This window comes from Herpailurus yagouaroundi, unplaced genomic scaffold (genome assembly GCF_014898765.1).
Source record: "Herpailurus yagouaroundi ecotype Mexico unplaced genomic scaffold, PumYag 198, whole genome shotgun sequence".
NCBI classification, from domain to species: Eukaryota; Metazoa; Chordata; class Mammalia; order Carnivora; family Felidae; genus Herpailurus; species Herpailurus yagouaroundi.
In genome coordinates, this window is record NW_024412429.1 from 33,460,529 (window position 1) to 33,604,707 (window position 144,179).

At 38.6% G+C, this 144,179-nt stretch overlaps 2 protein-coding genes across 2 annotated transcripts in view; one reads left to right on the plus strand and one right to left on the minus strand.

Annotated features, from left to right (window-relative positions):
- The window catches only part of CCN2 (cellular communication network factor 2), a 14,047-nt gene extending 12,715 nt beyond the window's left edge, over nucleotides 1–1,332 (plus strand). Inside the window, exon 6 of the mRNA XM_040448633.1 lies at nucleotides 1–1,332. This exon is cut by the window's left edge and continues 101 nt beyond it. Coding sequence (XP_040304567.1) covers nucleotides 1–196 — 196 coding nt within the window. The 3' untranslated portion in view covers nucleotides 197–1,332.
- A 45,561-nt stretch (nucleotides 1,333–46,893) lies between these two features.
- On the minus strand, nucleotides 46,894–115,502 carry ENPP1 (ectonucleotide pyrophosphatase/phosphodiesterase 1). The gene is made up of 25 exons (XM_040449180.1): nucleotides 115,263–115,502; nucleotides 85,155–85,227; nucleotides 82,095–82,211; nucleotides 81,150–81,275; nucleotides 79,952–80,012; nucleotides 77,344–77,441; nucleotides 74,782–74,861; nucleotides 73,759–73,878; nucleotides 72,592–72,701; nucleotides 71,721–71,786; nucleotides 71,341–71,413; nucleotides 68,432–68,540; nucleotides 67,350–67,481; nucleotides 65,796–65,827; nucleotides 64,496–64,623; nucleotides 63,265–63,334; nucleotides 62,258–62,345; nucleotides 60,652–60,821; nucleotides 59,150–59,201; nucleotides 57,443–57,597; nucleotides 55,791–55,920; nucleotides 54,618–54,698; nucleotides 53,629–53,761; nucleotides 51,308–51,470; nucleotides 46,894–47,763 (listed from the first exon to the last, which is right to left on the minus strand). The coding sequence occupies exons 1-25, from the start codon at nucleotides 115,500–115,502 to the stop codon at nucleotides 47,593–47,595; spliced, it is 2,778 nt and encodes a 925-aa protein (XP_040305114.1). The 3' UTR covers nucleotides 46,894–47,592.
- Nucleotides 115,503–144,179: the final 28,677 nt, after the last annotated feature.

The window sequence follows — 144,179 nt, forward strand, 5'->3', positions numbered from 1 at the left end:
AGTGTGCACAGATGGCCGGTGCTGCACCCCACACAGAACCACGACTCTGCCTGTGGAGTTCAAGTGCCCCGACGGGGAGCTCATGAAGAAGAGTATGATGTTCATCAAGACCTGTGCCTGCCATTACAACTGTCCTGGAGACAACGACATCTTTGAGTCCCTGTACTACAGGAAGATGTATGGAGACATGGCCTAAAGCCAGAGAGTGTGAGAGACATTAACTCATTAGGCTATAACTTGAACTGATTCACATCTCATTTTTGTGTAAACATGATTTCAGTAGTACAAGTTATTTAAATCTGTTTTTCTAACTGGGGGAGAGAAACAGTCCCACCGAATTCAAAATATTGTGCCATGTGACATTCAAACAAAAGAGTCTTATCAACCCAGACACTGGTTTGAAGAAAGTTAAGACTTGACCAGGGTGGGGGGACTACATTAGCACAGAGCACCAGAATGTAGACTAAGGTGTGGCTTGAGGAGCAGTGGGGGGTGGGGGGGGCACCTGTAGAAATGATTGTCACCTTAAAGTGGTAGGGGCCTGCTCTTTGGAGTGTGATTGAGAAGGAAAATTTTAGCATGCTCACCGACCTGCCTACTGTAGCTCCAGCAACGGCTAGGATGTGTGTCCTCCAGCCTTCATGAGGCTGGGTCAAGTTCTTCTTTAAGTCAGAACAGCAGATTCAGCTCTGACATTCTGATTTGAATGACACTGTTCAGGAATCAGAATCCTGTCTATTAGACTGGACAGCTTGTGGCAAGCTAATTTGCCTGTAACAAGCCAGATTTTTTTTTTTTATTGACACTGTAAATATTTTGTGTGTGTGTGTGTGTGTGTATATATATATATATATATAAATATATATATATATTTGTACAGTTATCTAAGTTAATTTAAAGTTGTTTGTGCCTTTTTGTTTATGTTTTTATGCTTTGATATTTCAAATGTTAGCCTCAATTCTGAACACCATAGGTAGGATGGAAAGCTTATCTGATAATTCAAAGCATGAAATGGATATTCAAATGGAAATTCTGGTCAGAGTGATACTCCATCAAAACAGATTGTTTACTGAATATGAGGCAGTGATGTCCTTAGAAGTCTAATTTGTCAGTTGAAAATGTGGTAGCCTTGTTTTAATGAACAAGTGGCCTTTATTAAAAAAAAAAAATGAGTGGCTCTGTATAGATGATCAGTTTTTCCACCTGGAAGCATTTGTTTCTACTTTGACTATGACTGTTTTTTGGACAGTTTATTTGTTGAGAATGTGACCAAAAGTTACATGTTTGCACCTTTCTAGTTGAAAATAAAGTATATATTTTTTCTATAAAAAATGTCCATTCACTTACTCTTCTAAACGTTTCTGAGTTTTCTTGAGTTTCTGTGGGAAGTTTTTGTTTTAAAATAATTCATCTATAATTTTCTAAGGCTCTTTTATTATACTGATAAATTGGTTAATCAATTCAATAGAATTTTACATAAACCTATTTCACACTGAATCAAGTGTCACAAACTTACAGTCATACACAGTATATATTTATGCACACACACACACACACACACAAGCATAGGCATTTTTTTTTGTTGTTACATTCACAGTACCTTATAAACATTTAAATTCAATTCTCTCTAGGGGCACCTGGGTGGTTCAGTTTGTTGAGCATCCAACTTTGACTCAAGTCATGATCTCACAGTTCATGAGTTTGAGACCTGCATGCAGCATCGGGCTGGGCTCGGCTCCCTGTTGTCAGAGCAAGCCTGCTTTGGATCATCTGCCCCCTCCCCAGCTTGCGCGTGTGCGCTCTCTTGCTCTCTCTCAAAAATAAATAATAACACTGAAAAATTAAATTCTCTCTAGGTAACTTTATCTCCAACAACCCCTGTTGATTACAGTTGGTCTTGTCTACATTTAATACCTCTCTGACCATTGTAGGCATTTAATTTCCAACCCTTCATATCACAAACTATAGTCTATACCTTACACATAGAAAATGTTTTAACTATTTTTTGAGTTTGTATGCTCTACCATATCTGTTTTTGAACTTCAAAAAGTTTACTGTTAAATTTGAAAAGTATAAAATCTGCATCCTGATGGAACCATTAATAAGTTGCATTTTTGTATAATTCAGTTTTCAGTTGCCATGATAACCAATCACAAATAGATGATGACATAAGTAGAAAAGGAGGATAATTTCTACTAACATTAATAGAAATTTCTCTTCAATTAAAAGCAACTCTTCTATTGTCCCAAGCTTTTGACTATTAGATTTCAAATAGCTTACCAAGAGGTTGGTAAGTGACAAAAGGAAATTGTTCGAGAAGCCTGGAAATGATACTGGGCCTATGTGGGCCCGTAACAAAAAGTGAACTGAAGTATGTGGCCAACAAAAATATTCCAAAGACAGCTTAAAGCACAATATTCCCCAGAATCTGTAGAGCTGTGGATTCTAGGGGGGAACAAAATAGTTGTAGACAAACTAACCCCTCACAGGGTAATTAGCAATGTTGTAGTGTCAGTGTCATTCCAAGAGACAAAAATACATTCAAAAATAAAGACTGGTTCTACAAACAGTGCGATGCCACAAACCAAAGGGAAAACTTCCCATGGTTAAAATGTGCAAAGTCAAAACACTGAACTTTTAGGATGCACCTATATACATATATTGCCACATTGTCAGCAGCTGTACCTCACTTCCCCAAATAAACCCACATGTACATACACGTACAGGGTACACTGTCTCGTTCACATGTTTTTTCCGTCAATTTACTCCTAGACGCAAAGATGAAGGGCCATGGTAAGTGAGCCGGAGTGTTTTAAAAGGAATTTGAGAATTCTGGGAAAATAGAAGTAGTAACGGAAGCATAGATTTTAGATAGTTCCATTTTCCACATAAAAACCGAGGAACTGCACTGCAAAATCAAAATCCCAGGAACAATATCTATAACAAAATTAGGTGGCAAGGCATCCCTTCAATCCCAAATATTAGGGGGAGAAAATCATTAACCACCACAAGACGTGCTCTATGTCAGCATATGTGTGGGAACAAGCAAAGAGTTGCAACAGGATATCTGAGGCTTCTGAGAAGAACAGAGATCCAAAATTGCCAACAGTGAAATGCGGGAGACCAATTTGAGGGTAAAGTTTGTGCCCACTCAAATAAATCTTACAAACCAGGGCTCTCTCCCAAGGGAGGACTCCATGCTCATGGGAATGGAATCAAAATTGAGCAGGTCAGAGACAACAAAGATGTTGAAAGAGAAGGTCTAGATAAAAATGAGGAGAGAACAAAGATTGGAAATCTGAGGAAAGTAAACTGCCATATTGTTTCAAACGCATGAAGACAATAAAAGGGTATCTCCGTGAAATTCAAAAAGCGGTCTAAACCAAGTGTCCTTACTGAACCAAGTTCAAGAAAACTATTTTCACATAACAAATTGGAAAACAAAATTATCATAGCCAAATCCCATACAAAGTTATTATGTGAAAATAATAAAGGGCAGAATAAATCTTTACAGATAATAAAAGCATGTCAGAAATACATGCCCAGAGGGGCGCCTGGGTGGCGCAGTCGGTTAAGTGTCCGACTTCAGCCAGGTCACGATCTCGCGGTCCATGAGTTCGAGCCCCGCGTCAGGCTCTGGGCTGATGGCTCGGAGCCTGGAGCCTGTTTCCGATTCTGTGTCTCCCTCTCTCTCTGCCCCTCCCCCGTTCATGCTCTGTCTCTCTCTGTCCCAAAAATAAATAAAAACGTGGAAAAAAAATATAAAGAAATACATGCCCAGAAACACATTATTTCAAACTATATTATTTCAAAAGAACATTAAGAAAATAATTAGACATAAATTATAAAAAGGAAACAACTAATGACATAAAATAGCAATATAAATCAGAGGTAGCAAAACATAGAAATGTGTTGATAAAACTCAGGATGGAATTAGAAATAAAAGAAATGTATCAAACAAGAACAAACACAAGAGGGGTGCCTGAATGGCTCAGTTGGTTATGCATCTGATTCATGGCTTCAGCTCAGGTCATGATCTCATGGTTCATGGGTTCAAGCCTTGTGTTGGGCTCTGTGCTGACAATGCAGAGCCTGCTTGAGCTTTTCTGTCTCCCTTTCTCTCTGCCTCTCCCCCACTCATGCCCTCTCTCTCAAAATTAAATAAACATTAAAAAAAATGAAAAAAAAAAAAGAATAGACGGTGAGGAAGGAAATCTTTTAAATTAAAAGAAATGAAAATGTTTCAAGAAAAATTGATAAATATTGTAGAGAGGCAAAGAAGATCTAACATATGGATAGTAGGAGGTCCTGAAGAAAAAAAAAAACAAAAAGTATAAATCAAGAAAACTTTACTGAAATAAAAAGTGACTTGAAAGCACATATTGAAAGAGCATGCCATGGGGGTGCCTAGGTGGCTCAGTCAGTTAAGCGTCCGACCTCAGCTCAGGTCATGATCTTGTGGTTCATGAGTTCAAGCCCCGCGTCAGGCTCTGTGCTGACAGCCCAAAGCCTGGAACCTGCTTTGATTCTGTGTCTCCCTCTCTCTGCCCCTCCCCTACTTGTGCTGTCTCTCAAAAACAAATAAACGTTTAAAAAAAATTTTTTTAAAGAAAGAGCATGCCATGTACCTGATAAAATCAACCAACATCAAGACATAGTCTAGCAAAATTGCTGAAATATAAAGACAAGGAAAAACCATCAGAACATCTAGGCAAAAAGAACATGAACTTTATAAGTAAAAGAAAATTAACTCAGTATCAGACTTTTTGACAGCAACACTTCATACCAAAAAATTGGAATAACATTTAGGATACTCAAAGAAAGAAAATGTAAATTAAGGAACTTTTATCCTACAGAACTAACATTCAAGAATAAAAGACACAGACAAACTGCCAAAAATAGGGAAGAATTTACAGTGTATTGTTCCTATGGGCCCTTTCTGAAAAACCTACTAGATAGAAAGCTCAGAGAACAAAAATATCTGAGAGATATTGATATAAGAACTGGTATAGGAACATTACATATAGCTTATCTTTAGAATTAAAATTAATGAAGCTTACAGAGGAGAATGTACACAGTATAGTGGCTATACAGCATGCTCTGATAGTGTAGACTGCAGCTATTTTTAAGAGAATGGACATAGATGCCTCTCCCTAAATATTTAACTGCTTTTATTGGTGGTGCTGGTATTGTTATTCTGAGACTATTGGTTGTATAATGTGGGATAAAGCAAGTGAGTCATTATGAATTTTCTAATTCTATCGTGAGTGTTGGTGAGTACTGGGATTCTTAGTGAGGAAGTCTCAAAATACAGACATAACATAAAAGTGGTTAAGTTAAATTCTGTAGTTCTGAATTTGAACTAATCAGCATAAACTTATGATCTATTTTATCTTTTAACACACACATACACATACATACAATTTTTCCTACATCTGCTCACTAAAAAGGCTTAGATACAATGACAACTCAAGAGGAATAACCATCCATAGGCCAATACTGTGCTCTTCAAATATTATTTTCCACTAAAAGAAACTAAGGCTTATTCCAGGTCTAGCACAAGAAATGTGTAAGATAAACACATTTATTCAGGGACTACCTTTTCATATTGGATAAGAAGGAAGTTAACAAAGACCATTGAAATCATATCAAAAAGGTACAGGAGGCAAATTTAAAAGACTCCTATTAAAGATGGGGCAATTTGGACTTCTATAAGGATAAGAATTGCAGTGTGCTAAGCCTATCAACTGTCCTTAAATTTTTAGTTCATTCTGATACTTGAAGAAAAACACCTAATCGGTCACTTGAGAATGACAGAGAATCTAGTCATTCTACACAAAATCTTTGATGATTTCAGTATCAGATTTTTATTACTCTACACATTTCACAGCACCTCAGAAGCAATTGGCCCCTTCTGTTCCAACACCAGACATAATTCTGAGATAACTTTTAAAGGAAATAAATCTCTTAATTTATGGTATTCATCTCATGATGGTTAGTTTAAAGTAACTTTGTATTCTTTTACAATAAGTTTTTGAGTTTTTCCAAATTCTCAGAAATGAACATGCATTATTTTATAATCAGAAAGATTTTTTAATTTTTTTTTTTTTTAGCATTTATTCATTCATTTTGAGAGAGACAGTATGAGCGGGGAAAGGACAGAGAGAGAGGGAGACACAGAATCTGAAGCAGGCTCCAGGCTCTGAGCTGTCAGCACAGAGCCCAACGCGGGACTTGAGCTCATTAACAGTGAGATCATGACCTGAGCCGAAGTCAAACACTTAACCTACTGAGCCACCCAGGCGCCCCTAATCAGAAAGATTTTTAAAATAAGTCTTTCACCTCCTCACTATAAAATAGCAGAGAATATGCCAAAATGTGTTTGAAGTTTTCATGATTTTGGATTTATCTGAACTATTCATAACATGTAAATAAATAAATAGCTTAGCTATTCAAGCCACTATTCCTTAATTAGCCATGTGCCTAGAAGCATGTGTAAGACACATGTGCCCTCTAGGGAATTCACATATATTCATATATATTCAGTGTATTTTCTTACCTCATTCTCCCATGCCATAAATGAAACCATGAAAGCTTTTCCTTCATAAGTTTTTTCCCTTCATAAGTTTTTTAATAGCTATTCTTTACCTCATGAATCATACTGATTATATACACACTATTGCTAAGACTAAGAATAAACAATGTAAAATATGCCCTTCAAATGCTAAGTCAGATTCCATATCCAAATACAGGATCCAAAGTAATAAACATGAAGATCTGTATCCTCTATCAGATGTTTAAAGATAGTGAAAAAAGAGTTAATAAGAACTCTTAATTACTTAATTATTGATTAATTAAAATTTACATCTCAAGAATGTAAAACATATTAAGACTTGCATTAGTTCAACAAATTCTAACACAATTTTTGTCAGCACAGTTAACATATGTAATTTAGACAAATATAGTAACTGGAAAACTATATGGCAGTATCTGTTAAAGCTAAATACAGAAACTACCTATGACACAGCAAGTAAACTTCTACTCTTACATATAGATCCAAGAGAAATTTAAAAAAATACACAAACAAAATTCTCGAAGCACTTCTATCCATCCCCAAACTGAAAACAACTCAAATGTACATCAGCAATAGAATGGATAGAATGTAGAATATTGATACAGTGGTATAATATACATCAATAAAAAAAGAACCATGGACATTATGCTGAATGAAAGAAGCCAGATACAAAAGTGTATATACGCTGTAAGATTTCATCTATATGACATCGAAGAATAGGCAAAACTAATTGACAGTGATAGAATTCAGAATAGTGGTTACTTTGGAGTGGAGCACGAGAAAATGTGTTATACATTTATTAATGTATATTATATTTCAACTAAAATATTTTTAAATGAAGTAAATAAATTCAAGCACATTTTTAATTTTAAAAGAATATTGCCAAAACATTAATAAAGATTATCTGGGGGTTATTTTTTCCACCTATATCGTATTCTAGATTTTCAAAATTGTTTACAAAGAATAATTATTGGAGTGCCTGGGTGGCTCAGTCAGTTAAGCATCTGACTCTTGATTTCAACTCAGATCATGATCTCATGGTTCGTGGGTTCGAGCCCCGAGGAGGGTTCTGTGCTGATGATGCAGAGCCTACTTGGGATTCTCTGTCTCCCTCTCTCTGTCCCTCTCCCACTCTCTCCCTCTCTCTCTCTCTCTCTCTTCCTCAAAAATAAATAAACTTTTAAAAAAGAATAATTATTACTTTATAAACAGAAAATAGTTAACTTATTTTTGATGTTTCAGATGATGAACTTCTGAAAAATAACACATAGTGCGTATAACAAGTTTCGCACACAATGAAACTATTATAGCATCATAAGTATGGAAAATGAGAGTGAGAATTTAATGGGGGTAGAAGCTCAAAGCTATAAATATCTATAAGAAAAACGTCCTCCAAATTCACAAATATTTTAGGGAGGCATTGGATTTCTCTTTTAATATCAGATGGACTCAAACTAATTTTTATTTAAATCTCAGAGGACAGGTTGACCTCTTCCAACATTTATTTTTTACTAGCTTATCAGCAGACTCATTCATTGAAACATAATTCCAAAATGAAACTAATGAATAGAAACCATGAAACTATATGTTTGATGTATAGTTAATGGGACTTAATAAACATTATTTAATTATAGGGCACAACAAGATTTTAAAGTATCTGGAACCCTCGCGTGAAAAGTAACATCTCACCACATTAAGTTTCTCTTTGGCAATAAGAGTTATCAATACATTACTTTATGAGTATGTGCATTTCAGCAGGATACAAGTAGGCAAATGGACATAAAATACCACTTTTATGGCAAACAAAAACTGCTCCTATCCATACTGCCCTTATCAAATTAAAACAAACAAACAAACAAACAAACAAACAACAGCACTGGTGACACCAATTCATGAAGCATCATGGGGCAGAGCAGGAGAAGCCAAGAGAAGGGGGGTGGTGAGGAAATAATACTCTCAGCAAGTTTTACTCATATATGAATAAATAAAATTTCAAAACAAGTACAGCTGTCTGATATTTTAAAAACCATTACTCTGTATAGACTCAGTTTCATACAAGAAACCAGACTTTATGAATGTCCTTTAGAGCATCTGGGTCCTTTCCCTGGAAAGGTTGGGCTATAAAATAAATACGACAGTAATTACATTTTTAGTCTAAGATGTAATAAAGACAAAGAGAATAATAATGAGGCCCATGAATCTAATTGGTTGAGAAATATCTTGTAGTCATTATCGTGCATTTTTCAAGTAACCTCCAGTCAATCATCATCATCTTCATTAAAATAATATACCAAGCACATGAAGTATCCAGATCTAAGTGCTGATGTGATGGGTGCTATACAAAAAAAATAGAATTTAGGAAACACAGATTTAACACAAAACCATATATAATCCAAAATTCAGTAGATTAATTTGAATTAGAAAGTTGGGATCAAAATTTTGAATGCAATTATCCATATGAAAAAAATCTTTGAATTTATACATCTTTGTTCACTGTTAATAGTGTTGACTATTCTGTTTTTCAATCCAATTTATACTGACTTATTCCATTTGGGATTGACATCCTTTAAAATGAAAACCCTTAGCATTAACAATAATCAAAGATAAACTATTATTCTTTTTATCTCTTTTGTTCTTTTATATCATTCTAGGGGATTTTTTTTTAATGAGAATAAACACAATTCCCTTTTTTTCTCCCCAGTCTGAATTCCTCTGTAGCTAAATTTTTTCTGATCTGTGATCAGTATTTCTTATGCTCTCTTTAGTGAGGTATTAGGAGGTACTGAAAATGACATTAAATGCAAGGATTTGGGAAAAATTTTTCTACAACACGACTGCTCCTTTTTGCACTTAATTTATTTGTTGATTTTTAAACTTCACCCATAATTTGGGCTGATGGATCCCAGTGTGAAGATTATTTCAGGTCATTCATAATTTTTAACCCAGGGTTATTAGGCAAGTTTGTATATTTACATTAAGAAGCTCTCAAAGGTCTGGGGCAATTCCCAAGACTGTGTTTGCATAGACGTCTCAATGTGGAGGTGTGGTGGGAGAAGGGATGCGTGTGAGGCATGAGCCAGACAATGTAGTTCCATGGACTTTGGGAGGGTGTCATGGACTTAATAGTGTGACCTTTGGGAGACAGCCTTCTAGGGACGACAGGGGCTCTGCTGGAACTCGGGGAAAATCAGTTCATGTGTTCTGCCTCGACACCCAGCAAAAGAAAGTGGGAAAGGCAAGAGAAACAGGGTCCTGGGGGCTACTATACACACTGTTAGTTCACTCATACAACATTGGTGGCTTTCATTGTTTTGGGTATGAGTCTTTGTCAATATTCTACACTCTGTTGTGGTAGTCTTTGTGTCTCACTATTCCAAACATGGTATGGTTGTCTCGTGACCTCCTACACACACAGACTGTTCCATGAGCTGGAGTACATAGGGGACCCCACAGTGAGAAAGCACATATTGGTCTTTCAAGCCGGAAGCTCAACATCTCCAGCTGTGGGATTTTTCCACCAGAGGTATGTGGAGTAGCCAGTGGAGATATGAAGAACTTGGAAAGAACAGTGCGGCACTGTAACTACTCCTAATGAATGGCTTTATAGGGAGCCTATTGAGAGCTGGCCTTGAGGGATGATGCTGGAAGTCTAATGCTGCCAGTAGCTACTGAGGGAAACCAGGAGCTTTCTTGAGGTCTTTGGGGTTCAGGTCCTTTAAAATTTAACTTTTTAAAATGTTGGTGGGATCCCAAGAAAATAGAAGTCAGGAGCTGCTGGCAATCACTTGGAGCAGTGCTCACCAGCAGGAAGATCTGCTGGGAGGTGTTGCTGCTTAGGACCTGTGACAATGTAGGCGGCCACTGGAAGCTGTTACTATGGCAACTCATGCTAACCACTGTTGGAAGTAGTGGCCAGTGGAAACTGTCATTGCCAAGAACAACAGGTGAGAGACTTTACTGGGAGATGTTGACTGGAAGCACCAATGGGTGTCACTAATAGAGAACTGTGTCTGGGATCATCTACCTGAGTTAGGGCGAGGAGGTTGTTTGTTTTGTTTAAACATGCTTAGCTGAATCATTCTTGATGTTAGGGGGAAAAAAGAAGTACTATCGATCTTATTGTGCTCCACACTAAAGGCATCATAATTTCCCTCAAAATCAGCTTCTCCGTGTGATCCTGCATTTCTATTAATAGCACTATTAATCTCTTTATTACCCAGGTGGAAACACCCCATGATCATGGAATCCTCCACTTCCCTTTTACCCACGCTCAAATATTTTAACTTCTATTTATAAATTCATTTGTAGGGAAAGTGGTCCCAGAGCCAATCACAAACGGCTCCATGCTTTTGTGAGTTTTACCTCCAGGAGGTCTATGAATATTGAAGGAAAATCCCCTCTTGCTTCGTTCAGAGGAAAGGGAAAATTAACCGTTTTTTGTGTGTTCATTTATTTATTTTGAGAAAGAGAGTGTGAGCAGGAGAGAGGCGGGGGGGGGGGGGGCCCGGGAGAGAATCCCCAGCATGGAGCCCAATATGGGGCCCAATCCCACGACCTGAGACCATGACCTGAACTGAAACCGAGAGTCAGATGCTTAACCAACTGAGCCACCCAGGCGCCCCTAACCATTTTTAAATACACCAAAGCACTTTGTTCTTCTTAGCAAGGCCAGCCCTCAGGATAAATTATTTTACCAAAGCCTAATCTATTAGGGTTTTGTCAGAACCTAACCTACCTGGACAAAGGGAAATACCTAACTCCAGTTTCCTCTAGCTATGTGGTCACACCTAAGGAAAGGAAAACTGAGAACTACTGATGAAGTTCATAGGGGCACAGGCTCACCAAAGGACTGAGGCCTAATCATAAAATTGTAGAGTCCTCCCCCTTCCCCCACACTGTACTACTGCATTACTAAAATCCTCTTTCGTTTCTTTTATTCAGTTTATTCTGTGCACCTTTCAACAAAAAACTACAAAGCATACTAAAAGGGTACAAAACACAGTTTGAAGACACTGAACATGCATCAGAACCAGAGCCAGAGATGGCAAAAATGTTGAAATAATCAGACTAGGAATTTAAATATATACATAATTAATATGCTAAGGAGTTTAATGCAAAAAGTAGACAACATGCAAGAATGAAGAGATAGTGTAAGCAGAGAGATGACAATTCTAACAAACAAAACAAAATGCTAAAGATAAAAAAAAACAAAACACTGTAACAAATGAAGAATGTATTTTATGGGCTCATTAGTAAACTGGATATAGCTAAACTTGATATGACATTAGCTACTTCCAAAACTGAAAAGCAAAGAGGAAAAAAAGATTTTAAAAACCCAGAATATCCAAAGACTCTGAGACAATGACAAAAGGCATAACATACACATTATGAGAATACCAGAAGAAGAAAGAGAAGATAACAGAAGAAATATTTGAAGCAATAATGACTGAGATTTTCCCCTAAATTAATGCCATACATCAAGCCATAGATCTAGGAAACTCAAAGAACATCAAGCTACAAAAAACTACACCTAGGTATGTCATATTCAACTTGAGAAAACCAAAGATAAAGAAAAATTCTTCAAAGGAGACAGAGGGAGAGAGAAAATACCTTATCTACAGAGGAGCAGAAATAGGAATTCTATCGACTTTTTCTCATAAACTATGCAAGAAGAACAGAGCGTATGAAATAATAAATGAGAGAAAAAAATCAATGTAGAATTCTCTACCTTGTGAAACTACATAAAGAAAGAGCATCAGAGAAGGAACAAGTAAGGTAAAATAAAAACTTTGGTTTTTAGATCATCTAAAAAAAGCAATTTGTTCAAAATAATAATAGCAAAAATGTATTCAGTTATGTATCTTTATATGTAAGTGAAATGAATGACAACAATGATACAAAAGATTGGAGGGAGGAAATAGGATTATTTTATTATTATAAAATACTTGCACTACTTGAAAAGTGATATGGTGTTATTTGAAAGTGGACTGGGATTAGTTGTAAACGTATCATGCAAACTCTAGGCAACTACTAAAAAAATTTTAAAAGAGGCATATAACTGATATTCCAAGAAAGGAGAGAAAATGAAATTATACAAGATTATCGATCCAACTATATTAATAATCACATTAAATGTCAGTGTTTATTTTTTTTTTATTTTTTTTATTTTTTAAATTTTTTTTTTCAACGTTTATTTATTTTTGGGACAGAGAGAGACAGAGCACGAACGGGGGAGGAGCAGAGAGAGAGGGAGACACAGAATCGGAAACAGGCTCCAGGCTCTGAGCTATCAGCCCAGAGCCTGATGCGGGGCTCGAACTCACGGACCGCGAGATCGTGACCTGGCTGAAGTCGGACGCTTAACCGACTGCGCCACCCAGGCGCCCCTTAAATGTCAGTGTTTAAAACATACCAATTAAAAGACAGTCATTGCCAGAATGGATCAAAAAACAAGACCCAACTACCCAGTGTCTACAATAAACCCACTTTAAAGGGGTGGAATACACCTGAAACCAATGTAACATAGTGCATCAATTATACTTCAATTAAAAAAAAATAAAGGAGTGAAGAAAGATATATCATGCCAACAGCAGTCAAAGGAAAGTAGGAGTAGCTGCATTAATTTCACACCGAGCTGACTTTAGAGAAAGGAATGCTAGGGATACAGAAGGGCATTGCATAATGATAAGGGGGCCACTACTCCAAAAAGACATAACAATCCTGAATGTGTATACACCTAACAACATGTGAGGATCAAAATATATGATGCGAAAACTGATAGAACTACGAGGAGAAATAAATGAATCCACCATTACACCTGGAGACTTTGACACCTCCCTATCAGAAATGGAAAAATCCAGCAAGCAGCAAGGAAGGACAGAGTTGAATTGAGTAGCACCATCAAATAACTGGATATAATTGACATATATAGGTTATTTCATCCAACAACGGCAGATTGAACATTCTTCTTAGGCTCACATAGAACAGTCACCAAAATAGACTATATTCTGGGCCATAAAATATACCTTAACAACTTTAAGATAATAGAAACCATACAATGTCTGCTCTCTCAGACTACAATGGAACTAAACTAGAAATCAGTAATACAAAGCTAGCTAGAAAACCCCCCAACTACCCATAAATTAAACAACACACTTCTCAATAACACATGGACCAAAGGAAAAATCTCAAGAGAAATTTTAAAATATTTTTAACTAAATGACTGCCTCAGCAGAGCTTCCTGAAGAATCCAAGTAGTCACCAGAAGCTCTGTCACTTCTGCCCTTCTTTAGATGCTTCAATTAACAGCAGAGACCGCTGAGGTCTTCTTTCTTTCCTCTCTCTGAAGTCTTCATAAGCTGACATTGGGTTGGACTCTCCTCCAGCGTATTCCCAGGTTTCACCGTAATGGTGAAAGCTACTTCTGCAAGCTATCCTATCTTCACAAATCCCTAGACAAAAAAGTAGGTACCAATCTCTATTCACATGCCTCCAAACTGAAAAAATTCTAAACCATCTCCAACTTTCCATTTCCATCATTATTTCCATTCTTATTACAGATCTCATGATTTTTGCCAGTGATATTTGGATGGGACTGCTAATTAGTTTTCCTGTTCCTCCACAAGTCTCCCTAATTACTGCCACCAGATTAGTATCTCTGGTCACATAAGTTTGATGCTCCAAAATTGGAAGCAAAAACTATTGTCAAGGTAAACACTACCCTTTAAGCCAGCATGGCATTCAAGATCTGCAAATTGGTACCAAAGGACCAAGTCAGAATAATCTCCAAGTACTCCTGTACGCTTCTTTATGCCAAAACCAAAACCGGACTTACTCATATTTCCCAAATAGTTTTGCCTTGACTCACCCTAGTCCCTCTGTCTAGAACATTCTTTATCTGCTCCTTCCATAACGTGTGTGTGCATACAATTATGCACTCATTTTTGTATTCAAAGTTTTCGTTTAAATTCCAGTTGGTTACCATACAGTGTGACATTAGTTTCAATTGTAGGATTTAGGGATTCATCACTTACATACAACACCCGGTGCTCATCACAACGTGTGCCCTCCTTAACACCCACCACCCATTGAACCCATCCCCCCTGCGTACATTTATATATAAATCAATCCTACCCACCTTGTATGCTCTTCCCAGAAGTCGCTTGTATGGGTCCTCTCACCAGCAACAGCCCCTTTTTCCTTTAAATGCTCTACCAAACATTCTGTTTATAACCGTATTATGTCACTTATGTCATATCCTGGTTCTTTTCTGTCCAGATGGTAGCCACAGACAAATGTGGCCATTAAATTTGAGGGAATTAACATTAAATAAAATGTGAAATTCAATTTTTTGTAGCACTAGGAATATATCAAACGCTCAGGAACAACATGTGGCCAGTGGCTTCTACGTGGGACGATGTGAAGGTAAAACACTTTCATCATCACAGGAAGCTATACTTGAAAGCACTGTTCTAGTTGTGTATAGATTTGTTTTATTTCTCTCCCTATCACCTCCAGAGTTCTTGAGCTCAGAAACTCGTCTTGGACATGAAATAGTCTCCATAAACATGTGCTAAATTAAATTGGTTATTTAATTATACCATTTGATGAGTAGCTAATGTGAATACATAATACATAATGATGAATTACATGATATGGAATATATCTTTAAAAATAAATTACTCTGTAAAGTCTAATGTTTCATTGTAGATAATTTAAAGAATTTAAATATTTAAAGATTTGATGTTTGGCATTTAAATTTCAAAGCCAAAAATGCAAGACAAAGCAACCAGGCACAGAATTTATAAATAGAGTATGGAATGGATTGAATTCAGTAGAGTACACTTAGAAAAAGGTTTTCTTTGTCACCCACCCCCAACATCAAGCCCTTAAATATGTTTTGATAGATCTGATGATCCTATTTCTTTGCAACATTTGGGTAGATCCCAGAGCTTTAGGGTTATTTGGGTTATTATACACTTTTTATCATTCAAGTGCTTTTAAAAGTTCAACACTTTAATCTGGCATCTAATTTAAATATTCTCTCCTCAGTTCAGAGTTCTCCCCAGTTCAGAGAAGTGGGGGGCAAAGGTTGCAGAGGTGGTGGGGAAGCAAGAGGACTAATCTTCTCTTTTCATTCAAACTTCTCCCTCTCATTTTGCCTCATCTTTAATTGGTAGTGTGCAAAACTGAGGCACACTCAATAATTTGTCATCTCTTTAGTCCTTACTACGGGAGTGCTGTGCATTGTATTAGGTATTAGGGGAAATGCAAAGGTAAGATGTGGCTTCTGCTCTCACAGACCTTAACACATGTACAGAAGACACAATTGCCTTCAAATAACCATGGAATAAAATAGAACACTTTAAATATTCCAAAAATTGCATAGGAAAAAAATCTTATGAGAAGGTAAAGGAATGAAAATACACTTTCAGCTGAGACTTTATGGCAAACAAAGAATTTGAGCTGGATTTTATAGGAAAGATAGAATGTCAAAAGGCATACATTTTTAAATTTCATCTCATTATCAAATCACATACATTACAATCCAGCATTATATCTATTTATATACATTAGTTTTCTTTCAGTTGCAAATGACAAAAAAATAAATCTAGCTTGGCTTAAGCAAAAAGGAATTTATTAAGAAAAAGGAATTTGACAGGAAAGTCCTAGCACTGGCTTCAGGCAGGACTTGATGAAGGAACTCAAGACACGTGACCAGAATTTAGGCTTCCCTCTCTCTCCCTCTCTCTCTCTCTCTCTCTAGACCTCTTCTTTTCTGTCTTATGTTACTATAGGTCCCCAAAAAGCTGTCCCAAGTAGCTCCCAGCACTCCTAGGGCTTCATCCTCTAGACTCACAAGCAGCCCAAAAAGCTAAAGTCTTTGTCCCAGAATTCCAGGCAAAATTTTGAGCTCTCATGGATTAGACAAGCTGGGGTCAACACTTACCCCTAAAGGGATCACTCCTGCCAGTAAGAGGGAATGTGGAGTTTGGTTTAGCCCAGGTGAACCATGGAGTCTGTGAGTGCAGCTTTACCCAAAACACATGGGCAGAAGGCTGGGGGATGATGGTCCCACCAATGCAGGAATCAGCCATGTTTTTCTGTAAAAGGACCAATAATAAACATTTTACCCTTTGTGGGCCACACAGGTTCTGTCTGTTCAACTCTGCCATTGTAGCTTAAAAGTAGTCGCGGACATTGCAGCAACAAATAGGGATGGCTATGTACCAATAAAGCTTTATTTATAAAATAAGGAGACAGGCCAGATTTTGTCTACAAGCCATAGTTTTCCAACTCATGCACTAGAGAGAAACTGAGTACAATTACTGGGATGGAAGTCAGGCAACGAAAACAAATATGAGCAGATGTCTGCTACATGCATAATGTAGTACAGATATGCCTGCTTTTCTGGGTCTTTGAATCATCTCCTCCTTTATAATGAGAATCTTAACAGATGACTTTTAGGAGGCTTTCTTGCAACTTTCTTGCAAGTTTACCTGGCTTCATATTAAAATGGTCTACCAGATGTCCAGGTGGCTTTTGCAAATCTTAGAACCCAGGAGGAGAAGTGACAGCCATCATAGTAACAAGCCTGTAGGCAGCTCAGCAACACATAATTTCCCCCTACATATAACACTTTCATATGGGAAGACATGTAATATCTCCCCCTTGGCCTACCCAAAATAATATGCTTCTTTCCTAATCTTGCCCATAACAGGTAACGGTACTGCCTTTTACCCAATCATCCAGGTCAAAAGCTGAAGTGTCATCCTTGACATTTTTCTGCTCACACTGCCCAGCCAGCCGGTCAGCAAGTTCTACATCCAAATTACATACTGAATCTGACCACCTCTTCCTACCTTCACTGCTACAACTCCAGTCGATGTCACTACTGACCATCCTGTATGTTTCTCCAAGAGCCTTCTCATGGGTCTCCTTCCTGCTTGCTCCTCTAATACCCTTTCTCTATTCAGCAGCCAGAGTGATGTTTCTCAAATATAAATCTTCCCATGGCTTGCCATTAGAATAAAATCCAAACTCCTTAGAATAGTTCACAAGGCCCTGAAGGTCTAGACTTTCTCAACCTTTCTAGCAACACTGTCTTCCGGAAATCCCTCAAATGCTCTGAGCTCAGCCTTGTGTCATGGTTTTGAGCTTTCTAGTCCCTCCACCTAGGCAGATCTTTTCTTATGAATTTCTAAATCTAGAAATTCATAGAGTGATGTGTTCTTTCTCTTATTCTCCAGCATATCTAAGGTACAGAACAGTACTTGACATAGCCAATAAATATTTTCAGAATGAATGAATAAAACAAATACGTTAAGACTAAGGAGCGCGAATATGTAGACGATGGGATAATGCAAAAATGTTCAGATTAGTGCCGTAATTCCAAGGTTCCAAAAGAAAGACAATCTCTCACTTTCAAGTTTCAGTGCCTGGTCAGATGGCTATACTAAGAAAATTTAAAAGTAGCATCTGCTCAATAAGTAAAAATAAACCAGAACAACAACAAAATCTTAGTAGTTGCTACTTCACTATGACTGATGAAAGTTTATGCTCTTCGTCATCAAGGTACTTCATTTATCTAGAGTTCAGAGAACAGCTTTGCACCATAGAGAAATAAGTACTGTGCTAAATTAAGCCATTGGGAAATGAGCTGATTTAATCAATGCTGATTTTCTAAGGAGCGCAGAAAGAATTTTGTAAAGAATTGCTAATGCTAACGAAATTGGCAACAAACAATATTTCACACTTGTATTTGAAAATCGTAAAATGCCTATGTCAGTAAATCCCAAAAGGTGTCATTAGGGACAGACTAGTAACTTCATTGCCCGTGGAAACAGCTCCATGACTTTACTCCCAGCATCCTGACATGGACCCTTGTGGCTGTGTGATGTGGGTGGCACAGGGATTAACTTTAATGTCACCTTTCTAATTCTGTTAAAGTGCTAATTGCTGTAAAGCATGCACAACATAATTACAGAGGCAGTGGAACGTGCTGATTTTCTTTTTTGCTGATTAATGCAAAAATCTTTCTTTTTTTTTTTTTTTTTTTTTTTTTTTTCAAATGAGACCCATAAAGGGACAATGAGAATAGCCCTCTCTCTTTGGGGATCTTTCTTTCTGAACACCCATATTAATCGGTTTTCCTGTAGTGACAAACCGGTCCCCAACCCCAGTGGCTTATACCAAGAAAAGTTTTATTTCTTGCACGATTCCACGTTAGCAGCTGTACCTCCGCTGTACCGTGCCTTCTCATGCCAAGAGCCAGACTAAAAAAGTAGCCCCTTTTTGGTACACAACATCATTATTAAGCCGAGGGTAAAATACAAGAGACAGAGCCAAATCACACAACTGCCCTTAAAGCTGTTGCTTGCACGTGGCCTTTGTACTTCCATTGGCTGAGGTAAGTCACCTGGCCAAGCTGCTATGGTGCAGGAAGTGTATTCTACCCATATGGTGGCTCTGCAACAGACATGGCAATGGGTGAGAATGGATAATCACCCCACGGGGAAGGGAGGGAGTCGGTGGAGACAACAGTGCAACCTACCCGAGGAGCCAGGAGCACACTCATCCTAAGTCTATCCTTCCCCCTAATAGACTATGCTGAATTTTATAAGGTTTGAGGTTCTGAAGCCTCCTACAGTTTAACTCCTTACATCCTTGATCTTGAATTCCATTCTTGAATTCTGAATTCTGTTCAATTCTGCTCTCCCATAGGACACAAGGATTGAACCCATCTCTTTTCTGTAGACTCTGCTACCAACCTACTAGGTACTCCTGCCAGCCTAGTACTAGGTAATGGACCCACTTGTCATCTTATGGAATCCTCTGCATATTCACATAAGTGGAAGTCTGAGAGGCTAATGAAATTGCCAAATTCCTCGCTGCTGGAAATTGGCATGTCCAGGATGTAAATTTCACTGACTGCTACGATGTGAAACTGCCTCATCCAGGAAAGGGAAAAGCTGCGTATGGACTTGGTGGAGAGTGGTTTCCAGGGTCATTTTAAGGCCTTGGTAGGCTCTGAATTCTTTTACTATGGAGGCTCCACTGTACATCATATAAAACGTATCAAAACAAACCTTCATCCCACACTAAATATAATTCTCGGCTGTAAATTTTTTTTTTGAAAGGATGTTTTTACTTTTAAAACTATGTGGCTACAGGTAGCATTTAATTTATGACTGGCTATGATTTGTTAGCTATTACTATTTATACTTTGGAAGTATTTCAATGTAATGTACTTCAACTTCCAAAATTATATCCAAATGCAATGAAATTTATGTAAATACTAAAATTGACAAGACAGTTGACTACTGTTATATTTGTAGATTTTAATTAACCATTTATCACTTTCAGTTTTTTAGTTTCTTTACCTTAGTTGAAGCCCATACGTATTTTTTTTTTTTCAGGACTCAAACATGCTTCCTGGTCTCTGAAAACCTCCTAGGCTCCTAGATTTGTGCCTATGCCACCCGATGGATTAAATAGCCCTGAAGATGATTTATCCCAGAACTATTCTGGGTGAGGAAAAATGCATCCTTAAAACATGGGGCCCGAGACAGAGCCTTGAGAAGAAACTACAATAAAAAGTCAAATACTGTCCAAAGATCAAAGAGTAGAATCTATGTGTGAGACAGCAGGACTAAAGCAATAAATTTGAGATTAAACCTGAAGAATAGGAGGAATGGGAGGGAGGGGAAAAGGGGTTCTTAAGCAGTGAGATCACTGCAGGTACTGGTGCCTCCGTGGCCTCTGCGGAGGTAGGGGCCGCTAAGAAGCAGCATGTTTTTATGGTTGACCTGGGACAAAAAATGTACCTTCACATTCTTGCCCCAAATGACTGCTCCCCTGGAGTACAGAACTCCTACACTGACACTGTTCTTACCCTTCCCAGTTTTCTAAGAGCTGTAGCTTTCCTTCTGGGCTCCTTGCAGGAGGGACTCCCTTCCCTGAGATTCCTCCCTTGGACCTTTGGTTGTCCTGAACTTTGAATGGAGAGCTGTTGACTTGATCCCGGAAAAGCCTATATCTTTTCTGATGTGTTTCTTTCTTCTTGATTGGACTTGTCTAATGGAAACTGTCTGTTCAGTTGTTGAGGCAGATTCCTTCTGTGGGTGCAGCTGACTTTTTTGCTTCCAAGATTCAAAGTGATTTCCATCCACGTCCATTCCCTTATACTTAACACTAACCGTTACTCATGGAGCCATGTGGCCTCAATGATTAAAGGGTTTCTCTGACTATGATGGAACAGCTCAGCCCTCTGTCTTTTCCCATTTCCCACTGACATCATGTTTTCAGTCTGAAGAAGACCACTAGGTTTTCATTTGACTTTGAAGCAGAGATGATGGATATACCATCAGTAAAATTGTTTCCACAGTTTCTCTCTAATGGTAAAATCAAGTGTCTGTTTACCTTATCCTTGCAAAAGAACTTCTGAAATATAATTGCTGTTTCTTTTTTTTTTTTTTTTTTACAAAAAAAATTTTTTTTCATCTTTAGTAATGATACCCTGGTTGATGAGGACCCCCAGCCCTAATCTCATCCCTTCTTCATCAGGAAGGATGAGGACAAGATATTTTCTCAAACTCTCTCTGACCATGGAGCCATTACGGAGGTGTCTGTCCATGGTAAAGAGCTCTTCTGGAGAGAAGTATCATCAGAGACAACACGGGTGCCTGCCCCAATCCTGGGAAGATCGGAGGGAAGTTAAGGAGACGGAACAGAGCATGAAGGAGGCTGATGAAGGGAGAACCTGGAATTGAGGGTTCTCTGGATGCTTTACCCCATCATGCCAAGCTTCAGGCGAGGAGGCATCTGACCCAACGTTATCACTGAAGGCCACTCGCCACACACTGCGGTGTGAGTGATGTCCCTTAAAATTACCCAGTGCACCATCTGCGTGATTGTGCACTATGGATTTGACAAAGTGCACTATGGATTTGACTCAGCCCAACAACAGAGAAATGGCGTTGGAAGCAGGACAAGCCAGCAGAGGGCAGAGCCTGGGCCATCCAGGGTTTCAGAGCAAGCAAAGCCACCCTGTGAGGTCTGAAGTGATCATGCAGTTTGAGACTTGATGGAAATTACTACTGCGACGTCCAGAATGGTAGCTGTTGAGCACTTGAAATGTGTCTAGGGTGACTGAGGAACTAATTTTTAAACTTATTTAATTTTGATTAACTTAAAATTGCTACTCAGTACCGTTGTCGGAAAATTTCACGTGATGAGAACAACTTGGGTAACGAATCTATTTTATAGCTATACATTTACATAATCTAAACACATCAAATATTTCTCCCCCAAATTTAGTGTCCAACTGAGATGGGCTACACGTGCAAATACGCACTAGATTTCACAGACTAAGTATGAAAGAAATGTAAAATATAGTAATCATTTAATATTAATATCATGTTAAAATAATAGTATATTGGGTTAAATAAAATATATCATTAATTATTAAAACTAATTAAAAAGTAAAGATTTATTGTTAAAATATATTACTTACATATTAACCTAATATGTTTAAATGTAAATATGTTAAACATATATTTTATATAAAATATATAATTATATATGTAAAATTAAAACATTTTAGGATAAATTAATATATTGTTACAATTAATTTTTCTTGTTTCTTTTTACCTCTTAAAAATGTTTTTTAATGTTTATTTATTTTTGAGAGACAGAGCATGAGAGGCAGAGGGGCAAAGAGAGAGGGAGTCACAGAATCTGAAGCAGGTCCAGGCTCTGAGCGGTCAGCACAGAGCCCGACCTGGGGCTCGAACTCATGGACTGTGAGATCATGACCTGAGCTGAAGTTGGATGCTTAACTGACTGAGCCACCCAGGTGCCCCTCTTTTTACTTTTTTAAATTTAACTTCTAGAGAGTTAAAAATTACATATGTGACTCATATTTCTATTGAACAATGCTCCTCTATTACATATTCATATACATCCTCTAGATTAAGATTTTAATTTTAATGGTAAAATACTATATAAACTATTTAATAACCTCTTCACTTCTTTTTTTTTAAATGTTTATTTATTTTTGAGACAGAGAGAGACAGAGTGCAAGTGGGGGAGGGGCAGAGAGAGAGGGAGACACAGAATCTGAAACAGGCTCCAGGCTCTGAGCTGTCAGCACAGAGCCTGACGCGGGGCTCGAACCCACGGACTGTGAGATCATGACCTGAGCCGAAGTCAGACGCTCAACCGACTGAGCCACCCAGGCGCCCCACCTCTTCACTTCTTAACATGTCAAGAACATTTTGTCCTATGAATAGATATCATCTGCACCTTCATCTGGACTAAAATGAATGAGATACTTGTTTATTGACATGAATTTATTGCTGAGAAGATTTTATGAGCTGAATCTCCATTCCTTAGTTAGACTTTTTCTAAAATATTGAGGGTGGAGATATTACAGGTAGCAGAGCCCTGGACCATTCAATGAGCTGTGTTTCCAGGAATCAGATGTCTGAAGGGAGCATTTATGAGCTAAACCTTTACATTTGCCCTAGCTGAGGTAAAAATAACAATATTGTCAGTCTGCAGTAGCTATGGGCTATTCTCTCACACAGGCTTATGATCAAGCAATAATACTATTTTTAGGAGGTGACTCTGTATAATCGACAAATCACGCAATAGTCATAGACTGCCTCTAAGCAACCAATACAAAACAGATTGATGAGATTTGCTATGTTAAAGTCTTATAAGAGAACAGGGAGTAATAAAGTCTCAAAATAGATTTTCTTATAAGCAGTTTTCCCCTTAAATGTCAACTTCTGAAATTCAATTCAAATAGCAAAGCTGGACTTCTCATCCATAAGGAATAATCTACACATACTGACATAGAAAGGCTTAATTACTTCACAAATTTCCATGTGCCAAAGCAATAGTTATTGGCACCAATATTCCTTGCACAGCAAAAGTTGTTCAGAAGCAATAGTCACTATTAATTCTACCTCTCAGTAAGGTACATGGTAGTGTGGGAAAATCATGAGTTTCTAGTGTCTCAAAGGCTGGCATTTAAATCCTGGATGCACATTACTGGTTGTATGACCTTAGAATAGAATTTAAGCTTCTTAAATCTCAGTTTCCACATTTGTAAAAAAAAGCAATAATAAATGCCTTGCACTTCAAGATGAACGTCAGATGAGTATTGCATTCAGTGGATGTATTTATTATGTGCTAGGCATATAGTAGCTGATATATAATAAGCAATCGGTAAATATTCTTCTTTCTCCACCTCATGTTACTTAAACATCTAATCTGGTTAGAGAATACACAGGGAAAAGGGTAGAGATAAGAAGAAAATTAAAATCACGGCACCTGCAGTTAAGCATCCGACTTCAGCTCATGTCAGGATCTCAGGGTTTGTGGGTTTGAGCCCCACATCAGGCTCTCTGCTGTCAGCGCCGAGCCCACTTCAGATCCTCTGTCTCCCTCTCTCTCTGCCCTTCCCCCATTCATGCTCTCTCTCTCTTTCTCTGAAAAATAAATAAAAACATTAACAAAGGAAGAAAATTGAAGGAAAGCACAACACTCTGCCAGTATAGAATATTAGGACTATATACAGTTTGAGTTTTTTTCTCACTTTACTTACTTATAATAACTTAATTTTAAAATATATTTTAGTGGAAGTGCACTGAAATGTAGTCATTTGCTCTTTTCTTTAATTATACTGATACTTGTTGTCATCTAAATACATGTCTGGAAATTGACAATTATCATTCCCATTTATTAAACCTTAATCTGCAGAGATGCCATATGAGGATTTCAGTCTCCATATTCAAGAATTAAACGACAAAACAAGATGGAAGTATATGCGTATTTTGGAGGCTCTGTTATACATATCAAACATAGTCAAATGCATACACATCCCTAATTAAAAATATTATATTGATAATCTTAAGAACGGAAATTAATTGACTAGTGGATATACTGTTTTGTGTTATAGACAATTAATGAACTATTTATTAAGTCTGATTTACAACTTGGTATTTTATTTTTCTGACTGGAAATAAAACTTGCTTTTCCTTTTTTTTTTTTTAATGTTTATTTTTGAGAGAGAGAGAGAGACAGAGCATGAGCAGGGAAGGGGTAGAGAGAGAGGGAGACACAATGTGAAGCAGGCTCCAGGTTCTGAGCTGTCAGCACAGAGCCCAGGGTGGGGCTGGAACTCACAGACCTTGAGATCATGATCTGAGCTAAAGTCTGATGCTTAACCTACTGAGCCCCCCAGGCGCCCCAAAACTTGTTTTTCAAATTATAAACCCTTTGTAAGCCTGCAAAACCTTTTGCCCCTAGGCAAGTGTTGTATTTAGAATACCTAACAGATAAAACTCTTAAAGAGTTCTTTTTTTTTTTTTTTTTTTTTTATGCTTATTTACTTTTGAGAGTGCTGATCAGGGTAGGGGCAGAGAGGTAAAGGGAATAGAGAATCTGAAGCAGGCTCAGAAAGCCTGATGCGAGGCTCAAACTCACAAACAGTGAGATCATGACCTGAGCTGAAGCTGAATGTTTAACCCACGGAGCCACCCAGGTGCCCTAGCCAGTGAAGTGTTCTAATAAAGGTTTCTCCTACTTTGGTGATCATCAGAATCCCTGCAGGCCTTGTTAAAACAAAGACTGTTGGTCCCCACCTTCAGAGGTTTTGACTCAGGAGGTCTGGGGTGGGATCTGAGAATGGCATTTCTAACATGTTCCCTGGTGATGCTAAATACTCCTGGTCTAGGGACCACACGTTGAGAATCTACTAGAATCCAGACACTGTAGAGCAGCCTCATAGCAGCCTCATAGGCAACGATGTGTGTAGATTTACAGGAGATATTTGGTTTTCACCTGGGTGGCAAGAGTTAGCCTGAAAGACACAGTACAAGGACAAGGAGTTCCAGTTTTTCTATTTATTTGTAGAATTCTCTTAGGAAAGTCACTTGCCCTCTCTGGACTTCTGGGCTGCCTGCAGAGAGTGGGTTTTGAGTGTCAATGAATTCTGACATGGTAAGGCCCTACATCAGTGACACTTACTATTTATATTAGTATTGAAAATGAAAAGAATGGACAGCTTAATATCCTTGGAAAAATAAATGCAGTCTAAACACTACTGCAAAGCAGAAGGGAGGGCGAATCTGGGTGAGAAGGAGCCGGTTTGGCACAGTGCTTGGCTGAGGCTCAAAGGCCCTATTCTGTCACAGCTTTAGAAAACAGTTGCTGAAAATCTGGGAGTGAACTAAAAGAGCTGTAACCTCTCTGTCCAAATGAGGGTACCAGCAAGGAAGAAATTGTAGCAGTCAAGAACTGGCTCTGGGCCCAGCAGGACCCATGTTCAACAGTGACACCATGTGACCATGACTGACAATAGCTGTGCTGAGGGACAGAACAGTTTGCTCTGTCCGGCGCTTGGAAGAGGACTGCCTCCCTTTGTACTAAATAATCCCTGGGAGTTCTTGAGTGATTTGTTGGAGAGAGTGAGGCCTCAAAAGAGAGACACTGGACTCTTTCAATAAAGGCGTTTGGATTTCAAGTGATTACACAGAAAAATAAAGAAAAGTGACTATATTTGTCACTAAACATTGGTGACTTGGCTCATGCCTGAAGTATATTGTTTGTTTCTGCTATGGGGAGAATCAGCAGGATTCCGTGTTCCATATCTAGACCTGGAGAGATGCCGATAATCAGGTAAGGAGCAGCGGTCACAGGTACCCCCTGTTGTCCTGTGTGCCGAAGGATGCTCAGGAGTGCTTGAATGATACTTGGTATTAAGGATTTGCTGGAAAGATCTCTGGCTTTGGACAGTGGAGGATAACATGAACATTCTCCCACTGCAAAGCTAGAAACGCTGGATAAAATATAAGCAACATTCTTTAAAACGCGTTGTTGAACTCTCTAGAAAAAAGGGAATCCTATAGGGACTTCAAATAATCAGAATTTAAAAACTAAAGCTATGAGTGCAAAATAACACAGAGGCTACCTTGGAAGGGGAGGGTTTCCAGAAGTCTGGGGTCTTAGCGACTACATGAGCACAGACTATGAATCCCTGATCCCAGGAGGTAGAGATGAAAATAAGACCACTACCTTACGCTCTTCCCACCCTCCACCCCCACCCCCCCCCCCCCCCCCTCCCCGCACAAAGCCAGGACACTTAGAAGGGTGACTTGGAGGAAAACAAAAAAACAAACAACAAAGAAACAAACAAAAAACTAGCACAGGAGAAAAAAGTTGGTTTGCCGAACAGGAAATAATCTCTCCTGGCATTTGTAGCTGTGGGCCTTCCCACGAGCAGTTTGAGGTTTGAAATAACACTATTTATGTGGTCTGGGAACCCCCAAGTTAGGACATTAATATAAAGTTAGTTCTAAAATGCTAATATTTCCAGCGTGCCCAACTAAAGCAAAGTGGAAACCTTCTTGGAGATGCATATTCCCAAACCAGGCTGTGGAGAATTTCCATAGATACAGATGAACTCACAATTCAAAACTGTAAAACATGTATGCAAGTAATCTCTCATGAGGGAATGTTAGGGCACAAAAGTAGGAATTTTAGACCCCTAAGAATTCATAGAAAAGAGGAGCAGGACATCATTTTGGACAGAGCAGCGGCGAGAAATAGGTCTCTACTCTGCAAATGGTAACAGCAGCGCGTTGCTCCCCTGAGCTCTGTGTTGAGAGGATTCTGAGGCCAAGTCCAGGCTCAGTGGAAAAGCCTAATTGTCATACATAGCGTTCTCTTACAATTGGAAGTTTTTGTTTATTTTATCTCTCTGATGAGGGATGCCAGGACCCGTCAAACAGCGATGAAAACGTCTGTGACTCAAAGAGAAAGGAGTAGCAGTGAAATATTAAGTCCTTCCTCAACTTACTCCCTCCTGTGTGTTCCCACTACATTTTGTACACCTGTTTATTATAATATTTTAGGGACTAAGGTTAGGAGTTTATGAATCTGTCTCCAGCACTAGGCAATGAGCTTCCTGGAGAAAAATGGACAATATTTCATTCAAGTGTGTATCCCTTGGGCCTATTAAAGTACTTAGCACATCAACTTTAATAAAAGGGTGCAAAATTGAATTGAAGAAGAGGAGTGGGCAGAGTTACAAGTCAGAAGACCGAATCATTTTTAACATAGGCAATCCCTTCATTCTTTACGTCGTCTTCCCAGACAAACGAGAACCATTCACTCTATCCAGAGCATCCAAAAAAAAAAAAAAAAAATTATTTTTGCATCCTTCCCCTCCCCCAGCACCTGTCACTATTCTTGGCACATAGCAGGTGTTCAACAAAGCTTTGGTAAATGATTGATAGATCAGCTTTCCCGAAACAAAGCTTCTTTAACTCTTTGCTCAAAGACCTATCTTTCTGGAATCGTAGAATCCAGGACCTGAGGGGTGACACCAGCTGGTTAGAAGCATCAAAAGCAGCAATCAGCCCTCAGAGAACAGTCCCAGTGGGGCACAGGAAGTCAGCTAATGAAAGGGTTAGCAGCAGAACTGCCTCAGATGCCACGTAAAAGCCACTATTTTTACTCCTCAAGATATTTTCCACTTCAGAATTGTTGATTTTTCCCCCTTGATCTATCTCTTGTTTCCTAATTAAGTTTCAGGCTTGCTTTCTTCCCGTTTCAAACCCAAATTCCCTCCCCAGAGATATCTCTCCAAACATGGTTTTATGAGGAAGGCTAACAGACCTGGACGGTGGGGTGTTAAGGGCACCTTTGATATGGATGAGAGCACAAACAGCCCTTGCGCCTCCAGGGAAGGTTGCCAAACAGGCAGCCACTTTAAATAGACAGAACTCGGCCCTCCTCCCATTCATCGTGCCCCACATCCGAAATCTCTATCCATCATTCGCACTGTTTGGTCTGGACAAGGGAGTGACTTTGGCAAGTCTCAGAATATTCCTCATGACCTCCAGCATTCCTCTTTGCGGTCTAACCAACCACAGCGGATTAGTTCAGTTTCCCATTTTAACAGAATTTTAGGAGTTAGTGGACCGATTTCAAGACTCTTGCTGTTGAGAGATCAGATAACTTAGAGTGGTAGAATCAAAAGGGTAAGGAGGGAAAAGCTCCATGGAAAAAAGTGGCATTTGAGCAAGAGCCTGAGGGAAATGGAGAAGGACACTCCACCGAGGCACGGAAAAGCAGACTCAACGATGGAGAAGATGGGAGGTTGGCTATGGGCACTCCAAGGGCCTCTGTGTGAGTAAAATGTAACAAATTAAACAGGACGAATAAAGATGAAGAATAAAAAATAATGTTAGTAAGTTGGTTGGGGTCAGAGGTGAATGTAAAAGGAGTACAAAGTTATTTTGTGGTGATGACCAAAACCACAACCATCTTAGTATCTGCTATGTGCCAAGTTCTACCATAGCCACTGAGGTTACCACCAGTGTCTCAGGCACAGTCCTCAAAGTCCCCTCTAGGAACTCACAGTCTACTGCCTAGTCACTAGACTCTTGAGAAACACACATTATACGAGGCTATTTTAACCCGTAATGAACAAAGTGCCTCAGGAAGCCAGAGGTTCCGTGTCACTGCGAGAGGAGGTGAATTTGGCTTTCGCTTTTACATTTTGACCACCTTCACTCATTTTCCCTACCCCCACCAATCTGTTCTCTGTTTCTAGAAGTTAAGGGTTTTTTTTCAACGTTTATTTATTTTTCGGACAGAGAGACAGAGCATGAACGGGGGAGGGGCAGAGAGAGAGGGAGACACAGAATCGGAAACAGGCTCCAGGCTCTGAGCCATCAGCCCAGAGCCCGACGCGGGGCTCGAACTCCCGGACCGCGAGATCGTGACCTGGCTGAAGTCGGACACTTAACCGACTGCGCCACCCAGGCGCCCCGTTAAGGGTTTTTTTTGTGGTTGTTTTTTGTTTTTAGATTTCACATACAAGTGAGATTATACAGTACTTGTCTTTCTCTGTATGATTTACCTCACTCAGCATAATACTGTCCATCCATGTTGTTGCAAATGGCAAGTTTTGTTTCTTTTTTATGGTTGAATAATATTCCATTGCATATACAGTAAAACCCTGGATTACAAGTAACTTGTTCTGAGAGTGTTTTGCAAGATGAGCAAACATTTCTAATAAATTTTAACTTGATAAACCAATGATGTCTTGTGATACAAGTAGTACATGATGCTGAATGTCACATGATCACAACTGAGCCAATAGTTCTTGAAATTTGCTTTGATATACAAGTACTTTGGATTATAAGCATGTTTCCAGAATGAATTATGCTCAAAAGCCAAGGTTTTACTCTGTGTGTGTGTGTGTGTGTGTGTGTGTATTTTTTTCTTTATCCATTTACCCATCAATGAACACTTAGGTTGTTTCCATGTCTTGGCTATTGTAAATCATACTGCAGTAAACATGGGGATGCAGATATCTCTTTGAGACAGTGATTTCATTTCCTTTGAATATATACCCAAAGGATCATATGATAGTCTATTTTTAATTCTTTGAGGAAACTCCATACTGTTTTCCATGATGGCTGTACTGTCTTACACTTCCTCTTCCTTACACTTTCCAACGCTTGTTATCTTGTCTTTTTGATGATAGCCGTTCTAATAGTGTAAGGTTTTGAATTTTCTGTGGCTTTGATTTGCATTTCCCTGATGCTTAGTGATGTTGGGCACCTTTTCATGTATCTGTCGAATGTCTTCTTTGGGAAAAATGTCTACTCAGATCCTTTGCCCATTTTAAAATTGGATTATTATTATTATTGCTGTTAAGTTTTGTGAGTTCCTTATATATTTCGGCTATTAATCCTATCAGATATATGGTTTGCAAATAGTCTTTCCTATTATGTAGGTTGTCATTTTATTTTACTGATCGTTTCTTTTGCTGTGCAGAAGCTTTTTAGTTTGACATAGTTCGCTTGTTTATTTTTGCTTTTGTTGCTTTATGCTCTAGGTGTCTTATCCAAAAAATCATTGCCAAGACCTGTCAAGAAGCTTTTTTCCTATATTTTCTTCTTGGAATTTAATGTAAGTTTTTACATGTAAGTTTTTGATTCCTTTTAAATTTATTTTTGTGAGTGGTATAAAATAGGGGTAGTTTCATTTTTTTTTTATATGTGAATATCCAATTTTCCCAGCACTATTTATTGAAGAGACTGTCTTTTCTCCATTGAATATTCTTGGAAAACATTGGTTGGTCACAAATATTAGGTGAATTTGAACTGAGCTTTGCAGAGTGAGATAATCAGAGGTTTGGAAATTGATAGGACACGTGAGCAGAAGAAGAGATATTGCTAAGGGACAAAGTAACTGTGCTTGCATCAGTGGAATACTGGTGAATATTTAACAACCAGCTGGAAGAGGTGGAAGGTCCTGGTTTGCAACAATAGAAACTTTCTACTGTAAATGCTGCCATGATAGCCAATCTCAAAGTCCACCAGCTTGCAAAATCTCTGACAAATTATCAGTTGGCTCTCTTGAGCCCCTAGAGGCTGGATCCAGTAAACTACGGCCTAGCTGGAACAAGTTGAATTTGAAATGATTGGCAGACACCTCGATGAAGGTGACCAGTAAGAATTACAAGTCTCTTGTTCCTGTGAGAAGCTGAGCCAAAGCAAGGTCTTCAAAGTCTCAGAGGTCTGCTATATCTGGGGAACGTGGCACTGAGAAGCTCTGGGTTTCGTGCCCCTATTCAAAGAAAGCAGCTCTGTTGTTAATCTGCTTTATGCTTAAACAGCAAGTATCACTTCACCAGTTTAGAGGGTCCAAATGAAACAGTATGGCAGGTTATATTCAAATTCAACATTAACTTTATATTAGCATCATGTCCAATATGCTCTTGGAATGACCTTTCCAAATAGCCCTGGTTCCTAGGTCCTTTACACTGATGCCTTTTCCGTAATCACTTACTGCCACCTGCTGGGTGAAGAGGTGCAGCACTCAAGGTCAAATTATCTCAAGTATCTGCATAAGCTACAACTTCTGGGCTATTTGTATGGCCCTGGTGTCATTGTTATTGTTAAAGTAAAAGCCAGTTGAAGAAAGATGGTCCATGCAGTTCAGAGAAACATAACCAGTGGCATCTTCAGCCATTGCTGGCTGTTCTCAGAGCTTCTACATGCCTGGTGAAGATTTTTGCTGATTTGCCCAGACTTCAGGGACCTTTCAAGATACAAGGAAAGGAGCTTCTCACATATGATGCTCCTGTAAATAGTTCCTCTTCGCGTTCAGTGCTCTCGATGAATACTCAAACAGGCCATGGTTCCCAGGGAGTTCCTATGTCGTCTGTATATTTAGTCCATATGCCCCTAGTATTTCCTAAACTGAAGATACCTGTGGTGATATATCTCTGAGATCTAATAGTATTTTTAAAAGTTCATATTATCCACTTTATTCTATCAATAAGATGAGTCTTTTTTTTGTCAAAGTCATTATGTCAAAAAAAACCCTTATCAATTCTACATAAACATAATTGCAAGGCCAACTAAGGCCAGTAAGTTGCTGACTTACTTTATTTTCTATAATGCATAAGGATAAGAACTTCATCATGAAAAGAAAATCAAGCACCCAAAAGATGACACAAAAGGTATTTCAAATTAATTGGTTAGCTAACTATGAATGCGATCACTGCTTTTCACATAATTACTGCAAGGTGAAATTTAAAATTTTTTATGAATATATCCATACGATTACTATAAAATTTTACTAGGAGTGCAAGTTTTTTGTATTACTTATTCTTTTTTTCTAACTTTTTATTTTAAAACTTCCTGTTTTTATACAAAACAATGAATACTCATCATAAATGTAGCAACTGATGTTCAGATTTAATTTGAGAAAAATTAAATAAAATGGCATTTCTTGCACTTTAGAATAATGGATAAATTAAACATTTACATGTATATCAAGAGAAACTACCAACATTTGCCACACACACACACACACACACACACACACACACACAACTACAGCTAACATCACTGTTCAGGGTGAAAGACAATGTTTCCCTGGTAGAATTGGGAACAAGGTAAAAATTCCACTCACCACTGCTTTTTAACATGATACTGTAAGTTCCAGTCAGTGAAATAAAACAAGCAGAAAAGGAAATGAAATGATGATAGGTTGGAGAGGGAGAAATAAACTGTCTTCATTTGCAGACGGTATGATTGCCTACATAAAAAATCCCAAGGAGTGTACCAAAAATGTCTGACAGAAATTACGATATAGTTGTGTAAGGTTACACCAACTGTTTGTCTCTCCTGCTCCCCTCCCACCTCCTCCTTCTCTTCTGCCTCTGCCGCCCCTGAGAAAGCAAGACCACCCCCCCTTCCTCCTTTACGATGATCCACTTCCACTTAACAATAGTACATAATCATCACACTATAGAGTTCATCAACTTATCTGTCGTGTGTGTGTGAATGTCATGTGAAAATATCTATGGCAAGAACTGTATGAGACATTTTTGTGTCATCAGTCTTATCGCCTAAGTATTCATTGTGTAGAATACTGTCTGCAAGACTTATATGGAAGTGGACAGCCTATCGTTAAACAGGTGTAAGGTGAGTAACTTTTAACATAAAATTAATAAGATGTTAGTTTTGTTACTGTTTATAGCTTTGCTTCTAGAGAATTATAGTACCATATTGTATGCTTCTCTCATAACTGGAGGAACAGGGTATCATTCTATCATCACACGTAAGTGATTTTTATAAAGACTGTAACAATGTTTCTAATGCTGTGTTATAAACATGACTGTAATATTGTATGCTATAAAATTTTATAAGGACCATTCATGTATAAGCTAAGCTATGTGAAGCAATCATGTTGATTGTACTAGACTGCTATAAAGTAAGCATATTGCTGATTCTTATCAATGCATGAATCATTATACCTATAAATATGAATTTTCATTTTTTATTTCTAGTGTTAGTAATATGTGTAGCATCTACCATGTTTTGTATCATATAAAACTGTATTTATGTTTTACTGACGTACTGACGATTTATCTCGTAAACAGATGACATAACCTTATAGTATGGATAAAACTATGCTAGCCTGCCTTGGGGTGCCTGGGTGACTCAGTCGGTTGAGCGTCCAACTTCGGCTCAGGTCATGATTTCACGGTTCGTGGGTTCGAGTCCCGCACCGGGCTCTGTGCTGACAGCTCAGAGCCAGGAGCCTGCTTTGGATTCTGTGTCTCCCTCTCTCTGCCCCTCTCTTGCCCATGTCTCTGTCCCTCAACAATAAATAAATGTTAAAAAAAATTTTTTAACTATGCTATAAAAGTAAAGTTTTGCAGTATAAAACTATACTATACTGTAAGTGTATTTTCTCTTCCTTATGATTTTATTAGTAACATCCTCTCTTCTCTTGCTTACTTTATTGTAAGAATACAATGTATATAATATGTGTAATATATAAGATATGTATTAACTGTTCATGCTATTGGTAAGGCTTCTGGGCAATAGTAGCCTTTTTGTAGGTAAGTTTTGGGGGAGTCAAAAGTTATATGAGGATTTTTTACAACACTGGAGTCGGTACCCCTAATCCCCACATTGTTCAAGGGTCAATTATAATTATTTCAAAATAAAAAGCTACTTTGGGGCGCCTGGGTGGCGCAGTCGGTTAAGCGTCCGACTTCAGCCAGGTCACGATCTCGCGGTCCGTGAGTTCGAGCCCCGCGTCGGGCTCTGGGCTGATGGCTCAGAGCCTGGAGCCTGTTTCCGATTCTGTGTCTCCCTCTCTCTCTGCCCCTCCCCCGTTCATGCTCTGTCTTTCTCTGTCCCAAAAATAAATAAACGTTGAAAAAAAATTTTAAAAAATAAAAAAAATAAAAAGCTACTTGAAAAAATCCAACTAGAAAAAAAATGCTTATTGACAATTAATATATCTGTGTACCTGTATATGACCAGATTACCTCTTATTAATGAATTCCAAGGGCAAGAATCCAATTAACTAATTATAGTTCTGCTGAATTGCTTTACTGCCTTATTTATGCCCCAATTATTATACTCTAGTACATGAGTGATTATCAACTCATAACTCTATACTGCATTTGATTTAATGATTCACGTGTGTATATTATTCCATTAAATGTCACACCCAGGTCCACACCAATGTCACCTTTTGAAACCTCAGTGTTTAGTACAGTTCCTGACGCTGTTAAGATTATATATGGGTCAGTCAATGAGCTATATCCAAATAAACTGGATGTTAATTTTAATAAATGGAAGAATGAATGAGTGAATACTTGCAGATAATGGCTATGAGAGTTTACAGGAAATATTTTGGTGAATGAAAATGTCTACATATTTTTCAATTTATGTATTTATATTCAGGTTAGTTAACATACAGTGTAGTCTTGGTTTCAGGAGTAGAACCCAGCGATTCATCTCTTACGTATGACGCCCAGTGCTCATCCCAAGTGCCCTCCTTAATATCCATCACCCATTTAGCCCATCCCTCCACCCACCTCCCCTCCAGCAACCCTCAGTTTGTTCTCTGTATTTAAGAGTTTCTTATGACTTGCCTCTCTCTCTGTTTTAATCTTATTTTTCCTTCCCTTCCCCATGTTCATCTGTTGTCCACATTTTATTTTTTTTTACTTATTTGTGTGTGTGTGTGTGTGTGTGTGTGTGTGTGTTGTCCACATTTTAATGACAGCAGAATCTTACGGGGTATGTTCTCACTCCAGCAGTCCCGGTTTTTCCTAAAACCGAACAATTCCAAGATGACCAGCAGGGGGAGAACTACTCCTCAGTTTAGAGTTGGCATCCAAACTACTCAACAGTTACCCGTTTTTCTGAGGTGCACGTTACGCCTCCTTGCTTTTACAACAAACCAACCAACCTACATTAGTACCTGTTTTCACGAACCAGAAGAAATGCGAAGAGGGTTTTTGTTTTTACAAAAATGTCGAAGAGCAAAAATAGCGTTCAGCACTTGCTTTGCAGTGTTTGCAGCGTTGACCCAGGCAGCATGCACCAGTCTCAAGAGTGACTCCGTCAAGCCCCTGGCCCCAGAACTACACTCAGCATTTCAGCACCAAGATGCCATAGCTTTGAACTGTGTCTGTGAGCATCTGTGCTTTCTCTCAGTTTAGTTTGTGCCTCTGTTAGCAAGATGTGTCCTAAGGTATCAGTCTGGGAATGCTCAAAAAAATTCCCCCAGAAGTTAATGGTAATTGCTTCTTTACTTTATGCCATTTCTACTTAGAAAAAGGTTCCCAGGACGGCTCTACTTTCAGAGAGTGGGGGAAACCTGTATTTGTGGCTATGGTATGTTTGATTTTATCCAATGCCTACATTTATAGAGCTAAAGATGTTTCTAAAGTGATGACTGTTTTTGTTATTTTTACTACCGTTATATTTATTATTGCTGTGAAGCATATTCATAAACCTGCAAATTCCCCATGTGTAATCAAGACTTACCACCTAATCTGTCCCCATGTCCTCTCCCTTCTCAATTTTTCTTTAAATTCTGGTAAAAATAAAAAACATATAGCATAACACTTGCCATCTTAGCCATTTTTAGGTGCACAGTTCTATAGTGGTAAATATATTCATTTTGCTGTGAATGTTCCATCTTGCCAAGTTGAAGCTCTCTACCTAGACTGCTCTCATAGCCTTCCCCTCTCCATCCTCTGGTAACTACCATCCTTTCTTCTTCTACGCATTTGACTCCTTTAGATACCACATATTAGTGGAACTGTACAAGATTGGCTTTTTGTCTGGCTTATTTCACTCGGCCCCATGTCCTCAAGGTTCATCTGTATTGTTGCCCGTGATAGATTTTCCTTCCTTTTTAAGGCTGAATAATATTTACCTGTATGTGTATACGATATTTTGCTTATCCATCCAACTGTCAATGTACATTTAAGCTGCTTCCGCCTCTTGGCTATTGTGAATAGTTCCGCCACAAACATGGTATGCATCAACCTGGCCTTTTAAATATGAATCAGTACATACACACACACACGAATGACTTGGATCTCAACTTTTAACTCAGCCTTGCTGCCTTCATAAACAACTGGAGATAGATTTTGGAAGGATCCAAACATTATACAGCATATCGTAAAGATAGTCCTCTTTTCTTCTGCCTTCAACAGTATGTCACTCTCCCATTTTCCAGCCTCTGCCCACTGCCTGATGCCAAAGCCAATGCCACATCTTTCAAGTAGCACTTAGTATTACTTAGGTTGCAATTATGTATTGTTGCCTAAAAACATTCCAAGACATAGTAGCTTAAAAGAATGATTCAATATTTCTCATGGTTCTGGCTGTGCTCAGCTGAGTGGTTCTTCTGCTGGTCTCATTAGGGCCACTCACACCTTTCACTGCAGCCTTCAGGCAGCTCCATTAGTCCTGGAGGGCACAAATGGCCTTATCCTCTCTTACAGGGCCTTGGTGCCGGCTGTAGGCTGAGCCTCTCTTCTACACAGTCTCTCATCACTCAGTGGGTTAGCCCTGGCTTCCTTACCTGGTGGTAGGAGAATTTTCAGAGCCCAAAGCATAGGGTGTAAGGACCCTTAAGGACAACCTCATAAGTGAAAAAAAGTCACTTTGCCACATTCTAATGGTCAGAGCCAGTCACAAGGCTTTTGTGCGTTGGAGGAACAAAGTCACACTGCAGAGAAGCATGTAGGACAAAAAAGAACAAACAATCTACTATAGTGGTGAACTGGCAAATGTAATGGAAACTACAAGTAAAACAGGGAAAGAGAAAAAAGGGTTGACAGAGTTGTGAAATCTCCTGGGCATGAACTAAATTGAGGAAATGAACCAAAGTCCATGAGTGTCCAACACTGGAATTGTTTACACTCCAGATGATGTGAACATTTGTACAAGGCACAATCTCGGAAGAGGGAAGGAGCCCAAATATCATAGAAAGTCTAAGACAATCTCAAACTGTCTTTTCTCCCACCACTACTCTACCCTTGGGCTTTAAAAACAGTGGACAGGAAACAAAATATTCCTCCCTGAAACTGTAATTTAAAGGAGAAAAAAAACAAACGACTCTCAGATACAATTGGAAGATGGTTACCTATTCCATCTCAGAGTAAAATGGAATGTCAAACAGGAGTAAGATGAAAAGAAATGGCATTAAACTCAGCAAATATACTATGGGCTAGAAAAGGAGGAAGGTGCATGGGGAAGAGGAAGAGAGGAAGGAAGGAGGCAGAGTGAGAGGGAAGGAAGGAAAAGTCTTTCCATCAATTTCACCTAGAAGACAACATAGGTCAAACAAGAAGAAGAAAACAGACGCATGAATCCAATAAATAAAAACAATCTCGAAGAAGATAGGGTAAAACCATAAAAGGAGATTTCAAAAGAGGGGATGGCAGGCCCAAAGAAATAATAATACAAAAATAATAACTTACAAATAGCAAAGAAGAGAACAAACATGCTGAAAACTCGAATCAGGGGCATAGAGGGATGTTTGAGACAGCAGCAGTGATTGAAAATATATTCAAGAAAGATTAATGCAATAATCAAGAAGCTAATAAAGGAGCTGGGATGTTAACAGTGAGAGGCTGCGTGGGATGATGGTTATTTCCCTCCTTACAATTTGCAGCACATTTTGTCATTTCCAAAATAAAAAAGAAATCTGTCAATTAGGAAATCATTGTTCTTTTTTAAAAAAAGAGAGGTTATGGGAAGGGGGGCGAGGGGAGCAGTCATTAACCAACTCACCAGAGTTTCAAAAAACAGGAGAAGTTAACAAGGAAATAAAGTGAGGAGATGTAAACCAGGCACCTATTTGTCCGTTCTCACGGTGAGAGCTCGAGGGACAGACAAAACAGGGTGGACGCCGTTGGGAAACGGAAGGACAAGTACCTACTCAAAGCAGAGAGACAGCAGCAGAGAGATGGGAATCACAGAAGTGTGCATGAGAAAGAAAGGTCAATAACGAAGAAAACAGAGCCTGGGAGGAAATGAGAACTCAGCTCTGAAAAAAACAAAAGAATCCCACTTTCTCCGTGAGGGACCGGAAGGAAGGTGGGCAGGTGTGAACACCAGAAGCTTGGAAGGGAAAGGAAGATGACCAAAGGCAAAGGTTTTGTGTAGTATGGTGGAATTCAAGTCCCAGTGGGCCTTTTGAACTGTGTTGACATCACCACGGCGACGAGCAATGAAATGAGGGAGGACCACTCACCGCTTAATCAACACCTAAGCGATATCCTTAGGTACTGGGACCTTTTCTGCCGTTTGGATGTGCATCACCACATAAATAGATGAGGGTGAAGACACTTCAAATACTTTATGATTGAAGAGTATTTTTTTGTCTAAACAAATTTTACTAGTGTCTTTTTTTTTTCCAGATTATAAAAGTAATGACTTACAGGGGAACAAGAAAGGGAGGACCACCCCAAACCCCAGCACTGCCGATTAACTTTGCAACACTGCGGGTTCGCGCCTTTTAAAACTTTCCCACGTGGTAAACACAAAAATGTCATTTGCATTTAATTTTTGAGCTAAAACATGCTGGTGAATTTGTTTTTTTACAGTTCTTTCCTATGAATGTTTTATTCCAGACTTTTGCCAGTTTTTCAGTGGAGAGTTAACATTTTTTATTTTTTTTTTAATGTTTTTGTTTATTTTGAGAGAAAGAGCAGGGGAGGGGCAGAGAGAGAAAGGGAAGAGAGAGAGAGAGAGAGAGAGAGAGAGAGAGAGAGAGAATCCCAAGCAGGGTCCACACTGTCAGCACAGAGCCCAATGCAGGGCTCTATCCCACAAACCATGACAGCATTACCTAAGATGAAATCAAGAGTTGGACGCTTAACCAACTGAGCCACCCAAGCACCCCTTTATTTTGCTTATAAGCGCTTTTTTTTAAATGATGGTATTTTAAGCTATTAATACGCTTGAATATTAATTCAAGAACTGGCTTGGAATTCAACTGCTGATGGAGTAGACTTTGATGAATTTGAACATTTTCAGTGTGCTTTTCTTTTCTTTTTTTTTTAATTTTTTTTTTCAACGTTTATTTATTTTTGGGACAGAGAGAGACAGAGCATGAACGGGGGAGGGGCAGAGAGAGAGGGAGACACAGAATCGGAAACAGGCTCCAGGCTCTGAGCCATCAGCCCAGAGCCCAACACGGGGCTCGAACTCAGGGACCGTGAGATCGTGACCTGGCTGAAGTCGGACACTTAAACGACTGTGCCACCCAGGCGCCCCTTCAGTGTGCTTTTCAAGGAGGCAATGTGACATGCTGTTTAAATAGATGAGTTTTAGCCAGACCTGGGCTTGGATCCCTGCCAGGGATAACCTACTAGCCAGGGTAAAGGTTAGTAGTTTCACATTACAGAATTGTTGAGAAAATAATTGAGAAAATATATGTGAATCATTTAGCACAATGTCTGGAACTAAATACGTACCCAGTGAAGAGTATCTATTTTTTTTTAATTTTCTTTTAATTGTTTTAACGTTTATTTATTTTTGAGACAGAGAGAGACAGAGCATGAACGGGGGAGGGGCAGAGAGAGAGGGAGACACAGAATTAGAAGTAGGCTCCAGGCTCTGAGCCATCAGCCCAGAGCCTGACGCAGGGCTCGAACTCACAGACCGCGAGATCTTGACCTGAGCTGAAGTCGGACGCTTAACCGACTGCGCCACCCAGGCGCCCCTGTAGAGAGGTTTTTCATTGGAGATGTCAAAACTCTGAAAAGTTCACCAGGCATGATAGTTGATGCAGGATGTGGTGAATGAAAACTGTGAATGGCCCTTGAAAGGAATTTTTTATTGTATATTTATTGTATTTTTATTTTTATATTTGTGTTATAATATTTTTAAAATTCTGCCTTGTGTACTAGGAAGATATCTATAGATGCCCTGCTTTTTAAAAATACCCCATTGAAAATACTATCTAGCACTTAAAAAAGGTGGGGAGGCAAAGAATAATTAATGTCAATGTGATTGTCCTCTAGCTACATTTCTGTAACCTGTGATTCCTGAGCTATCTTAAATGGATGTTTTAGTAGGATCATCTTATTGAGTTTCATTCATCTGGACATTTTTTTTAATTGACCAACTACTATGTGCCAGGCACCGTACTAGAAACAGCAGCTATAAAGAGTTTTTCTGTTCTCCGTGACAGATGATTTTGGAGACAATACATGAGAAGAAATCTATCAATTTAAAAAAATATCTGCTTAATGTTAAATGGGAGTTACAACCACCAGGGAAAAATCCCACAGGATTGAGTTGTATTCCTTGTGGAACAGTGCACCCTTGACATAAATCTCACCGAAGTTATAGTTTCGGGGAAAAAACTCAAAGGGTACAGCCTTAGCAAGTTTAACAGAAGATCACAGGCTAGGAAATGCTCAGCTAATACAGCTTCTTGGGACTTTTTAATTTTCTTATGAGGTTTGTGGAATGTGTTCTCTTTAGGATAAGATACTCCCAGGTTCCTGGAAGCCCCACATGGAAGCTAACAATCTTCACACACCACTAACCACCCCACCCTGAAACTATTCCCTTTTATGGTCGCAGACCATCCACCATTAGCAAGCCATGCATTTGGATCTAGCATCAGGGGCTGAGTACAACTTCTTAGGACGTTGCAAGGCCATCTAACAACATTGTATACAGATTATAGGGCAATAAAATGCATCACGCACACAGCTGATTGCAATTACCAACAATGACTCGCCTGAGGGCCCGTGCTCTGTCACCTACAAGGTCTGGGAGGGTCTGACCACAGATCACATGACCATGCTTAGGGGTACAGAGAAGACTGGTGTCAAAAGGATACAGGCCTTGGGCGAGATCTTGAAATCAAGATGGACTGTTGCTAAGTCAGCACCAAGGGGGAGGTATCCCATCTGTCTTGTTCCCCGGATTTAGCCCTAATGCCTATTTCCTTGACACAGAGTAAACACAGCTTTGAAATCTATTGTCAGTCTTGATCTAATTGAATCTAATCTAGTGGAATGTGTTAAAGTGTTCTATTGAGTTAAACAGGGGTGGGATCTGAAAAACACGCAAGGGCACAAAGGCCTCACAGATTAACCACTCTTTCTGTTCGGACTTTCATACAAGTGAGGGACTCTTCAAAACAGTGAAATTGTGTCAAGGTCTAGAATGGGTTATGATGGAAGATTCAAAATTATAGGTTTTATCTGAGATTTTTTTAAATGATAAAAATTCGAGCAATGAGATCTATTCATTGAACTGAGGAAATTTTGGTCTCATTTATTTAAAATCATTTCCAGTCTCTATTAACTTATGAACTTTCAGTCCTGAGATCTTTGTTTCACCGTCTTTGTACTATATTCAGCACAATGTTATCTAGGCATTGGCATAAAACATTTTGATAGTAAAAAGTACCTGGATGCCCTAGGGCAAAATTATCAAGAGATAGAAAAACCTCATTTCCTGGATATTTATTATATTGCTTTGTATCTCAATTCTGTGAAGGCTGAAGTGTATACTAATTATGAGATCTGAATTTGATATGTAATGAAATCCTACAAGAGTTTTTTTTTAAAGACTTATTACCTTTATTTTTTGTTTTTTTTTTTTTTAATGTTTATTTTTGAGAGAGAGAGAGAATGCGAGCATGGGAGGGGCAGAGAGGGAGACACAGAATCCAATGCAGGGTCCAGGCTCTGAGTTCTGAGCACAGATCCCGACATGAAGCCTGAACCCATGAACCACAGATCATGACCTGAGCCAAAGTCAGATGCTTAACTGACTGGGCCACCCAGGCACCCAGAAATCCTACAAGAGTTTTAAAAGTGAATGTGTTATTTTTATTAAAATCCTGCCCCCTGAGTTGAGGATTTATGGGCAAGCATGAAGTTAAATTTATAATGATGACATTGTGGGGGCACCTGGGTGGCTGAGTCTGTTAAATGTCTGACTCTTGATTTCAGGTTGGGTCATGATCTCATGGGTTCATGGATTTGAGCCCCACGTCAGGCTCAGCAGTGACAGCATGGAGCCTGCTTGGGATTTTCTCTCTCTCTCTCTCTCTCTCTCTCTCTCTCTCTCTCTCTCTCTCCTTGTCTCTCTGCCCCTCACTCACACACTCTCTCTCAAGAATAAACATTAAAACAATGACACTGGGGTGGAATGAAAGGTGCATCTTTTCTGTTGTTTCCTTTTGACTTCTTATGAAGATAAATCCTTTTCCAGAGTTTCTTTCATTTATAGAAGACTAAAACACATTTTACGTATCTCTAGTTTCTTCCATGGCTATAATTTCTAGTAAAATCTTTATTTTTCCTTCAATTGTTATTTATGTAGAATGGAAAGGATAAGTACAAAAATTTCACATCGAAAAAAATCTATAGAAGTTACAATTTGGATGCTTTCCCTCTGGTTTCAGACAATTCTATATACTGGAAAGAAATTTATACATGCCTGTCTTGTTTTCACCTGGAAGTATGATTGCAAATAATTAAAATACAAAAACAAGAATATAGGTCAGAAGCTGATGTTTACTCTGTGAATTTGAAATGAACTTTGGAACTTTTTTCTCCTTCCAGTAATACAGCTGTGGTTAATTGTCTACAACCCCTGTACTCAGTATCATCCCTGGGAAAACACCACCACCCATTCCCTGCCCCCACCCTCCAAACACACACACACACACACACACACACACACACACACAGAGACATAAGCAGCCAAGCTTCTGTATATACAACTTTTATTGCTAAATCCACATTTTTTTTTAAATTTTTTTTCAACATTTATTTATTTTTGGGACAGAGAGAGACAGAGCATGAACGGGCGAGGGGCAGAGAGAGAGAGGGAGACACAGAATCGGAAACAGGCTCCAGGCTCTGAGCCATCAGCCCAGAGCCCGACGCGGGGCTCGAACTCACAGACCGCGAGATCGTGACCTGGCTGAAGTCGGACGCTTAACCGACTGCGCCACCCAGGCGCCCCGGTAAATCCACATTTCTTAGTTTAGAGACTTATATTCTGTAGATTTTTCCCTCTCCCTGATAATATTGAGACTGCCAAAAAACAAGGAAAACATCCTTGGACTGTAGCCATGTTAAAATTTTACTTAATGCTTACGAAAGCACCCACACACCAAATTCCTGTGATAGGTTTCAGCATGAAGTGTAATCACCACATTTAGTTTCAAAGTTCAAATGCCTGTTCCTATTATAGATAAGCATGTACCCACAGGTCAAGGCAGTACAGCTACTGTAGCTAACGACAGAAAAAAGTAAAGGTCAGGGGGTAACAGCCTCTCCTGGGGAAGTAGGTGGTCTTAGCTCCAACCTGGTCTAAAACAGGACTAGACCAACTAGCCTAACGTTGACCTGCCCTCCTGGGACCTGAACATTTGCCTTCTTCCCCCTAAGGTTTGCCCTCTTTTCTCTGAAACTTGGAAATATTTTTAAGTTCCACCTGGTTGTTTGCTCTGCCATGAATGAGCTGACTTAGCTATGAAATCTTATATGGAAGTTATTTACCTCATTAAGGAAGTACTGATCAGAGGCAGGGCAATAAAGTTAGGGATAAGTAAAGGTTTTGCTTTGCATATGAAAAGCCAAGAATAGCCTTTATTGTACACAGTAGGGTACAGACATTTTCTTTTTTTTAAAAAATTTTTTTTTCAACATTTATTTATTTTTGGGACAGAGAGAGACAGAGCATGAATGGGGGAGGGGCAGAGAGAGAGGGAGACACAGAATCGGAAACAGGCTCCAGGCTCTGAGCCATCAGCCCAGAGCCTGACGCGGGGCTCGAACTCACGGACCGCGAGATCGTGACCTGGCTGAAGTCGGACGCTTAACCGACTGCGCCACCCAGGCGCCCCGGGTACAGACATTTTCAAATATAGTCATGTGAATTTACCATTCAAACTGGGGAAGTAGGCCACTCACATGTTTTCAACTGATGAAATAGTAAGAGGAGAGATCTCTTTCAAGATAAGAATAAGAATACTGCATAAGAGCAACTGAAAAAAAAAAAAACTAATAGGAACAGATGTGGATGCCCTTTAAAGAGTCAGCATAGCATTCACTTACAGTCTGACTTTTAAGAACAGGAGATTATAACAACAGTGTAGGAAAAATAAAAGTTGTAAATCATAAGTTGGTCATAGCAACACCTGTAGAAAATATCAAAAGTAGTGGTAAATGGGAAAATGCCAAAAACACATCTATCCAAGGGATGTTAGAATGTCCTTTCCTTGCCTGTTCACCTGAAGAGCTCCAATTCATCTTCAAGTTCTAGCCCAATGCCACCACATCTAAGAAGTTACCGCTGAGACCTGTCAAGTCCCACCCAGTGTGTTCTTTGTCCTCCCTAGCACCCTGCCCGTGGCTCCATTAAAAAATCTACCGCCCCCCCCCTTAGGAATCACATACACTTCTGCTGCCTTCTCTCCCACCCCCAAACTGTAAGGATTATAACTTGTCATTCTTCATATTCCTGGTGACTGGCAAAGGCAAGAGACACCTACCCATTTAATTAAGATCTGCTAGACTGCTTTACATAGAGGCAATCATGTGTCTGCATGTATTTTGAAGAATATATAAAAATCAATGAGACACTTCTACAAAGAAGTATATATCCTTCTGCTAAGTGCAGATAAAAAGCTTAGATATACATAAAACGAAAATAGGAAGATTCTGAAAGGTGGAGACAAGGCAGGCAGGCTAGGGATCTTGGAACCCAAGGAACAAAACTGTGATAAGTTCTCCTGAGTTTGCTCTTTTAGCTCAAATGTCCCAGACTTGGAACTGAAGAGTTCCCAACCTTAAATGCCAACAGAGCAGCCAAAAAGAAGTCCTAAGAAAGTCCTGCTTTCTAGCCAAAGGACTAGAAGACAAGCAGCCTAGCAAGAGAGAGAACAGTAATCGCACCACTCCAGCAAACCCCACGGAAAATGCCACGGCCCCACCCACACCAGCAAAGGCCACGCGGGGAGCCTAGACTTCCACTCTTGGCAGGCTGTAATGAAGTGCCCTCACTCCCCTGACAGGGTGATTTCTGAGAAGGCTGAGCAGGGAACTGATCATTTCACCCCCATCTGATCATAATAAAGTCTTCCCAGCTTTCCTGCCAATAGTGTCAGTGGACACGACGTGGGAGCAGTGACAAGACACCCTACACATCCCAGCCAGGGAGGCATCAATGGTGACCCAGTGGGGAGCTACACTCCCACCCTGCCCAGCAGTGACAAGGTTCCCATCTCGCCCCTAGTGTCAATGGCAGCTGAATGGAAAACCTGGACTCGTAGCCACACCTGGAAATAACTAGACAGTGTCCTTCATTCCCACACTAGGCCCCCGTGCCCTCGCTAGGCTGATGCCAGAGAAAGTCAGCTAAAACAGAAGGTTTAACTAAGATCCCTAGCCACATAATACCTAAAATATTCAGGTTTTCATCAAGAATCACCCATCATGCCAAGAACCAGGAAAATCTTTTTCAATGAAAAAAAGACAAAAGATGCCAACCTCTGAGATGATGCAGATGCTGGCATTACTTGAAAGAATTTTACAGCAGCCATCACAGAAATGCTTCAGTGAATATTATGAATATGCATGGAATAAGTGAGAAAATACAAAGTCTCAGCCAAAATAAAAATACAAATTCTCAGCAAAGAAATAAAAGATATGAAGAAGAACCAAATGGAAATTTTAGAAACAAAAACAAAAACAGTAACTGAAATACAAATATCAATGGATGGGCTCAACAACAAAATGGATTAGAGAGAGAAAATAATCAGTGAACTTAGAACAATAGAAATGACCCAAACGGAACAACAGAGAGAAGACAGACTGGAAGAAAAACAAAACAAAACAAAACAAAACAATACAATGTACAAACGCTCCAGGCCAATGGGACTAATACAAAAACCAATGACATCTTCCAAATTATTAAATAATTTTTAGATATAAATTGTATTATCTAAAGGATTTTGTGGTCCACAGTCTGTTGAAGAATGATCATCATATGAACGACAAATAAAAATTGTGGTGTACTAATGTAACACCTAAATCAAACCCACGTAGCCAAAAATGAAAGTAACCTTTGGAGGTCCACAGGCCGGGACTAACAGGTATAGTCTATATAGTGGATCAAGTTCATTTATCATGACCACCAAGAAGATATAAAGCAATGGCTACACATTCTCTTCAAATCTATGGAACTTCAAAATGAACAATTCAGCATGATTCTGCTACTGGTGGGGTCATTTTTATGCACAGAGGAAAATGTTCCTGCCACCTTGATGAAAAATGTCACCTTGCATGTATTGACAAGCTCTCTGAAGTTTCATCAAGACATTTTTAACAGTCTAAAACAACTCCTTTAGAGCTATTTTCAACCTATGTTAATTACCAGTGAGCAGGATGGGAATATCTTTCTTTTTTTAATGCAAATGTAGGGTAAAATTTTATAGCAGGTAGATATGCTAGATAATTCACAGATGTTGCCTCAAAGTTTAACTTGCTAAAGACATTAAATCTGAAATTGCTAAATCACAATTAAAAACAAAAACCCACAGGACTGCATAGTTTGGCTTTTGAAAGGGTATACAGAAAAGACAGAAAGAGGGCCTCAGAGATATTTTTACTTCCACTGGATTTTTTGGTTAAAACTCAGATGAATAAAACTCCAAGTTAAAAAGAATCCGGAATCACTTTTAAATTCTTACGAAAATACTAATGCTGTAACACGGATTATTCCAATCCTATCCATTAGCGCCCCATTTGCCAGTTCCACAGAAGTTTATTAACGAAAGGAAGATTCAAATGTCTGGTGTCCAGACAACGTTCACAGCTACTTCTGCCCTTAAGAGAATATAGAAGAGCAGTTTTAGGTATGGTCTGTCTTTATTTCCCAAATCGGAACGATTCTGACACATTCAAACATGTGCGAGACTCAAGAAGAACATTTTCCTACTGCCAGGCCGAGGCCACAGGGTTCCCTGAGACGGTCGTATCACAGAGGATTCTCAGCTCTAACTCTGGTCGACAGTTTCCAAACAACGCGACAGCGTGAACAGAGGGCTGTATAAAATAGAAGGTTCTTTCAAAAACATTTATGATGTGTTTTTTGGAATAAAAAATATCAGTCTTCTTCGTTAAAAGTTGGCAACTGTGTTTTCAACTTTAAAATGTCTGAGATTGGCTCTTTTCTCTCTTGATAGAAGCTGAGTCCAGTGATGTGTTCGACATCTGCGATCCGAGCTCTGTGTAACTTCAGTAACTCTTCAACCCACGAGGAGTCCTGCTTCCCATGCTATGAAGGTGGGAAATGTAAAACAAACAGTCACTGGAGAACAGTCCGCTCACTTTCTCTACAAGCACTTTGTCTTCCCATTTCAATCAGCTATGGCACTTTGGCTCCCAGGTGGCAGAGGCCACAAGATTTGTTAGGTACAATCCCTGCTCTTGAGTAGCTCACTATCTAACATATACTATGCACGTTTGTTTAATCAGATGTCTCAAATCTGGGGAAAGGAAAGTACACCTGGAATAGATGCTCATATATTGCATTGGTGCAAGAGACTGGATCAGTGTGAGGTTAAAAAAAATGCTGGAAAACAGAAGCAATGTGGCATGGCCGAAAGAATGTGGGAATTAGTAGAAAGAAAGTTGGGTTCAAGTCCTGGTTCCATCATTTTCATACCACGTAAACTGAGGCAAGTTGGTTAACATCTGAATCCTGACTCTCTTACCTGCACCCTCCTTATAAGGTTGTTTTTGAGGATCAAATGTAATGATGTGTGCACACTATAAAAACACCAGCTCTTATCAGAATCCGTTATCTACACAGTTACAATGAAGAGAGCGTTGGGGGAAGTGGTGAAACACAATTTCATCTGGTTTGGTAGCGAAGTCTCAGCTAACATGAGATCAGACAAGAAGTAAAGGCATGTGCTCTGGCACATTGGAAGCAGAAGTGGTAGCTGAGGCAGGTAACAGAGATAGAAATCATACATTCATGCATAAGTACCATTTTTCTGCATCTGGCTCCTGGAGAGGGTCAGGTGAAGAAAGTATCCACTGATTGGTGGTCTATAATTGTACTTTATTTTTTTTTTAACGTTATTTATTTTTTGAGAGAGGGACAGAGAGTGAGGGAGAGGCAGGGAGCAGGGAAGACGGAGGATCCCAAGCAAGCTCCGTGCTGTCAGCACAGAGCCTGATGTGGGGCTCGAACTCGTTAACCATGACATCATGACCTGAACGGAAATCAAGATTAAGACACTTAGCTGACTGAGCCCCTATGATCGTACTTTAAAGACATCCTTCAATGAAGATCCCTGTACCCTTGGGACATTATTAGTTGGAAAGGATAAATATAGACTTTTCACATAAAAAGGGAATGGATCAATAGTGTCCATTTTCCCATTAGCCTCCAATCATCACTATACCCAGTACTAATTGCTGCCCCACTCAGTTTTTCTCTGCAGCAATCAGAATAGCCCTGACTCAGTGCATTACTTGGCCAGTAGATATTTTTCATCTGTCCCAACATACCCAGGAATAGATGCAAAGTACATGTAAGACATCTGTTTTCTCAGGCCAATATCCTGTTGATCCTTAGTCACTACTTCAGAGACGAAACAGAAGGAATCGGTAAGTATGGGTGATATACCTTCAAATAATCCTCTCTCTGGTTCAAGTCCAATAGTTAGTGTCTTCAAGGCACATTGCTATTATAGAATTTGATAAAATATTTGTACAAGAGCTTTTGGAATGATAGAGATAGGAAAGGAACTCGGTGCCTAACTCATGACACCTGACATTATTTTGGTCATGAAATGTAAGTGTAAGTCTGTTGCTGCCGTCTTTTGGGGGGAAAGGGCCCAGAATTCAGACATGATATCTAGAGAAGTAGAAACCATCTTCAGCCCACATATGCTACATGCTAATAATAGCAGCAAAGGAACACAGGAAAGGTCTGGGTCCCTAATGGTGCTGCTGACCCAAGACTGTCTACCTCTGGATGGCCCATTACACGAGGACTTGCTCAAGTCACTGTACATGGTCCTCTTATTTTCTGCAGAACACTAACTGATACCTTTAGTGATCATTTATTTATTATTTTTTTTTTTTAATTTTTTTTTTCCAACGTTTATTTATTTTTGGGACAGAGAGAGACAGAGCATGAACGGGCGAGGGGCGGAGAGAGAGGGAGACACAGAATCGGAAACAGGCTCCAGGCTCTGAGCCATCAGCCCAGAGCCCGACGCGGGGCTCGAACTCACGGACCGCGAGATCGTGACCTGGCTGAAGTCGGAGGCTTAACCGACTGCGCCACCCAGGCGCCCCCTTTAGTGATCATTTAATCTCTTGGGAAAAAAGAAATCAATGAACAAGGGAATACTCATACAGTGTTGAACATTGAACAGTTAGCACACTTAGATGCCTGTTGGGCACAGGTAAAAAAGGTAAAATCCTGCTCTTCTGTACTTCATTCTGAAGAATAAGGAAAAATAACTTAATGAGAAATATCTTCTATGAGAACTGATCAACCTCAAAGTTTATCAGAGAAACAATTAAAGAGTGAAATATCTTCATTAATTCTTAATGAATGATACATAGACTCCTAGATCAAGGAGGGCAATACATCCCTATTTTCCACTCCTGGGCCCACAGGAGAAACCACAATCTGTTTTGTTCACTGCTGTGTTCTCTGTACTAAGAGTCCCTGGCAACACGTAGTTATTAAAGAAAAGAACGGCTGGATCCAAGAAGGGATACATGAATAAATAAAGGGAGGAATGAATAAGCAATCATAGCACTCTCTCCTGCTGAGCTCAGACTCATCCTTTTGACCACAGGACTCCAGATATCCACCACCCATTCAAATGAGGCTGGTAAGAAAGCCACATCTTGTTGCCAACTTAGATCTAAACTTAGAGTGTGTAAGTTCAATGGACAAAAAAAAAAAAAAGTGAAAAAAAAATCTACTGGGAAATCTGGGAAGTACTCTGAAAAAAAAAAAAATTTTGGCTTACCATAAGGAAAAACTTTAAAATTCCTAAAATTTTAATGGAGTCTTGATGTTCAAAGACGAGTTTAGGTATTTTAAATTCTGAGCAAATAAGGTAACATAAAACAATTATTTCTAAATGCTGAATGACCATAGAATAAGAAAAGATAATTAAAGACAAACATGAATTTTATAATAAAGTCGTATACAGAAAATTAATCTGAAATACTACAGAACTATAACTTTAAGACTAATTTATAACAATGTTAACACTCTGGGAATTATAAATCCAGTTTGGGAACAAGAATAAATTCATAGCTCAAATAAACCTAGAATTTAGTGGCTATGCCATATGAAGGCATTCGTATGTTTTTACATTTTGATCTGTTTTATTGTGTTTTAAAAAAAAAAATTTTTTTTGAGAGAGACACACAGCACATGCACACGTGAGCATGGGGCGGGGGCGGGGGGGGGGGGAGGGCAAAGACAGAGGGGGCAGAGGTTCCCGAGCAGGCTCTGAGCTAACAGAGAGCCCAACGTGGGGCTCGAGCTCACAAACCATGAGATCATGACCTGAGCCAAAGTCAGACGCCCAACTGACTGAGCCACACAGGCACCCCTGGTTTGTGTTTTTAACAGACAAGGGTGGTCTTCTCCAGAGATAGGTCATCTCAGAGTATCAGATTTAAAACCGTCCTGCAAAGTTCATGTGAAGTGCATCCTTTCAAAGTACATGCATATTCAAGTTCCGTTTTTGCCCAGAGTAATGTTAGATACAATACACCAATATACTTGTATCCGTATTTTCAACGCGTCAGGTAAGCTAACAAAGGCTACTTACCACACAGCTCTCACTGTTGTCAGTCCTGTGAGGCAAAATGAAAGCTAAGGTGTCTAAATCTCCACACTGTGAGGGAGTCTGGGATGTGTTTTTACAACTTGTGAGCACAATGAAGAAGTGAGTCGGGATCAGAATTTCTCGATTACGGATGCGTCTGCTGTTTCTGTAAGATAAGGCAATATTCACTTTAAGAAAGAAATAACTATCTTCTTTTTAATGAATACTTCAGGAAAGTATAATTTTAATGCAAAGCATCTAAAAATACAATGCAAATAATTAAATGTTAGTATGAAGTTAGTCATTGTGATACCTCAACATATCCTGCCAGATTGAGACAATGAATTAGAAGACACTCAGACAAACATAGACTAAATACTTTTTGTTTTCTATAAGAATTTATTGAACTTCGGATTTCTTTTTTTGCTTCTACCTTAACACATTGGAATGGAGATGCTAAAGAAAAAAAATATGTATCATTCTCGAATACCTACAGCCAAAATTCTAAAGCATTATTGATAAGTATTTTCAACCCTATGCAACTGCACAGATAGTAGACAGAGAGGAAACTAGTTTGGGATTTTTTTCTGTTCCATCCCCTCCAGAGAAGTCATATGTTTTTACATTTTGATGTAAACTGTGACTCTTCTTTGTTTTAAAGGCATTTCCTTTCCCATCCCAATAACTTCTTTTAAATTGTAGTATATTCTCCAAGAGGTCCCAAGTAACACCTTTACCTCATCGTAATTCTATTTCCTTGGGGCTCAAAGCTAGGTTTGTTTGTTTTCCAGCATCTTTCAAAATTTAAGGTAGTGGGAGCATTGTTTTCAATTTTAATCTTCTGTGGAGCCATAATATAGAAGATGGATTAAAACAGAGAGCTCTGGTAGAATCCAAAATGTATAAAGTTCCCTTCTTTACCCATTCTACTGCTGTGACCTCTGAGGCAGTTATGTTAGGACCCTTATTCCTCAAGGGATATAGTTTAAAACAAACAAACAAACAAACAAACAAAAAAAACCCTGTCATTTTACAAACTAATGTGCTACAGATATATGTGTGTGAAGAGTAATTTCCGAGCCTGCCTGGAAGAACGGTGCTCAGGGAAGAGGTGAATCTCAGCAGATGTTTCAATTTCTTTATCCTGGAGCCTTAATAGCAAAATTGCTTCCAAAACTCATGTTATTTTTTTAAGAAAGATCAAATGGAGGGATCCAGGTGTGCTGTTTCGAAGGGACACATGCAACCCCATGTTTATAGCAGCACTATCAACAATAGCCAAAGTATAGAAAGAGCCCAAATGTCCATCGATGGATGAATGGATAAAGAAGATGTGGTATACACACACACACACACACACACACACACACACACACACACACACACAATGGAATATTACTCGGCAATCAAAAAGAATGAAATCTCACCATTTGCAACTACGTGGATGGAACTGGAGGGTATTATGCTAAGTGAAATTAGTCGGAGAAAGACAAAAATCATATGACTTCCCTCATATGAGGACTTTAAGAGACAAAACAGATGAACATAAGGGAAGGGAAACAAAAATAATATCAAAACAGGGAGGGGGACAAAACAGAAGAGACTCTTAAATATGCAGAATAAACAGAGGGTTCCTGGAGGGATTGTGGGAGGGGGGATGGGCTAAATGCTTACGGGGCGCTAAGGAATCTACTCCTGAAATCATTGTTGTACTATATGCTAACTAATTTGGATGTGAATTAAAAAAAATTTAAAAAAATAAAAAAATAAAATGTTCTCCTCTCCTTTATAAAAAACCACTGTTGGTTTTTTTTTTTTTTTTTTTTTTTTCAAGATGGTCACTCCATCTCCCTCTAACCAAAGTTGGGTAAAAGCTGTGACATTCACTCAAGGCCTAAGCTTGGACACTATAGATTTATAACCCTGTTGGTTCTTTCAGGATGCCTCTAGCCACAGCACGTGTTCATCTTCTAGCCAGCAGTATGTTAATTAAGACAGTATTTTAACAATCAGTCACACATAGAGATTTTAAACATGGATGTTACCTTCTTAACATACAGTGAGTTCAGTGCTTAATCTGAGCTCAAGAATTGCTTATCTAAGCTGCGTGGGAGAGAAACACTCCTTCTTTCCTCCAAAAAACATTTTACTGAACACTGAGCAAAACATCAAAATTAATCAGGTATTTCAAGGGGCTCTCAGTGTAATCGGAAATGTCACGTACATCAGTATGAATACTATCAGACAGAAAAGGCTCTGGTGACTCAACTGGATGGTAATCCCACTTGACAGCTGTTTTTAAGAGGAAATGAAATATGTCTTACTGCTTCAGGGTCTCTGAGGAATCATAGCATCCATCATAATCAGAGTCAAACACAGGGCCACTGACAACATTGACACCATTTCTTTCTTCTGCATACCTGTGCAGTAGGGTGCCATGAAAATAGTGCCATATAACTGAAACAAGAAGGAAGTCAGTGCAGTTTCAAAAGAATAAGGTGCCATGCTGTCGTGTTACAAAAACTCAACAACCTCATTTGAAATCAGCATCTGTAGTAATCAGAGACAAAGTCAAATTTGGCTTCAGTGTTAATGTGAGGCCAAAAATCCATTGCTCAACTTTGGCCTTTGGCAGAACTAATAAACAAATGTTGAATTCAAGACTATTTTGGACATGACTGATCATGTGCATCACCATGAATTTGTGATCACAGACCACCACAAAGCATAAAAAACCATGAACATCAGTAAACGAGGCAGGTTATTCAGATTTATTGTTAATATCTGAACATTCCTTTTGAAATAGTCACAAGTACTCTACATGTAAATTGGAGTAAAAATCTCCTGTATGCTCTATATTGTGAAATCCTATATGCCACTTGAAGTATAAATTTATATTTATCCTTGTAAGAGCCAAATGCTGCGATAATTAATAGTGATGTAAAATCCATACATTTTAAGATCAAAAGCAATTATCAAGAACTTGCAAAAGTTAAATAAGGAAACATACTGAAAGTTTATGTAAATGTTGTAGATTATATTAACCGGATAACTTTCCAAGAAGACTACATACTTTTTCCACCAAAAAATGTCATTTATAGAGATTTAAATACAGAGTAGAATAAATGGTATTGGAATATATCATGATTCTAATAGTTGTAGAATTTTTGTGTATTGGTGTTGTCCAAGTTAAACCAATAAGAATGTATCAGATAGTCATTTAATTTAGAGGGTCAACCTTATTAATATAAATTATACCTATAATACACAGAAATTCATTGAGATTATGAAATATAGGGTTAAAATTTTTTACCTTGAAAACTCTGGTACATTGGCACTATGTTAGTATTAAGCAATGCTTCAGAATATAGTTGACTTGAACCTTTATTTAGTTCTACAAAAAAATAAAAATAAAAAAGACAACTATTTCATTCTTCATGAGTAGCATTAGACATTATACTTTTTCATGGGAGTAGCATTTTTAAAAATTAGCTATCACCTTAAACCCATAAAAGTTTCCCAGGTACTGGGTCAAGGGAAAGGGCAATGTGCTTGGTCAAGTCCCTTAAAAAAAAGGAAAATAAGTATTTTCTTCCTCAAGATGAATTTAGCAAAGAAACAAAAGCTTAATAAGAGCCCCAAAATAAACGTGTTCAATTTTTACCTTATTTGCCTTATTTCAACTATGATGTATTGTGTGGACAATCTTCTTTCCTTCAACTCTTTTACAGTGAAAGGAAAAAAGAGGATATCTGGCTTCAGAACAACACCTACTGCCCTAAAAAAACATCACAGGACGTCTGCCTCGAAATGCTGTACAAGGCTTCTTTGTATGGATTTTCAGCTTGGATCTGCTCTATTTTCATAAAGCAATAGCCAAGTTCTGACTTCAGACACTTATTCTGGGGACTGGACTGGATACTGAGAGTACTTAAGCACCTGGAGACTTCTGATTTTTGCCTTTTAAGGCCAGCCTCAAAATGTCTTCTCATTAACATACAAATTTGCCACATTAAAAAGAGAACACTTTACCTCAAATAAAAAAAAAAAAAAAAAAAAAAAAAAGAGAGGGAGAGAAAAATCTTCCCTAGTGGCTCTGTCCCCGTAAAGGGCAAGCACACTTGGGCTCTGCCTATTCCTAATTCTTTGACAAATTATTTTTCTTTTTAACAAACAAAATGATATCTCCCTCCTAAGACCCCTGCTGTATCCTTCTGACTCAAGTTTTCTCAAATTCTGTGTAGAAAAAATGAAGAATGTCCTATCTACAGTGTCTGCACTAAATCAACTACCCTCCAAACAAAAGCTAAAGGTTTTGTAAAATTCAAGTTTTAGATGCTTTAGAAATTTTCCCCTAAGAGTTATACTTCTCATTCATGATGATCAACAATAAAAAGATGGTGTCCATTGCCCCAAAAGAAAGAAAAGGAGAAGGAAGAGAGAAAGAAGACCAGGGAAAGGGCAGGTCAGGGAGGAAGAAACTTACGTGGTGGGTAGAGGAACCCGTAACTCAGTTCAGCATTATTTTTATAAAACGAACACTTATGGACAGGATTGAGGGAAATTCGAAGATCCTGGTGGAGACAGTTGGAAAAGTCTTCTGTAGAGAAACTGTCCTGAAAAACAAAACGTAAACAGTCATGAGGTATCAGGCATATAAAAGAGAAGAAGACTGCTTTATGAAGAGTTGAGGGTGAACCACACCCTACAAGGTCTGTGAACAACACCCTACTTGTCCCTTTAGGTCCTACTCCATTTTCCCATTTTTCTAACAGTGTATTCATCTTTTTTCTAACTGAAAGGCAACAACTCTTTATACTATTAAGGATATTAGTCATTTGTCATATGTGCAAATATTGGCCTATTATGCTGGGTTCAATATGAGCCTATATGCTGGGGGGACCTGAGCCTATCTTCCAAAGACAACTGCATAGACTTGAAAGCTGGTGCTTGGGGGAGCCACTGAATTAACAATGCAGCATGAAAACCTCGGGAGCACTGATGACGGAATTTATGCTGCTTTGATTGTATTACAAAACAGAACATTCAAACCAAAGCAAAGAACACCATAATTAAGGCATTAAACAATAAATCTGATGGGGACCCACACAATACTGGCTAGACTCCTATATATTACAAAGTCAAGTACAAAACATGTTTGTAGTGTTTGAAGATAGTCGTCAAAATTAGAACAAATTTATGGCTGAAACTTTATGTAAATATGAGAATATGTGGGGGTGTGTAATATATACATATTTTTTAACATAGACATTACATATATACATGCACACATCCCTACCTTTTTTATTTACCTTTCTCAGTGAGTATTAACTATAGTTTTATTTTTTAAATCCAACTGCTAGACTCAACTAAGCTCTCTCAAATCCCCTTTCTGTCCCTTAAGGGCTTCCTGTAGCTTGCCAGGCATTCAGTCTTTGAAAATTTGGTCAGACTAGTTTAAAACTTTAATTTGATCAAAATCTAAATCTCATTCCCTCCCCCCTTCTCTCTTTCAAGGCCTATCTTCTGCTTCTCTTTCTACTACAGCAGCCAGGGGACAGGGATGAGGGGGAATGGCGGTCTTATTCTGGGATATTCCATACCACGCCTACCCACAACTCCTTTCAAGGGCTTCCTGTGGTCTGGGAGGTGGACGGGATCCCCAGCCTCTCTGTAGTTTGATTTGAGGATCTTCCCATAGGTGTTACACACTGAAAAATTACTGAGTTTTAATGGCCTTCCCCATCAGTGAGGACCCACTAAGGTGAGTACAGCCAAGGAAAGTCCTTATACTCATACATCTATGCATTTAGAGACGAATACTTGTGACTGACTGCAAAACTGATTACATAAGTTAGAATCATAAAACATGAAAACAAACAAACAAACACAAGGCAAGGGAGACACTTTCATGCACATTCCTCATTTCCCAGAAGAAGAAATTTGCTCAGAGTCTCAAAGTCACAGAGCTAGAATCAGAACTTAATTCCTGCAACTCCCAATTCAGTGATCTCCTAATTTAGGAACCGATTATGAAGCCAAGATTAGTTTGGCCCAAATTAACCATGCTTTCAATGTTCTGCTTAATGATAATTAATGAAATAATCGCACGTAGCTAGAGGGGTGACCAATACTTGCATTTCTGTCGACAGTGTAGGATGTCCAAAGGGGCATCAGGATGTCATGGCTGTAAGCACTCAAAAACCGGTGCTGGTAAAGAAGGCAAACTGTGCTGTCCCTCTGGAGAACTCTGGGTCTTCCATAGGGTACAGTGCCACGCTTAACAACCTTCTCTTGGGTCATAGGGGAAAAATGAAACCACCGTTCAAACAAACTTACTGTGAACTATATGATAATATATAATAACATTCATCTAATTCTTTCCTCTTCTTAAGACCCTATTGAAAAATTATTTTTTACTACAAAAAAAAAACACAAACTAATTACAAAGAGCAGAACCATAAATTATTTAGAAAATAAAAGGGATTCACCACAGTTTTTGCCTATGAAGATTCTGAGAGATAAGTGTAATATCAAGATCTCACAAGGGGACACTGTGAAATTGCTAGAAATTTCAGCAAATAGGTCTTAAATAATATTACTAAAATTCTTTAACATTACTTTAATGACTTATTCTTTAGAGCAAATCTCCAGAAAGAAAAATTTGAGGATGATGTATGTGCTTGGAAAACAAAAATTCAGAACTGAAATTATGAGATAAAGCTGAATGAAACAGTGATAGTATATATACTGTTTACTGCGCTTTTTCCAAGCGTCAAGTGCTTTGTAGAGTCCTTTGTAGATATCGTCTAATTGAATTCTTAAATAGTCCTATGAATTAAGGTTATATGTCCATTGTACAGATGAGAATACAGCAGTTTACAGGGAGTAAATACTTTTCCAATGGACATACAGTTCCTAAGCTCATATTCAAACACAGATCTACTCAATTCCAAAAGTGTCATCTTTCACTATGCTTTGTCACCATGGGCCATCAAAGATTTCTCTAAACATGTACAGAGATTTTATATAGGCAAATTCAATTTGGGAATAATGTAGACTTCACCTTTTTATTCCAGAAGGAAAAAACTGAGCCAAGTAACTTAAGGATCAGAGACTACATCAAAGTGTATCAGAGATCATATCAAAGTGACACTGAGCATCCAAGTCCCAGCTGACAAATGTTCTCAGTTGTCTGTGTATTAAATATGCTTAATTTTCACTCAAAAGTTATGAATAGGGGCACTGGGATGGCTTAGTCAGTTAAGTGTCTGACTCTTGATTTTGGCTCAGGTCACGATCTTAGGGTCATGGGATCTAACCCTGCATGGAGCCCCAAAGTCTATGCCCAGCATGGAGCCTAATTAAGATTCTCATTCTCTTTCTCTGCCTCTCCCAGCTTACACTCTCTCTCAAAAAAAAAAAAAAAAAAAAAATTTATGAAGGAATAACTTTAGACAAATCAATCAACTTATACTCTCCTGTAATTAACTAAGAACCAGGTGAGATAGAAATTTAACAGTATTTTCAATGGAAATCTGAGGGTCTCTTATAAACTTATAAAAATCTCCAAAATCCCAAACCACCTCAACTCTGTTCATAAAGAGTTATTCAGCTTCCACTAAATGCATGATGTGCTGTAACTATCCCTTCCTTCCTTATGACTAGCAGTCTAGACTGCTGAGCAAGGACATTGCCATGTTTCATCAGGTGGTCCTCCCCTACTACCTTTATGTTACTGGCTATTCTCAGCTAATGTCCCCAGACCAGCTCTCTGTGGTTGACACTGTTGAGAAAAAGCCTGTTTCCACATTCCGAGCTCAAGAGTAAGGATGCCTTCCTTACCTTCTGCCACAGTCAAATTCAACTGTATCTCAAAATCCACAACTGGCAAAACCTAAAAGTTAATAATACTATTTTAAGCGATGAGAGACATGGTTTGTTTTTTTTTTTTTTGTTTTGAGATGTGTTTTAATTTTATAACAATTTCTACAGCCTCATTGTTCCATCGTGGGACAATGATAAAACCATCTTGTACAAGTGAAAGTTATTTTTTTTGATGAAGAAGATAAAAATTCGGATGACAGCTGCAAGAAGACAAAATTGTTACATAAGCACAACACCATCAATGAAAAATAAGAATTGCTGTTTTATAATTTTTATCCCTACTCTGATAGTCTTTCTACGAGCCTAAAACAAAATGGAAGGCATAAAATCAACTGTTCCCCAAATCTCTATCTTCATGGACACTATCAATTTTGTTCACTTGTTATCACAAATTTTTATCTTCTTAAAACTATATATTAAGATAGGAGTAAAAAGAAAACAGTGCCGGGGTGCCTGAGTGGCTCAGTCCATTAAGCGTCTGACTCTTGGTTTTGGCTCAGGTCATGATCTCATGGTTCATGAGACCGAGCCCTGCATCAGGCTCTGCATTAACAACTTGAAGCTTGCTTGGGATTCTTTCTCTCTCTCTGCGCCTCCCCCATTTGCACTGTTTCTGTCTCTCTCAAAATAAATAAACTTAAAAAGTAAAGTGCCATATATCCATTTCTTGCCAAAAAATGTTGTTTTGCCTCTAAATTTAACATGAACTGAGGGGTGCCTGGGTGGCTCAGTCAAACATTGCACTCTTGATTTTGGTTCAAGTCATAATCTCATAGGTTCCTAGATTGAGCCCTGCATTGTCAGTGCAGGGCCTGCTTGGGACTCTCTCTTTCCCTTCCCCTGTTCACTCTCTCTCTCTCAAAATAAATACACATTAAAAAATACTTTAAAATAAACTGAGATATATTTTAGGAAAAGAATACTGTGACTGGTTTATAATCAAGACCTCACTGCTAGGACAGTAGCACAGATTCCATGATTCAGGATGCTCCAGAACTTAGCTGGACTTCTCCCAACCTGAACCCAAGTCAAGTCACAGCACCAAGGGATAAAAACAGAAGTGAGGGCTGCCTGGGCAAAGTTAAGCATCCGACTTCAGCTCAGGTCACATCTCATGGTTCATGGGTTTGAGCCCTATGACAGGCTGTGCATTGACAGTGTGGAGCCTGCTTCGGATTCTCCATCTCCCTTCCTCTCTGCCCTCCCCCGCCTATACTTTCTCTCTCTCTCAAAAATAAATAAATAAAAATTAAAAAGTATGTGAAAATGCAAAAACCAGGAAGAGGAAAAATAAATAATAAAAGGGCTGCACGTGCGTGCTTACTTGGAATTAAACATAAATATGTATTTATGCTCACTTATACATTTTAATTTGATCCTGAAGTGTTTCTATAGCACATGCTATGCAGAGGGTGCTGTAAAATCACACAAACTGGGCTACACTTTTTGTCAATACTTACAGAGGGATCACATGAACAGTCAAGGTTATGTCTGGGCGTTCTCGTGAAGGGGCACTGTGCCAGGGGGTGGGCTTCTTTGGGATGCGTTGGGGTGTAAACAGGATTCTTTAGAAGGTGGTTAAGACTTCCGTGAGTTCCATTATTAGGAGCAGGTGACAAATTCAGTAAATCTGCATAATGCCAAGAATGGTAAATGGTTACCTCGAGGTTTCAAAATCAAATAAATGGTAGACTTACACTATTTTTATCTTTTTAGAACTAAATGTATGGAAGACTTCTTTACTCTCTACCTAAAATAAAACTATAAAACTCTCTTGAATTTGAGAGCATTTAGGACTATGCTATTGTTTTTTTTTAGTATATATGCTGCCGAAGCAAGCACATGACTATGCTATTCTTAATGGAATTACTGATATTCTGCTGTACGTCTCTAATGAAACTTCTGAAGTTTAAAGTGTATAATAACTATAGTTACCACCATTGCATACTAATGTCAATCACTGTGCCAATATATTTTTCTTAATTAATCCTCAAAACAATTTAATAAGTTATTGTCAACATTTGGTAGATGAATAATCCCAGTGCTTTGCTCAAGGCCTCAAAGCGACTAATGTAGTAAGACCTACGCTTCAAAACCAGCTTTGTCTGAGTCTAAAACTCCTGCTCTTGGGGCGCCTGGGTGGCTCAGTCGGTCCGTGAGCGTCCGACTTCAGCTCAGGTCACAATCTCGCGGTCCGTGAGTTCGAGCCCCGCGTCGGGCTCTGGGCTGATGGCTCAGAGCCTGGAGCCTGCTTCCGATTCTGTGTCTCCCTCTCTCTCTGCCCCTCCCCCGTTCATGCTCTGTCTCTCTCTGTCTCAAAAATAAATAAACATTAAAAAAAATTTTTTTTAAATAAAATAAAATAAAACTCATGCTCTTGATAATAACAATAGCAAACACTTAAACAGTAAAGCACTTAGGATATGCCTGGCACTGTTTTAAGTGCTTTACGATATATTAATTCATTTGAGTATATAGGCCCCCACTGAAAGAATCATACTCAGGACATATTTAAGGTTTTGCAAATGTCTAGCATCATTATCAGAAAAAGGAAGTAATACTTAAAACATAATATCCAACCATAAAGGTATTAATTAAGAAAAGTACAGAGTAAGTCAATAACATATCTAATGGGTCCTCCTCCATTTCTACAACTGTGACATTGTCACCCATTGAACTATTATTGCTACCAGAGGTTCTGCCTCTTTTGCGTTCCCTTCACAGACTCCAAACTCTTTCCCGGGCTTCCACCTGACGCCTGAGTCAATTGTCGTATCATTAAGCCGAAGGCCTGGCAAACTGCTAGGCACTGGGGATGTACAGACCTCACAGCTCTGGGTGTTGCAGTTTACCTGTGTGCAAACCCGTGGAAGAGACACAGTAATCAGATGGCAATGATCCACATATTTTTTTCAATGACTCTGGGTCAGGAAGGTGAAAGGTAAAAATGTGATCTGTCTCACATCATCATCATCTCTACAGAGATGCCCACCGTGTGACTTACTTTTCATAATCCTATTCCAGCTCTGTTTTCAGAAGAAATGAAAGAAGCCTGTTCACACTTACCACACATTAAATTATAGACTTCAATACTTTCAAAAGAGTCAACTTCGATGCTGTGCTTGAAGCCAGGTCCATAGCCGATAAAGAGAGCCTAGATTGGCCAGAAAAGTTAACAGTTTATCAGTTCATATCACCTATGTATGCAGCTGGTGAAAAAAATTATTTTATATTATCCATATTGTACATATATAAACTGGTTATGTTAAGATATCAGAAAAATACCGTGCCCACAGGCTTCATAGGATATGGTGTTAACCCCTGTTGCACATGTAATCTAAGGACATGTAGGATACTTCTCTCAGCTTTACTGTGATTCCTGACTTGACAGTCAGAAGAGAACAGATGATGAAATTGTTTCTCATCTGTGAAATGGGATATAAATGTCACTCTGCCCACCCTACACAGTGCTGTAGGGATCAAATTAAATAACTGTTGTGCGTATATTTTGAACTTTTAAATTGCTAGATGAATGTAAGGCATTACCTTCATTTAGAACAAGTATGATATCTTTTCTCCTCTTAAATCACCAGCTTTCATTTACTGTGAAAGCAATATTCTTAACGGAACACAAACATATGCAAAATGATTATTAGAAATTTAGTATGAGGTATAAGTCCTTTAATACGTCATACGTGCCTGAAACATGAATATTTTAACAAATTCTATTAATACCATGCTCAAAATAAAATGACTATATGCAATCATATGATTCATTAATTCTCATCCAAGACATGTAAGCACAATCCGTGTTTCTAAATCTAAACTTTGAGAGCTTGTTTGGAGGTTCTAGCAGGGGAGCGCAGCTACTCGTATACTCTTGACCAAAGAACGGTCCTCCTCTATCAGGGAAGGTCGTCCTCTTCGACCGAGCACTGGGTGTTGTATGGAAACCAATGTGACAATAAATTTCATATTTAAATAAATAAATAAATAAATAAATCTAAACTTTGTATATTAGTTTTTCTTCAGATACAAACTACTATTTTTTTAAGTATATCAGATTTACTTACTTGCATATTTGAAAATATATTGTCAGAACCATGGAATCCAATTCCACAATGCTTCCTTTCTGCAGGATTCCTAATTTTGACATAGTATGAATTAATGATGTGAAGTCTATTCATAGTGCAAAATTTAAAGTCACATTATTTCTGTTAATCAAGAATAAGTAACTATTTTGTTAAACAAACCAAAAAATGGTAAACAAAACCACCTGGCTTTGCAAAGCAGTAAGAGGCCACCCTTATCTTTTATTTTGCAGACAAATCAACCATAAATGCAGGATGGCATAGAGGAAAAAAGCCACTAGCACTGACACAAAACTAGTTTTGAACCCTGACTATGCTATTTGCTAGCTGTGACACTGGCCATGTAGTTATCTTATCTTCGTTTCAGTCTTGTTGTATTGGGTGGTCTGTACAAATTAAATGGCTTAGCCTAAAGCAATCTTTGGAATATAGATGCTCGTAAAATATTGGTTCTCCCATGAAGGCAAGGACCATCCCTTCTTTCAATGTTTTTCTTCCAAACACGAAAAGCACAGCCCTCTAGTAAAAGTAGAGACAGTGAAACTCTTAAAGTGAATCCTGGTTCATTGCTTAGGTTTTGTTTGACAGGGGTATTTATTGCCCCTGGCTTCCCGGCAACCATCCAAAGAGTTAATTATCAGGCTTTGAGATATTAACAATATTAACCATCCAAATAATTCTCCAACACATCAATAAACTGAGCTGAAAAAACAACTTTGTAAAATGAAGAAAGCAATCGCTCATTATCGTAAAGAGGTTTTACCAATTATTCGCTGGATCTGAAGGTATTATTAGGATAACTGTAATGTGCAGAAGAGATAAGAGCAAGTGGTAACACCAATGTGGAACATAAATAATCAATATGGATGTGGGCAGAGGGGTGGCTCCCAGCTGGGGGTGGATGGCCCTCCCCAGGGAACCTATAGCAATGTCTGCAGACATTTTTGGTTGGCTCAACTATGGAAAGGGTGCTTTTTCATCTAATGGGTAGAAGCCAGGGATGCTTTCAAACATCCCACAATGCACAGGACAGCGCTCCACAACAATGGTCTGACCCCAAAAGGTCAATCCCGGGTTGAGAAGCCCCAGGACAGAGTGAAGAGAATCATCTGTGCACAGTTTTCATACAACAACACTGTTGAAAAGGGCCCAATGGTTACACTGAATGACTAACATATCAGGTGAGGTTTACCTGGAAACCATCAGAACTTACAATGCAAGTTGCCACTGAGGATCCAAATAGAATGTCAAGGGCTCAATCCTGTCGTTTTTGGCAAAGTGCAAACGCTTCGGTAAGAAATGCTTGAGGTAAGGTTTGAAGTGCTGGTTTGGCTCCCGGCACTGATATTACAGAAGGTAAAGAAAAACTCTTATTTCGATATTTTCTTAGGTGTAAACTTCTCTTGAGACTGTATTCTAATTCCGTAAGATTTTTTTTCTGTTAAAAATTTTACCAGTCTGCTCAGTAAGTCACAGATGCAAAAATAACGGAGTCCCTCTATTCCCAACGATTCAATATTCGTATTTTTCACAGGAAATCATAATTGCTACATAAAAAAAAAACTAAAATTCTTAGACTATGCCATTCATTAATATTTGGGTTATTATCGATGATACCATTTCCAAACATTCTTATAACTGCAATGGTAATCATTTTCTTCAATATTTAAAACACTTCGGGGCCCCTGGGTGGCTCAGTCAGTTAAGTGTCTGACTCTTGGTTTCGGCTCAGGTCATGATCTCACAGTTTTGTGAGCTGGAGCCCCATTCACACTGTGCAGAGACTGCTTGGGATTCTCTCTCTCCCTCTCTCTGTCCCTCCACTGCTTGTGTGCTCTCTCTCTCTCAAAACAAATAAATAAACTTTAATAAATAAATAAATAAAACATATCAAGTAAAAAAAAGTACTATAGATAACTCATCACCAAGTCAAGAATTTATTTTTTAAATGGGCATAAAAGGATTGGCAGGAAATATATAACAATGCCAACAGTACCTATGTTGAGATAGCTATAGACTTTTTCCCTTCTATTTTTTCCAATTATTTCTTTACTGTTATAAAAATTAATTGATGACAATAAATGAATTCTTAAAAACTTTCAATGCTGGTTTATTGGGGTGTGTCCTTAAAAATCTTTAGGGGCGCCTGGGTGGCGCAGTCGGTTAAGCGTCCGACTTCAGCCAGGTCACGATCTCGCGGTCCGTGAGTTCGAGCCCCGCACCAGGCTCTGGGCTGATGGCTCAGAGCCTGGAGCCTGTTTCCGATTCTGTGTCTCCCTCTCTCTCTGCCCCTCCCCCGTTCATGCTCTGTCTCTCTCTGTCCCAAAAATAAATAAACGTTGAAAAAAAAAATTTTTTTTTTAAATCTTTAAAAACTATAGGGTGTTTAAATGTTGGCCCACATAGCTCAAAAATTCTAATGCTAAAACATCCCAAGAACAGATACTGAACTTTTTTCTAAATATATATTAAAACTAACAATAAGTAAATAATGGAAAAATAAATACACTCACGGAAAGATTTCTGGCAAGGTCTTCATAATCAACTGAAGGGGGACAAAGATAAGAATTAATCATAGATGTTATGCTACAATTAGAAATAAAAATAAAACAAAAATGTTGAATGTCAGACTCAAACTCAAAGCAGGTTCCAAACAGCTTATTTAAACCATTATATATTAGTGATTGGTAGGAATGAGACAGATCTTTAGGAACCACCCCATGCCTGTGAAATCATGTCGTACTGTTAAATGAAGAAACAAGTTAAAGAGTATCTATCTATCCATCCATCTGTTCATCCATATGTGTGTCCATTCACCTGGCCATCCATAAATATGACCATGCATCTAGATCTAGTATGATTTCATGTGTAAAAATTAAAAAAAAAATAGTGTTTTATATACGCGTAGCAGATATCTGGGAAGACATTCCAAGCCTAACAGTCTTTAATCTCTAGAGAGAGGAAATGAGGTGTGAATTAGGGAGATTTAAGGAAACCGTTACTTTTTATTTTATATATTTTGATATTTGGTAACTCCAGAATTTCCAAATAAAAAGGACACTGGAGAACGTAGAAGAGAGAGCAAGTAGATAGTTTTGTAACTGAATTTGCATAGCAAGACCACACAGATTTACTTAGCGTCTTCTGTGCTACAAATCAATATATGTCTAGATTTCCAAAGATTCTTCTAGCCATACTTTATAAAAGTTTGAAAAAAAATTTCAGATACAATAAATGTTGTGTATATATATTTCATGTATGTATATTGGTAAATAAATATAGATATTTTTGCCTTAATTTGGGAAACAGAGGCCTAATGAGAGAAAGCTAAAGCTTAGTCATCCCATCCTAAACATCTCTGGGCACTGCCTCCGCCTATATGGTTTTATAACAGGTTTTATAACAATTGTATATGACTTTTAAGCAGGCTACAACAGAGGTGCAAACAGTTAGGAAATGCACTTGACTTGCAAAAGAATTAACATTTAAAAAATTTCCTTGGCAATTTGGGTTGCACATATGGTCAACACAGAATTGAAATTTCTTCTTCTCTGTTTACAAAACACATTCTCACTGTGTTTTAGAATGGTAAAAGAAAGTCATTTCTGAGGACAGAAACCAGCTGTTTATGGAATTATAAGAATTACAGAATTTCCTGCATTCCTCCTTGTGACAGAATATTATTTTATAACAGCTCTAAGTTATTTTAATGGAATGTCATTAATGAAACTTGAATAAATGCAGATGAACTTTTAAGTTTTGTTTTGTTTTTTGTTTTTGTTTTTATTTTTAGTACAAGTAATCTCGAACCCAATACAAGTAAAACACACACTACGACATAAAAATGTACTGAGCACACACACATAATATGCTTAGAAACGAAAAACAAAAATAAGTGGTTAGATCTATGTCTTGAATAAAATCCCTTTGGGTGCAGAAGACCTGCATTGGAGATTTAATCATGCAAAGGAAATTAACTTGATGCACTTTAGTGTGGAGATACAAAAATTTAGAGGAATGTATTCAGAATGTAATCACATTCAAAGTTAGCGTCCATATATACTTACATGAAAAGTACTTATCCGGGACATCAGAGGGTCTCAAGCGAGCGGCAGGTCCATATACAATTTTAATATTTTTAACGTCTCCCAAATATTTATTCAGATACACATATTTCTTGCAACTGCCTTGTTCCATGCCTAGGAGAAAAAAATTCCCAAACATGTTACAACTTCAATAAAGAATTTCACACATGGAAGAGAATTTCCTTCACTCCCAGAATTTAATTCAATAAATATGTGCTCAGTGCTCATGTGAGTTAAACATCTAGTAGGTAAGACACAGAACTTCAGCTGTATCCACCATTTCACTTAAAAAAAAATCTTTTCCCCTTCATCCACAATTACTTTGTTGTTTCTTCTAATTTAGGTAGGTGAGGAGGAATATCACAGCTTCAGACCAAATAGCAAAGCTGTGTTGTTTTCATAAGACCACCTAGAATAGTAACTGGTATTATAAAATTCTCAGTCTCATTCCAGAACTGCATTTTCTTTGGAACAAAACTTCTTACAGCTATTTCTAGAAATAGCTTTTAGCAATTATTTCTGACACAAACAATAACAACAAGAAAAAAAAACAAACGAAAAGGGCGTGTTTTTTCTTGTACATTCATTGCTTCTGCACTCTCAAGGCTGTTACACAAACATGTTCTAAAGGCCAAATAAGTAAAAAGTGAAATTAACATAGTGCTAAAATTAATACATACTGCTCCTAAAATCAGATTTTTATGCTAAATAGAAGAGGTACATAATAATGTATTCATTAAATCTAAAATTATTACACTACATTTACCAAAATTAAACAATAAAAAACTTTTTTTAATTTTTCAAAATTCCTGGTACAAACCTTCCTCAAATCAGGAAATGGGTGCATTATCATTGATAGCTGTGAATTCTGTGCTTTACTTGTACTTTATATTTTATATAATTTTTTCCTAAACATTTTCCACAACAAACTACATTAAAAAAAAAAACAACAACAAAGAATTAACTGTAACAATCAAAATAAATAATGAAACAATAACCAGTCAAGGAACCCTTTTTTGGGGCACCATTTAACCTGAAGGGTAAATGATGAAAATTCAGGTTACCATGATCTGAAAGAAGGATGAGGTTCAGGCACTGATGCAAGTTCAGCTCCTTTAGACCGTCCATCAGCATGCCAACCATGTTGTCAACCCTCTGCAAAGCTCTGATGACCTAAGAAAGGGAAGCAATGTCATGTGATGGATTCCATATTAACGGCTATTTCTATGTAAAGCTATCTCTGTTCATAAAGGAAAAGTTCAGTGGATGCAGCTGCTATGATGAACTACATATGATTTGCATTAGGCTAAGACAAGCCAGGTAAGACAATGCCCATTAATAAAAAGAAGGGCCCAAATCCCGTACATGCTCAATCCTAAGTACTGGAAATGTCACTAGCCGACCTGATCGTCTAAATTGCCAAAAATGTTAAAATTACTCATGAAATGCTTTATAGTTCATTATGTTTGATTTTTAAAACTAGAACTCCTAGGGTGTGCCTGGGTGGCTCAGTCAGTTAAGCCTCCAACTTTGGCTCAGGTCATGATCTCACAGTTCATAGGTTCGAGCCCCATATTGGGCTCTGTGTTGACAGCTCAGAGCTTGGAGCCTGCTTCCAATTCTGTGTCTCCCTCTCTCTGCCCATCCCCACTCACACTCTGTGTGTGTCTCTCTCTCTCAAAAATAAATAAACATTGACAAAAATGTTTTAAATTAGAACTCCTAGGAACCCATTATTTCCTTGCAAACTGCATGTATTTTGCACACATCTATCACGAGGACAGACTAGCAAATAGTTTTAGTAACTTGCTTTTGACATTTCTCTTTTTGGCTCTCCTTTCAAAACCAGGAAAATTCTTTGCAGCTCTACATGTGCTTTCTGTAATGTATCAAATCAGTCTTATCTCTACAGTCAATTTATTCCACTGTAATAATGAAACAACCTCCTTCAATATGATCTTTCATTCAAAGCCACCCAAGTAATGCAAGTTGGAGTTTTTAAGTATTAAAATCAAGTGGGTTTTGATGTGCCAGTAATATTAGAATTTAACAGAATTTACAAGCTGGTGACTATGATACAAAAAGCAAGGGGCTCAATCTTGAATGAAGATGAATCACAAAAATAGTCCTTTGGAAAATCTTCAGTGAAATTAGAAAAGGCAGCACCGATTTCATAATTTATATGAGCTGATAACCAAACAATTACAAAATGATCCTCAGACTTCCTTGTAGCCAGACTGACCTAGACATGAGTTGTGTCAGTGAATTTAGTGAAAGAATAAAAATTACACTAGCATCTGGTCAATTGTCAAACCAAGATAACACCGACACAAAACTTTTCCCTGTCACCAATTATGACCCAGTCACCTTATTGACCATGTGTGTTCCTTACCCCACCTCTAAAGAGCAAAGCAAGGGCACACGGAATTACTAACTACATTAGAGCTGCTGGAGATGTTAGGAGCTAATAGACATGTTAGGATAGGCTCTGGTCTGGACTCTGTGCTAAAGAGACTTTGAGGCTCACAAACTACGCAGACTAGGGTGAAATTCTAGCTATTCCTAGTCTTTTATCTCCTACAGTCATATGGGGGAAGAGATAACAAGGATTCTGAGATTAGGGACCCTGGCTATACCTCTTCTTCCTTTCACCATGACCACCAATATTCCTAGATCCCTACTCCCTGTTTCTTTTCAGATCTTGGGTCACAGATAAAATATACGGCATAAGGGAAGTCAGCTTAGAAGTACAAGGAAAGAAGCTCAAATCGTTTTCTGTTCCAATGCTTCCTCTGCTCCAAGATATAAAAATTCTATGGCCGCACAAAAACTGAAAGCAGTATTTGACCTTTCAAAGCACTATACCGATTACAAACCTAGCCAGGGTTGGGCTAAGTTCCTAAAAGGGTGTCAGGTCAAGTAAGATCTCATGTTGACAGCCTTAGTACATGAGCCATTTCCCCATCTCTAACTTCCTAGTAACTGTTCAATAAAACCATGGTTATTTGAAATTTTCTGTAGTGTTGACAAAATCTCCTATTCTTTAATGCCCAAGCTCTGTTGTAAGCATGATCTCAGAGGTCAGAGCTAGATCTCCTAAGGTGGAGAGATCATAGTAGGCTTCTTGTGTTATTTGACTAATTCTCCTCTATTTACATAGAAAATTGAGCACTGGATGCCATATGTAAGAGAGGAATCACTGGATTCTACCTCTGAAGCCAAGACTACACTGTATGTTAACTAACTTGAATTAAGAAGAAAAAAAACAAAACTTAGGGGTGCCTGGGTGGCTCAGTCAGTTAAGCGTCCAACTTCGGCTCAGGTCATGATCTCACAGTTCGTGAGTTCAAGCCCCACGTTGGGCTCTGTGCTGACGGCTCAGAGCGTGGAGCCTGCTTCGGATTCAGTGTCTCCCTCTCTCTGCCCCCCTCCCTTGTTCGTACTCTGCCTCTCTCTCTCAAAAAAAAATAAATAAATAAATAAACAAATAAACATCAAAACAAGAACTAAAAAAAAAAAAGAAAAAAAAAGAAACCAGTCTATGGACAGGCCAGAACCCTGGCTACCTGAACCTTTGCTATCCACACTCTTGTTTCTCAAACACAGAATAAAATAAGTCAAGATTTAAAAAAAAAAAAGAAAGAAAAAAAAAATTGGAGTCTTACCCATTTACAAAACTTCCAAAGACCCTTAGTTTTTAAGCCAATGTAGGGATAAATGTAGTGGATAAAGACTTTGGAAATGAGAATATGGAATTTAATTTACCATCAGTTCAACTGAGCACTGTGGAAAGTATAGACAAGACTACTGTTATTTTTACTAGAGTGCATCCTTTGGTTTAGTTAAAATTGTGCTTACTACTCTTCCCAGAATCATGGAATCTTGCTAGAATGGTCTAGAAACCTGCTTCAAAGCAGGTTTAGTTACATGACACCAGGTTTCATGAAGTAATCACTGATAAAAAGGTACTTACCTCACTGCTGACTGGTCCATATGAATGACCTGAAGAATCTGGTTCTTCTAAATACAGAGTGTAAAAGTGTGGTCTAAATCAAACAGCATCAAAATGTAATATTTTATAAACACATTGTAAAACAGAATGGAAAGAATAATTTAACAATTGATAGTGATTAAAAAGTCTACAACACTGGGGTAACATTTCTAATCTTTCTGAGAAATAATTTGCAGATTTGGAGTTCTTCAAAATGGTAGCCATAAGAGCTCCCTAAAGAGTTTATTTGGATATAAAATGCGAGAGCCAACTGCAAAGTTTTCTTGCTGCTTATTTTTAAATATTCTGTGATATCTATAAAACAAAGGAGTAGTTACCATACAAATTAGTCGTCTACATACCTTTCATCTTTAGGAAGCTGCAACCACTTAAGAACAGCTAAAATCCTTTCTTCAAATGGTACTGAACTAAAATTAAGGATAAACAAAATTAAATAGTCTGTGACATTGTTTGAGCTTAAAATATCAGTGTGTTTCTTATTGACAAGCACACTGAAAGACTAAAGCAATTACATGCATTAATTGTGTTTGAAACAATGTAAAAGTTTTATTTGAAAACTCTAACTTGTTTTCCCAATAAAGGACCAAAAGTTAAGGTTCACATTGGGGAAGCTTCGATCTGGGGAAGAGGATGAAGGCAAGTGTTTAATTTGCTGACATTTTTGTTATGTAACTAATATTTATTAAGCATTTATTGCCAATTACAGTTCTAAATGGTGTCCCCATAAACATCCCAATGAAAGCTGCAACTAGGTTTAAAAATGTGCTTCTGACATCTACCTGATGATATTATGCCTGTATCTGAGAATAGCAATTGCTACCACGTGAATAACCCATGCGTCCACCATACATTTCACAAAAGGTACCTGATGGAGAACTCATTTGCTCATGACTCTTAAAAAGTTGGAGTCCGTCACTATGACTTCATTTTTTATTCCTGCCCAAAGATCTGAATGCAAACTGTAACACGTAACCAGCGCTTTCTAGACAACCTCCAGAAAAAACTTTGTCTAGTTTCACTGTCCATCCATCCCTTCAAAACTCACCTACCCTCCACCTAAAAGCCATCTGAGATAGAGTTCTTATTCTGGCCATTCTCATTTTTCAGCTAACGCACTATGCAAATGCTAGAACTTAGAACTTGATAAAAAGGAGAAGCTGAGTTTAAAAAATAAATAAATGAGCAATTCTGAAAAAGTGCATCTATACCTACCTATTATATATTTTATAGGTGTCTGGGAAAATTCCATTAATTTCCACGTCTGATCCTGGCCAGAAAAATGTACCACTTTTCAGGCCTTGATATTTAGCAGTGATCCAAATCTGGGGAAGAGAATGAAGGCAAGTCAGAAAATTACACAACTGTTCACTTCTTAGCAAAGTATACACTCATGTAACATCAGTGTGTTTCCCTCAAGTGCTAGACGATGTTTGAGGTTAAGGAGCTCCAGCAGCGAGACTATAAAATAATCACTTAATATGACTCTGAACAGCAGCAAAATGAAATAATTAGAACTTAAATTAACCTAAAAAATACAGACAGTCCGTTTTCAGAAATCTCTGCAACTTTCAGAGCCACACCCCTACTTAATGGGGTTTCCCCTGGAAAGAAGAAAAAAACCCCAAATATACATGTGCTTAATTTGCTGACATTTTTGTTATGTAACTAACATTTATTAAGCACTTATTGCCAATTTCAGTTCTAAACAGCATCCCCCTAAGCATCCCAATTATTAATTTAGATAATCCTCACAATAACCCCGTAAGGTTAACAGTATTATCTACAGTATAAACATGAGAAAATGGAGGCAGAGAAAGAATAATTTGCCCAAAGTCACATAGCTTTAAGTGTCAGCACTAAAATTTGAATTTATACCCTGTAAATTACCCATCATGCTCTTTTTCCTTCTAAGAAGAATATCAAGACTATCTAAAAAGACCCCATGGGATTTTTGTGGACATTTCTGAAAAATACAAAGAAACACATCTAAGTCATGGCCAGAAAGAATCTTTGTGTTAGCCAATGCAAATGAAGTCAAAGTTTACCTCCTTCAGAAACCATTAGTGTCATGTGGATCAAAAGATGGCCCTGACGACTTCTATACACTCCTGGTGTATAGAAGGTGGAATGAAGCAGAAAAGAAAAATGGTTCAGAATTACCCAAACCCAGTTATGAAATAAACTACTCTCATTACGCAATGATACAAGCTGTGTTCAGGATGATCAGCATCTGTCTCCATTTACAAAAGGATGGCCACGACACAATAAATGAAGTAGGTTATTAAAAGCTCCAGAGAAATCTGGTAGTTTACTCTGATTGAAATAGAAGAGAATTAAAAAAAAAAAAATCTTAGTAGCCAAAACAAACAAACAACTCACTGGTTCTCCTTTGTACCACTCAGGATTAAATTTCTCTTTACTTTTAAGTGCAAAGTAAGCATTCATCTTGGGATCATATATTTTATTGTCAATTATGCCATGGGATTCTGGATAAAGTCCCTAAAAAATATAAAAACAGGTTTTATGCAAGTTGTGAGGTATTTTTTGTTTTCATGTTAAATAAAATCACAAAACAAAATCATCAAAGAGAAACATGTAACTGAAGCTACAGGGAACTCGGCAGAGTTAAGGAGGAAAGAACAAAACTTTGGGATTTTTAAAATACAACCAACCACTCAAGATTTTATATGGTATTTGTACTTTATTTAACAGGAGAAAGTAAGTAGGAATGCTATGGATAAGGGCCTATATTAATAGGCAGCTTCCTCAATTTCTAAAAAAGTGCCCTATTTCCCCATTGCATTGCTGAGTAAGGAATTTCTGTAGAACAAACTATGTTTTGGTTCAGTCTGAGAAGAGCTTGCATTAATACAAGCTAAAGAATTCATTTTCTGGCTTGAACCCTAACACCTAATGAATTTGACTTTTCTCTTGGACTCCAATTAAATTGGCAAACTTTGAAACAAAAACAGGGCTGTAATCCTATCTAGAGTCAGGCAAAGTGGCTTGCTTAAATTCATACATCAAGATGACTGGAACAGGTTGAGAATCCATGAGTGTAGGACAGATTTGTACCAACAAAGCAAGCTACAAAACCATAAGAAGAAACAAGACACAAAAATTGGAGAATCTTAAAGCTGAAAGGAAACCAAGAACTCAGTTCTTAGAGTCTTCAGTCACCTCTTTTCAAGATGGAAAAATTGAGACCAGAATGAAAGGGATCCTCCCCGAACTACACCTAGTTGGTGGCAGAGGCAAAGACCAAAACCTAGGTTTCCTTGCTTAACTGCATTTTGGAAAAAAGTTATTCTTTTCTGATCTGATGTCTAATTATTCCCTCGAAAAATGTAACATTTACATCTCACTTCTGTGAACATATAAAAATTGAAATGTGGAGCTTACAGTGACAATGCTGTAGTGATTGGGAAAAGTTTTTGTTGGATATACTGGTCTCATGTTTCTGGTATATGTTCCACAGTTTTCTATAAGGGAAAAAAAATCAAAGATTGTTGTTAAATGCAATCAATAATCTGTTTAATTCATCTAGCTTTGGTACGAAGTAAGTCTAAATAGTATTAAAAAAAACTAACCCAGGAGGGATTTACAACCATATGAAAATTTAGGGTTAATTATAAAGCAACACTGCAGATTCAAATTCAGTGTTCAAGTTAGTTTTCCTCAGATAAATATTAAACAAAATAATTAAGTCTATGAAATAATTATCCCATACTTATCAAAAACATTAAGTTCCGGGTAGACCATTTGTAATAATGATGCCTACTAGATCTTTGTCTGATATTATTTGGTGGTCACATACCTAAATTACAAGAGATAATTTAAAAAAAGCAAACTGCATCCTATGATTTCACTCATCTGTGGAATTTGAGAAACTCAACAGATGCCCACAGGGGAAGAGAAGGAAAAATAAAATAAAAACAGAGAGGGAGGCAAACCATAAGAAACTCTTAAATACAGAGAACAAACTGAGGGTTGTTGGAGGGGTGTTGGGTGAAGGGATGGGCTAAATGGGTGATGGACATGAAGGGAGGGCACTTGTTGGCATGAGCACTGGGTGTCATATGTAAGTGATGAATCACTGATTAGAAAATAAAGGAGAGAAAAAACAAACTGCACGAGTAGCAAAATCTGCAAAATTAAAACAACGGTGAAGCAGTAGCTGGGGTGGCAGTGTCTCAGTCTGAAAATCCAGAATCAGCTCACTCTGGACATACTCAACACTGCTCTAAAGACAAAAAGCCATCTCTGGCTTCAAGTTAGAGAAAGGCACAGAAGTCAGACTGTTCCAGATTTAGCCCTGGTGTCACACTCCTTTTCTCCCGCCTCTGCTATTAAAAAAAAAACAACAACAACAAAAAAAAACATAAACCTAATGATTCTAGCATCTCAATAAGTCATTGCCAAAAAAATGCCCCTCAGGTTGGCATGTGTCTATCTCAATGCCTTCCAAACAGTGCAGAATTACAGAGTATGTTCCTCAATTATCCAAAGCTGGGGCTTAGGCAAATGGTGTACTGATTTCTTTTAAACGTCACATACAGGTAGCTACAGCTATTTAATTCTGAACTCAGGATGCAATGTTTGGTGCCATTGAAACAAACTTTCCTTTTAATGGCAACAAAGGGCCAGATTCAAGCTTCAAAGCCCATCACGGGCCTAACAGGTAAGAATAAAGCCTTCCCTGCTCTTGCATGCTTTTTGCTAAAGACTTTTTTTTTTTTTTCCAAGTCAAATAATTATTTACAAAAACGATTTTCTTTTAGGTAGAAATTAAAAACTGAAATTTTGGGCACCTGGGTGGCTCAGTCAGTTAAGCATCCCACTTTGGCTCAGGTCATGATCTCGCAGTCCATGAGTTCGAGCCCCACATCAGGCTCTGTGCTGACAGCTCAGAGCCTGGAGCCTGCTTCAGATTCTGTGTCTCCCTCTCTCTCTGCCCCTCCCCTGCTCACACTCTCCTTTCTCTCCCTCTCTCTCTCTCTCTCTCTCTCTCTCTCAAAATAAATAAACATTTAGAAAAACTGAAATTTTAAAAAGATACTCCCAAATTATTTTGGTTTGTCATAAAAGAAGTATAATAAATGTGCACATGTATTTACTGAGAGTGATTTTAATGTTTACACTAATCTCATACACTCAAGCCTAATAAATAATATTTTACAATTCAGAACTCCAACATAGTTGTATTTACTTCCATTTCAGTTTAGCGTTCCACTGGAACTACTTAATTATTGATCACTGATAATGAGCAAAGTTCTCTAATTTTTATACCCATAAACTATTTTTTTTTCCTTTTTCAGTAACGATGATACAAGTAATACCCATATAACTGGGGGTTAATGTGATTTAAAACTCTGGCATTAATATTAAGAAAAGACTATTCTACTATTGCATCAATAATTGCAAACTATTCTACTATTGCATCATTGTAATCAATTCTGATTTCAGAATAATCATACAATTAAGGCCTTGAGTGAAGCAAAGAAATTGGAAGGATGCTACATGGTATTATAGGATAACTAGCAAATATTCAATGTCTACAGTACTAGAAGCATATCAGAAATACCTTCAGTTTTTGAAATTCTATTTTAAGATGTAATAATTATTAAATGATTTTTCCACAAAAGGAATCCAAAATTCTAATACATACAGATTTATATGCGTGTGTATATATTTATATACAACTGTATATATACACATGCTGTACGCACGTGTGTGTGTGTGTGTGTGTGTGTGTGTATAACTATTATCTTAGAAGTATTTAAAAGGCAGCTTCAAAGTAATTACAATATTGAAGACTAGTTCCTTATCATCAGGTTCAACTACTTTGCCATAGAGAGGTTTGGTAAAACACATTCTGCCAGTATTTTTCCAAAAAAAGACTGCCTCCCTAGTCTATCTCACTGAAACTGTGACACCTCAACAGTGAACTCCGAAGTTACTTACTTAGTCTGCTAATAACAGGAAGAAGGCCACCCCAAGTGTGTAAATATTCTGCCCTAAAGCCATCCAAAGAAAATAAGAGGGTAGGAGGTGCTTCAAACCTGGGTAATGAGAAAGAAGAAAAACAATGTTTAAAGAAGCAGAAGGAGGATACACATCCAATGAAGATTTTTCCCTGGCACAGGGAAAAATGAAAAATGAAAATTTTTCACTGAGGTCAGTATGTAATCTAAAGTAAATTAACAAGTTCAACAAGCATTCTTATAAAGGAGATATTACATTTATATTCATATATATGCTTTTATATTTCACTATATATATATATGTCACACACACACACACACACACACACACACACACACACACACATATATATATACACATATATCGTCTAATAGTATTTCAAGCATTTACACCATTTTGAGCCACCATATGGAGAACATCATTCATGGTTCCTGCTATTCCAAAAGCTGGACCAAATGCTACTAAAATGTAATAATATTTTCCCAATCTCCAGGAGAATAAATGTTAGCAACAGCATTTTCTAAATTATGTTTTTATTTCCATTAAGATTTTTCCTGAACAACCACCTTTTGATATTGTCTACATGAATCTAATAGATGGTACCCCATATCACAAAAATTATACATAATATTTGTGGTTTTTTAATTTTTTTTTCTAACGTTTATTCCTTTTTTTTTTTTTTTTTTGAGACAGAGAGAGACAGAGCATGAACAGGGGAGGGTCAGAGAGAGAGGGAGACACAGAATCTGAAACAGGCTGCAGGCTCTGAGCTGTCGGCACAGAGCCCGATGCGGGGCTCAAACTCACAGACAGCGAAATCACGACCTGAGCCGAAGTCAGACGCTCAACCGACTGAGCCACCCAGGCGCCCCCATAACATTTGGTTTTTAAGTTTACTGTATTTGAAAGATGTTACTATTTAGTTGAGAAGTTTGAGATGTATTTACTACATTTAAATAAATAAACAACAAATGATCCAAAGCTAGAAATGAACAATGAGGGCATGTGCGTGTGCATGCATGTGCACACACACACACACACACACACACACACACGATGTATGTGGTGCACTAATCCAAAGGAGGCAAAAAAAAAAAAAAAAAAAAAACCCACGTACAATGATGTGCTCAGTCAAAGTGAATAACTATGGAAAACTGTTACATGGCCAAACCCAAATGGGCATGGTTCAGAAATTTTGAACTTCTAATGATAATTGGGAGACTGTAGGGAGTTGGGAGTTGAACACTGCAGGATAACTATTAAAAAACTTTCCACTTAAAGCTTACTCAGTAATTTAAAATTTGAGAGCAAATGCTAAACTCTTCTTGCCTTTTTCAATTCTACCTCCTCCTCAGCTTACTCTCACATGCAAACACAAAAGAAGAAAAAAATATATATATTGGTATGTGATTTCCACTAACTAGTATTTGCATCATAGCTCAGTTGGAAGATTCCAGAACCAATGCCTAGGGTCTCAATGGTCCATCACTGTATAAAATTATTTGTATTCAATCAACATAAAACATAAACAGTTTATTGTGCCATCAGGTAAATAAACTGGTATAACTTCCAGTAGAATAACACATGTTCTGACTTATGATCTTATTGTAAAGAAAGGAAGAGTTACATATCCACTACAAGGATCAACATTACAACTGAAAAGTAATGATCAATATGTAGAAGGAAAAGAAAGATTAAAAATTCACTAAGTCTAAATTTTCCAAGATATCTTGAACTTAAAAGACAGCTCAAGGCACAGGAGCGCACCCTTTGAAAAAAGTCTCTTCTGTTGGAATTTTTTGGTTTGGGTTTAGTTTTTGCTGCTGCTATTACTGTTCTTTTAAACAAAACAAAAAAAAAGTACTGTTTCATCCAAAAGAAAAAAAAACGCCCATCTTATAAAGCAAAACTAAATTATATACACAAACAAAATAAGCTAACGTACAGCTTTAAAATGTTGAATAGTTTGGGAAAAAACTCATTACTTTAAAAAGGTAAAAATATGTTTCTGAAGATGAATAAGTCAAATTATATGAAATAGTAGATCTCAAGTGGAGCAAAGAAAATTTACGTTACATCTTCACAAAATCTCCCCCTTTGAATTCCACACAAGATTTTTTGATGGCCTAGTATACACAAGGTACTGGGCAAAATACTTTAAGGACAAAAAGAACAAAGATGAATTATAAAACTTATGCAACATTCTCTCACAGACACATTGCTTATCCCCCGAATTTATAAGTGAACCAAAATATAAAAAATAAAAAGGAAGCTGTAAAGTAACTTGCTACAGGTTTGATTCTCAAAACTAAGTAAAGGGCCTTTCTTCTTAAGGAGAAAGACAACACACTTCCAGCGACCCTCATGAATACTAAAGACTAAATAGTCGTGGCCTCTCTTTTTTCCATTAGCTTCCAGAGTGGGGAACATTCCATAATCAACGGTATGCCACAAGTGCCCACCACAGGGCCTGACTAAAAATAACATTTAATGAACCAATGACTAATTATTACTTTTATCTTTTCAATTTGGAAAGAGAAAAAAAAATAGTACCTTAACAAAATAGTATCTCAGAATATCATCTTACCCTGCTGGACACTTTGGCTCATTAATGTTCTCACATGTTTCTTCTACCCAACTCTTCTCGCCTAAAATATTTTCAAGAAATAAAACAAAGTGAACATATTGAATAGTGACAATAACTGTGATGCTGTGAGACATCTTAGGACAGATTCCAAAAACAAAACATGTTAACACATATATACGTAATATGGGTCATGGTTCTAGGGAAATACAATAAATACAGTAAGTTATTGTGTTTCAAAATAACTGCCAGTTGATATCAGGAAGAAAAACAATGAACAGAAAACTAAATGCAAGACTCAAACATGTGACTGCATTTGTGAGAACTTAAAGGCATCTCTTCCATTTTCAAGTTGTTCATATTTTCAGCCAACATTTACAACCCTCCTTTTATCCACTAACATCTTCTAGTATTAAATCCTTGATGTCTTAGTTCCTCTTATCAGTTTCAAAGAACCCTGCAACTGGATGAAACCTCACAATAGCATCAGTTTACATAATACCCTATATAACTTTGGGCAGTAATTTCACATCTACTCCTTCAACACATGGCATACATTGCTCTCATTTACATTACGAGGGAACCTGGAACGTAAAGATAGCCAGGACTACAAAAAGTGATCTTTCCACAAAGCAGCATTAAAAACGTAGCTAATATCGGGGCGCCTGGGTGGCTCAGTCGGTTGAGCGTCCGACTTCAGCTCAGGTCACGATCTCGCGGTCTGTGGGTTCGAGCCCCGCATCAGGCTCTGTGCTGACAACTCAGAGCCTGGAGCCTGCTTCGATTCTGTGTCTCCCTCTCTCTCTGACCTTCCCCCATTCATGCTCTGTCTGTCTCTGTCTCAAAAATACATAAACATTAAAAAAATTTTGTTTTAAAAATAAAAAAAAATTTTTTAAATGTAGCTAATATCAAAATAACATGAAGGGGTGGCAGCAGGAGAGTGAACTACTATAGACAGAACAAGATTTGCCATGTGTAAATAGTGATTCTTAAACGACTGATGAGTACGAGATTCATTACATACTTTCTTTATTTGAATTTTACTCTAATAAGATGTTTTTTAAGTATTTTTTCAGCTAAGACAGTTGGTCAACAAATATGACTCCTAATGTAAAAAATGACACCTGTGCAAAACCCAGCTAACACCTAGAAGGATGTCGGGCTGCTGCAGAGCCCGATGGGTGCATGGGAACCTGACCTCGGCACACAGAGCTATAGTTGACACAGCAGTCACCCTTGTCCCTGCAGTCATCCGAACAGGAGCAAAGGCTTCTGAGCAATCTTTTCTCACCACACCTGAACTTGCTGCAAGTCCATATGTGTTCTAGAAACAAATAACAACAAAAGACGTGTTATGGTCCCAATTGAACACATCCGAAGTAGACACAGAACTGTTCTCTTCTGGAGCACGATCCAGGAGGGACAACGAACTATTTCATAACTCAGTTACTCACAGAATCTGCCACCACAGGGGTCGACCTGAACTAACAGACAGAAAGCATGCAAGCAACAGCTGTTATTGTTTCACTAAAGAAAACAGAATTTCATCATTTGAAAACATGGGCAAACATGGTTATTATACAATTCACATACAGATCTTGGCTTTCTCCACCAGCCATTTTCAGGGTTCTCAACATTTAATCTGAAACTGGCTTACTCCCATTTAAATAGGAAACATGTCCTATGTAGACAAACCTGAATGGAACAGAAAATATACACATTCTGACGGTTTTATTTCAAAGTGTTAAGCAGGTTTCTAAGTACACCTGGAACGAACGTGACATTCTGTGTCAGCTACACTTCAGTAAAAAGAAGTGGATGTCTAAGAACTCTTGCTTTAGCGAGCCCACACTGAAAGTACTCGTATGTTTCAAGAAGACTTTTTGAAGTGTAAGTGCAAGTTCGATTACGTAGGCTCTCGGCATACGTTAAACACAAGCACAGTTTTGCTATCCATAAAGTGTTTAACAAAGGCAAAATACATGAAATTTCTTCTCTAAGGAAATGCAAAGGCCAATTTTTTAAAAAAAGCCTCAAGTGAGTTCAATAAATCACATTTCTAAAAAATGCAGAACTTTTTTTTTTTTTTGATCTTTGACTAGTGCCCATGACATCATCTTTTCCCCTGCGTATTTTTATTTACCTGGTTCTATACACGTCTCCTGGTAATCCAGACAGCAGTTTCCAAGGTCAACACAAGCAACATCACAGCGGCAGTTTCCAAATGTTCTCTCGAAGCAGCGACCTTTGCAACTTTTAACTGAAAATACCAAATAATGAGTTAGAAGTTTCTAATCACAGAATCAAGAAGCAAACATCAACTAGTATACATAAGTTAGATTCAAATCCTACCTTAGAAAATACAGATGGGGTAATGAAGTTACCCAAGAATCTTTTCACAAATACACATAGAAAGTGACCCAAAAAGAAAATTCTATCTCTTGTCATAGGGGGGAAAAAAGAAGTTTTAAAATTTATTATGAACCTTACCGGGTCTGATAAGACTTCAATACTTATGGCATGGTAAAGAAAAGTCAGAATAAGGACTTGTTCTTTTTATTTTTTTTTTTAAGTTTATTTATTTATTTTGAGAGACAGAGAGAGCGAGAGAGCGAGCAGAGAGAGGGAGAGAGAGAATCCCAAGCAGGCTCCACATTGTCAGCACAGAGTTTAATGCACGTCTCGAACTCAGGAATCATGAGATCATGACCTGAGCAGAAATCGAGTCAGACGCTTAACAGACTGAGCCACCCAGGCACCCCTCTGAATAAGGACTTGTTCTGAAAGTTTTATGCTTATATAACATTCTCTAAAATTCCAAACTGTGAGAAAAGACTTTAAAAGTGATTATCTGAATATTTCAGGAGGAGAAAGAATACCTGCCCCACCGTACTCTCACTCTGGGTGTATCAAAGAAGTAATGTGCTTATGCAGGACATTCTGCAGGACTGTCCCTCCCACCATCACCTAAAGTACGCATTTCACCTTCAGATCTGGTTCCTACACTCCCCAGTCAAGGTCCAATTTCCTTTGTTTAAGCTTTTGTAAAACCTTGTCCTTCCCCTCAGTCACTAATTCCATTTGAACTAGAATATTTGGTTAATATCCCAGTCTCACACTGAACTACCAACTTCCATTCATTCATTCATTCATTCATTCATTTACAGAGAGAGAGAGTGCAAGCAGGGTTAGGGCAGAGAGAGAGAGAGAGAGAGAGAGAGAGAGAGAGAGAACCCCAAGCAGGCTCAGCACTGTCAGCACAGAGCCAGATGTGGGGCTCAAACCCACAAACTGTGAGATCATGACCTAAGCTTAAATCAAGAGTCAGACGCTTAACCAACTGAGCCATTCAGGCATCATCCCTGGACTACCAACTTCTTGAGAGCAAAGTCCACACCTGCATTGTACCCAGCACACCGCATCCCTAGCGCCCAGCAAGATGCTTGACTATAGCTGGGACCAGTAAGTTTTTGTTAAATGGATAAATGGCAGATATGGAAGGAAAACTTTTAATTAAATACAATAATTTTATGTTGTATTTACTATATACCTGGAAAAAGCTAGGTTCTCATCAGATTACTAAAACATCAGGATGGTGAGGAAAACAAAAAACAAACCCACTTGTAAAATAATGAAAGTCCAACAGAAAAAAAAAAAAAAAAAAAAAGAAGAATCCTAGCTCCTGACTTTAGGGATCTCCTTACCCAAGAAGACACTGCCATAGAATTTAGCCCTCATGACACTGGGAAAATTGGCAATTTTAAAGACATGAAATGACAACAGTAATTTCTAAGGTCAGGAATACTAACATTCCTGACCTGGGCAGGGCCAGGGAAAGCTGTTAGTTAGAATAATAGCTACTACTTGAGGCTCATTATTAAGCACCTAGTAGTTTGTAAAATACTGCGCATACTATGTTAGGTTTAGATTAAAATTACTTTTTTTAAACCTTCAGTTTTATTTTTATGTGTTAAACTAAACTCAAAGTTTAAACTCAAACTAAACTACTTCATACCTATGCCTAGATGAACATTAAAGTCTGTAGCTATTTCATCTTGTTAAACTTAAGACACTTTTGCTCTGGATAGACGGCTGACCAAACACATGAAATTATACTACATTTAATTACTACATTTAATTTAAGCAATAAGTGAAAACTTAAAAATCAGTACACTTGTTTAAATGACCAATATTACAATCACAGAAGAGTTGAACAGGAAAATAATTTTTCAATTTTCAAAACTGAATTCCCAGGGCGCCTGGCTGGCTCAGTTGGTTGAGCATCCAACTTCAGCTCAGGTCATGATCTCACACTCCGTGAGTTCGAGCCTCGCATCAGGCTCTGTGTTGGCAGCTCAGAGCCTGGAGCCCACTTCAGATTCTGTGTCTCCCCCTCTCTCTGCTCCTCCCCTGCTCATGCTTTGTCTCTCTCTGGCTCAAAAAGAAATTAAAACATTAAAAAAATTTTAAAAACCTGAATTCCCTAGGAAGACCATCAGTGATTTCACATGGGGGAGAAACCTACCTCAGAGCCAAAATAAGGACTACTGCAATGTACTATGATTCAGAGTTTTGTTAGTTACGGTAATCTCATCAATGCTGGATAGATTTCTGCACTCAATATAAAGAAAAAAAATATGTAGAAGCTTAAAACTGTCATTTCACTATAGCTTTGAAACCACAAATGCTCGTAATTTTAAAAGCTGTAGGGCGCATAACGATAAATTTCTGGTTGCCCAGCGATGCTAACTGGTTACCAAGTAATCTTTCCAGGCTGTTTCAGCAACTAACTCCTTGGGGAAAAAAAAAAAAAAAGAGTGTCCTCAGAGTTCCTGGAGAGAGTCCAGGGAGAAGGGCTCCAGGGTGCAGCACCAAAACATTTAGGCCATGTTGGCTTGTATGTTTCACTGCTCTTAATTTATTTTTTGTTGTTTTGGGGGTTTGTTCTTTGGTTGATTTTTTGGTGATAGCCCCTCTTCATTGTTTTAGGATGAAGTTTTACAAGTAAATAAAACATTACATGGCTAAAATAATAAAAGAGTTTTAAGAAGACTCAAACCATTATCACATCTGCCAATAACTATGGAGTACCCACAGATTAGGACAGGACACTTTTCTCAGTCACATTCTGAAGAGGACTAAGTAGCCACACACACCCATGTGTGCACACACACACACACAGTATTTATACTGTAGTAATTACCTTCTTTGGCACAGCTTGGTTTCAGCCCAAATATACAACCAAGGATTGTTGTTAACACACAGACTGACAATACCTGCGGGGAGAAAAAAGAAAATTATATAGCTTCAAAACCCTTCTAGTTCTTCAAATGTTTCTCAACGTGCTGGGGCCGCTCTGTCTCCTGCTGTGGGTACAGGTCACGTGGATGTGCGTGCTTTGGGAAAATTCAAACCCCACGCCTACGCTTTGTGCACTTTTCTGCATGTATGTTATACTTCAAGAAAAAGTTTGCTTAGATGTCAGCAAACAAATCTGTGCCATCCAGGACGAATGTTTCCAGAATTTCCCAGTTAATGCAAATGAATCTAGTCAGAGAACTTGAAATAATTAAGGGATGGAGAGAGGAAAATCAATTTACAGATTCAATTTCCTACTTGCTAATCCACAAAACGCAATATGAGAATATTAGCTGCATCTCTGAACAGGTCAACTACACAAACCTGAACAATATTCTCGTATGCCCCATGGCAGCCTATGGGAACGGGCACTGGACAGGGTTAGGCAACTGCACTGTGGCCCCAAATGTTACCACAAACTAGTCATGTGATTTGGGGAAGATCACTTAAGTGTTCCAGACATCAAATGATTCACCTATAAAATTAAAGGGTGAGACTATATGCATCTCTAAAAATCTTTCCAGTTCTAACATTTTGCCACTTTCTCAATTCCCCACTCTTGTGGCCTTTGATTTTAAAATAAGTACATACACCAGACAGAATTTTTGTTTGAGAATTAGAAAAGAAAGGGGGGGGGGGGTGGAATACGTAGATTCATAGAACAACCCTTAATTGTTTTAGTGGGATGGAGTTTCCTTGACAGCTCTCTGGAATCTCACTTTGCAGGAAAATCCAACAAAATACGCATTCGGTACCAACTATGTGTAATGACTATGTTATGCACAGGAAAGACATACCTCAGGGAGCTGCTATTTGTGTGGGCAAGGGTAAAAATAACAGCATAAATGGCTCATATTTGGCAGGCTCTAGGAGGCACCTGCAGTTACATAGTTGTTTAAAGAAGGAGAAAGGTTGGGGTGGTTGGGGAGAGGGAGATCAGAGAAGGCTCCACAAGAGAAATGGGTGAATGGGGCAGGGTGGGTGTTGGGTGCAGGCTTTTAGGAACTCCCTCCCTCAAATAAAACATATCAAGTACTGACCATATATACCAGTCCCCAGGCTTGGGTACTGAATACTCAGTAAAAAAACAGACACGACCTTTGTCCTCAAGGTGCCTAATGTCAAGTGACTGTAAAAACTAAAGAGAAAGTAAACCGTAAGTAAAGTGAATCAGCAGGTCTAACTTATTGCAGAAGAAAATGGGGTAAGGGAAGGGAAAGCAAGAGAGCAGTGGGTCTCAAACACAACTGGGTGTAGGCGAAACCTTTTTTTAAGGAAACGAAAAAACCTAAGCGTACACACGTCCATTCAAATAGAGAGTCATCCGAGGAAAAGCTTGAACAAATATGCAAATAATGACAAGTGGAACAAAGTACCAGGACCCTAAGGGATTCTCCTAAACCTTTTGAGGTATAAACTAACATAAACATATGAAAGGTAATTTAAAAAAAAATTAATGCTTATTTATTTTGAGAGAGAGCAAGAGTGCAAGTGGGGGCGGGGGCAGAGAGAGAGAGAGAGAGAGAGAGAGAATCCCAAGCAGGCCCTGCACTGTCAGCACAGAGCCGGACATGGGGCTCAAACTCAGGAACTGTGAGATCATGATCTGAGCCGATATCAAGAGTCAGAGGCTTAACCACCTGAGCCACCCAGGCGCTCCATGAGAGGCAATTTTTACGTTTCTATCAAAAACATTAAGAACTCTTACGGTCAATTATAAACATACAAGGAAATGAAAAAATTGCACACCTCATCTGTATTTCCTACACTGTAATTTAAAACATGGAGGCTTAAAGTTTTCTTAGTAATAAACTTACCAAGAATAGTCTGAACAGTCTTTCTCTTCTTCTCGTCACATTACTTACACTCCATAGTGAGAAACTTTTCCGTGCCTTCACAGACCGCCACATTCCTTCACAAGCTTAGATCAGTTCCCCACGTTGTAACCTTTGCACTTTCAATATCATGTTCTGCAGGAGTTCGATTAATATGAATTCTTGTGCCAGTGTCATTTCCTCTGGGACATCTGCATCCTTTTCATCACAACCACACTCCTCACCAGGGGGATAACCTCGCCATCCCCGAGTTCCTCTGGCCGCAGAGGTGGAGGCCACTGAACAGAGGCAGTGTGAACATTCCCGCAGCTTGCTTTTCCTTCCATAACCCCATTTACTTTTGAACTGAATTTCACTTCTGGCATTATCACTTTACTTACTTTGCATCTTTATCGGCCAATTCTCTCTTTCAATTATCCATTTTATAAACTGTCACGTACGTTCACCACCAGGAGACACAGAAGCAACCCACCACTTGCCCTGCTGTCTGTGAGCTGCTGAGCAACAGAAGCAGACAGTAACCAATCACTGACAGGCTTTAAAAGGAGCCACATCGGTCACTGACCACCATACGCATGTGTTGTGTACGCAGTGATCTGTGGACTGAAAAAGCTAGCAGCAAAGGCTGCACTCTAGGCAACTCCCCCCAGCTAATAAATCTTGGAACTGAAATTTGAACCATGTTGTTTGGGGACGGGTGTTATTTAATTAAACTGTGGTGACCGAAACTGAGCATGCCAGAGTCCTGCAAACCTGGGCTGCCTGTAGTCGTACAAGTGGGCAATACAGCTGTCCAAAGATGCTCATTTCAAAACCACTTGTATCCACAATGAACAGACACGAAAACAAACAAAAAAACAAGAACTACAACCCACGTTCATCACGTTAAGAAACTGGCTTAAAAAGCCAGTTTCATCAACACAATCTCAGGAGGTCAGCCTCAGAGATAGGCATGTCAGAAGTCAGAGAGGAAGATAAAGACAACAATAACAGCAACAAAACGGAGATAGAGCCAGAAGAAGCCAGAAGCTGAGGAGGCACCCCCTCAATCTCCTTGGGCGAGTAAGAATACCTCCAGAGAGTGAAGAAGTCTACCTTGGGCTCTGTCGTAAGGAGGGGGTGCAGGACACCCTAAGTGGGGATGGCTGCAAATACGTGGTAACAAGGGAGACAGAGTCAACAAAAGCATAAAGACCTTCAAGCTCCGGGAGCCCAGCTGAACCCCAATACGTGGATTATAATGGACCCAAGTGGCCTGGAATTCCAGGGCTGGGAACAGGGAGATGGGACAAAAAGATAACATGGCATGGGGGATGGGAAGCAGGGGAAACAGAGCAGAAAAGCTGATAAAGTCAAAAGGTGGCTGCAAAGGTTGAACAGGGTTGAGACCATGTGCACGTGGAGGTTGGAGAACTGGGAGAAGACAGGGGATCCGGTGCATGCGGAAGTGGGAACAAGGGAGGGAGCAAGGAAGGAGGAGGGATGGAAGTTATGAGCCTGACGGCAATTTCTGAGTCTGAGCGCTCTGAAGTGGGACAGTTTGGAATGGAGGTGAAACCAAAGGGAGAAACCTGAAATCGGCAGAAAACACTCCTTGGAAGCAAGATGGCCCAAAAGTCCAAGTACTTGCACTAGTAATCAGAGTTAAATTTACACCACCAAATACAAATCACAGTGAGAGAACTTGTTTACATTCAGAAACATATTGCCTTAAAAGACATACTCCCTCACTGCTATAAGAAATTCAGTCATGGAGCTGTATGGCCCACAACTGTACTGTCCTTCCCAAATATAAAAAAGAACGTGCCAACAGTTCTGTTACAATTAAGTCTCACCTTGATGAAAACTATGGGAAGATTTGGTGGTAAGCAAGCATTTAAATCATAAGCACGCGGGGGTACCCTGGGTGGCTCAGTGGGTCAAGCATCCGACTTTGGCTCAGGTCATGATCTCACGGTTTGAGAGTTCAAGCCCCGCATTGGGCTCTGTGCTGACAGCTCAGGGCCTGGGGCCTGCTTCAGATTCTAGGTCTCCCTCTCTCTCTACTCCTCCCCCACTCACGCTCTGTCTGTCTCTCTCAGAAATAAATAAAACATTTTTTAAAAATGTTAACACGCTAATAGCACCGTGGAGAGAAAAAAAGGAAAGAATGGTGATTAAAAGAACTTCACAGGGGCGCCTGGGTGGCGCAGTCGGTTAAGCGTCCGACTTCAGCCAGGTCACGATCTCGCGGTCCGGGAGTTCGAGCCCCGCGTCAGGCTCTGGGCTGATGGCTCGGAGCCTGGAGCCTGTTTCCAATTCTGTGTCTCCCTCTCTCTCTGCCCCTCCCCCCGTTCATGCTCTGTCTCTCTCTGTCCCAAAAATAAATAAAAAACGTTGAAAAAAAAAATTAAAAAAAAAAAAAAAAAGAACTTCACAAAGACAGATTTGGAGACAAAGGGATTTCCCCTTCAGTCAATAAACAAATGTTTGAGTGTCTGCAATATGCACTGTACTTAAATTCTGAGGAGGAGGGAGGGGTCCAAAAATAAAACAAAAAAAAGAATTTGTGGTGAAATCCCTAATCTCAGAGTTTACCATCCAATCAGGGTGATGACTTTAGAATTTGTTAATGACAAAGACAGGAAATGGTGAGAAGCAGCCCAAGAATTAAATCACGGGGTAGTGACAATCCGTGCAATGGCACTTTGTACAAAGGCAGGGAGGTACAGAAAACCACCGCAGTCTGGGAGAAAGAAGGAGAGTGGTAACAACAATAAGCATGGCTTCTACAGTACTACGTGCTAGGCACTTTTCTCAGAGTTTTGCATCAAATCGTTTAATCTTCACATTATGACACAGATTACTGAGATTAACCCGGTTTAAGAAAATGGAGCTGCAGATTGCTGACCAGTGGCAGGGGCAAGATCCGAATTTAGGCAGTCAGGCTGTAAGCAGTGGGGCAATAGGGGGACAGGGGAGTGCCTGAAAGAGGGCTGTGTCTTGGGAGCAGTCAGCAGGGAGCTGCTGGGGCATTAAAATATGAAACTGATATGACTGGATTTACAAATTCTTTTTTTTTTTAAGTTTCTCTCTTTTGAGAGAGAGACAGTGAGAGCGAGCGGGGGGAGGGGCAAACAGAGGAGGGGAGAGAGAGAACCCCAATCTGCGCTATCAGCACGGAGCTCAATGTAAGGCTCAAACTTACCAACTGTGAGATCATGACCTGAGTAGAAACCAAGAGTTGGACACTTAACCGACTGAGCCACCCAGGTGTCCCTGGATTTACAAATTCTAAAAAGAGTCTTTGGCAACATTATGGAAAGCTCTGGTATGAGTCCAAGAGTGAAATGAGCGCTTGGTCTTACCTGCCTCTCCTTTCTCAGGAGACGCTCTGTCCTCCTCCGTCTTTCCTCATCCCAACCACTACAGCCCTCACCATGTTCTATGAGATCTATGTCGCTGACAAGACTGTGAGTTCCAGGGGGGGTGATTTACTTATTTCTCTATTTTCCATGTCTAGCATGGTGCCTAGCACATAGCAGACATTCGACAAATAACTGTTGAGCTGAAAATCAGCAAACTGTGACTTCATTAAACATAATTTGGGGGAGACCATAATCCTCCCCCTTTTATCCATATGACTTCACAAAGTCAGCCAGTTTAAGTACCTTCGCATCTGCTTTATATAAAGGATGTCTACAATACATAGACATGAAAACATTTTTTTAGGAAATGGTATATTGCTGGATTTGGTATTCAAATGTGACAGGTGTCATATAAACGCTTATCCAATGAAGATGAATTAGCTGACCACACTGCCTATCACTCCTCTGGCCTCTGGCCAAAGCTGCATGCCTCCCGAAAACAACTCTGTAAAAACTCAGATCGACACAGTGCTGAGTCTGCAGGGATTTCTTTTTTTTCCCCAGAAGATGAGGATTAGATACTCAGAAACTTCCACAGGAGATTCAAAGGGAGGTTCAAAGGAAATGCCGTACTCTTGAAGAACTTTTAAGTATTACAAAGTTTAAAGTACACATTAGAACAACTCCTTGAGTGGATTAAAGAACTTTTTAAGGAAAGAGTTCTCACTTTTGCTTGGCCTCTTATACCCTCTCTATCATTTTAGTTATGTTTGACTTAATTGAAGGTTTTCCCAAATGGCAGTGATATTTTATATAATTTATATAAATGATCAAATGAAAATGAGGAAAAAAGACACCAAGCACTGAACAAGTCTATCACTTTGGGGCAAACCAAACTCAATCTCTGAGTAAAATATTAAACCTCTGAAGAAGCTGGCTTCTTCCTGGTAGAGTTTCAGGTTCAGAATGGCTAGGGTTAAAATCCCACCTCTCTCAATTCATTTTTGTCAGCATTCAACAAACATTTCTTGAGAGCCTACATGTCAAGACTGAACTAATGCTGGGAATACACCAGTGAACAAAATCATTTCAGTGCTTACATAGAGCTTACATTCCAGTGACTTCTAGACAACCACGAAATGTGTGATAAGGGAATGCTTCATATCCTAACTAAACCTCATTTTTAAAACATTTCTAATGTTTTAAACATTAGAAACATTTCTAATGCTGATAATACCTACCTTACAAAGTTGGCACAAGCTTTGAGCATAATGTACAGAAAGTGTCCGGATTGGTGACGGGGGCACAGAGGTGCTCAATAAATGACCGTTCCTACTAGGAACAACTCACTAAGAGCCCCCTATAGATTCTAACACAGCCACAATATAACCAATGGTTAAGCAAACTACAGGGTATTCTTTTTTATATGCTGTTAAAAGAAATGCCATAAATTACTATATTAACACTTTCTTCTTCTTCTTCTTCTTCTTCTTCTTCTTCTTCTTCTTCTCCTTCTGCTTCTCCTTCTCCTTCTTCTTTCTTTTTTGTTGTTGTTTCTAATTCTGCAGTAATCTGTTTTCAACAGTTGTTGAAGACCATGCAGTGGTTAAAAAGAACCCTATCCAAAGGACGCAACCGAAACAGAAAAAAGGCAAAGTAGTATTTTGTAGGGGATGGTGGTAGCAGTAATTTGAGTTATATCTATACAACAGCTCTCCAAACCATGCTAATGAAAAAGGGACCCATATAAACACCAATCTGCATATTAAAGAATACTTCAGATCCACGTTTGCACATGTAACAAAGTATGCTTAGACTGATTCAAATGCTGTGGGAATAAGAAGCTATAGAAAAATTCTGAAACACCTTAAAATATTCATATTGTTTGACTCAAAAATTACACTTCTTGCAGTTTCTTTAAGATAAAAAATTATCTATAAATATGTATTACAAATATTTACATGTAGCATTACTTACAAGAAAAAAAATAGACACATACACAATCTCCAGCAATTGAAAATGGCTAAATATGAAATACTTATGTAATTGAATACTATACAGCCAATAATGATGACATAGAAGAAATTTAATAGCATGGGGAAAGACACATTATTGACTATAAACTATAAATTATAAAATAAAATGGCAGTATAGTCCTAATTTTCTGCTATACATGTATATTTTTTATAAATAGTCTTATATCTGCCTGATGGGCTCATATGTGATTTTTTTTTTCCTTCTTGGTACTTACCTTTATTTTCCAAAGTTTCCACAGTGAAACCATATGCAGGAGAACTAAGGGGGCTAGTAGATGGGTATTAGTGACCCAGAGTAAAGATTTCCCATTTTGGCATTTTAGGGATCTTTCAGCATAAAAGGCAACTCCTCCCTGCCTACATACTCTAAGCAAACTCCAATCCACAAATTCTGATTCCATTCAACCTTTTTTTTTTTTTTTTTTTTTTTTTTTTAAGAGACAGTGAGAGCTAGCAGAGGAGGGGCAGAGAGAGAAAGGGAAGGAATCCCAAGATCCCAAGCAGGCTCAGCACCACCAGCGCAGGGTCTGATGTGGGGCTCGAACCCATGAACCGGGAGATCATGACATGAGCTAAAATCAAGAGTCAGATGCTTAACCGACTGAATCACCAGGCGTTGCATTCAACCTCATTCTTAAATATCCCTCATTCTTTCTTTTTTAATTTTTTTTAATGTTTATTTATATTTTGAGAGACAGAGAGTGAGTGGGGTAGGGGCAGAGAGACAGGGAGACACAGAATCTGAAGCAGGCTCCAGGCTCTGTGGCTCTGAACTGACAGCACAGAGCCCTACACCAGGCTTGAACTCACAGACTGTGAAATCATGACCTGAGCCGAAGTCTGATGCTTAACCAACTGAGCCACCCAGGCACCCCTCCCTCATTCTTAAATATCAGTCAACAGCCATGATTCACCACTCATCTGAGGTAAGCCTACAATATAAGATAAACAAAAAGTGTAATATCAACACAAAGGAAAAAAAGGGAGAGGAAGAGAGAAAAATATTAAAAACAAACATATAATTAGTATTCTCAGTGGGATTCAAGATTTGTGCAAATCCTCAAATCCAAAAGTCCTAATGTCAAATATCCAAAATGATATATCAAAGAAGGCTCATACTTACATGATTTTCAAATTCCAGAACACCAATGACAAAAAGACCTTAAAGGAAAAGCTATGCCAACTTCATTTAAAAAACAAAACAAAACAAAACAAAACAATAAAGATGTATAAGATTGGAGTTAGTTTTTCTTTAGAGGTTTAGTAGAACTCACTGGTAAAGCTCTGTGGGCCTAGAAAGATCTGTGTAGTAAGCTTATTAATTTCTGGTTCAATCCCTTCATGGGTTTATAGAATTATCTAGATGCTCTAATTTTTTCTTGAGTCGGTTTTGGTAAGTTGTATTTCTTCTTGGAATTTTTCACTTCACCTACATTGTCAAATACACTAGTATAAAGTGATTTATAGTAGCCCTTTGTTATTTTTTCAGTGTTTGTACATTTTGTATTTGTGATCCTTCATTCCTCCCTGATATAATGTGCCTTCTTTCTTTCTTGGCTTAATTAGGCTCACCAGAAATAATACTCTATTTTAAAGAATCTACTTTTTGCTTTGTCAATCTTCTCTTTGATATGTTTATTTTTTGTTTTACTGATTTTTGGTCTTGTCTTTATTTTTTTCTTTCCTTTTGTAGCCTAGGTTTAATTTTACTCTGTTTTTCTTTTAATAAGTTATAGATACAGACACTTAGGTTATAGCTTTATAGACTTTTTTCTCTTTTAATATTACTTTTATTCTAATTTTTAAACCCCTTAAGTCATTGTTGTTTTATAAGTTCATTTAGATTTATCCAAATATTTATGACCTTATGCATTTTAATGCATTTTCCTTTGCACCTTTCATCTGGAGTCGTCTAGAACCCATTTTCTTCTACCTAAAATATATCTTTTGGAACTTTCCTGATGGCAGATTCTCTCAGTATTTGTTAGTTTATACATGTCTTTATTTTGTTCTCATTCTTGAAAGGCATTTCTTTTCTGGATATATAATTGCAATTTGGCAATTATTTTCTTTCAGCACGGGGAAGATGTCATTACACTATCTTATGCTGTTAATCATTGCTATTGAGAATTCAGCTGTCAGTCTATTGTACTTTTGAAGGAAATAGGTCTTTTTTTAATACCTTTAAAAATGCTTACTTTAAAAAAAATGCTTACTTTTACTTTTGCATTCTGCAATGTTATTCTGTCATTTGTTGACTATATATATATATATATATATACACATATATATGTATATGTATATATGTGTGTATATATATATATATATAATTTATTCTGCTTAAGATTCAATGTGCTACTTAAATCTGAGAATTGGTGTCTTTCATCTGTTCTAGAAAACTGCCATCTCTTCAGATAGTATTCAAAATAAAAGGAAAAAATGGATAATATTAACAGGAAACTATTAAACTACAAAAAGTGACCTAGAAAGTCTTTAAAAAACCAAATAAAATTTCTAGAAATAGGGGCGCCTGGGTGGCTCATCGGCTGAGCATCTGACATTAGCTCAGGTCATGATCTCATGGTTCATGGGTTTAAGCCCTTCATCAGGCTCTGTGCTGACAGCTCAGAGCTTAGAGTCTGCTTTGGATTCTGTCTCTCTCTCTCTCTCTCTGCCCCAGCCCCACTCACACTCTTTCTTTCACTCATTCTCTGTCTCTCAAAATGAATAAACATTAAAAAATAAAATGTTTATAAAATGTCTAGAAATAAAAAAATAAATTAATTCAGTGATGAGGCTTCACATCAAAAGGGACACGGTGAAAAACAGAATTGTAAGCTGGAAGACCGTCCAGAAGACATTATCTGATATATATCACAAAAAGAAAGATGACAAGAAATTACCCTTCTTCCAATTCACTATTATTTCTTCCATATTTTCTTCAAAAATAGTCAAGGCTTTTATAACCTGTGTCTGATAACACTACCATCTGAAGTCACTGCTTGTCTGCTTCTGCTGTGTGGTATTCCTGCTGGCTTTTGCTCACGGTGCCATTTTCCTCCGTGTGCCTGGTTGTTTTTAACTGTGTTCTGTTTATTGATGTTAAAGATTTTCAGGAGTTTTTAAAGCCTAGGATAAAAGTGTTTTCCTCCAGATAGGATTTATATTTGCTCTTGCCAAAAAACATTAGCGAAACTTCAAGTTTGAGACCACCTTCACAACTTGAGGTAGATAAAGTGAGATCAACTTGCATATATCTTTATTTATGGGAAATATACCATAAATTACACAGTAGCTAGGTCCTTCACAGATTGTTCTAACTACATATAACATAATACAAATGTAATATATTTAGAACATAATTCATAGCATATAAGATATATAAGCATGCACAGCTTCTTTAAAGAATGACTTCCAAACTTTATTTCTGATTTATGATACGTTCCAGAAATACACCTTTTATATTTGTCTCTCTTACCAATGGTCAAGCTCATCAAATTCAGTTTAAGAAATATTAATGCTTGCCTTTACTGTATCAGGGGACATCTAATATGATAACTGTCTTAAGTAGAATGTCCTTTATCCTCACAATTAGGTCAATTTTGGCACTTACGGAAATAGTGATATTTTTATTATCTCATTAATAGGTCTCAATTAAGAGTCGCAGAAATCATTATAGTAATATTTATCATCTTATAGCTAGTATAGGTGCATGACTACAGGGACAGAATGAGGAGCAGGTGCTAGAACAAAAGAGAAATAGAACAGTCATTTTATGAAGCTTTCAGGAATAACTAGCAATTTATTGACCCCCCCCCCCACACACACACACAGACAACAAAACCCAAAAAATCCCTAGGGTCTTGGTGGACAAAACCAATTGTTATCAAACCACTGCTTCGAAGAGTAACTAGAAGGACCAATCGGAAGACTAATGACAACCCAACAGAGGGGACACTATTGTGGTTCCTTTGCATCGACAAAGATCCCCGCATATGAGGCACAACTTGTTACTACTCCCTGCTCAAACCCAGCTGCTAAAGCACTTCTAGGAACACTCTATTACAAGCAAGCTAAGATTATAAGCCACAGCACTGTCCCTCAGAGACATTCCTAGTACTGTGGATTTAAATAAATAAATATAAATATAAATAATATAAATATAAATATAAACAAATATAAATATAAATAAATTAATAAATAAATCTGCTCCATGGATACCAGTACAGCACTTTCCACAAACATAAAGGGGGAAATATCAATTTTAAAGTGAGAGGTATTAAGACAGGAGTCCACAAAAACAATCTTTGAAGACATATCACAGAAATTTTGCTTGACCTTCTAAAACTCCATCATCAACACATTTTTTTACAAAACTGATTAACAGAATTGCTGAATGTATGCCACCATTTCAAACAGTACTTGCTTCTAATTTGTCAGAAATCGTGCTATGAATCTGTTACATTTTTTTCAATGGCAAATACTTCTCATATTTAGTAAGTAGGGGAAATCAAGAAGAGCAGGCTTAGTTTAACAGACTTTATCAAAGTAGATTCTTGTTGTGAGTAAGGGGAAGTATATTCACAATGAAAAACCACACACTCTTCTTTGGAAGATTTAGGTTCTTTTTCTAGTATCTTTAAAAGAGAGAGAGAGAGAGAAATAAAGTCAGAAGGAGGTAGAGCAGTGTAGTAGGACACAAAATAGAAATCCTTAAATTACTACTATTTTAAATACTGGCTCTCTTAAATGCTACCATTTGTCACTCCGGGGCTCTGGGTATTTAACATTTTCCTAGGTGAGAAAGAAAGAAAATAGCAAATAGATATTTTATAACATTCAGGTCTCATAGTATGTATATGAAAGATGGAGAAGACAATGCCCCCAGTCTAACATAAATCTGTTAGGCGCTGCTGAGAAAAGAATGTGCAGTTCAAAACAATTATGTTGAATAAGCAAATTTCACATTTGGTTGAACTAGTCTCTTGGGCTGATAAAACAATGAGATTCTTCCCTTAACTAGAATGAGTAGTCCAGAAAAGAGCTTTTGGCATCTTTAATACTTAAGCAAATAGTCATTTCAACAATTCCCTGATTTTCAATGACATATCTATCCTCATTAAGCAAGCATTTTTAGAAAAGTCTCAAAGAAAGCTCATATTAATAGCCAATAGGACTGGTGATGATCATTGAAAAATAATCTTTTTAGGGCAGATTAAAATAAAATATCAAATTAAAAGGCTTGCTTAAGAAAACAGAAACAATGTTAGTACTTTGCCATAAACCATGAGGAAATCATTAAAATCATAACCGTTTTCAATTAAAGATACAAGTATGGCAAAATTGTGGCCCTAATCACAAAAAGAGCAATAACTCTCATGCCTTTATTTTCCAATAAGGATGTGCATTACATTTGAAGTTTTGTGATACCAAGGAAGCCACATCATCTATAGTCCCCACATTGGGATGGAAAATTTTCTATGGTGCCTGATAAACCTAAAATACCTAAGAATCTACTTCTCTCTGACAATTGATCCTACCTTTATTTGGATCACGCCTGACCCCATCTCCTATACCCTCCCCTCTTAAGGAATATTACTCCGTATATGTAAATGTATTAAAATTCTTGGGGCACCTAGGTGGCTCAGTCAGTTGAGCGACCGACTTCGGCTCACATCATGATCTCATGGTTCATGGGTTTGAGCTCCGCACTGGGCTCTGTGCTGACAGCTTGGAGCCTGGAGCCTGTTTTAGATTTTGTGTCTCCCTCTTTCTCTGCCCCTCCACCATCCACGCTGACTCTGTCTCTCTCTCAAAGAATGAACAAACATTAAAACAAAAAACAACAACAAAAAAAGAGATTCTTGGCTGACTCTGGAACATAGTATGGAGGTTCCTCAAAAAGTTAAAAATAGAACTACCCTATGATCCAGCAATTGCTCTACGAGGCATTTACCAAAAGGATACAAAAACACTGATTTGAAAGGACACATGGTCCCAATGTTTACAGCAGCATATACATACACACATATACACACACACAGTAGAATATTACTCGACCATAAAAAGGTTTGCAACAACTTAGATGGAGCTAGAGAGTATTATGCTAAGCAAAATAAGTCAGAGAAAGACAAATACCATAATGATTTTACTCATATACGGAATTTAAGAAACCCAACAGATGAACATAGAAGAAAAAGAAAGGCAATCCATAAAACAGGCTCTTAACTATAAAGAACAAACTATGGGTTGTCGGAAGCGAGGTGGGGGGGAGGGATGGGTTAAATGGGTGATGGGGATTAAGGAGGGCACCTGTGATGAGCACTGGGTATTATATGTAAGTGATGAATCACTAAATTCTACACCTGAAACTAATATTAAACTGTATGTTAACTAAGTGGAATTTAAATAAAAATTTGAAAAAGAAAAAAAAAATTCTTGGCTGAACACAGGCCAGTGGAATAACTATTAGGCCTGTTATCATAAAAAGAACTGGAAACACCACCCCTGGAGCCTTACTTCTGCAGGCAAAGCAGAAAGGGGATCAGAAACTCACCTGAGCATATCCTCCATAGTTAAAATTTTTCCTGGGATGCTGCAAGGCCTCCAGAGAGCTGAATTCTCAAGTGTCCCTTCCTATTATGTTCATTTAATTTTTTTTCAGTTTGAGAAATAACTGACATACATCACGGTATAAGTTTAAGACACACAGGACGATGGTTTGATTGACATATATTGTGAAATGATCACCACGGTTTGGCTAAAAGCCATCATCTCACAGAGATACAATAAAAAGAAAAACTTGTCCATTTATTTTTGTTTCAAAAAGTACCAAGCACTTCAAAGGGAAGAATATCCAGCAAATCACTTCTCTAAGATCTCACCAATTGCTCTCACAGACCATTTCTCTCTGAAGTTAAAGGTCAAGGGTAAAACAGTCATTTGGTGCATTTGGTGGCTGTTTCAGTAGTAAAAAGCGATGGTTTCAATAGAGATTTAGCTCGGATGGTAACCTTCACTCCATGACCTGTACGCCCTCACGGAATCTTGAGAGGTAAGCACCTAATGACCAAGGTTTTCAGGAACAGAAAACACCTCAAAACAAAGCAGGGGTTGCTCTTCAAAAGGCTGGAGGGCAACTCCTCAGATGCAGCTTCCTTCCATGAGGGCTTCTGTTTACACCCACACAAGGACCATGCCCACGAGTGATGACAGAATTATTAAATATCAACACTCTCTTCTTGGTCTGATGGCTTATTTAACTGTTGTTTATCTTCACTTAGCAAACTACATTTTTGTGGCTTTTCTTTATGTAATCTGACTTACTTTGGTTTCTTAAGAAAAGCAATTGAGAAAAGATCTTCAGGAGCATGTTTAGTAAACTGGATTTCTATCTCTTGCCTTCTAACAAAATAAAATGACTGATGGAGTAAATATTTAAAGGTTTAATGTGAAGTCACTAGAAGAAAACCATGGGCAAACATGTTTATAATTTTAGGGTGGTGAACACCATCACAAGGATGGCACAAACTCCAAAAATGAGAATGGAGAAGTTAACGTATTTGATCCATAAAAATAAGAAATGTCTGTAATGCCAAAGAAAAAGAACATCAACCACAAGAAAAACTGGAGTGGGGGAACTAGGATAAAACATTTTCAACACAACAGAAGGTTAATGTCGATGATAGATAATGAGTGCATAAAAACCAAGTAGGAAAAGATAACCCACGGTTTTAAAATACCAAAAGTAATAAACTAGTCTAGGCAAAAAAGAGAAACAGCTAATAAAAATACGACATTCACCTTCATTAAAAATCAAAGAACTATAAATCAGAGTCCCTTTCTTAGCCAATGAAATTGAGAATCATTAAACAGATTAGTAACTACAAGTGTTGGCAAGGATGTAAAAAGAGACAGGCACTTTCCCACTATCTTCATAAAAACATATGTTCCTTTCCAAAAGGTCACTTAGATTAGTCTACCTAAATTCAAAATGTACAGAATCGCCACTCCTGCCATTCCGAATTTAATAATTCATCTGCTAGGAGTTTTCACATAAGCGTATAAGGATATGCATACAGAGATATTTCTTTATTGCAGCATTATTTATAACAGCAAAAAAATATGCAAAGAACCTAAAATTTCTGTTAATAAACAACCGAATAAATACAATACATTATGGTAGACCCAAACAATAGAAAACACTGATCAATTATTTTGAGATTAGGTAAATCCATCACCAGTGTGTTTCCTCTTAAAGCCTTCAGCCCCCATGTACACAGTCTACTCTGAGGCTATCATGCCGTATGTCCAAACTATCCCATGCATACATACAGACCACAGGCAGAGGTCCCTCCATGGGAGCAGGATGCCTGGCCAGCAGGATGCCTGGCCAGTGGAGCAGATGCCCCACTCCATGCTGCTGCAACTCCAGCCACCATCTGACTGCAACCACATGACAGACCCTGAGCCGCACCTGCCCAGCCAAGCTTTTTCCAAATTCCTGATTCATCAAATACCATAAGAGGGTTTTGAATCTGCACAACTGATGACCAGATGCTGGACAGGGATGAATTTATCAATCAAGTTGGTAGTACCAACCAGTATGCCTCTCTGACCATAGGAGAGGACACACGTCTCCCAGATTTTGTGCCTAAATCATTCCCGAGGTAAAATGATCAATGAAGCAATGGAAGAGTTGACTCTGCTTAAATACACAAATGGCCAGCTTCATTCAGGGTAATGACCTGGTTCCTCAGCACTTCACTGGACGAAGGGAAATGCCTGAAAAATACTCCACACAGTGATACGGGGATGTGAGTGATGTGATGAGTACTTTACTCCCTTTGCTAGATGCACAGAGAATTTAGGCGCAAACATTTATGCAAGTCCACTTCTAACTTTCAAGTGGAAAAGTAGACTGGGTTATACTCACTAGTTTATAGTATTAAGAATATTAGTAAATGTTGAGGGGGAAAAAATAGGACAAGATGAGCCTGAAAGTCTGAATCCTCTTGCAGTACCAGAAAGTAAAGGAAGTGTGACACAAACACACACACACACACAGAGTGATGGGGGTGTGTCAAAGGGACACAGGCCCCAACTCCCAATGGCCAAAGCTGGAGCAATTTGAGCAAAAGTACAAGTAACATATTTTTGGATATAAAGCATAAAATAAATATCAATGAGTTCAAATTGATATAAACAAATGACTGTATAAATAAGAACAGACCAATCTCCAGTACAGAATTCTGCATAATTTATGTGGATGAACCACCTTCAAAGTAGAACATACTCTACTCTGTAAGTGTGGGCTGGGCTTTCAAAGAGTACAGGATGGACAAGTACAAAAAAAAAGACTATCTCTACAGCGAAGAACGCTGAAAAACACTAGCTCAGTGGTCTGCCTCCCCGAAGTGAACGTTCCCACTCTACTCGTGAGAAAACCGTCGGACAAACCGCAATTGCAGGACATTCCACAAAATACATGACTAGCACTCCTCAAAACTGTCAGAGGCATCAAAAACAAGGAAGTCTGAGAAACACAGCCACGAGGAAGCTACAGAGATGAGACAACGAAACGTAACGTGGTGCTCCTGGATGGGATACGGGAACAGCAAACAGTTGAAAAGGACATCAGGGAAAAACTAAGGAGATGCAAATAGAGCAAGGACTCTAGTCAAAAAGGCTATACCCATATTGGTTCTTTAGCTGTGACAAATGCACCAGACTGATGCAAGCGGTTAATCATCCGGGCTCTGGCTGCACCACCTTCTCCCTTTGCCCCTCCTGCCCTCCAGGGCCGCCTCATTGCCACACTATCCAATCTGGCTTTCAGTCCAGTCCTCCCAACACCTTTCCAACTTGTTTCTTATATTAAATTATCTTAATTAAATTACCAGGTATGGCCTTTTTGTGATTGGACCCTGGTGAATAGAGCAAGTGATCTCTCTCTCTCTCCCTCTCTCTCTCTCTCCCTCTCTCTCTCTCTCTGTCACACACACACACACACACACACACACACACACACACACACACACCAAGGCATAATCTAAAGGCATAATCTAAACTAAAATGAATATGGGCAAAGAACTTTCCATTTTGAAGATTCATTTGTTTTTCATTCTCAATCTCCTAGATACAAAAATATATATTTTTAATTAGATCTTGCTTCAGTTGGATTTCAAGAAAAAAAAAATGTCTGCCAAAAGAATCCTGAAAATGGTGTTTCCTTTGAAGCTACGATCAAGACAGATAGGAGTCATTAAATAAAGCACTCGTAAATGATTTTAGGACAAAAAAAATTTAAGTCTGTTAAGCTCATGAGACAGAAAAAAGAGGGAAAAGCAGCTCCTTTATGGTATAAGACATACCCTCAGGCTGCGGACAAAACAGATGGACTAAAAGGTAAGGAACTATGGATTTTATCCAACGTACACTGTTTTTCTTGCCTAGGCAGGTATCTTGCCTTCACAGATGGTAGATCAGAGATAAAACACAAAAGGTGGAGACAGGACATTGTGCTCAGTTAGGTTTATGTGATTTGTTCCTGTGTTTTTTCCAAAATAAATTTTGGAACATAATGATCAGAAGAGTACCTTACATTTATTCTTGAAAGATGGGCCCGGAGGGAAATAAACAGCAAAAAAAAAAAAAAAAAAAAAAAAAACTATCCAGAGGATTCCTGATAATTCTCCCCAAGGACAGAAAACGGGATAACAGGGAGATAACAAACGACCACTTATTTTCAGTAGAGACACAGTAGTTACTCGGTCACAATTACAGTGGAGACTTAAAGACAGAACTTAAAAATTATAAGGGAATACAAGGGCTTATAATTTAGGAGGGAACATAATTTTAGAAATGTGTCACCTTTTAATGTGTATATTTAGGCTTAAGTCAACTTCATTACACTCATTCATTTGGGAAAAAAAATCTTAAAATTACATTTGTATGACAATCACAAAATTAAGCCTTTTGAGCAATTTATTTTGTTCTAACAAATGTTTCTTGAACAAAGAACATCTGTTCCATATACATTTTCATTATTACTTGCTAGAAGAACTATAAAAGTAAAAACAAAACAAACAAACAAACAAAAACCTAACAACAAAACCTGTAATATTACAACCCTCAAGTCCTAACACAGAAGTTTTTAAGACGCTACTGTGATATTTGCCTGAATTGCCCCCTTTGGTAGCTTCACCACTGGGCACTTGAAAAGCGGCTGATGTGACTGAAAACCTGAGTTCCTTTTTATTTCATAGGACTTTAGTTGATATAAATTTTAACTTAAATAGCTACAGGCGGAACTTACATCTAGCAGGAAAAGAGTTTGAAGTTATGAAACGGCCAAGTAAAAAGAGAGTAAAAGCAAACTTTCCTCAGCTGCCATCCTTTTTAATTTGTTCCTCCCATTGAAACTAAAATGGTCTTTCCAAAACATAAATCAGATTTTGTCATTAAGAATGAAAATAGAAACAAAAACAGACAGGAAAACACTTCAGTGATTTCCAATTGCTCTTAAAAAGCAAAATCTGTCCAATAGTCTGTCTGCAAGGCCCAGCCTGGACCTGGCCCCAGACTCCCTTTCCAGCCGCATCACCCATCACACACCTGTGCACACCACCTATCCTGGTCTCCTTCCAATTCGGGAATGGACACTACTCCTGGCTATCCCAGGGCCTGTGTACAGCAGAATCCTCTTGGCTCACTGGTCACTTCCCCCAGGACACCTTCGACCTCTGTGACTAGGTCCCCTCCCCCTCAGGACTCTCCCTCAAGGCCCCCCTAGCTTCTAGACAGCACATATCACTGCGTCAACATGAGACAGTCTTGTAGGATTCTTTGATAACTCTCTGGTCCTGTGGGGGTGGACCATGCGAACAGGGAGGAAGTCTTTCCCTTCCCCTAGCCTCCATTTAGCTCCCAGCTTCTTACACAAGATTGCTCACACAGTAGAAACTCTAAATATTTGTTTAGTAAGTTATCAACCTCAGCAATAACAATAAACCCTAATCTAGCATCTATACTGTCTCAGGTACTTTACTCATTAGTGTACATATGTTAATTCATTTAACCCTTAAAACAAACCTCTGAGGTAGCTAGCTACTGTTATTATCCCCATTTTACAGATAAGGAAACTGGGGCACAGAGAAGTTAAAGGACTTGCCCAAGGGCACACAGTACTTACTGGAAAGACAGGTTTCAATCCCAGCAGTCTGGCCCTTAACCACTAAGCTCCATGACCTCTCTATGATGAAGTAGCAACTGAGACCTTCAGGGACAGGGGATATTGAGACAAAGAGCAGCTAACGAATGTTTCCCGTGACAGGGGAAGCTGAGTTGGATCCCAGGGAGTATCTGGCCTCAGGTAAGAAATAGGGAGGTAAAAGAAAAAAAAAAATCATTCCTGGGGTAGAAAACAGAAATCATCAACACAAAGTGTATTTGGAAAACAGTACAAATCTGAGCTGACAATAATAGAAGGTATGTTTCAGCAGAGCTGGGACACCGGGGGGCAGGCATCTTGAGACCCTGTCTGACTCTCTCAACTGGCCCAGTAGCATAAGAACAGAAGTTGAAAATGATCTGAGTCTTCGAACATCTGAATCCAAATTAGGCATATAACGTACACATGTCCCATCTTACAGAAGGGACACAGAGTCCCCCTAACAGGTGGGTCCCAGACCGGACTTACCAGCCATCACGTGTGCTCCCTCTTACATCGTACAACTTTGCCAATCACAGGAGAAAAAGTGCTTCACATTGAGTTTGACAAAGAGTCAACTCCATAAAAGCATGTATAAATTCGCCAAATACCTCCAGAGCTCTTACCATGCACAAAGGTCTACTTTAAGTGCTTGACAAATACTGCCTGACCCATGGCCACACATATACATCACAGACCTCCAGGACTGCTGTGACTGGATGAAGCTGAAACGCCCAGTCCCCAAGTGGTAACACTGGTACTCAAGCAGTGAGAAACAGGCAAAAAGAAGGCTGAGTTTAGGGGCACACACTTCCCCTCATGTATTATGTTTAGGAAAACTAACAACTGAACCATAAGAAAGAAGCCTGAGCAGTGGAGGTAAAGCTGAGCAATGAATAAAACAAAAACAAAAACTGTGTTCTAAAACAAATCTGAATGAATGAATGAATGAACGAATAAAACAAAAAATGTGTTCTAAAAAAATTTGTTTTGATTACTGGGGACTAAGGTATGAGTAGAGATGCCTCCAAAGTTTACCCCATGAACTAGAAAATAAAAGTCTTGAAATCCTGAAAGGATTGAAAGGCTGAAAAACTGTCTAGCTGACAAAAACTGACAAAACTGACAAAATCTCGTGGTAAAATACAAATGAAAAGAAATGGAGCAGTATCTGTAAGGTGATCTCATTTTTGTTAGAAAAGGAAGTGAAATGCACACATGGAAAAATCCTGAGGTTAAAAAAAAAAAAGATTAATAGCAGATAAAAAGAACACAATCTTTATTTTCTTACACTTTTTCACATTTTCTGAACTTTACATTACCTGTAATATGTAGTATTTTTATAACAAGGGGAAAATTATAAGCTCTCTATACAAAGACTTTAGACCTAGAAGAAAGCCACCTACTCCAAACCCCTTGTATCATGGTCAAAGAAACTGAAAGTCAGAGAAGCAGAGCAAATGTTCAAAGGTCACACAGCAACTACTTCCTATAACTCCAAGTGTCAGGCTCTTTACATGACCCCTGTCTCTTAAAACTTGCTTGAGTCATCCCAGAAAAATCAATGTCCCCTTTTCCTTTAAAAGTTTCCAGACCTGGGATGCCTGAGTGGCTCAGTCAGTTAGGCGTCCGACTCTTGACTGCAGCTCAGGTCATGATCTCACGGTTTGAGTTTGAGCCCTGCATTTGGCTCTGTGCTAACAGCATGGAGCCTGCTTGAGATTCTCCGTCACCCTCTTTCTCCACCCTTCCCCCACAACCTCTCTCTCGCTCTCTCAAAATAAGTAAACATTTTTTTTTTTTTTACCAAAAAACACTTTCCAAGAGATGACAAATGTATAAATACTTTTATATGGCAACATTCCTCACATTTACTTCTTTTGAGCTGATCGGTAAGGTATTTTAGTGTACATGTCGAGTTGTTTTGTACTTATTTCTTTGGTTAATTCAAAGAGAGACAAGAACAACATGGTCTATTCATAATGCTCCTAACCCACACCCTTCCCACCTGAATAGACTCCATTCACCTGTTTCCTAGTTTCCAGGAGATTCTAATCTAAGTGATGCTGGATGGCTCTCTATAGGAAGCCTATGTGTTTGGATGATGAAATATTATGGAATAAACTCTGCACCAAGGACACTTCACCTGACTCAATGCCACCTGAAAATGCCCTGGTCCAAGATTTCTTTGTTTTGGTTTTGTGTCAAGTATATTGTTGATCGTTGAGAAGGTACTGGCAGTGGAAAGTCTGAACTGAAGAGTTCTGTTGATGGTGTGATGTAAAAGTGAACCCCGCTGGGTATTCAGATGGATGTTTGAATTGGAAGGAACATCCAAATATTATCAGGTCACAGCAAAGGCAGAAGCTGGCACTGCTGAGAGCAATAAAGAGCAATTAAAGGACAAGCCAGGACAGAGTGAGGAAAAGGCAGTTAAAGTACAAGAAACAAATGAGAGCGCAGGTCAGCTCCTGCTACATGGAAACTGCACACGTGATGGGAGGGAAGAGACAGTGTATGTCATGTCCTGTACACACAACGAGAGCAATGAATGGGCACCTTTAAGCAAGGCGCCTCTGAGGTCCAAGGAAAGAAAGGGGCCAAATGCAACCAGCAGCAGCGCCATTTCAACCCAAAGCCAACACAGTTGAGGTCTTTAAGGAACAGTCAGGATTTGTTTTTTTAATCGTAGCATCATGTATGAGGTCTGTGGAAGAACAAAGGCTAATTAGCAGCCCCAGCTAAAGAAATTCAGGCTGGTGTGCCTTCTCTACCAGTTCATGATCCTTAAGGAGTGCTGCTCCTCAAACTTGAACGTGTAGACCAATCCCTGGGGATCTGCAAAAACAGAGATTCTGGTTTGGAAGGTCTGGGGGGAGGGGCCCAAAATTCTGCATTTTGTACAGCTGCCAAGGAGGTGAGGCTGAGGTCTGCAGACCACACCTTGAGTAGCAAGGATGTGAATGTCTCCTGAGTAAGGAAAAATAAAAAATTCAGTCACACTAAAGCTTCTCAATAACCACAAGAAAAATGACCACGTATTCAGGACACAAACTTGAAACAATATTAACGAACGTTCAATACTGTTACATTAAAATCCATTAATCTCTCTTGCCCTTTGAATGAAACTTACACCCATTCCTAGTTTTGTAAATCATCCATTGGTCCTTTGGAAAATACTGGTTCACTGAGTTACGTAGTTCTTTCAAATGTTGACACAAGTCATCATACCTTATGGGAAAAAAAAGTCGAACTCCTTACTATCTCCATCAATTTCTTCAGAAAAGTCTTTAAAAGTTGGGAAGCTACCAATCATACAATAACAGGTACAAGTTCCCCCAAATTCTGATTTTTACTGAAAAGACTGGATTTTTACCATAGGCAACAGGTACCTTAATTTGTTTTCCTTGAAGTGACAAGCTAACATTCATTTTGAGACAATGTGGGCCAAATACTAAATCCGAATAACCAGTGCGTGTCAGCCATTCTTTCAAATAAAAATGAAAACTGGTGTTCCAGGAAAAAAAAAACAAAAAGCAGCCAGTCCAGCTCACAACTCAATCACAGGGTTTCCCCTCCAGAAAACAAAAGCACTTCAGACGAGGCAGCGCGTACTTCCAATTTCCCACCTATTAAAAAGGTAGGTAGTTTATGGTTGAGCTTTAATAAAATCTGCTTCAAGGACATTTTTACCGCCTCATCCAGTACATTCTTTTAAGTGAAATTGACTTCTTTGTGCTTTAGTCGCAAGTGCAGGGCTATGGGCAGCTGCTGGTGCGACTCATTGCCTTGATCCCTGCTAAGGCGACAGCAGTGGTCCCTGCCACTGCTTTCATGCCCTCAGTGTCAAGGTCAGCACAGTGCAAAGGGCAGGTGACATCTGACTACTGTTGCTAAAATCGTTTGCAATCCATGGCCCCCTGGCCACCCAGGGACCCACCCACTGCAGGTTGAGGGCTGCGGTCTAAACTATGTGGATGTGGGCTCTTGAAACTTTGTTCTACTTGTGTTGTCTTTTGCTTAGAAACATATCTATTCAAAATAAAGGTACTCTGGAGCAACAGAGACTCTATCTGGAAAAATGTCATAACGACGGCTGTATTTTCTTTTGCTGCACAACAGCATCATAAAAAACTACTTGAGTTGCTTTCCATTTCTCTCTCCACGACAGACCGTAGGCCCCAGACGCTTACTAATGTCAAAAAGCGTTTCAAGGGAAAGAAATCAGCTTTAGAAACAAGCTACCTTCTCTGAAATACTTCCTGAAAACCAAGCTAGAATGCTCTTTGAGGATCTCAGACCATGCCTGTGAGAGAATGTTTGCCACCTTAAATCTGTGTAAAATCCTATGATATGGGGAGAAAACGATCGATCCACAAACGAGACATGCTTGTGAAAATTTACTCCCTTCTATCATGACTCTATTTTCCTATTCTGGTACATTTAGAAATGTATTAAAAAGGAAACTCAAGGGTGCTCAGTAGGTTAAGCATCCGATTCTTGATTTCAGCTCACGGCTTGAGTTCCCGCCCCATATCTCCCTCTACACTGACAGTGTAGAGCCTGCTTGGGATTCTCTCTCTCTCTCTCTCTCTCTCTCTCTCTCTCTCTCTCTCTCTCTCCCCCTCTCTCCCTCTCTCTCTCTGCCCCTCTCATGCTCTCTCTCTCCCAAAACAAATAAACTAAAAAAATAAATAAAAAATAAATAAAAAAATAAGGAAACTCAAATTAAGAAGATGAAAATCGTTTTCCTCAAAATTTGTATACATTGGAAGTTCAGAATAACATGTGATTATTGACATCACACTGATAAAAAGGCATATGAATGGGATGCCATTTGCCATGAATACAGAGTAAAAATCTGTAGTTAAAAGTCCTTGCACAGTTTTCTACTTACAGATGGCAGATGACTTTCGCCTATAAATTTAACCTACTCTTTCTAGAAATAGAGTAAATACACCAACTACACCTGAATAACTTAAGGTCATGTCATAATTATGCAAGATTCTTTGGGTCCATTCCTATCTTAGTGCCACTCAAACTGCTGTAACAAAATGTCATAGACTGGGTAATTTAACAGAAATTTCTCACAGTGCTAGAGGCTGGCAAGTCCAAGATCAGGATGCTAACCAAACTGCTTTCTGGTGAAGACTCTCTTCTTTCTGGCTTCTTTTTTTCACTGTGTCTTCACGGGACCTTTCCTCAGTGTCAGATGGGCATGGGGGAAGGAAGAAAGGGAGGGAGCCGGCTCAGCTCTCCTCTCTCTTCCCCTTCCTGTACAGATACTAATCCCATCATGACAGCCTACCCTCACAACCTCATCTGAGTCTAATCAACTCCCAAAGACCCCACTTCCAAATATCATTATATTCGGGGCTTATGACTTCACCATATGAATGTGGGAAGGACACAGACATTTAGTCCATAACAATTTCAAGCTTTCTGAACCATAACCACTGGGATTGGAGCCCAGCAATCTGTTGTCATTAACAGTTTTGGGCTGTTTCCTAAGCACTCTGCTGTTTGAGAAACCTGACTGCATGCCTGTGAGCCTCAGTTTCCTAATCTATCAAGTAGGATTAATTGTCACCACACTTTACTGTTTCAGAGTTGCTGACGTGTTGAGGATCTGGGAATATGTTTTCTAAAACTGCAAAGTGCTTTGTGAATGATAAACTTTTACCACCTACATTTCCACCAAATCTTATTCTAACATCTAAAAGTGAGCGAGGATAAAATAAAGATTATTATAGATGTTATCTTAATTCTTATAATTAAACCTCAGATAACTAAAATACTCAGGAAACAGAGTATTGTTCTGTTTAATATTCTAGTTCTAGTTAATATTCTAATATTCAGAGTTCTCTAATATTCAGAGTTCTAGTTAATATTTAGCTGGACATTCTGGTCACTTTAGAAAAGCCCTTTCAAATATATTATTATATTTTCTTTCTGTGGTAAATACATCACTTAGATTTGATTTGATGTCAAATGATTTTTATTTTGAGTCAGTTTTCTGAATATCAGTTCTTGTTAGGCTTAAAAGAGTAATCTATGCTCTGCCTTGAACTCGTTTGCTAAAAGGTTTCATGGTAGATAAAGGCATGTTTATTTTAACCAAGGTAGTTCTCTAATTCCAAGTTGTATTCCAAAAGCTTATTTGTTCCTAAGTTGTTTGAAACATGAAATGTCTCTCTCCCTACCCCCCCAATTATGAATCATAATTAACTTCTCTAGCTTGTCCAAAAAGCCCATAAACACAGATGAAATATATTTGCTATGAGTTACAAGTCACACAGATACTTTGCAGTGGAATTTATCAAACTCAAACCGAATATAAAACCATTTTCATTTACCTTTAATATTAGTATCTGAGAAAAAAGCTAGCTGGAGGAAGATGAGAAGATGGTAAGAATTTCTATAAATATTATGAGCCAATGGTCCTCAGTTCTGTATTATACACAATGTATAAGGTCTCTTAACACAGCCACTAGGGATTGTCTTCAGAATCATGATTAGGAAATAATGGGGGTGGGGGACAGCAACACTGAGTGTCCAGAGTTAACGGAACAAGTGGAACAGATGGGAAAAAAAGAAAATGTTCAAAGGATGGTTGTGTATCCATGGAGCGAAAATAGGTGAGGTATCAATGGTGACAGAGAGAGACCAGAATATGACTCAAAGCAGAAGAAAGGAAGTAATAGAAAGCAATGCTGGAGAAAACAATACCCCACAAAAGCCACAAAGACTGAATTTGGGGTATGATAGCAAAGTCACCAAAACAGAAGAGGCCTTGAGACAAGTGAAGGAGACTTTCCTTTGTACCTGCAGGATGACCTACCTTATGCATGTCAGATGGCCATAGTTGGGTCATTTGTACCTGAGAGAATGCCCAGTAATGAGATCCTGATTCTGAATGCAAGTGATCACAGAGGCCTTGTCTGGCCTGTCCTAAGGTTGGCCTTGGCTGGAAACTTGTTCATAGCTCATTCACTGCCTCTTCCATCTCCCAACGCCCTAATGGAATGATATTCCAGTTTTGATCTTATCCCTGAATTTACACCCAAGCGCCCTACCTACTAGTGCATCTATATTTAGATTCCTGAGACTCCTGACCTTCAATTGGTCATGTGGGTCTGTGGATGTATATTCTGTCTTCCCATCTTGCCCTTTGCCAAGGTAAAGTGTCACTTGGTCTAAGCAAAAATGCAGCGCATTCACTCATTCAACCAAAAGCCAACATTGAGTGTAAGGCACCTTCTTAGGTCCAGTAGTAAACACAACCATCTTACTTGGCTCCTAGAAATCTGTGATGCATTTTATCACAACGTGTGAAACAAAAACCATAAGAGGCAAACAGGAGCCTTCTCTGACCTCTAAGATGCTCTGGCCATGTTGAAATATGCGAAACCATGGCTGGCTGGATGTTAAATTTTACAAACCAAAGAATAATGCCAAGTCCAAATCTGATTAAGAGCAGAGAACCACCTTGATTGTTCTCCACATTGTACTTTAGAGATAAGACAATGTGTTGTAAAAAGGGGAGAAAAGCTAACCAAAGTAATAATTTGCATGCCCAAACTTCTGATAAACAAGGGCAACCACGGCCACTTAAAAAGAACTCTTTCACTGAAAGGTGAAAGTAGTCCCCCATAACTACCACCCATACATACAGCCCTGTACACATATGCAGGTGTGTGTATTATTCATAAGCACAGCAGAAGGTCACAAACACAAAGTAATGCTGTAGAGGAACTCACTGGAGAATGGAAAAATGTACTGCACTGTGGCTGAAAGTTTTCTGCCCTTGGGGTGCCTCGGCGGCTCAGTCAGTTAAGCATCGGCTCTTGATTTCTGCTCAGGTCATGACCTCATGGTTTGTGAGATTGAGCCCTGTGTCAGGCTCTGTGCAGACAGTGTGGAGCCTGCTTGGGATTCTCTCTCCCTCCTCCCCAATCTCTCTCTGCCCCTCCCCCCTCACAATAAATATATATTTTTTTTTTTTAAAGAAAGTTTTCTGCCCTTTAAAATACCAGGAACAAGAAGAATTTTTTTTTCAAATCTTCAAGTCCGACCTCAGTTGAAGTCAAAATTTCAGTTCAAAATTTGATTTGGAACCAGGGAAAGGCATTCAGTATTTAACATATCTACTGAAGCATATAGAGAATAATACTTGTATTTGCCCTCTTAGTTTTCAATCTGGCTCAGTGCCTTTTCCAGGGCCCAGGGCCAAAAGCCACCAGAGACTGCAATTCTTTCCCTGGGATCAAGCACCATACTTAAAGAGAAGGGAGGGTACAGCAGGATCTTTCCTTCTTTACTGCATCATTTAAGCTTAGCTGAAGTATGTTCAGAAAAATGCAAGAGTTGCCACTGATTATTCTCTGGAAGGCAGCTCTTGTGATTATCCTGCTAGATAAAAACCATGAGGCTGAGGACCATATCAGTGATTGGCCTCTAGTAATCCCAACACCAGATGCAACTAGTCTATTTCCCCAAGTTTATGAAAAGTGTGTTGATGTTTAACTGGAAAAAAGGAACCCATAAGTGCAGCTCCTTTCTAGAAGACATGTTCCAGAACTCTTTGATGTCAACTGTCAAAATCCTTTTGGAGACTTTTCCTTTTGGAAGTGTATCATTTGGGCAAGCTCAGGGAGGAGGGAGTGGGGGGGAAAGAAGGGTACTGAAGTAGGGAAGAGAAAGAAGAATTGGTAAAAGGTTTCACGTTCATTTTAGTTACTAATTAAGATTTCAAAAATACAGCAATGAGTTTAGGTGTATATTTAATGTCCCACAGTATTTCATTGAAAGTCATGAGGTAAGAGTTCTCTGCCAATTCAATATGTGTTACAGCAGAAGACCCCGCCTAATGGGATAAGTGACATTCATGATTGTACTACTTATGGAAGACCTAAGACATTTCCATGTCCAATCCCTAGAGGTGCACCATCAGAGCACAATGGAATGCTGTTTAGCTGATTGACGTGTCACAGACTGAAATGCGTGTTTCAAAAACAGGACTTTGCTTATACCTATTATGGATCTATAAGTAAATGAGTAGGAAAGATTTAAAAACTGAATATAGCAATTGGCAATTTAGCAGCCTTTCAGGACTGCAGGCATTTAGAAATGATTTCACATTAGACTTATGCACAGATTCAATGTACAATTATTGGATAACCTGTAGTGGGCTAAACACGTGAAAATAGTGACACTAAATCATTTAAGTGATCATGTTCTAGAAACAAAAGTCTCACATTAACAGAAAGAAAAAAGGTGACTCAATAGATAAAACCTAGGTTCTCATCAATAACACGTGTTCTAGACTCAAACAGTGATATATGATGCAAAAATATATGTTGAGATACAAACATGTGGTTTGCAACCCTTCCAATCTTAGGCTTAACTTCTAAGTACTAAGCATATGACACCATCTTTTTAGGAATGTTGGTTCCTCAAAGCATTATAACCTCTCCATGAAACCTAAAACATAGCGAAAATGGAAATGCTTATGAAAGGAAAGTAGATTTCATATATCAGAAAAGATATTCTCTACACAGCATTGTTCAATCATAGCAAGTGATAATGTTACTTCCATATAATACAGTAAAAATTATGGCTCCTTGCAAGTTTCAATTTACTTCCCCACAGACGTTGTTCCCATTGGATCCCCACAATAATTCTATGCAGTGGGCAATGAAGACGATGTCCTCATTGTACCAAATAAGAAACTGAGGTTTGGGAGAGTTATACAAGGCCTTAGCAACTACTAACTAAACCAGGAACCCAGGCTCTGACTCCATCCAGCACTTCCTACCATCCATCTAGAATGAATTCCCACCCCCTCCCCCAACACTTTATAAAAGTGACTGTGGATCTTGCAACTGTCCTAACAAATAGCAGACGAATAATGGCTACTTTTGTTAGCAACAAAAACCGTGTAACCTACGGTTAAAAGAGTAGACAAAGAATGGTAAACGTTTCTTCACGTTCGCGTAACATGAATATTGATGAATTTCTGAACAGCTGCAAGGAAATTCCTGAGCAGAGCCAAAATAAAAGGTTTTTCCTAAAGTTCCTGACAAAACTTGAAGAGCTCTGTTAAATCTTTTCAAGTGAAATTAGTTAATGCAAAGAAAGTCATCAATACTGCAGTCGCAAAAAAAAAAAAAAAAAAAAATTTGGCCCTCCTAAAACCCACAACTTTTGGGGTGGGGGGCTGGTCATTTTTCCCTTCTAAAAACTTCGTACTCTCATGGGGAGGGGTGGGGGGCGAGGTGGTATCTCCAAAGATCACACTATGAACACTGTGATTTCCTAAGCAGGCCCTTAGAAGCATCGGTGGCACACGTGAACGTGACCTACTCCCCCGGGGTAAAGAGAAGAACAGTGCGGAGCGCGTGCAGGCGAAGAGGAGCGGCAGAAACGCTGCCTCTCTCCGGGCCCCGGGTGCTGACCGCGCACGGAGCGGAGGAGCCGGGAGCCGCCCTCCCCGCCCTCCCGCGCGCCGGGCCGCGGACCTACCAGCGAGAGCACCTTGTAGGTGTTGGGGTCCTTGGCCGTGCGGGCGTGCGCCGCCTTCTCCAGCGGCTCCTCCCCCAGGTCCATGGGGGCCAGTAAGGACGCGGCCGCCTGCCCTTCCCCGGGTGCCTGGGCCGCGCGGCCGTGGCTCGGGTCGTGGCCGTTCCCCGCCGGGCCCTCCCGGGAACCGCGGCCGCCCTCGCCGCCGCTGCTCCCGCCCCCCGAGCAGCCGCCGCGCTCCATCGTGGCCCCCGGCTCTTCGGCCCCGCCGCCTCGCTGCGCCTTTAATAGGCTCCGCGCCGGCCCCGCCCCGCCCGCCGCCGCGCCCGCCCCTTGCCGCCAGACCCTTGGCGCCGCGCCCGCCGCCCCGCGCTAGAAGTGAGGGGAAAGCAACTCAACGCCCCGGATTATTTGGCTTCCTGTCTGATTTCGGGCACTCTGCGTGTCGGTTATTTTGGGTCCTTTACGTGGGCGCGTCTTTAACTTCCCCCAGAGCTTTCCCCTCGCCGCGCCCCGGGCACCTTCCGAACACTTGCAGCAATCGCCCTGGACTGGAATTGCCGAATGTGGTCTGCAGAGGGCATGAGATCATGGGGCCCCAAAATAGAGCGGGAGGAGGAGAAGGATGCAGCCCGGGCTGGTGCCGCTTCTTAACGCCGGTGGAGTGGAGTCGGGCCGACCTGTGTTTCTACGTGGACGTGCACATCGGCTGGAGGGTCGAGGGTGGGACAGGGCCACCTTTTTCTCCTGCGTAGAAGCGAGCGAGGATTCCCTTAAAGCCCTGCTACCCACTAAGACTCTATTCTGAGACAGGAATAGCCAACCTTAACACGTCTAGTTAACAAAAGTGCTCATATATAATGGATACTTAGTTTTTCACGGTGTTGTGTTGTTTCTGGGTTTTTATCGCTGACCCGGCTTTGATATATTTACTTACTAGTTCCTTTAGAGTTTCTGTGTTGAAGGTTTCAAAATGCCCATGCTGCCTTATTCTGAAATTGACCCTGATGCTTGGTTAGCAATATTGAACATTTTAACACAGTCTGAAATACTTTGAAACCTTATTTTTGAACTAGGACACGAACGGTGGGCTATAATTCTTGATGGGTTTTGATTCGCCTTTGATTCTACAACTTTTACATTTCCTGGCTCATCAGTTGGAAAAACCACACGTGTGTAGCGAAGTGATTCTTCTCTGTCAAGGTGAAACCGGTGACTTTCAACTGCCTTGCAATGCCAGGGACTGAGTTCAGTGACCAAAGAAAGTTATACAGTAAAAAACCAATCCATTTTCAATCCACTTTGGTTACACGAATGTAGGCAATTCATGGATATTTAATAGATATAAAGTATGTGTTGTTCCCTTTAAAGTAGGCAATTTAGGGGGCGCCTGGGTGGCTCCCTGGGTTGAGTCAGACTTCAGCTCAGGCCTTGATCTGCTGAGTTGGGCCCCTGGGGCTCTGTGCTGACAGCTCAGAGCCTGGAGCCTGCTTCAGATTCTGTCTCTCTCTTTCTCTCTCCTCTCTCTCTCTCTCTCTCTCTCTCCCTCTGTCTCTCTCTCTCTCTCTCTGACCCTCCTCTGCTCATATTCCCTTTCTCAAAAATAAATAAACATTAAGATGGTCAATTTAGGGTGCTTTCTGTTTATATTGACTTATTCATTCATTCATTCATTCATTCATTCAATAATGAATTTTTCAACTCAGTCTTTTCACCTCCAACTATATATGCCATATCAAAGATGAATAAAAGTACATATTTCTCAAATAGCTCTCAGTCTGGTCGAAGTAGGTAAAGAAAATAAACAAAATAATATAAAACCCAAGTCATATGTGCATCATAGAGTCACAAATAGGATATTTTGAAAGTTTAGTGGAAAGGTAACTGACATCTGGAAGAAGTAAAAGCCATCCCTCAAAACATTATTGAGCTCTTTTTTTTTTTTTAATTACCTTTGAGTCAGCTTTACAAACCACCCAAGAGAAACAGGTTTTCACTATTTCATACTCACACATATTTTTTACCCCAAACTTGGCTCCAAATTTTCCTTTAACTGCTTCCAAAAATCAGATTCAAGGACAAAGATCTGTGCCACGGAGACTGGTCAAATGAGTATCAAATCTAAAAGAAACTCAACAGAGACGTCCAAAGTGGCTTTGAACCTAACAAAACACAGGGAATCAGTGTCTTCACTGTAGCATCACTTTGAAGGCTTCGCCCACGGGAACCGTCAGCATAGTCTGCAGTCACAAACTCAAATGCCCTAAATAAGAGAGGCAGCCCCACTGTGGGTGAACCGTGTGCCCTGTTATAGGGGTGAGGCATTTACTCAGCAGGATTGTGTGCCCATTGTGGCCAGATAGATTTCTCAAGAGAAACAGGAAATTTTGATGTTTGTGTGAGTTCTCCAGATTGCAAAATTTTGTCTACAAAACTCAGAAAAACAATTTCTTTAAACACTTGAAAGGCCAAACAAAATGTAACACATCTGCAGGGTGGGCCCGGCAAACAGGCCACCAGGATGTGGCCTCTGACATTGCTCAGGCCTCTCCTGTGCCGGTCAGAACATCTATGGGTAACTATAAAAGTCTAATTGAAATTGTGAAATCAAGGGAATAAGAATGGATCAAGTATGCCACTCAGATTATTTAGCTACAGACATCACGATGCCTGTAGCAAAGATTTGCCTCAGTCTTGTTTATATTCCAAATAGTCTGAGAGATGGCTTTGCACTCCTAAATACAACAGAACCATGAAACATAAATCTGCAACACAACTTTCTTGGTTAGGGCAAGGTTAATACGAACGTTTCAGGGCCCCTAGGTGGCTCAGTCGATTAAATGTCTCAGGTCATGAGCTCACGGTTTGTGAGTTCAAGCCCTGCATGGAGCTCTCTGGGCCCATTTTGGATCCTGGGCCCCCGCCCCTGCCCCTCCCGGGCTGGTTCGTTCTCTCTCTCTCTCTCCCTCTGTCTCTCTCAAAATAAATATATAAACTTAAAAAAAATAGTATTGAATATTTCATCCTTGGTCCTAAACCACTTTGCTTTAATGATTGAAGACTCTAATCTAGTATAACAGTAAAGATGAGAGTTTAAGATTTTATGAGATTCCTTAAGTTTTACTCTACAGACATACATAAACGTTTCTCCCTTGCTGCCTGAAACTTGAGACACAGATAAGACCAAAACACCAGATAAAACTGACTTATCTGTGTTTGAACTGTGACTTCTCAACATTGAGGAACAGCTCTTCTCGGCTTTTAGAAATGGAAATATGCTGTAGAGCAATTCTTTTACCAGCTGCCCCACACCTTCTCCAGCTTTCTCCAATTCTCCAGTAAAACACCAAAGACATCTAGCCCAGTCTAAAAAACTACATGTCTCTTTCATCTTTGTAAGACTTGGAAAAAAATGTTTTCCATAGTGTTAACTTATTATTAAGATTTTGTAGGGGCGCCTGGGTGGCGCAGTCGGTTAAGCGTCCGGCTTCAGCCAGGTCATGATCTCACGGTCTGTGAGTTCGAGCCCCGTGTCGGGCTCTGGGCTGATGGCTCAGAGCCTGGAGCCTGTTTCCGATTCTATGTCTCCCTCTCTCTGCCCCTCCCCTGTTCATGCTCTGTCTCTCTCTGTCCCAAAAATAAATAAACGTTAAAAAAAAAATTAAAAAAAAAATTAAAAAAAGATTTTGTATGACATCCTTTCTCTTTCTTTTTTGTAAGCACAAAAATACACTCTCTGGGAGAAGCTTGGATAACTATGTGACCTTGTCCAGATAGATTGCAGGACCTCTGAGTCTTGGCTTCCTCGTTTATAAACTGGTATTACAAATAATACCATAAAACTACACCATTATTTCCAAATGCCAACAAAATGTTAATATTTCCCCAACTTGCATAAAAGTTTAAATATATTCTTTCCATGTTTAGGGCTGCCTGGGTGGCTCAGTCGGTTAAGTATCTGACTTTGGTTCAGGTCATGATCTCGTGGTTCATGAGTTTGAGCCCTACATGGGGCTCTCTGCTGTCAGCATAGAACCAGCTTCGGATCCTCTGTCCCCCGCTCTCTCACTCTCTGCCCCTCCCCCACTCATGCTGTCTCAAAAAATAAAAAAATAAAAAATAATAAAAAAATAAGTGTATCCTTTCCATATTTAAATCAGTCAACTGCCATCCCTAACAGAATAAAGCAATTTAATTTTCACATAAACAATGCATGATTTAGGGGCACCTGGGTGGCTCAGTTTCTTAAGTGTCTGACCTCAGTCCAGGTCATGATCTCTCGGTCCTTGAGTTCCAGCCCTGCGTCAGGCTCTGTGCTGACAGCTCAGATCCTGGAGCCTGCTTCAGATTCTGTGTCTCCCTCTCTCTCTGTCTCTCCCCCATTCACTCTCTCTCTCTTTCTCTCTCTCTCTCAAAAATGAATAAACATTTAAAAATGTTTAAAAAATAATGCATGAGTTACACTTAATTCCTGGAAAGGTTTGAGAGTTGCCATTGAAAATGCATCTATAAAAGGAGAGCCTGTGGGATCCGGAAGGGATGCTTGCCCCTCGGGGGTGGAGGAGCCATGGTTTGTCATCAAGCAGACAGAAAATTGAGTGAAGTGTAAACTGTAACTGAGAGTAATAGACACTGTGGAAAGATGGAAAACACGTACCCCGTCTAGAGGGAGCTACTGTCCAGCCCACTCCTTCACTTTCCGGCTGGCCGCAATCTCTGCCACTTCCGTCATCTCTCATACCTCATGTCCAGCAAAGCCTCAAGGTGCCAACAATCTGAATTCACGTCTGCCACTTTGCTATTTGCTTTCTAGGTGCCTCATGTCTTTTTCCCCCCTCTGCTCTTCCTTCACTTGTTTACATTTGTGTTATTATTATTTTTTTTATTATACTGGGCTAATTCCTCTGTTATATTTCAGCTTTTTTAAAGGAGTTTTTCGGGGCGCCTGGGTGGCTCAGTCGGGTAAGTGTCCGACTTCGGCTCAGGTCATGATCTCGCGGTCCGTGAGTTCGAGCCCCGTGTCAGGCTCTGTGCTGACAGCTCAGAGCCTGGAGCCGGGAGCCTGTTTCAGATTCTGTGTCTCTCTCTCTCTCTCTCTGACCCTCCCCCGTTCATGCCCTGTCTCTCTCTGTCTCAAAAGTAAATAAATGTTAAAAAACAAAAGGAGTTTTTCTTAGCAGTTACTCTATATAACATGACTCTTTAACTTACCACCTGCTTCAGATTAATACAGACTTAATTCTGGGGAAAATACAGTGTTTTTTTTTTTTTCTGTAATACATCTTCCTTTCCTCATCCTTTTCTTTTGCTCTTAATGTTAGTCTATATGTGTTATAAAGCCAATGATGCAGTGTTATTATTTTAAACCTTATGTGTTTTTAGAGAAATTAAGAGAGCAGAGTACATGCACACACACACACACACACACACACACACACACACACAGATTTTTTCCCCCTTGAATATGAATCACTTTTTCTTGTTTCTGTGCATGTATTATAATTTTGGGTTGAAAACTGAGCTGTCAGGTAATGTGTTGTAGCAACTCTGGATTCTGATTATTTTTTCTGACCTTTTTTAATACTCCCCTGGACTTATAGCTACAGATTTGTCCTGCTGTTTTCTACCTTTGCAATTTTCATACCTCACCACTACCCCACCAAATTAAGTCCACCCCTCTGGTGGCTGAAAGTCTCAAATTCTCACTGTTCTTATCCAAAGCCCTAGCAGTTTTTCAAGAATAAATATTTCTCAACTTGTCTGCCTTCGGTCAACTTACAGAACCCTGAAATTATTGTTATTGAGAGATCTGTCCATTTTTATACTTCTATTTTGTAGAGAGAATATGCAAATCCTTTTACACTGACATAGCTGGAAATCCATTTCAGATTTTTTAATTAATGCCAGAAATTTTGATATTTATTTAAAATTTTAAATATTGGCAACTGAGTCAATATTTTTAAAGATACCATGGAAGCCAACAAAATGTACCTGAAAGATTCGTTGATGCATAGGCTCTCAATTTGCACTCTATCCTGAGTATGCCAAGTAAGCCTGCAAAGCATTGAAGTTCTCCTTCAGTTTTCATTATAACCCCAGCCTAAGAATTCCCTATCTGTGCCCATGTCCACTCCATAGAGACTAAATCACAGTATCTCAATCCCTTTATATTTCTTTGGGGTAGCTCAGTGATGGGGGTAATATATAAAAAGTCCAATGTGGGGGCGCCTGGGTGGCTCAGTTGGTTGAGTACCTGACTTGAGTACTTGACTGTGAGTCATGATCTCACAGTTCCTAGGTTCAAACCCCGTGTCAGGCTCTGTGCTGACAGCTCAGAGCCTGGAGCCTGCTTCAGATTCTGTGTCTCCCTCTCTCTCTGCCCCTCTCCAATTCATTGCCCCCCCCTTCAAGAATAAATAAACATTAAAAAAAAGTTGAATGTTTGTTGAGCTGAGTTAAGGTGTGAAGGGACTGATGCCCCAATATATAATGTTGTTCCAGAAGAAAGACAATTGGATGCTAGATAGCCAAACAACAAACATCCCCTACAACCTCTTCAGAGCTTTATTTACTATTGGAACTCTTTAAGCATTGTGAGGTCTCCATGGGCAGTTCCATACAAGGTAACAAATTGCTACTAAAAGATTGTGGGCATTATGCATGCTCTTTAGAAGCCTCTTGATATGTTAGGAAATATGTGTAGAAAAGACACAAACGTATATGTTAGTATTCAGATGCACAGCATATATTAAATGATCTTGCCTTCTAAGCCTTCATCTCACAGGATAACTAGGGATTGAGGTGATCGTGGGGCATATTCTCTCAGTCCCTTTCAGTATCTTTGGAGTAACTCAGTGTTTGGGGGGTAATTGTGCCCCTTCTTTCTGTTTGCTCCCATACCTCTGCTCCCCAGGGTGTTTGTTGGCAGGGGTTGGACGGAAAGAGCGCTTATTAAGTAGTGTGGAAGAGGCTTGCATTGGCTTGCTTCTTTGGAGGTTTGTCTTTAGACTCTTGCTGATCTTATGTGGGCAGTGTCAGGTCTGATCTAGCCTCTGGGCACATTCACTTGTGTCTTCTGAAATGCGGTTGGTAAATGTCTGACTTGTTTTCTTGGCTCCAACAGAGCTCAGAAACTCTTTACATTTGATTAAACTCTACCTCAACCCATGGTAGGGCTACAGATACTTCTCATTACAGCCACTTCCTCCATCCAACCATGGTCCAAGCTCTTCATGTTGTGCTCTCAGAGTTAGGGTCACCTCATCTTTAACTGTAAGGTTTATGTCATAACTCCATTGGCTCTCAACTCAGCACTTTCCATATCCCCAAAATGCATGCAGGAACTTGTGAATCGTTCCCTTTGTACAGGAAAGCCAAAGAGAGCTGCTCAGAGTGCTACTCATATTCTGCCTAACTATATTAGTCAGGGGAACATTCTGTCAATGGTTCCTCCAGGGGGCTCATCAGGAAGTGGAGTAAAAGCATCTGTACTTTATGCTTTCTATATAACCTGCTAATGCTTACCCCAATCCAGGATTTCAGCTCATAAAAGGTAAAGTCATCATAAAAGTGTCTAACTGAGGGCTTTCATTAATGCTCTCACTTCTCCTGTCCACACTCCATAGCATCAAAGTCAACTTTCTCACATTCTGGCATAAAAGGGACTTATATATCACATTCTAAGTTCTGTATTCCCATGATTTAAAGCAAAATTAGTATTCAACTCTTTCAGGCCTCACTCTTAAATGTTTGTGGAAATTTGAGAAATTTAGAAACCCTTTTCATTCTTGACAACACCTGGCTTTGAAGACTATTGCCTTGCTAAGTATTCAAATCATATCTTTTAGATGAAAGATTGTAATAACAATTCCTTTATCTTTGTATCTTTGTATATTTGGAATAATGAAGCTAAGGATCCCTACCTTACCTTCCTCACCCAGCTCTGAGGCAGGTGGATAATTCTAATTGATCAGGAATCAGATCACTCACACAACAGAAAGACAGACAGAAAGAAATAGGGAAGGGAAAGAAGGAGAAAGAAAGAAATGAAGGCAGAAAAATGAAAACTCATTATTCTTTTCAAAATTATTATCCATTTATATGCCTCCAAGTATATAACCACATTTGATATGCATATATAAAAGGTCTGACTTTTTTAAAATTCACCAATCTGGGGCATCCCTTTTTTTCTATCCCTATGGTCATGAAAGCTGGTCACGAATGAGCATGGGACCCAAAGGGCCCACCCAAAGGACCACGTGGCCTTTCTTCTCACCCATGGGAAAGAACATTTGTTACAAAGATGCCATAACTGTAGGTTAGTCTGAAGTCTTGGGAGAAGGTAAGAATGTTGCAGCTGTGGGTCCCAAAGAATAAGAATGTACTCTTCCTCACTGTGCTGGTGACATTATCCAGGGCAGCAGAGGCTGAGGTCTGGCCTAGTGTAAGACAGAGTTTTTAATTCTTATAATATGGAGAATAGTGGGGCAGAGGGAAGTTCTGTATGTCTCTATCCTTAAGCCACCTGAAAGGAAAACATTGGAGAAACAGAATAAAAAAGGGATATATCATATTTTATTTCAAAATAAACTTTCAAAAAATAAAATGTAAACATACACATACACAAACAAAACAAAAACAAAAAGAAACTCACAAATGCATATAAAGAAAATGTAGATGATTTTTTAAAAATTACCTCATAGTTCTTGACCTTTCAAACAAATATTTTTTGAAAGAATGAATGAATATGAGAGATAAAGTATTATTTTTATTAATAGGCAATGAAATTTATAATTATTTAAAGTTAATGACAATTTAAAAAGTTTTGTACTTGGGGCGCCTGGGTGGCGCAGTCGGTTAAGCGTCCGACTTCAGCCAGGTCACGATCTCGCGGTCCGTGAGTTCGAGCCCCGCGTCGGGCTCTGGGCTGATGGCTCAGAGCCTGGAGCCTGTTTCCGATTCTGTGTCTCCCTCTCTCTCTGCCCCTCCCCCGTTCATGCTCTGTCTCTCTCTGTCCCCAAAATAAATAAACGTTGATAAAAAAATAAAAAGTTTTGTACTTAAGAAAAAATGATAAATGACCCAATTTTTTTTAAGATAGCCACTTAATGGAAATAGAAAAGCATATGGCCAAGAAAACATTGAAAGCAATGTCTTCACTAATAATAGGAGAATTTTCAAAGAAACGCTGAATTGCCAATGAAATAAAATTAGACAAAACATTTAAAAACGCTTTTTTCATACTGAGTACAGGCAGGTAAGAACTGCTCTCCTTTATGTAAGTAAAACAGAGTGATCTTTATATTTGATCAGCTTATAACCGAAAGGCAACTTTGAGGCCACAGGGAAGACAAATCCAAACAAACCCTATGGTGTCACTAAATCGAAGCGTCAAATATTGATATTCAGAGAAGTCAAAACAGCCATGATCTATGGGAAAAATTATCAGATAGGAAATAACTAAAAGAGAGAGAGAGAAGGGAAAGTGGGGAGAGGGTTACTCTGAGCATCTGTAGAGGTGCCCTTAAGATTTGGGGGATCATGGGTTACCTGGATGGCTCAGTCGGTTAAGGATCCAACTTCGGCTCCAGTCATGATCTCACAGTTCCTAGGTTTGAGCCCTGTGTCAGGCTCTGTGCTGACAGCTCAGAGCCTGGAGCCTGTTTCAGATTCTGTGTCTCCCTCTCTCTCTCTGCCCCTCCCCCTCTCATGCTCTGTCTCTATCTGTCTCAAAAATAAGTAAACATTAAAAAAATTTAAAATCTGGCCAGAATTATGTCCAGATGACATTTAGGGGAAAAAAAAAGACATTGGGGATCATTTGTGTTCTTACTGGCCAGAGTGGAAAAGCCTTAGAAAACACAGGTCACTATAGATTCTTCAGAAGATTATTACCTTGACGATGAAGTTGAAATAGACCCAGCCAAAGCTGGTCTGGATCCACCATACAAAAGCTTAAAAGTAGCCTTGATTCCAAGTAACCAACTAACTATGTGTTAAAGCAAAATCCAACACAATTTAAAGGAATACAATAAAATTTAGCAACGGACAACATAAAACACACCATGTCAAGTGTCCAGTCAAAACTTTCCAGACATTTAAGGAGGCTGAAAAATATGATTTTTACTATGAGAAAAATTAATCAATAGAAAGAGACCCAGAAATGACAGGGATGATGGAACTGCAGATAAGGGCTTAATAAAATGTAACAAACAGCCCAATTCTTTTTTTTTTTTTAGTAGTGACTTAGGAGAAGTAACAAAGCATATTATAAATATAATACACTTATATACATATTACATTTATATACATATTATAAATATTCTTATATATTAAAGAAGTTACAGGCAAAACAGTAGCATGATGAAGAAAGCAATGAAAGATGTTAAAAAATGTAACTTCTTGAGATGAAAAATGCAATATTTATAAAGAAAAATACAGTGGATAGATTTAAGAGCATATTAAAAACAGTATATAGAAAGAACAGTGGAGTTGAAGACACAGCAATATAATCTATCCAAAATAAGTACACAAAGAAAAAAATATGACTAAAAAGTAATGAACAAACCATCAGGGACCTGAAGGACATTTGAGGAGCACAAATGTAATTAGAACTTCAGAAAAAGATTTTGGGGGTGGAGGTGGGGGCGGGAGTTTAGGAAAAAAATATTTGAAGAAATAATGGAACAAAGTAATTGAATAAATGGATCAAAATTTTCCAATTTTTAAGGCATCTATCAACTCACAGATTTCAGAATTTGAACAAATGCCAAGCAGAACAGACACACACACACACACACACACACACACACACACACACACACAACTGTATCAAGGCACATCGTAGTCATATTGCTGAAAACTAGCATAAAAAAATTTTTAGGAGCGCCTGGATTGTTCAGTTGGTTAAGCATCTGACACTTGATTCTGGCTCAAGTGAGCCGTGACTCTGGCCTCACGGCTCATGAGTTTGAGACCCTTGTCAGGCTTTGTGCAGACAGTGCACACTGCTTGGGATTCTCTACCTCCCACTCTGTCTCTGACCCTCTCCCACTCACGCTCTCTGTCTGTGAAAAATAAATAAATAAACACTTTTAAAAAGTCTTTTAAAGCTGTATTATATGCAGAAGGGGTTAGAGGGAAGATAAGAATCACAACAGACTTGTTGGAATCTTTTGCAGCAATAAGATATGGAGAGACATCTTCAAAGGAAAGAGAGAAAAACACTTGTCAAACTAGATTTCTTTACCCAGTGAAAAATATCTTTGAAAAACAAAGGTAAAATAAAAACATATTCAGACAAACTAAGCTGAAAGAATATATCCCCAGCAGAATTGTACTGTAAAAAAATATCAAAGGAAGTTCTTCAGAAGAAGGAAAATGGTATCAGACCAAAATTTAAATCTATACAAAGGCATAAAGAGTATGGGAAATTGTAAATGTTTAGATAAATACAGGGATTTTTCTCTTAATATCTTTAAAGTAGAATTCACTGCAGCAAAATTAAAAATAACATACATAGAAGTCAAAGACATGGCAACAATAACATGCAACATTGGAGAATGAAATGGAAATTTACCATTATAAAGTTCATACCCTATGGGTGAAGTGTTACCAAATTATTGGAGGATAAGTTATGACATGTTCAAAGATGTATAATGCAAACTTTAAGTAAACTACTTGTAAAATAAAACAAAACAAAGAGCTAATATGCCAATAATGGAGATAAAATAGAATCATAGTTAATTATTCAAATTAATCCAAAAAATAGGAAAAGAGGAAACAGGAAAAAACGAAAGATGGGAATATAAAAAATAAATAATATGGTAGATTAAATCTACTTATATTGACAATAGCCTTAAAAACAAGACGTCCAGATGGCTAACAGACACACTAAAAGATGCTCAACATCGCTCATCATCAGGGAAATCCAAATCAAAACCACAATGAGATACCATCTCACACCTGTCAGAATGGCTAAAAGTAACAACTCAGGAAATGACAGATGTTGGCAAGGATGTGGAGAAAGGGGAACACTTTGGTACTGTTGGTGGGAATGCAAACTGTTGCAGCCATTTGCAAAAACTTTTGAGCCATTTTTTCCTCAAAAAAAATAAATAGAGCTCCCTACAAACCAGTAATTGTACTACTTGGTATTTATACAAAGGCTACAAAAATCCTGTTTCCAAGGGGCACATGCACCCTAATGTTTATAGCAGCACTATCAACAATAGCCAAATTATGGAAAGAACCCAAATGTCTATCGACTGATGAACGGATAAAGAAGATGTGGTATACAGTTACAATGGAATATTAGTCAGCCATCAAAAAGAATGAAATCTTGCCATTTGCAACAATGTGGATGGAACTAGAGTGTATTATGTTAAGTGAAATAAATCAGAGAAAGCCAAATACCATATAATGTCACTCATATGTGGAATTCAAAAAAATAAAACTGATGAATGTACGGGAAGGGAAGGAAAAATAAGATAAAAAACAGGCAGCGAGGCAAACCATAAGATACTCTAAATAGAGAGAACAAACTGAGGGTTGCTGGAGGGGAAGTGGATGGGGGAATGGGCTAAATGGGAGATAGGTACTAAGAAGGGCACTTGTTGGGGTGAGCACAGGGTATTATATGTAAGTAATGAATCACTAAATTCTACCCCTGAAAAAAATAATAATAAAAAATGGACTAAAACTGGGGCACCTGGGTGGCTCAGTCAGTTAAGCATCCAACTTTGGCTCAGGACATGATCTCAAGGTTCGTGAGTTCAAGCCCTGCATTGGGCTCTGTGCTGACAGCTCACAGCCTGGAGCCTGCTTCAGATTCTGTGTCTCCCTCTCTGTTCCTCCCCTGCTTGTGCGCGCGCTCTCTCTCTCTCTCTTTCTCTCTCAAAAGTAAATAAAGATTTAAAAAAAAACTTTTTTAAATGGATTAAAGCTACCTTAATTAGTTTCCATACTGAATAAAAACACAAAACCCGATTTCATGCTATGCATAAGATACTCACCTTAAATGTAAAGACAGATAGGATAGATGAAAAGGATTGAAAAAGATATACCATGCAACATTAATCAAAAGAAAGCTAGTTGGGGCAACTTAGTGGCTCAGTAGGTTAAGTGTCCAACTTCAGCTCAAGTCATAATCTCATGGTTTTTGAGTTTAAGCCCCACATCAGGCTCTGTGCTGACACCTCAGAGCCTGGAGCCTGCTTTGGATTCTGTGTTTCCCTCTTTCTGCCCCTACCCTGCTTGTTCTCTCTCTCTCTCTCTCTCTCTCTCTCTCTCTCTCAAAAATAAATAAATAAACATTTTAAAAATGTGAGCATGTTATAATAGTATTCAGCAAAGAAGTTTAAAAACAAACAAAAAACAGAGAACTTACCAAGGATATCAGACATTTTCTTATGATAAAGGGGCCAGTTTATCAAGAAAATATAACAATCCTAAATGTGAATGCACTTAATCAGAGTATATATGCAAAACCTTATAAACTTGAAAAAATAAATCTACAATAATACTTGAAGATTTCAACACTTCTCTCAGTAATTGATAGAACAAATAGAAAATCAGTAAAGATACAGAAGAATTAAATAGCAATATCAACCAAAATGACATAGCGGGCATATATATAAAAAACTCCACCCAACAGCCAAATACACCTTTTTTTTTATGTGCTTATGGAACAAAAAACCAATATAGATCATAAGATAAGCCACAATATTTTTAAGAGGATGGAAATCATACAAAGTATGTTCTCTGAACACAACAGATTTAACCTAAAAATAAAAACATTCCCAAATATTTGGCACTTAAGTAGCATACTCCTTTTTTAAAACAATTTTTTCATGTCTATTTTGGAAAGAGATAGAGACAGACTGTGAGCAGGGGAGAGGCAGAGAGAGAGGGAGACACAGAATCCGAAGCAGGATCCAGGCTCTGAGCTGTCAGTACAGAGCCTGATGCGGGGCTGGAACTCATGGACCACGAGATCATGACCAATGCCAAAGTCGGACACTTAACCGACTGAGCCACCCAGGTGCCCCTTAAATAGCATACTTGTAAATAACCCTTGGGTCAAAAAAAAAAAAAATCATAGGAGAAAATGGAAAGAATTTTAATTTAATGAAAATGAAAACATAGTGAATCAAAATTTGTTATAAGCAGCTAAATCAATACACACTGGAAATTTTTATGATGTTTAAACTGGTATCAGCAAAGAAGTTTCCAATCAATGACTTGGAATGAAATGAACAAATTAAATTTAGATAAGCTGAGGGAAGCAAATAGTGAAGAGAAGAATAGAAATTAATGAAATTGAGAACAGAAAAAAGGGAAGAAAACCAATGACACCGAAAATGTTTCTTTGAAAAGTTTATAAGATTTATAAACCTCTAGTTAGGCTTACCAGGAAAAAAAAAAGAGAGAAGTCACAAATTCCCCGTATTGAAACAGGTGACACAAAGACTATGAGTCCTCCAAACATTAAAAGGATAATATTATACACAATTTTATGGGAAATTCTAGAAGAGCAAAACTATAGTGCCGGAAAGCATGTCAGTGTTGACTATAAATGGGCCCAAGGAGGCTTTTGGGAGTGATAGAAATGCTCTATATTATGATCGTGGTGGTTCATGACTCCATGTACACACATGTCAAAACTCATGAAACAACACACGTAAAAGCAAAGAATTTCACTGTCTACAAAAAGTGCCTCAATAAAGCTGATTTTTAAAAATTAAACAATGAAGTAATATGAACAGGGACTTCTGGGAAATGGTGATAAATCAAAGCATATATATTTTCTTTCTCTTTCTCCCAAACCAAACTAAAATAACAGAATTTTTTTTTTAAAGGCATAAATCCACAAGGGCAAAGAGAAGTGGAGAAGAGATGACCAAGAATATACAACTTTGGGTGGAAAAACAGATGGACCCTTGGTAACTGCTTTAGGAGACCAAAGAAAGTTTAACCCTAAACCAGAAACAAAAAAACCAAGGTGCAACTAGATTTATATGTAGAATGGGCTGCACCTGTTACCTCTGTTAGAGGGCATAGGAGTTGGACTTAAAAACAGGATAATTGGTTAAAAGTCTGTTTAAGAAGTATTTAGAGAGCCAAATTCTCTCTCAGCTCCATACAGTTGGCCTGTCTCTTCCTTCTTTGTCAGCACAAAACTGGATGTTTATTCTGTGGAGAAAATAATTCTATAGGATTAGGATGGAATCCTATCCAGTGGTAGGATGTGGTCAAAGAAGGATTCCCTGAGGAAGTGATGCTTGGACCAAACTTTGAAAGATAAGTAGGGTTGAACGAGAGGAAGTAAAAATAAGACCACAGACCCAATGATTTTGAAAACTGACCTTTGCTGATTGTGTAACATCTGTAGAGAGGAAGAAATGAGATAAATGAATCATGGGTCATAAACTGGAGACCATTCACATATCAGTTTCTTATCTGCCAATTTTACGGGTTCCCTTTTATACCTGAGAACAATTCAAGATACTCCCAACATTGACAGAAATATTTTTCGGATCCAGATAGCAGGGGGGCACTTGAATTTACAAGTGGAAAAAAAAGAAACTTCAAAAAGATGATGACAATAATACACATTTGAAATGGGATTCGGGTATATGCATTCTGAAAATAGGAAGAGAAATAGTAAATTAGATAAAATATACATTTGAAAATAGATTCAAATATGCATTTTGAAAATAAGGGGAGTCACATAAATAAGAAAAGTTATACATCAAAAAGGAGATTGAAAAGAAAGCAAGTTGCAGAATGATATCAAGGAAGGAGATCAGTAAAGATATTTTTTGTTTTAAATTAATTTGAGTCCTGAGGCATTGCAACAAGTGACCTAGAGGCAGTTGTCACAGGAAATTGAATGTCTTGTGCTTTTTCTCCTCAATCATATGAAGTTAAACTTTCAAAGACATTTCATAGGAATGAATGCTTGACTGAGAAAAAAAATGTAACATAAAGATTTATTCTGGGTTTTTTTTTTTTTTTACATTTTGTTCAGAATAGAGATGTTTGAGCTTTATAAATCACAAATCGTAAAAGGTATCAAAATTTTATTTCAGTAGATTATTACGTGTCTTTCAAGACAGAAGGACGTGGACTCCATGGGTCACAACGTTGGGCCTTTGTGCATAAAGAAGAAATCGGCTTCCCAGCTCAGAGGTGAGACTGCCACGTGACCTGGAGGCCTAGGCCCCCTCTCTAGCAATTGCTGAAAATTGTAAACACAAGTGAAGTAATTCCCAGGAGAGGCAGAAGGACTTTGAGGTTTCACTCAATCATGTTCTTCTGCTCCCTAGAAGTAAGCCATGATTGAGATTGTCTGGAAAACAGCTGTTGGTGACAGACGCATCTGGTGAGCAGCTGAAACATGAAGTTGCTTTTTTTGAGCCAAGGCTTAATGCCAATGGTATCTCTAGAATTAAACCTACTTGAGAAGAGCCAGTACAAAAAGAACACTCTGACTCTTTCTCTCCGACAGCAGAAAATGAGTGTCCCATGCGAAAGGCACCCTCCCTGCACCAGGATATAGAGACATCCTTATTGCTAAAGATAGGGAATTCAAAGTCAAGTAGGCTTTGTAAACAAACTGCTTAGTTTCCTCATCAGTTAGCACACAAATCTAAGTTTCCTTGTCTTATCACTTCTTCACAAATTTTTTGTTTCTTTGTGTAAAAGGTATAAAAGCTCCCTCCTTTGGTCATTTCTTTGGATCTCATTTTCTTATGAGGCTCAGTACATACAAAATTAAATTTGGGGCGCCTGGGTGGCACAGTCAGTTAAGCATCCGACTTCAGCCAGGTCACGATCTCGTGGTCCGGGAGTTCGAGCCCCGCGTCAGGCTCTGGGCTGATGGCTCAGAGCCTGGAGCCTGTTTCCGATTCTGTGTCTCCCTCTCTCTCTGCCCCTCCCCCGTTCATGCTCTGTCTCTCTCTGTCCCAAAAATAAATAAAAACGTTGAAAAAAAAAATTAAAAAAAAATAAATTAATTAAAAAAAACAAAATTAAATTTATTTTTCTTCTGTTAATCTGTGCTATGTTAATTTAGGTATTAGGCCAGTCAAAAGAACCAAGAGGGGTTGGGGAAACTGTCCCTTCCCTAACAGTTTTGGCACAGTGGGCAGGATACTTCACTGGCTGGACACCGTGTGTTCTGGGGCTACAACTGGAAGATCCCAGGGCCTCTGATAAGCACCAGCAGTAAGTAAGAATTCTTACCAGTCAGCCTCCCAGATCTCTATCTACAGAATTCAACGGAAGTGTAAGTGGTGAAAATCCTTTTGCTCTTTTATGAAATTTGGATTATCAGGAGAAAATATTTGTGGAACTAGTTCCTTGGATAATTTTTTTTAATGTTTATTTATTTTTGAGAGAGACAGACAGAGCGTGAGTAGGGGAGGGGCAAAGAGAGAGGAGACACAGAATCCGAAGCAGGCTCCAGGCTCTGGGCTGTCACCACAGAGCCCGATGCCAGGCTCGAACTCACGAACTGTGAGATCATGATCTGAGCCAAAGTCGTATGCTTAACTGACTGAGCCACCCAGGTGCCCCACTAGTTCCTTGGATATAATGTCTCTGGTAAAGATTTTGTATGAGTACCCTCAGTTTGTATTGATCCTTTTCCTCCCAAACATGGCCACTATTTCTCTTTGTTTCTGTCTATTATATCATTTATAAGGAGGAAGAATCACAGGGCAAAACACAGGCATAGACCTTGTAAGCCCTGCTGTTCAAGCTAGCCTCACAGACTGGTGAGTTCACAGTTCTTACCAGACCAGTGTCAGTTTACAACAAACTTTGCTGTGGGTCCCCTGTGTGAAAGCTAAATGAGGCTTTACCTTTTGTCCTGTTCTATGTCCTGAGAGTGTGACTTTATGACCAACGAGAATATTCTCTCTGGTCTCCACCATCCAGAAGATGCACTCACCAGTGTCCACTTTGGTGGCCAGTTGAATGGACTGGGCTTTCAAGATACCAACTTACAAGCACCATTCTCTTTGTCTGGATGTGCAGCTCTCAGGGAAACTGGCCAAAACAGGTCCCAGTCCATAAGGACCTTTGTCATCTCAGCCTTGTTGTCCATTGATGCTACAAAAGTCTCAATTTAGTAGCACCTGCCCAATGTCACAGATTAGTGGGCCTACAACTGGAGGCATCTCATGTTCCTATGAGAGACCAGAAAAACCATTTTCACTTCACCATCCTTTTAAGCTGTCTGGATCTATGAGGGTTGTAGCTCTTGCACTCTCTTGTGGGATGCCTCTTGCATCCTTGGTTTGTTACGGAACCAGGCTGGAATGCTGGTGGAAAAACCAAGCGGCACTTGGAGATCTTGGTGGATTGGAGATTTATTTAACAACGGCAGGCTCAGAGGAGACCATTTCTCTAAGGATCTGAGCCCCGAGTGCAAGCGGGAAGGGTAATTTCCAGTTGTCAGCTTCCATATCCATGGCGGGTTTTCTGCGCATGGCAAACAGGGCAAGAAGGACCTGGAAGAGAGGTCTCTAAGCGAGAGACAAGAGCTTGTTTTAGTCCCATCAGCCATCTTTGGTGCAGTACTTTATTCATTTTTCCAACAGGTTGAGTCATTAAAACAAAACAAAAACAAAAAACCTGCTGGTTTGAGTCACTACTTATATTAGTATAAGATCCTATTCATCAATGGTCATACAATGGATCCTTTGAATTGAAAAAAACTTCTACATGTTAGACGGCTGTCATCCTAAACAATTGTCTTATTGGTACCTATAGAAAGACCAAATTAAAAAGTCAATACAAAAAATATGACGGCCAGCCTTAGGGACTCCATGAACAAGATGAAAGAACAGAATAAACTTTAAACAAAATTAAAGTCCACATCCAACGTAAATTCCCCTTCTTAAAATCTGGTCTCATCTCCTCAAATTTTCTTAACACCTCAAACCCCTCCACCCTCCCGAGAAAATCCCTTAAACACTCAGCTGCTTGGTTTAACTTCCTTTTCCCTATAAGATTTACAGAGAGCATGCCAGCCTAATCTCTAGGCCCAAAGTCTACAAGTTACTCATGTAAATGCTAAATAAAAAGGCCAGAAATAAATTTAGCACAAATACCCAGTAAGAACAATCAGGCTCCTTTTGCTGGGTTCTATAATCAGACTTTGCCAGCTTCAGGTCTTCCTATGCAAGGTCCTTTGTGGTATCCAAAATGCCCTCCCCAAAAAATTCATCTTCCCTAGACAGCAGAACATAGAAATCTTTTGATTTCCATCTTAGCTGGGAATTTTCCAACAGATATAAAAAGGCAAATTCAAAATAAAGTGGGAGAGTGGGCAAATCAACCTCTAAGCATTCTAAGGGCAAAGGCTACCCAACTCTTTAAGACATCTTGTGGAAGCTCAGATTTTAAAAGAAGTTAAAATCAATGATTCTTAATTTATAATGACTTGAGAAACGCAAAAGCAGAATTCTGAAAGCAGCTCAAAATTCACTCAGACCCTTTTCTATTTGCCTTCAGACATTTGCAGATATTATAAAGAAACCAAGATACTGAAAACAAAATTGTTCTGTACCTGAGAAAAAGAATGAAAATTTAAATAGTAGTTACTTCAGGCTTACTTCCAGTAATAGGCAAATATACCCCCAAACTCTGAGGAAAACACTTATATTCTTCCTCTGTTCCTTGAGGCTGTAAATCTTATCATGTCTTTGAAATGGAAATACAACCCACTGAGGCTTGATACTAAAGGTGAAAAGAGAAAGAGGGCTTTTAAAAAATACAAATACTAAAAAGGCTCCCTTGCCCAAACTCCATATCACAGCTTCCTGAAGATCACTTCCAGTGACAAATACAAATCTTTAAAGTCTTCTCCACAGAGGTGCCTGGGTGACTCAGTCAGTTCAGCATTAAACTCTTGATTTTGGCCCAGGTCAAGATCTCACACTTCATGAGATGGAGACTTGCATCAGGCTCTGTGCCCCCTCTCTCTCCCTTTCTATCTGTTTTCTCACCCCCGCCTCTCTCTCTCTCTCTTTCAAAATAAATAAACTAAAAAAAAAAAAAAAATCTTCTTTGCAAATAGTAAAAGGCTTTAGCTATCTGAATGGATACACTTATTCCGAATGTTATTGATAACCTAGTGAGTTTTATATTGTTATACCTGATTCATAACTAAAATTTTAAAATTAAAGCCATAGGATTGCTATTTATGTTTCTCCTCTATGTATGTCTATAATATGTACATTAAAATATGGTATTTTTCTACCTCTGGACAGTATCACCAAAATTAATTCATAAAAGAGCTCTATTTAATCGGGTTAAAATTAAGTGCTTATAAATTAAGTATTTCCAATTCTCAAAAAAGGGTAATAGAAACTAACTCTATAGCTCTTCAAAATTACATGCCTTGGGAAAACAGTTGTTATTAAAGCAAGTTTAAGTTTATTGGCTTAATGAATATAGACATGTCTTTAGAGTTCTCAGCATTATATATGATACTTTTATTCCACCTAGGTTTACTAAAATTCAAATAAGCTCATGTTATCTCTGTCACAAAATTTGTCCACAAGAAAAAAACCTAAGGTAATGACTAACTGCTTTAATGTCTCAAGAAATTCTCATGAGTAGTCTAAATATGATTGTTAAGAATAAATGAGTTAAATAATAACAACAATGATGTTGATGATGATGATGAGTACTTACTCATCTTCTTCAAACAGAAGAGTTTTTAGGTGAACTTTTTAGCAATGATTGCATTATGATAGGTGTACTTAAAAAGTTTTCCAAATCTATTTGGTAATTGCAGAACTTCTGCCATTAGGATTTTGTTAAGTTAAATTAAATTATGGGAACTTATTGAATATCTAGATCATTTCCAAATAAGATAAAATACCAAAACATTAATTGCTAAGCAAGTCTAGGTTTACCTACTTTTGACCTTTTTTTTAAATAAAGAAACTAAAGAGATTTGGGTGTATGAGTAAACATATCTTGTGTTATGTTAAATAAATTGTGCTATAAGGAGATATATACTTCTAGAAATTATGAAGTGTATTAATAATTTTGCCAATCTAGGAATACTGATATAACAGTTCATAATTGCTTACTTTTTAATTTTCACTAGAAATTAAAGTTTCTAACAGTTAAGAATTCTAACTAATATATGTGATTAAAACTACTAGAAATAAGAGAGATAACTCTGTATGCAAAAACAATAGGATATATGTTTTTAGCAAGCAAATGAATGAGGAATAAAGATGCATTTTTGTTGAGAGAAAAAAAGTAATTTTGTCCCAAAATAAAGCTGATTATTTCTGAATGGGAAAGATAACAAGAGACAAACTAAAATGGACATAGAAAGTTGTAGAGGGTTTATGGTGGGGAAAGAATTTTTACGTGATTTAGCTGGACGGGATTGAATTGAGTTGTTATTAGTATTGAAAAGATAAGCTTGAGGGATGCCTGAGTGGCTCAGTGGGTTAAATGTCCGACTCTTGGTTTTGGCTCAGGTCATGATCTTGTGGTTCATGAGATCAAGCCCTGCATCGGGGCTCTGTGCTGACAGTGAGGAGTCTGCTTGAGATTCTCTCTCTCACTCTCTCTCTCTCTGCACCCCCCATGCTCAAGCCTTCTTTCTTTCTCTCTCTCTTTCAAAAATAAATAAATAAACATTAAAAAAAACAAGCTTGAGTATCAATAGTGTACTTATATCAAAATGGAATTTAGTTTTCTTTCATCTGTTAAAAGAACAAATAAGTTTGCTTGGACTATTGGTCTGCTTCTCACATGAATTTATGCTTCTCATAAGAGATAATAAAGGTTTTTTATTTTTTTAAAGAAATCTGCTTAGAAAACAAGGATTCTATGTTTTTCCAATACAATTTCCTGTGTTATCAGGTCTTTGATTACTAAATTAAACCCTATTGATATTAAAAGAGCTAAGTTTTGCTCAGAACTATTTAACCATCTATGTTTGCCTATAAGGTCTATAATTATCACTTTGGTTAAATAGATAACTAAGTATTGTTTCACAGTGACCTATGATCCTATTTCACCAAGTGTTTTAAAACCTTTTCAGTATTTTTGACAAACTTCCCCCAAATCAAATTCTAAATAAAGTCTTTTGACCTCAAACAAATGTTGAGAATCTTAACAGGGTCCCTGGGATATCTCAAAAGATTTATTCTCTCTTTTTATAAAAGAAATATTACACAAATTAGGCTTATTTAATATATTAAATTACATAGAAACATTGTCAAATAAGCCATGGTAAACTTTCTTAGGTTGTATGATATAAATGAATGTTAATAATATAAGCATTCTAAGAATTATATAACATTCCTAGAATTGTGATATGTCCTATTATCAACCATAATTCCATTTACTATTATCTTAAAATGTCATGTGTCACAGAAATAAATGATCTTGTCAATTTTTTTTTTGCATTATAATGAACTCTCATCAGATGTTTAACTACGGCTATTTTAAGTCTTTTGTTATGTATAGATGGTTACCGTTTTATTTGGATCCTTTTACAAAAGCTTCCTGAAAACGTGTTTCATCTTCAGAGAAATTCATGAAAGGAATCTAACGGGTACTTCGGAGTACAGATTTCTGATAACTTTCAAATATCACTCAACTAAGTAAGAATTTATAGAACCCTTGGTGGAGACACTGCTGGCTTCATAATAAAAGATCAACGAGGTAATTACACGGGACTGAATGAATTGAGAATAACGCCTATAATTTTTATGACTTTTTATTTGAAACGTTGCTTTTATTTACTTATTTTTGAAGGAGAGAGGGGCAGACAGAGGGAGAGAGAAAGTTCCAAGCAGGCGGCAGTGACCTGCGCTTGACGTGGGGCTCAATCTCACAAACCACGAGATCATGACCTGAGCCGAAATCAAGAGCCGGACACTTAACCAGCTGAGCTGCTCACGTGCCCCGAAACATTGCTAATTTTGTAATGTTTGGTTTGCTAGATATAAATAAAGCTTTTTCTTTTTTTCTTAAGCTTTCTGTGACCTAGGGCAAAGATAAAACATCTATCTTTTTTTCCCCCTACCTGATCCCTCCAAATTTGGCACTGAATATTTTTACATTTTTCTGACAATATAGTTATTTGCATAAGTTCAATAAAAATCCATATTTCACATATTTTTTCATTGTTTTCATTACATCAATTCTGTGATGTACTAAAAACATCCTAAGTACTTACTTGCCCATCTGTTGTGTGGAATCCCAGGGCAGTCATAAAAACCTATATAAAAATACTCTTTCTAGGCCTCCAACGTGTTTGGTAAATCTGCCTCCTAAATGTATTTACTCATACAACTTTTTCTATTAGTTGCAGATATTTTCCTTGGGGATTATTTCTTGAAGAGCCAAGATTCTCTTTGAAGAGAAGGGACAGTGAGAGCAGGAAGGGAAGCACATGATTAGGTTGTGCCTGATATCCATGGATCCCAACTGGACTGCACCCAAATATACTATTTTGAAGGATCTGCAACTATTTGTTAAGGTAGTTCAAGAAGTATCATTTTGTGGTGAGAAAAGGTTTTGTAATCAGAATACCTTTGTGGAAGTCCTAGTTTCTCTATTTCATGGTTGAATGACCTATCCAAATTACCTAACTTCTTTCTGCTTTGGTTTCCACATTTTTTTTACTTATTTTTTAATGTTTTTGTTTATTTTTGAGACAGAGAGAGAGAGAGAACGAGAGACTGAGCACAAGCGGGGGAGGGGCAGAGAGAGAGAGAGGGAGACACAGAATCTGAAGCAGGCTCCAGGCTCTGAGCTGTCAGCACAGAGCCCGGGACGGGGCTTGAACTTCTGAACCACGAGATCATGACCTGAGCTAAAGTCGGACACTCAACCAACTGAGCCACCCAGGCATCCCTGGTTTCCACATTATAAAAATAAGGATAATATAATACTATCTGTTCTGCTCATCTCGAAAGGCTGTTTGAAAGGTAATTAAGATTCTGGACGTTGAAAGCACTTTGTAAATTTTAAGGGACCCTTAGAATTGGTGATGGTGTTCCTGTTATAGTCACTGTGGAGCAGGCGCAAATTGAAGCCAACCGTTTATTCCTAAAGAGTGAATCTGCCACTTTGGAGTAGTGGTTTGTTTACTCTCAACTTCCTAGGATTTTATTTTTTTTGTTTGTTTGTTTCAAACGAAGCATTGGCAAACATAACTTGTTAACATTATGTTTTAAATTAATGCTCATTTTTAATTTCAGACGACGACTACTGGAACACAAAAAGGTGTTTTTACCTTGAAAAAAACTTTTCAGGTTAAAAACCACAAAGGAGGCAAACTGGTTTTTCTTAATTGCTCCAAAGGACCTTCTATCCTGAGGTGACCATTGTGTAAATTTACAGACCTGTCTGAGGATCCAAAGTAAATTTCTAAACACACAGAACTCTATGCAAGAAACTAACCCTTTATTTCAAGGTAAAATGGGAGTTTAAAAATAAAAGTCAGAGTGCTTTTTTATAAGATCTGTGATAAGATAAACAGACCTGCCCTCCCTTTCCCCTCTCCTGACTATGACTTTCATTCCTAAAAAAAAAAAAATCACTTAAAACTTCTTTGCCACTTAATATCACTTCTTTTTTGACACCATCCTGGCCTATTTTCACTCCCTTTGAGCCTCTTATTCCAAGACGTCATCAGCTCCAGGTAAAATGCAATATTCAAATATCCTTTCATAAGGAAGATTCTGGATGTTCCTTGATCCTATTGCCCAGTCGTCGATATCCCATATGGTTTTTTCCCCCAAAGATGTACTATTATCATATGATGCACATAATGTAATTTGTATGTCATACAATAGTTCTGCTGATTTTATTTTTTTTTTTAAATTTTTTTTTCAACGTTTATTTATTTTTGGGACAGAGAGAGACAGAGCATGAACGGGGGAGGGGCAGAGAGAGAGGGAGACACAGAATCGGAAACAGGCTCCAGGCTCTGAGCCATCAGCCCAGAGCCCGATGTGGGGCTCGAACTCCCGGACCGCGAGATCGTGACCTGGCTGAAGTCGGACGCCCAACCGACTGCGCCACCCAGGCGCCCCAAGTTCTGCTGATTTTAAATTACTCTTTGGCTAATAGTAAAAAGAAGTATTTGAAAGATATCATACTGCTAAAAGAAACAGCCCTTTGTTTTGTTTTCTTTTTTATTGAAATTATTTTCTTTTATAATTGGCATACAATATTATATTAGTTTTAGGTGTTCAACGTAGCGATTCAATATTTATATATATATATACACTACAAAAATGATCAACATAACAAGTCTAGTTACCATCTGCCACAATACAGAGTTAATACAATATTATTGCCTATATTCCCTGTGCTGGACATTACATTCCTATGATTTTATTTTGTAACTGAAAATTTGTGCCTCTTGATTTCCCTTAATGCATTTTGCCCACCCCCAAATGTCCTTTCCTCTGGTAACCATCAGTCTGTTCTCTGTAACTCTGAGTCGGGTTTTGTTTTATTTTGTTTGTTCGTTTGTTTTGTTTTGTAGATTCCACATTTAAGTGAAATTGTATATTTGTCTTTTTCTATATCTTACATACTTCACTTAGCATAATATCCTCCAGGTCCATCCATGTTGTCAAAAGTGGTAATGTTTCATTCTTTTTATGGTTGAGTAATATTCCATTGTGTGTGTGTGTGTGTGTGTGTGTGTGTGTACCATTTTTTTATCCACTTATCTATTAATGGACACATGTAGCTTCCATATCTTGACTATTATAAATAACGCTGCCATGAAGGTAGGGCTGTATGCCTCTTTTCAAGTTTGTGTTTTTATTCGGATAAATACCCAAAAGTGGAATTGCTGGGTTATATGGTAATTCTATTTTTAATTTTTTGAGCAAACTCCATACTGTTTTCCATAGTGGCTGCCCAATTTGCATTCCCACCAATAGTACATGAGAATTCCTTTCTTTACATCTTCACCAAGACTTATCATTTCTTTTCTGTTTGTTTGTTTGTTGCTTTTTTGATAATAGCCATTCTGACAGGTATGAGGTGATATCTTGTTGCGGTTTTGATTTGCATTTTTCCAATGATTAGTAATGTTAAGCATCTTTTCATGTGCCTGTTGGTCATTTGCATGCCTTCTTTGGAAAAACGTCTGTTCAGATCTTCTGAATTAGATTTGTTGTTTTTTCCTCTTGAATTATAAGAGTTCTTCATATTTTTTGGATATTATCGATAGATGATTTGCAAATAGTTTCTCCCATTCAGTAGGTTGCCTTTTCATCTTGTTGAAAGTTTCCTTTGCTGTGTAAAGCTTTTTGGTTTGCTGTAGTCCCATTTGTTTATTTTTGCTTTTGTTGCCCTTGCCTGTGGATTCAGGTAGAAAAAATACCGCTAAGAGCAATATCAAGAAGCTTATAGCCTATATTTTCTTCTAGGAGTTTTGTGTTTTCAGGTCTTACATTCAAGTATTTTATCCCTTTTGTGTCAATATTTGGATATGGTGTAAGGAAATGATATAGTTTCATTCTTTTGAATGTAGTTGTCCAGTTTTCCCAACATCAGTTATTAAAGAGACTGGCCTTTCCCCATTGTGTATTCTTGTCTGCTTTGTCGTAGATTAATTGCTCAAATGTGCGTAGGTTTATTTCTGGGCTCTCAATTCTTGAGAAACAGCACTTTTAAATGATTCTCCTGCAAAGAGAACAATCTTACAATGGAAAATAATTAAGCTCATAAAAAATAATTACTTGGCTTGCATAGAATCCTAGGTTCTAAATTTTCCACCAGTATTAGGACCAGTCTGTGCACAAGTTTTAAATTTGGGAATCATTAAAAAAATTAGGGAATCATGACTTTATAAACAGCAGGCAAACTAGAAGGGAAGAAAGAAAATATGCTCATCAAATTGAATTATTCCAGTTGGCTGGGTTTTTTTAATCAAATCACCAGAATGACTGCCAAATCCATTCTTTGGGTGGTATGCCACATGCTCCTAATATGACCAAAGTACCAGGAGTGTTTAGAAAGGTAAACCCCCTATAGGGAGGAGAACTAAGAAATTCCAGTGTTTCTCTAGCCCCCACCCCGACCCCGACTCCCAAGCCCCAAACCCCAGGGTGACCAGGACCCCTGGTGAAATACCCATACTTCAGACCAAAGATCTTCTGTGGAGTATATTAGACTTTCAGTGAGGCTTGTGTATTTGGGGGGAAATACTATTATGATACAATTTTATATTTAAAACACTAAATAAAAATTTTTATTCTAAAATTTCAAATCATTTATTATTAATTTGGTTTTCCAAGAGGGAATTTGAAACTTTGAATCCTGTCCATACCTTTTCCTCCTTTCTTCTTCTTGTGGGAATTTGCCCGACTTCTCATGCCAGAACCAACATCTGTACTGAGAGTGAGTGTCAATGAGACCACCACTTTCCCAGGGTGCAAGAAAGAGAATTCCAATCTCCATCAGCTCCCTGGGCACCGATGTTCCATATTTGCCCTCTCTCTTCTCCTTCTCAATAAGCCTTCCTGTAGAAACTATAAACGTAGTGCCCAAGGGTTCTGTATGAAGCTTGAGTTAAATGCCTTGAGAGTGAGCTGATGGAGACCTGGATGAGAGTCCGGTTCCAAGGAGGGTCACCATTTCAGACAGAGCGATTTTCTTCCACACCAATTTCCTTGGAGAGAAGTAGAATGGAAGAGAGGGAAGGGAACCCTGACCCATATTTATTCAGTGTGGGCTTACTTAAGCCTTTTGCTAAGTAAACATAGAAAAATACGCTGAAACAGCCAGACTTATTACTACAACCAGAAAGAATTTTTCATGAGTTATTGCTTCTTAATTTCCAACTCCTGGAATAGAGCTCTGCTAATGAGAACGCACTACTAGTTCTGAAACCCACGAGCAAAGTTAAAATAACATATGCTGGAATTATCAGGAAATATCAACACTTACATGTTGCTGTGTTGATGATTTCTTACAGAGAAATAAAGATCGAAGTCTTACCACACAGAGTCACCAGTGATAATTGACTAGCCTTCTTGATCAGTGATGACTCCAGAGGAATAAAGTCTAAAGTTTTTGTGGTCTCTACAATCTAAAATCAGAAATGAAGCACTGGGGCACCTGCATGGCTCTGTCAGTTAAGCGTCCGACTTCGGCTCAGGTCGTGATCTTAGGGTTTGTGAGTTTGAGCCCTGTGTCGGGCTCTTTGCTGACAGCTCGGAGTCTGGAGCCTACTTTGGATTTTGTGTCTCTTTCTCTCTCTGCTCCTCCTCTGCTCATGTTCTCTGTCAAAAATAAATAAATGTTAAAAAAATTTTAATGAATTAAAAAAAAAATGAAGCACTTATTGTGCATAGATCAGTCTCTCTAGGATCCCAAAGATAACCAGGCAGAGGAAGCACCAATCTGAAGGTGGTGGGATGGCTGGGTGTATCTTATACATGTGTTCACGGACATAGACTTTCATTTCAGAAGCCAAAACCTCCAGGTTCCAGTATTCCCTCATTAACCACAAGATGCTGAAATTACACAATAACTATGTTGGGAATGCTTTCATTAGCTTAATGCTTTATTTACTTATATTAACACTTTATTTACCAAAATGCAAATATTGTTGAGATGGATGATAGAATGTTTTATTTAGCATTTATATCTCAGTGGAGAAAAGTTAATGACAACCGGGAGCTGGTTCTGATAGGGAAGGAAGAGAGAGAGGATGAGGGCATGGAGCATCTGAAATGACTATGACAATACAAATGCACACAAAGGGCACCGTGCACTCTGAAATCAGCTTATTCATTTTCTAACCTTGTTTTATTGAACCTTACTCCTGACGGCATTCCCCCACTTGAGGTAGTGTAGGTTATCTGGATAAAAGAAAGAAGGAGAAACTAGTGAGTA

Bases quoted from the DNA above. Each gene is read 5' to 3' on its own strand.
- ENPP1 (XM_040449180.1), bottom strand. From the start codon at position 115,502: ATGGAGCGCGGCGGCTGCTCGGGGGGCGGGAGCAGCGGCGGCGAGGGC. The intron at 74,862-77,343 runs GTAAGTAACTTC...TTTCCCTTATAG, and splicing joins TCCTGTTATTAGCAGACTAA to AAAACTGTGGAACATATACC. The intron at 59,202-60,651 runs GTAAGTATTGAC...ATTAACTTTTAG, and splicing joins ACTGTTCATGTGATCCCTCT to GTTTTGCCAGTTGTGGATTT.